Source organism: Miscanthus floridulus, chromosome 8 (genome assembly GCF_019320115.1).
Source record: "Miscanthus floridulus cultivar M001 chromosome 8, ASM1932011v1, whole genome shotgun sequence".
In the NCBI taxonomy this organism is placed as follows: domain Eukaryota; kingdom Viridiplantae; phylum Streptophyta; class Magnoliopsida; order Poales; family Poaceae; genus Miscanthus; species Miscanthus floridulus.
This window is the reverse complement of record NC_089587.1, coordinates 45063257-45197796: the sequence shown is the minus strand read 5'-3', so window position 1 is coordinate 45197796 and position 134540 is coordinate 45063257. Positions and strand designations below refer to the sequence as shown.

General features: G+C 43.6%; 3 protein-coding genes and 1 pseudogene across 6 annotated transcripts; 2 read left to right on the top strand and 2 right to left on the bottom strand.

The window, feature by feature from the left end:
- Window positions 1-29187: 29187 nt before the first annotated feature.
- On the bottom strand, window positions 29188-32230 carry LOC136471841 (G-type lectin S-receptor-like serine/threonine-protein kinase SD2-5; annotated as a pseudogene).
- Window positions 32231-41470: 9240 nt separating this feature from the next.
- LOC136476274 (protein FORGETTER 1-like) lies at window positions 41471-66136 on the top strand. 3 transcript variants are annotated; one of them, XM_066474045.1, is made up of 32 exons: window positions 41471-42167; window positions 44531-44596; window positions 44724-44897; window positions 44990-45120; window positions 45231-45307; window positions 46067-46245; window positions 46411-46488; window positions 46960-47092; window positions 52120-52180; window positions 52399-52480; window positions 52656-52784; window positions 53190-53333; window positions 53450-53552; window positions 54605-54730; window positions 55756-55823; window positions 56245-56417; window positions 56504-56597; window positions 57460-57557; window positions 57629-57764; window positions 57846-57952; window positions 58412-58507; window positions 58605-58692; window positions 58789-58906; window positions 59766-59877; window positions 59961-60084; window positions 60158-60235; window positions 60650-60768; window positions 61924-61977; window positions 63821-63923; window positions 64495-64623; window positions 64824-64935; window positions 65637-66136. In XM_066474045.1, exons 1-32 carry the CDS (start codon window positions 41538-41540, stop codon window positions 65666-65668), a joined length of 3954 nt encoding a protein of 1317 aa, XP_066330142.1. In that variant the 5' UTR covers window positions 41471-41537; the 3' UTR covers window positions 65669-66136. The 3 variants fall into 3 exon arrangements, with proteins under 3 accessions (XP_066330142.1, XP_066330141.1, XP_066330143.1); XM_066474044.1 differs by having other exon boundaries at window positions 55753-55823; window positions 65637-66134; XM_066474046.1 differs by lacking the exon at window positions 46960-47092 and having other exon boundaries at window positions 46411-46465; window positions 55753-55823; window positions 65637-66134.
- A 2406-nt stretch (window positions 66137-68542) lies between these two features.
- LOC136476272 (probable protein phosphatase 2C 44) lies at window positions 68543-78019 on the top strand. Of its 2 annotated transcripts, XM_066474043.1 has the most exons (6): window positions 68543-68831; window positions 76299-76550; window positions 76696-76978; window positions 77066-77220; window positions 77367-77518; window positions 77613-78019. In XM_066474043.1, exons 1-5 carry the CDS (start codon window positions 68697-68699, stop codon window positions 77505-77507), a joined length of 966 nt encoding a protein of 321 aa, XP_066330140.1. In that variant the 5' UTR covers window positions 68543-68696; the 3' UTR covers window positions 77508-77518; window positions 77613-78019. The 2 variants fall into 2 exon arrangements, with proteins under 2 accessions (XP_066330140.1, XP_066330139.1); XM_066474042.1 differs by having other exon boundaries at window positions 68545-68831; window positions 77367-78018.
- An 84-nt stretch (window positions 78020-78103) lies between these two features.
- Window positions 78104-82681, bottom strand: LOC136468977 (uncharacterized). The gene is made up of 4 exons (XM_066467351.1): window positions 82227-82681; window positions 80695-82085; window positions 78648-78906; window positions 78104-78293 (listed from the first exon to the last, which is right to left on the bottom strand). Exons 1-4 carry the CDS (start codon window positions 82679-82681, stop codon window positions 78104-78106), a joined length of 2295 nt encoding a protein of 764 aa, XP_066323448.1.
- Window positions 82682-134540: the final 51859 nt, after the last annotated feature.

The following is a 134540-nucleotide window of genomic DNA, read 5'->3' as shown; positions in this document are numbered from 1 at the left end:
AAGCCCATTATTCATAGTAGCAAAGTTGTAACCTATCTAGTCTAAAACTCAGTCCGCTACTTCTCTTTTACTATGGGCATGTTTGGGTCCCATAGGCTAACATCTGGTAGCTAAAAATTAGCTCTAGATCATCCAAATAAAAGGCTAATGGATGGACTAATTTTTTTGCCAAGCTCTTGGATAGTTGTAATGTAACACCCTCGGTGTTACGCCCTAAACAAATTACTAAATCATGTCATGAGCATTATGTTTATGTGATAATACATGTGATGGAATGTGTGGATAAAATTTTTGGAACCTAAGATGATCAATAAAAATGCTAAATACGAGGCTATTCCATAACCCATGTATATCAAGTAGGGTTTAAAACCAATTTTTATTGAACAAAAATACTATAGAACATATATGTGGCATTTAAATAAAGTTTGGAATATGAACTTTGTAGATGACAATGAAATTCTTGCTGTAGAAAAATAACATCGTTAGCTAACATTTCGATAGCCTAGAAATGGAACTTGGAATCAACATTCAAGACAGCAAGACAATGTCATGTTTGGGAATTTATTTTGTGAAATCGAGTTAAGAAGTGGTGTCGTGTTTTAGCTCGAGTTGGTAGCCTGATAAGCCCTCTTGAGCATGGTGAAGGTGGTTTGATTCCTAGAACAACCGTTTAGTTTTTATAGATGCTTTAAAATTCATGCACGACACGTTCTCGGGATGGTTCGCCGGGTGAGCGCGATCACCATGCCCGGCCGCACGGCGTCACGCGCTGGTCGTGCACACGCTGCAACATATGGCTGCTCTGGCCTGGCTGCCACTGGCCTCTAGCGCGCGGAGCCACTGCTGCTGCTTGCGCAGCCAAGCTGCCGCCGGCCCCACCACGTTTCCGCACTACTGACCCGCCCCGCGCCGCGACGCAGCCGCTGCCGGTGCCGTCGCCTCACCGTCACGTTCACGCTTCTCTCTGCACCTCTGTGCCGCTGCTGGCCCGATTCGAGGCTGCCATTGCCGCACGCACATGGCCGAACTTGCCGTCGCCTTGCCATTTATGGCGCTGCGCCACGTAGGCCATGCCGGTCGTGGACGCGAGCGCTTGTCCATAGCGTTTGCGCGCGTGCCTCCACGATCACACCGACCGCATCCCACCAAGGCGAGCCCGAGCTGAGCCCACCTGTCGCGCCTCGTCTCTCTCTCTCTGCTGCTACCATCGAGCTGCGCCATCAAATTAAGCATCGTGCGATCACCTCCATTCAATTCAGCACATCCACATCTTCATCATCAAGTCCTCTCGCTGTCTGACCCCACCCAGCCTTGAACTGTGCATGGCCAAGCTCCAATTTGGAACTTTCTCTGCTGTCGTGCAGATAAGGCCACGCTCGGCCATGGCCGAGGGCAGCCCTCCATCACTTCACCCCAAGCCAATTCCTATGCACCACTAGATTCGCCTCCATCCCCTCTTCGCCCTGCGCGCCATAACCGAACCTCTACCGCCTCCCCATCATCGCTAACGCGACCGTGCCGCCGCGGTGTGCCACCGCACAGCTCGGTCGCATGTGGCTAGCCCTTCTCCATCATCCTCCGCTCCAACCATCACCTCGGCCAGGTCCACGATAGCCTCCTGATGCTCGCGCGCTAACCAATTAGGTTTGTAGCTACCCTAGCTCGCCAGAACAGTGGCACCCGCACCGCCACTTAGCATAGCCGCTCGGGTCGGAGATGGTGACCGACCCATTAGGAGGGTCGGCGCAGGTCCTAGGTGGCCGACACGGCCACGCTGTGTCACCGTCCGCCACGTCGCCGTGCGCTGAATCACCGAGGTGTGCGCGGGAAAATTCCTAGAAAGCCAGGGGGTTAACTGAGAAGGTTTGAGAAAGGGTGAAATAGCGTTAGGACTTAGTTGTAATTTGGGAGAAATGCGAGGTCTATTTTGTAAAAGCGCCAGCATGCGCAAGATTTCCCCGCCGCCGGCCGTCTCACGTGTGGGCCGCTGCGCGCGCGCTGCATCGCGTGGGCCGCGCGGGAGATTCATTTTTCTTTTTCCTAGGAAATTAGTAATGGTTTTCTAATTTAATTTTTGAGCTAATCTTTGGCAATTAATATAAAATCGTGTAGGTGTCCAAAAATTGTTAAACAAATTTTGTTATGTTTCTAAAATTATGGTCTATCAATTGGTGTATTTAGTTCATACTTATATGTGTTGATACTAGGAGCTATTAAATCATTTGAGAATGCTTAATATTATTATGTTAATCATTGTATGAATTTTTGTGGTAAATTGGTGATAACATTAGTCCTGGAATTTTTATAGTAGTTTCATTGTATTATTATGTGCTCACTGTAATTTTTGTAGCCTTAGAATAAACTAAGCATTAGGGTAGTTAAATGCTCTTTGTTTCAATATACATTAAATCCTTAGTAGAACTAAAGATATACCCTTAAATTGCAAAGCTACGTGTTTGTTAGTTGAATCCAACACTTTGCTTGATGAAGATGATAATTAGCTTAGTATCTTAGTCATTAGAGCTAGCTTAGTAGCTTGGTATGCGTATTCTTATTTTAAGAGTTGTTGCCTAAATGCTAAATGGTTGCATCATTATCGCATGCATGTAGAGAACGAGTTAGTGGAGATAGTGACCACCGACGATCGCGAGTTCGAGGAGATCGTCGAGGAATACGAGGAGGAGGTCCTCGTGAGGGACAAGGTCCCGGAGCCACCACCGACTGACTCGGCTGATACCGCACCTGCCCAAGGCAAGCCCCGGTGTATAACCCTTATTTTTTTATAATCACTATATGTATATACGTGATGTGCATTTATGTTACAGGAATTTTATGGAAACCACATGCATAGATATATTTGTCCTATGAGTCTTACTAGTGCAGGTTCGAGTAGCTGCTATGCTTAGGTTTTCGGTAGCGTGAGTAACCTACCGTTACTCACAATAGGTGATTATTATAATTACTCTCATGATAAAAATGATGAAAGAAAAATGGAGACCGGGCAGGGATATGGTATGGGTATTGGTGAGTGTAACGAGTTATGTTCCGCGACCACGGGGCTTAGCTTGGTTACACTATTTTCCCTATCCATGTCGATTGAGGACCATCCGTTACTGTAGATGGTAGTCAGGTCACAGACTTATTATCCTAAGCACAAATTTGCTTATGGGAGCGGGAAGACTCATTGCGCTCTTGTCATGGGTTCCGGCTCTTTCCGGACCTACTGATTGGAGGTGGAGAAAGGTGGAGGTCTAAACACCATATTGAGACGGGGTCTCAAGTGTGGGGGCTTGGAGTCCAAGTTTGGACGGGGACCTGGATCCCATGACAGGAGTGGAATGGGTTGATCTTGTTTGTGCCTGGGGTACAAACGTGGCGTGTGTTTCAGGGTACTAGCTAGGATATATTGGTTCGTGAATCGCTGTTTCTGTGAAACGGTATGACTTGGCTATGGTCTAGCACCGTAGTAAGAACTAGAATATAAAAAATAGTAAAATGGTTCTGATTGCTCAACCCTTGCTTGAAAGTAGAACAGGTGCTCACCTAGAATGGTTAGCAAATGAAGTAATCATGACTGCTAATTAAACTTGATCTTAAGGATGTACTTCTAGTAATGCTTTTCGTAAACAAAAAGAAAATAGCAAACTCATATTGCCTATCATACCCCTTAGAGTCGAGAAACTATTCTCACTAGTCGGGTAAGTCTTGCGAGTACATTGTGTACGCAGGGTTTATTTTACCTTGTTGTAGGTGCAGCTTGAGGAGTAGCTCTTGTGTGGAGGAATCTTCTGGTGGGCACAGACGGATCCTTGTATCGTTTTCGCTAGATGTTTATTTTTATTCCGATGTTTAATTATCGCACTCTGAACACTGGTATTATAATAAATAATTTCCAAGACTCTATGTTGTATGAAATGGACTAAGTATTGTAAGCTCGTACTTATTATTGGATTTTGAATGTAAAACATGGATTGTTTTGAGTTCTCCTGTGGGGTGTATTCGACGGAACTGTCCGATGTAGCTAACTTTCGGGGTGCTTAGTGTCTAGTGGAAGACGAGCGTCTATGAAAGCGTGTTATTTCGGACGGTTCTACCACATATAAGTTCTAATAGTTTATTGCTAGGGATTTCTTTTGGATAAGGGAACAAAATTCCAGCCTCTACCATTCGGGAATGGTACACAGCTGTATTGCTAGGGATATGTACACCTTTTAGTCTAGGATCGAAACATGCATGGGCGAGAAAATCAAAGAGACTCTCAGTATTCTTCCTAATTGCAAGGGATGGAGACTTTGGTGATAAAGTATCATCCAACATCTTTTTTAATTGGTTATACAAACATAGCCATTTTTGTTCCGGAATTTTCGCTAGTCAGAGATAGAAAACGAGAATAACTTTCTAGAGTGCAAACAAGATATAGAAAAACTGTTGGAGTGTGAAAAAAATATAAAAACGATTTTTATGTAAATGGCTTTTCAAATGATAATTTAGAGAGAGGGCTTTAAAAAGTCTCTTGGAGATGCTCTTAGCCGACCCAAACCAGCAAAAAAACCCTATATATGGTGGATTAGGGAAGGGTTGATGTTGATTGTGAGATTAGTATTTTTTTATCACTTTTCATACGTGGTACTGGAATTTGAGAAGAGCCCTTATTTCAGAGATAAGTATCACAATAGGCAATGTGTGCAATTTGCTCTAATTTCCTAGCAAGCAAGTAATAGAATGATACAAAGATTTAGTCACACAAAAGTTGTAATGTCAGATTGCCCTCTTTATATCATCGGTGATATATAGGTAAGAAAACCTGTTATGAGCACAGTTAAGAGTTCAAATGTTCATTTTGCTTTTAGAAAAAAGAGTTAAAATGATCCAAAACCATTCACACCAACACAATATCCACAAGTATCCATCTACTAAAACCCTAATAAAGATACAATATACTCAGACTCTATCAATTGACTTCTACCTGTTTCATTTTAGACGCAAGATTTCGTTTTTTAAACGTCGGTAAAGGATGTTGCACTTCTGTTTGGAGCTTTGGTGGAAGAGCTCACACATTAATGTATGATTAGTTGGGTGTATCATGCGCAAACAAGCTTGAGGGGTGCAACGATTTTAGTTGTTTGGTTGACGATCTGAGCCTGTCTGGGTAGATGCAACGAGCGTGTCCCGTCTTGGCTTCGTAGAAACATGGATGAACTCCATTTCTTGCGGGCTAGATCCGCGTAGTGTGATACGCCTGAGGACGAAGCCGAAAGGCATCTGAGGGTGGGAGCGGAAAAGCATCTAAGGATGGGTAAGCAGGCAGCTGAATAGTTTCTCACAACAGCCTGGTTAGAATAAAGCACAGACCAAACAACATCGTCCTGCATACATTTAGCCTTGACATCGCCCACTGGTGGCCTGGTTCCCAGAATCCCAGCTACTAGCTAGCCAGGCTAGGCATGCTCCAAAACCTATCACGCCCTTAGGGCTTGTTTGCTTCGTGGAATGAGAAACTTGCCTAGCTTAGGCAGCGATCCCATGCGTCCGATTTTGAACACCAGGATTGAATTGAGCTGCCTGGCGTTTACTCTCCAAACTAGGGATGCAAGCAAACACACCCTTAGTCTGCCTCAACGTGCGAGTTCTGGGCAGGATGTGGAAGCCCTGCGTGATCGGTAGATTTGCATGCCAAAGATGTCGAGTGATGGAGGGAAGATTGATGCAAACATTAAATAGGCCATGATGGTAACGAGATGGACGTAACCATCTGTATATGTACCATTGGATTTTCGACATCTAAAATAAAAAGGAGGGCGTATATATGCTTCATGGCATATTGATCAATTGATCAATTGTGCTGTTGTTATAGCCAACCTAACAACACAAAGGCTTGATTTAAAAAGTTGAAGCATCTGGCTCCATGCTCATCATAACTATCATCCTAAGCCATATATATATATATATATATATATATATATATATATATATATATATATATATATATATATATATATATATATATATGAGTATATTCAGTAGCCAGCTACAAAATAAGTTATTCTGTAGCCACCTCCATTTACGATAATTTTATATACTAATTTACGATAATATCAATACATATTTACGATAGTTGGGTTACTATAACACAGGAGATATTTACCATAACGTTATAGTAAACCACTTAGTAAGGAGTTACTATAATCTCATAAATTAACATAGTAATTATCGTAACTCAAATATATATATATATATATATATATATATATATATATATATAGAGAGAGAGAGAGAGAGAGACAGAGAGAGAGAGCTCCAACCCACAAAAGAAAATCATGAAAAAGAATTACAAAAGAGAAGGTCAACATCATTTCTAAAAAATGTCTCTAAACATATATTGTTCAAATCTTGATAACTCATAACAAACAAGGTCTAAATATATGACTAAAGCAACACAATGACACAAACTAACTTGCTAAGTGTGGAAATCATCACTCGACCCAACCTCGCTACCCCTAGCAAGCCAAAAAAGCTCCTTAGCTAGCCACAACCAGCTATCCAGCTCCCGGTTGGCTGGGAAGTAGCTAGGTTTGGGAACACAGAAGAAAACCATGCAGGAGGAGGAGAAAACCGTACAGGTGGGAGAAACCATGGAAAAACCGCGTGAGGCACAATATGTAGCATGAATGCACGTGCGTATCTGGGAGTTGGAGAGGAGATTTACCAAGTATTTATCTTTAGAGAATTTAGATATACAATTGTTGAGGGATTGTTTTTCCTTCTTTCCATAAAAATAATTAAAGAGTTGTTTTAAAGAGCTCTTAAAGATACTCTTAGACCTTGTTTGGCATGACTTTCACGGCTTTGGTTTCTGCAATGGTTACCATGAGCTAGTAAAGAAAAAGAAAAGATGTGGCCTCACCTGCTCTTAGTTAATGTTAGGGAGGAGTATATGTTAGTGTAGTGTTGTCTGCAAGTGAAGCCAAACTCGTTCAAAACTATATTAAAGAGAGACTTAGGACCTATTTGTTTTACCTTTTTGTTGGCTTCTGCCGGACAATAGTTAAAACAAACAATCCAGCTGTTGAGCTGGATTCTGAAAAGCTGGAAAGGTAGCTTTTGCATGATGAGAAGAGCAATGTGTTAAGAAGCCAAGGGTCTCTTTAGTAGGGCTTTGGCTTCTTTAAAAATGGTGAAGCAAGGACAAGCCACATTTTTCATGGCTTCGGCTTCGCTACTTTTACTCTAGTTTTGACTTCAGAAGTAGTTCTCGTATATACTTGTTTGGTAGACTTCCATAACACAAATCCTACCAAAAAGAACCTAAAAAATTATTATAAGAGCCAATAAAAAAACCAACCGACATAAACTAAAAGCTAGAAAAGCAGCTTTTAAGTAAAAAATCTAAAAGATATAGCCCAAATAAATACTGTAGGTCCTTAATCATATTTCGCTCTCGTATAGTGCACATGCACTACGTCAGAATACCCCATCATTGCCGGTTCAAAATACTCCATCACTGCCGGATTTTGAACCGGCACAATCATACCGGCAGTGATGAGGGTAAGCTATCACTGTCGGTTCCTACAAACCGGCAGTGTTCTTCAACTTCACTGCCGGTTCTTTACACAACCGACAGTGTTTATTTCCACCAACACTGCCGGTTCATAAAACCACCCGGTAGAGCTCAGTTCCAACAACACTGTCGGGTTGTGTTTCAACCGGCAGTGTTGTAATAAGAATCACTGTCGGTTTGTGACAAGAACCGGCAGTGATGGCTAAGCCAACGCTGCCAGTTTGTGGCTCGAGCTGGCAGTGCCATCACTGCCAGTTTTGTTGCTAACCGACAATGATGTTTACGACAACACTATCGGTTTTCTGATAACCGGCAGTGATGTCACATTCGCAATTTATTGTTTTATAATTGATTTTAATTTATATTTTTTTTCGTGGAATCGGGTTTCGCTTTATATACGCTACGTAGACGACAGGTACATCAATATTAAACATTACAAATGTTACGGTTACAATTCAAATGTTCTTATCCACATCTCGATCCCTCAAAACAAAAAAGAAATGTTCTTGGACTTCACACATGCTTCTCGGACTTCTTACAATAATCTGGCGAGCCGCTCTAAGCCATACTGGTCCTTGTACTTCACGGATTGTGCAATGGAAAATACTCTATCTTTTTCCAATACCTCGGCTAAGATGAATTTTGCAAGCTTCGATTGCAGTGCGCTGATCTCCATGTCTAACAGCCTTTCGTGGTTATATTTCTTGCGCTGTCGTTCAAAAAAGCTGATATCCAAAGAGGAACAGTAAATTATTTTGTTGAATTATTAACAGACATAAATGAAATGAGAATTATACATATCAATTTATCGGCTTCTTTCGATTTTCCGTCGATGTAGTGAAGCATTGCCCACATTACATAAAACCCGCATTCATTGTTTCCCGCCGGCTATGATAGGTATTTCCCCTCCATTTCGACAACCTTAAATGGGACCGACTTCCCACCGATATGTCTTATTCGGACATTGAGCAATATTAAAAGGAGAAACATTAGAAAGCGGTATGTGTGATTAGAAAATAATATGTTATTAGGATCGCTTACTAATTCAGCACTGCCACCAGTGCATCCAGATGATGAAATGGTTTTTTCTTCGAGTCCCACACCTCGATCAGATTTTTTACAAGATTAACACAAATGAAAATGAAATGGTTGCTGCAATCACATAATCCTAATTATTGAATAATCTTAATGAAAAAAGAAGAATAAATTAAAAGTCGAGAACACATACTCGCAGTTGTAGGGTAGAAGTATGTGGGTTTTGTTCTTCATCGTGAATTCATCGAAAACAGCAATCAATCTCTGTTTTAGGTCTTCCACGTCACATCCATGGAGGCCTAGACATGTCCTCTCATTGACTCGCAAGGGGTCCAAGAAGCCTATGTAATTCCATTTGCTTTTTAGAATGTAAAATTTTGCTATACACCTACATAAAAATTATGGGAAGTGCTCAAAAGTTAACAATTTGTATCTTGAGAGATAGTAGTTAATTGTAATATCGTACGTGTAGCGTACTTACATAGTCCACAGCGTCAACATTTGAACATTGAGAGAGCGTCTCTGGTATAGCTGGAACAAGCACTCCCACTCGACATCGAACTTGTCTTCTTCAGGATAATGGAAAACATGTGGCGAACGGATAATAACCTCTAAACCAAAGTCGTCTGTCTCTATTGCTTGAGCCAGGTAATATTCATGTAACTAGCGCATATATGTTGTCAGATTTTTATACTCATGATCGGGAACCAAAAGATTACCCCTTTCATACTTTATTGTCGGTGTTGCCGTCCCTTGTACATCATAATAGATGGTCACGGCCTCTTCCATGGTTAATCCTAGGTTGTCTTCAACGTACTTCTGTATGTTCCTTAAATCTATATTGTGTACTTCTTTGTCTTTTGTTGTAGCGTATTTATTCCGTGTTTGCCTTTCGAATTCAAACTTCAACAAAAACAAAGGCAGTGAGGCACAGAGATTGAAGAAACTAACACAATCTTTCTTCGAGATGTGTGCTGTAAATTTTTCTTTCATCAAGGTGGTAACGCTGCCACGGAATGACCTTTTTCTTTTCTGTTGGTCCACTTTGGGAGCATTAGCGACCGAATCCAAGGACCTTTTCTGCGACTACGAGGATGTCCTTGATCTTGTTTTGGGCTGAGGTGGAGGAGGAGGAGGATGACGACGAGAATTCTGTTTTCCCGACGCTGATGAAGATGGAGGAGGAGGAGGAGGAGTCTCTTTTCTCGGGGCTGATGAAGATGGAGTCAGACAAGGAGGAATAGAAGGAGACCTCTGCCTTCTCGAGGGTGATGGCTCTGGATGAGGAGGGGAGTGATCTCTGTTGGGAGATGGTGATTGATCATCGTGGGTGGGCAAAGACTCGCAGTCGTCCTCATCATTAGAGGATAATTGATGGTCAAGCTTAATGAAGCGCTTACGCCAGGCCACTTGAGAGCTCTTATTTTGACCAAGTTTTGTCCGTCTTTCGCTAGGGGTACTCAATGGGTATCTTGTTAAACTTCTTATCAAGTATTCTGTCAATGGTGACACAAGCGTACCCCTGTGGAATTGGGTGGCCATTAATTGTCCCATCTCCCGTAGGCCAGGCCTAGCCAAGTGCCACCTTGTTCCGCTCTACCCCTCAAGCGGCTTCGGTAAGTGTTAGATTCTTGGGGGAACGCTAGTTTCCAAGGAACACCACCGGTTCCTCTAGTGCGACCAGGGTGCTCCTTGGTTCTGAATGCTTGGGTGAGCACGTCTTTCTCCCTATTAGAAGTGCGAGTCCCTTGCCTCACCTCCTCAGTTACCTGGGAGATCCGCTGGATGAGTTCACTCATGGGTTCATTTGTGGAGCCAAAGCTCCTGTCCTTGGCATGCTGTACATTCCTCCCCATATAGTATAATATCGATCTGGGCTCCCAATCGGCTGTCTCAACCTGAACGCCTTCCCCAGCTAGGCGATCCATCTTTTGAAGTTCTGCTTCAAATTCTGGCATCTTTTTAGCGTAGCCACGAGAGCCGAGATGATGAGGATTCATCGCTTTCTGTGAGTTCTCCTTATTCTTCCTGCTCAGTGCTAAGTACTCCTCGGATAACCTGTATTCCTTGAAATCCTGCCAGAAGTCCTTCTGCTTGCTAAACTATCCACCGACGAAATCTAGCTCTTTATTTTGGAGGACAAAATTCTTGTGCAATGTCCTCTTGAAATTCTTGAAGCAAGTCCCCATGATTTATTTTGCTTTTTTCTTGACTAACTCCCTATCATACTCGGTTGGGAAAGTGAAATACTCTAGGATCTTGACGTCCCATATGTAATCCTTCTCACTTTCGGGAACCCTCCACGAGTCATCATCTTTCCTAATCCACTTCCTGTACCTAATTGGGATGAAGTCCCTAACAAGTAACCCGAGGATAGTCTTATATTTGGTCAAAGCTATAGGCGGTGAGAGTGGATCCCCGAATTCATTAAACCCAGTAATATGCCAGTGTGCATTCCTACCAATAGAAATCTTTGACACGCCTCGCTTGGATCTAGCCTTCCTGCTACTCGAACCCTCTGGCTCCTCGGCCGATGGAGGCTCCTGCTAGAGACACCAAGTAAGTGAAAGGTCCTAATGGCTAGAGGGGGGTGAATAGCCTAATAAAAATTTCTACAAAAACACTTAACCAAATGATTAGACAATTATGAGGCGAAGCGAGTGTTGCGCTAGCCTACTCAAAATGCAAGCCACCTACCACAATTCTAGTTTAGATAGTGTCAATTCACACAAGAGCAATGACACTACCCTATGTTAGTGTGCTCTCAAAGGCTAACTAAAGAGCCACACCAACCAAGCATGCAAGCTCTCACAACTAGCTACACTAAAGAGCTTGTCAACTAGTTTGCGGTAAAGTAAAGAGAGTGATCAAGAGGGTTATACCGCCGTGTAGATGAATGAACCAATCAATCACGAAGATGAATAACAATGATGATCAATCACCTCGGAATCAATGATGAACACAATGATTTTTACCGAGGTTCACTTGCTTGCCGGCAAGCTAGTCCTCGTTGTGGCGATTCACTCACTTGGAGGTTCACGCGCTAATTGGCTTCACACGCCAAACCCTCAATAGGGTGCCGCACAACCAATACAAGATGAGGATCACACAAGCCACGAGCAATCCACTAGAGTACCTTTTGGCGCTCCGCCGGGGAAAGGTCAAGAACCCCTCACAATCACCACGATCGGAGCCGGAGACAATCACCACCTCCGCTCGACGATCCTCGCTGCTCCAAGTCGTCTAGGTGGCGGCAACCACCAAGAGTAACAAGCGAAATCCGTAGCGAAACACGATCACTAAGTGCCTCTAGATGCAATCACTCAAGCAATGCACTTGGATCACTCCCAATCTCACTATGATGATGAATCAATGATGTAGATGAGTGGGAGTTCTTTGGCTAGCTCACAAGGTTGCTATGTCAATGAAAATGGCCAAAGATATGAGCCACAGCCGGCCATGGGGCTATAAATAGAGCCCCAATCAAATAGAGTCGTTATACCCCTTCACTGGACAAAACGCGCTCTGACCGGACGCTCCGGTCAAACTGACCGGACGCTGGCCCTCAGCGGCAGGTCGCCCGATGGACGCCACGTGTCATCCCCTTCAAACGCTGTTCGTCAGATTCCAACAGCTACAAAGCTGACCGGACGCTCCGGTCAAAACTGACCGGACGCTGAAGCCCCAGCGTCCGGTCGTTTCCAGTAAGCTCCCCGAGGCATGTTTTTTCGACCGGACGCATCCGGTCCACCTTGACCGGACGCAGCCAGCGTCCGGTGCTCAACCCTAGCCTTCTGTGCCGTCTGATAGCTCGACCGGACGCAGCCTTTCAGCGTCCGGTCGCTGAGTGACCCAGCGTCCGGTTAGTAGACCGACGCCAGCATCATTTCGACCAACTCCATTTCAACTCTAACTTCTTCACCCTTACTCAAATGTGCCAATCACCAAGAATTTTGCATCCGGCGCAATAGAAAATAGACATTTCATTTTCCCGAAAGCGCCGAATCCCGCCGAGCAAGCTCGGCGGGAGGGAGAGAGGGACCCAAACCCATCTCAACCCTGCAAACACCTTGTGCACATGTGTTAGCATATTTTCACAAACATTTTCAAGGGTGTTAGCACTCCACTAGATCCTAAATGCATATGCAATGAGTTAGAGCATCTAGTGGCACTTTGATAACCGCATTCCGATACGAGTTTCACCCCTCTTAATAGTACGGCTATCAAACCTAAATGTGATCACACTCTCTAAGTGTCTTGATCACCAAAACAAAATAGCTCCTATGGTTTATACCTTTGTCTTGAGCTTTTTGTTTTTCTCTTTCTTAAGTTTAAGCCCTTGATCATCGCCATGCCATCACCATTGTCATGCTATGATCTTCATTAGCTTCTTCTACTTGAAGTGTGCTACCTATGTCATGATCACTTGATAAACTAGGTTAGCACTTAGGGTTTCATCAATTCACCAAAACCAAACTAGAGCTTTCAGTAAGTTATGACCCTCTCAATTGATTAGCGTGTGTGGCTACATAGTCACAAGATACCAAAGTTACCTGGCCATCTTGGTTATTTTGACCTAGATTGAGCAGGCCGGACGGGGTCCATGGCTACTCGTTCTCACCGACCTGATTAACACCGTCACCGTTTGTCGGATCATGCAGCTCTCCCATCCCAGCGATATCAGTCGCTTCTTGTTGCCGATCTGTTCTTCGGCGATGGGGTAACAGGCGACGATGAGTCATGGCTGTGACACGATCGTGGTTAGTTTTGGCCACGGACAACTACTAATAGCACATGTTCATATATATATATATATATATATATATATATATATAATATGTTTAATGCAAAGTCTAATAATAAGTCCACATACAACAAAGTCAAATAATAGCATATGTTCACCTAGAACAAATTCATTGTTTGATTGACCACATACAACAAAGTTCATCTACTGTTCTATGAAACTAAGCCAACATCAACTTCCAAATAAGAAAAGCGATGACCATAGTCATAAATAAAAGCATGACATCTTTCCAAGACCAAAGAGCATTTCTCCTAATCTTCACATCTCCGGCGGGTGGCTTCTCTTCGATCTCCAGTGCCAGCGGATGGCCATGGTTTGCATTCATTGGACCATAGTAGGCCGGTTGCCTATGGTTTGCAAGGTAGGCCAGATGACTATAGTAGGCCCTCAAAGCTTCAGCTTCTGTGTTGTATTTTTTGTGCAAATTACTAGGGTAGCAATTGACTTGAGCATAGCAATCTTCCTAGGTTTGATAAATCCTAGACATGTGACCAACATACACTACATACCATGCCATGGTTGTCTATACATTTAAGTAAATTAGGTTGTCAAATAAGATGTATTCTTATAAAATTTAATATATTTACAAATAACACACAACCATTGCATAGATAGGAGTGTTTGGAAAACAGCTATTCACGTGCCTTAGTAATAGTTGTTAGATGCAGGAAAGATATAAAGAATATTTTTTATTCGTTAAAAACCAAATGATGATTTAGAGAGCCAGTTTAAGACTTTTAGATATACTCCTAGAGATGTCTTAGAGTCTTTAGTCTCACTATAAATCCCCCAACCATCGGCACGAGGTTCTTTCACAAGTATCAGTGCAGGTAAGCATCTTTCCAAATTAGTGATACTTTGATTTGAAACTTACATGGTTGGTAGGGGCAAATATGCATCTCATACTATCCCAGGAAAGTGACATGCAAAAACTCATAATAAGATAGGATTGTTGGAAAATATTCCCAGTTTAATGCACAAGGCTACATAACTATGTATTACTTGTAATCTTGCATAAGTTAATAATTATGTATCTTTATGCTGATAGCATGGAGAATTCCATGACAAGTTTGGACATATATTAGTTCTATAGGTCTAAAGTATATATACTCCATCCTCACATCCAAAAACATTGAGCATCAGTGGCACAGTTCCAAAAACATTGAGTATCCACCTAATGGGAGCGTAGTTGCAATTGCAAGCTACGAGGTGAGGTCAGCCATTGGTTTCATATATGTATCCGGCCAAGCTCCAATGATGCACAAGATGGTTTCATAGAGAAAACATAAGTTTGTTTCACAGAGAAAATTCAAGTACTCCAAAAATAAACTACCATTAACGTTCAGAGAGCAATTTCTATCAAGTATTATGAGTCCTTGCTATGTTTATTCTGGTAACCAAAAATAAAATTACGCTTTTGTTCTTATCAGTATACTGATGAATAGAACTGAGCAATGTGCTACTAAGTAACAATGTACTACTTACTAGCAATGCGTCCAGAAACACAAAGAAATAGACAGCACACACTGTGTGGCAACCCTACGTTCTAGCATTCACAGCTGCATGATCAAACTGTATGACAGCACACACTGCATGATCAAACTGATTCAAGTAAGCAGTTGTGGAACATTTCATCAGACACATAGTGGGTAGTGAGCCACACACTCACCGTGGGGGTGGGAAAGCAGCTGTCCGCGCGCTCCTAAAGGCCTTGGTGGTGGGACGGACGGCGCGGTGCTCCGGACAGTGTGGTGCTCCGGCTTGGCATGGACGGCGCAGTGCTTCGGCTTGGGGTGGTGGACGTCGTGGGGTGGTGCTTCGGCATGGGGCGGTGCTCCGGCGTGGGGCGGTGCTCTGGCGTGGGGCGATGGACGGCGTGGTTCGGTGCTCTGGTGTGGGGTGGTGCTCCGGCGGCATGGGGGGAGGGGTTGGCGCGGGGTTGAAATGAATTGGGATAATTTCAACCTGCACCACTTTTATAGCAGTAGCTCATCACTGCCGGTTCTGCTTGTAAACCGACAGTGATGGGGCACATCACTGCCGGGTCACTCCCCAAACTAGCAGTGATGTGCTGTAGCAGTTAAGTGTTAAGTAGGATAAGTTTTTATTTTCTTTCGAACTCCTCCTACTGGCGCAACGGTTAAGACCCCTCAACTTAGCCCCCGAGACCCGTGTTCGCGTCCCGGGCGACCCATTTTTTTTAAATTTTTTATATATCACTGCCGGTTTTCAAAATAAACCGACAGTGATAACTAGTATCACTATCGGTTTATTCTCATCAATGCCGGTTTTTTGAAACCGATAGTGATGTTTATATATATTAAAAATTTTCTTTTATATACTAAATAAATAGAAGCATATGTATTCTTATGTCGAAATGGCTTGAAATTTTTTTGGCAAGCTTATACACCCAAATTAAGACCCTACACATGATCTTAGGTTTTCTGATTAGTTTTTTATTTATTATATTTTTCTGTGTGCTAAATGAGACAAAAGAGGGTGAATTTCATCTTGGACCCAATAGATTTTTTCATCCACCTCCATAAAATTCTTATCCCTAGGGTACATTAGAGCCTGTGTAAAAGTTTGGCACCATTCCAGATCTTTTCGTGGGTAGACTCAGTTCAACCTATAATTAATCGGTGTCGTCGCGCGGAAATTCAATTAAACCTTAGAAAGTAGCAAATCATCTTCAAAAAATCCCAAACTAGGTGTTTCCTTCACACGTGGCACGTGCAAGCCTAAGAAAAAGTTTGAGACCAATACGATACCGGAATGCGTATGAACCACAGAAACCTTCATAACCTATGTGTATAGTCATGGTTCGATGAAAGAGCATATGTACCTCTGTGAAGCATGTATACTCCACCTATGTCGAAATGGTTTGAAATTTTTTTGGCAAGCATGTACATCCAAATTAAGACCCCACACAGGATCTTAGATTTTTCTGATTGGTTTTTTTTCTTTATTATAATTTTCTGTGTGCTGAATGAGACAAAAGAGGGTGAATTTCATCTTCAATGTTGCTCCCTCTTTGTCCATGTCCATGTCCAACCTTTACTTCTTTGTTTTAATCTCTCCCAAAGCTTTCATATCTACAATCTCAATCTTAAAGCTTTCATATCTTTGTACAATCTCTCCCCCTTTGTCATCAATTTCCATAAAAGATGTGCTTCTCATTGATGCAAAGGTATGTATTTGGGGTAGATGGTTGAGGCTTGAATCTTGCATTTTTTATGGACATCACTTGATTGTTGGAATGACACCACTTGAAGATACCACTTTTAACTTGTACCACTTGTATCTTGTGTAGGGCTTCTTGAGATACCACACATAGGATCTTTGATCTTGATATCAATTTGTGTGACACCTCCCCCTATGTGATAGCATGGGTCATCCATTTGATACACTTGAGCTCTTGTGGGTGAGGGATGCATTCTTCATTTGATGATCACTTAAAGTTGAGGATCACTTGTGGAACCATCATCTTGCATGATTGATGCCATGTGTAGATGTGATACCACTTGAAAGGATCTTCTAGTATGGAACCACTTGTTGGATTTATCAATAAAAACTATTTCTTGAACATTTGCTATCTTCATGAGTACCACTTATAGGATATCACTTATGAGTTGATCTAGACATCACTTGTAAATTCTTGATGAAATACTTGAGTCTAGATACCACTTGTAACAAACAAACTAGATATCCATTTGCATTGTTGTCTTGTGCTTGTACTCTTATCACTATCATGAGCTTCTATGGTTGACTTGAACTAAATTGATTTGCTTAAGCTTCCAAGTCCGGTTTGAACCAATGACAAGCCTCTTCACACCTCTTGCAAGGGTTATCTTGTTAATGTTGTACTTGTCACTTGTTAGCAATCCAAATTAAGTCAAGTAATTGGTTTTACTAGCTCATGAGCAAATTCATATACTAACCACTAGATCAATTTATCATTCAAGCAATAGTGGTAGGCTATGAATTTAAACATTTCATTTGTTATGCATGATCCTATGAAGCATGTACTATATGCACTAACCACATATTAGTAAGGGATGAAACAATCATGCACATTACAATGATACCTTTGCTATGTTGGAGTAGAGGATAGTCACATAGATTTCAATTCATTACTTCAATAGCAATGTGAAGTCCAATTATAAGCTTGGTGAAGACCAATAGACACCATTTTGAATTTCACTCTTCACCCATATGAAATGAATACCACTTATGATCAAGTGCACTTTCTTATTGTGGTTGGCTTGCTTCTTATTTTCATCTTTACTTACGTGAGAGCATCAATTTGAGAATACTACTTGAAATATCATGACTAGCTCTCTTTTGGGTGTTGCTTACTTTTCTTGATCAACCCTTTTGATTGATTCAACTAAGCATCTCAAATGTTTCTCGGATCACCACTTCCATGTTAGCCTTCCAAGTGCCACACTTGGTTCACCTACACATAGATGGCAAGCCCCTACACTAGGGAGAAGTGACCTCTCTCCAAGAACCATTCTTGACACTCACTTAAAATAACTTGATTGATTGATCCAAGTGATGGACTTAACTTGATGAGTAACCTTGATTCCTTCTTTAAGTCCTTTTCTTTCTACTTGTTTAAGTCCTTTTCTTTCTACCAAATGATCTCCAATCATCACTTGAACTTAAACTTCATCTTCAACTCGAGTTTGATCTTGATTTTCATCTTGAGTACCAAAAGTGTGCAAAGTACACTCCATAATCAAATAGCCTTGTACTCATATCTTGTCATGCTTTTAGATCATCTCAAAACCAACTTAGGTACCTCAATTACTCTTAAACATGTTTTCAATTTGAGGACCTTTCAATCAAAGTGACTCTAGATCAATCCAACATTTGTCACTTCTCGGGCAGATTTTGTATCCTTCAAAGAAATAAGCATATCTCCCAAAGTACAAATCTAAATACCAGATTTTGATGGAGATGTGATTCACTTAGTTATATAGCAGCTGTAAAAATTTAAGCTTCATTTGACTTCTAGATTGCTACCAGATTTCAATTATTCCACCACTGCTACATGCTGAAAACTGCTGCACTATAGCTGACAAGTTTCACTCCAAAACTGAGGCATCTCTTATCCAATTCTCATTAAATTTCTACAAAATCTCATAACATAAGTCTAGAGCATGTACACCAATTTTTATGTCAATCCAATAAGTTTTGATCACTCAAACATGGCTAAGATCACAGCTAGCTCAGATTTTCAATATAGGACAGATTTCAATCACTTGAGCTATACTTTATCAAGTATGAATCAAACTTGAAACCAACTTATTTGAATACTTTCACAAGACATAAATCCATTCAATCCACTTACTAAATGTCATCTCATGAATTTATCCAACACAAATCAATCCAAACTTGATTACTAAGCAATTATCCATTCAATCAACATATAGCAAGCAACATTGCATATTTATCCAATTCAATCAACTCATATGCACCCAAATGAAATGACCAACAAGAGATATACCTTGGTTAGCTCATGATCATCCAATTAGCAAGTTTCAACTCAAATATTTTTGCAAGCCATCAAATATTCCAATACATCACCCCAACTTGAATATGACACTTGTATGTTGATAGCACTTGGACTTCACTCAATTTTCACTTGGCATTGGGTTTGGATGTGCACTAGGCTTCATATCTTGACTCAACATATGATGATTAATATGAAATCAATTGAATCAAGTCTCCAATACCAATGGTACCTACAATCAATCATCCACTTTTTAATGGTACCTAAACAATTTTGGGTCCTCTCAAGTTAGGAGCAACATACTTAGGCATAGCCTTAGTATGAGTAGCGGAATGTTTTGCAATAGCAACTATAGAGGTACCATTACCATCCTTCCTAAGCATAGAATCATCATCAATTGAAATAATCTTAGAGTGTTACCTAGGGGACATGAATATGCCATGTGTCCTCTTTCCCGGCATGAGTAGCACTTTCTCTTTGCTTGAGCCTTTTCTTCTTTGCTCATGTTGTGCTTCTCATTGCCTTACTTGTCCTTATTTGCTTGAGCCTTTTTCTTAAGCTTGTTTGGACAACCCGATGCTAGATGGCCCAATGTGTCACAACTATAGCATCTCATGTGAGCAATCTTCTCTATTTTCTCTTCTTTGTTCTTACTCATTTGCTTTGCATCTTGATTCATCCTTGGACGCATTGCTCTTTCTCTTGCTTTTCCACCCCTTCTAGTTTTCTTTTTCTTTATCATCAAATCACCACCATTTTTATGGTTTATCTTGATTTGCTCTTGGGGTGTATTCTCTTGCTCAACTTATGGCTTTGGTTGAGGCTCTTCTAGTTGCTTCACCAATTGCTTGGTTGGGCACATTAAGGTAAGATGACCCCAAGTGCGGCACTTAAAGCACTTCACATGCTTGAGCCTCTCTTCTTCTTTTATCTTCTTGAGCTTCTCAATGTTAGGGCAACCATTTGCAAGGTGTCCCGCTTTATGACACTGGTAGCACATGGTATGAGAGAGCTTTCTTTGTTGTAGCTTCTTCATCTTTCTTTCTCTCTTTCTTTTGCCCTTTGTCACCTTCTTCTTAAAGCCAAGGCCACACTTGTCACCATAGTTTCTTTGAGTCTTCAACATGTGCTCAAAGGTGACTTTTGAGTTGTAGCACCTCTCTAACTTGTTGCTCAATTTCTTCACATTACTTTTGAGCTCAATATTCTCCTTCAAAATGTTAGTCTCACAAGACATAGAAGTAGAATAAGCATCTATATGTGAAGAGCATGGCATATCTAATAAATCATCACAAGAGGTGGATATATGCTTCTTGCCTACATCACAAGGGTTAGCAATATTTTGCAATTTATCATTTGATCCATGTGATGAGCTCTCATTATTTTTAAGTTTCTTTGTAAACACTTTAATGAGAGAATCATGTTGTTCTAATAATTCATCATGAGATGTAAGTAGTGTCTCATGATTCAATTTTAGCTCATCATGTGAAGATTTAAAAGCATCAAGTAATTTCTTATGTTCTTAACAAGAGTTCTTTAGAAATTAGTTTTTATTTTCCAATTTCATTGTTTTAGCTTTATCATTTTCTAAAGACATGGTCATGCTAGCATGTCTACTCACAAGCTCATTATATGAATCAACATGATCAACCACATTATCATTTGATACCTTGGTGTCACCTTGTGACATGAAACAATATGGTGATGTAGAAGAGCTTGTAGTAGCATCACAATCATGGCCTGAGTATGAACCATCATCATCAAGATCACCACCAAGTGTGCTTGAGGTAGAATCTTTATGTGCAACACTTGTAGCATCTTCATCAACCTTGTGAAGTGAACTTGTAGTGGATCGATCATCATCATCATCATCATCATCATCACTTGACCATGAGGTGGAGCAATCTTCCACAATCACCAAATTGTTATTATGCTCAACACACTCATGTGCATCCACCTTGTGATCATCCTCCTTCTTGAATTTCTCATCATCACTTGTGGAGGAGTCACCGTAGAAGGCTTGGAGTGCCATCCACATATCATGAGCACTTTCCAAGTCCCACACACGTCTAAAAACATTATCATATAAAGCACACATTAGATAATAAAGAGCACGATAATCAAGTTGTAAGCAATCCTCTTGCGCTTGGATTAGGTTGTCCTTATCCAAAGCATCATGAGAAAAAACAACAACAATGATCCAACATGCCTTGAGACCCAATTCACAGAAATGATCAAGCATATGACATTTCCACCATGCATAGTATGTGCCATCAAAAATATGTGAGTCACAAACAACTTCTAGCCCAAAGTTCGCCATCCTCTCAGGTCGGTAAAGACCACAAATGAGAGACCTCGCTTTGATACCACTTGAAGGGTCGAGATGGCGACTAGAGGGGGAGGTGAATAGTCATTTCTAAAACTTAATCGCGTCGGCTAACCAAAACAAGTGCGGAATTAAAACTATCGGTCTAGCCAAGACTAAACCCCTCTATCTATGTTCTCTAGCACCTTGCAAAGATTCTAATTAAGCAACAAAGGTGCTGGGCTAACTAGAGCTCACCTAACCAATTATAGGAGCAAGATCACACAAACATATGCCACTAGTATTCCAAGCAATGAGGGAGCTCCTACACATACTAGTAAGCAAAAGTACAAATTCAACTAAGCTCACTAGCAATGCTCAATAACAAGGCAACTAATGCCAAATTAGAGAGCGCAAATACTTAGCTACACAAACTAAGCAAAGTGACTAACAAAGTTACACAAACCAAATTAGCCACGCAAGGGAGCTAGTTCTATGCTACACAAGCAAGAAGGTAACTAGTGAGCTACACAAGCTAACTAATTACAAGAGCAACTACACAAGCACAATGTATATAAAAGTAATCACAAGCTTGTGTAAGAAGATTACAAACCAACGGGAAGAACAAGGTTGACACAGTGATTTTCTCCCGAGGTTCACGTAATTGCCAACATGCTACGTCCCCGTTGTGTCGACCGCTCACTTAGTAGTTCAGCGGCTAATTGGCATCACCCGCCAAGCCCACACATTGGGCACCGCAAGAACCTACTCCGAAAGTGAGGGTACCTCAATGACATGCTCAACTAGAGTTGCTCTTCGCGGCTCCCATGGGATGAGCACAATGCCCCTTATAAAGCTCTTCTCCGGAGCACCGCACAAGCTTCTTGTGGGCTTTGACGGAGACCACCACCAAACTATCTAGGAGGTGGCAACCTCCAAGAGTAACAAGCACCACCGGCTTGCAACTCAATCATCAGTGTCACTCGATACAATCTCACAATGCAACGCACTAGAATCACACTCACTCACAATCGATTCGCACTCTTGCAAGCACAAGTGAGTTAGAGGGCATCCAAGCACTCCTACACAAGCCACAGAGGCGTGAGGGTGCTAAGCAACTAGCCCAAGGCCGGCCACACACTCCTTTTATAGCCCCAAGGGCTAAAATAGCCGTTACCCCTTCACTGGACAAAGCGCGTATTGACCGGACGTGCAGGTCATAACGACCGAACGCTGAAACCTAGCGTCCGGTCACTTACAGAGAGGTTCCAGTGACATTTTTCAGCTACCAGACACGTCCGATCATCACTGATCGGACTCTCCCAACGTTCGATCGCTTCTAGACACGTTAAAAACACTGACCGGACGTTGTGACCAGACTCACAGGTGCTGACCGGACGCTGGACCCCAGCGTTCGGTCGTTTTTCACGCCAGCGTCCGGTCACAGACCTTTCAGCGCTAAAACGGCTATAACTCTTAGCTCCGAACTCTGATTTCGATGATCTTAGACATTTTGGAAAGCTTACTCAGAGGGCTACACATCCCACATGCATACTTGATCCAAATCACAATGGATCAAAATAGTATTCCAATCCAAGGACCATCCTATAGTTTAGAGTACACCGAAAAAACCTTTTTCTCTTCTCTAAGTTGATTCACGACAACTCTAACTTCTTCTCCTTTGCAAATGTGCCAACACCACCAAGTGTGCACCACCATGTGTATATGTGTTAGCTTTTCACAAACATTTTCCAAAGGGTTAGCCACTCAACTTCCATGCAACTCGATCCTAGCGATGATGCAAAGTTAGATCACTCGAGTGGCACTAGATGACCGATATGCAAACAAGTTTGCCCCTCTTGATAGTACGGCCATCTATCCTAAACCTGGTCATCAACTTCTCTACACACCTATGATCGGTGAAATGAAATGCCCTAGGTTATACCTTTGCCTTGCGCATTTCATTCCATCTCCTCCAATGTCGATGCAACACATGCACCAACATGATCAACAATGATATGATCCACTTCATAGCATCACGTGATCATATTGGTTCATCGATCTTGACTTCACTTGCTTTTCACCGTTGCCTTCGTCCATCGGTGCCAAGTCTTGCTCAGGCTTCACCGCCACATGGTCCATCGCTCCAAAGCCTTCGACTTGCCCTTCACGCTTACAACCGGTCCATCAAGCCAAGTCTTGTCTTGATCTTCTCCACCTTGATCACATGACTCAATGTCATGTCTCATGTGTAATAAGCTCCTTCATCATCACATGTGTGAGCTTTGCAACATCTCCAAACCATTTTCACCTTCACGGCATATGTTGCTCACACACATGTAGTTATGAACTAATCACCTGTGTATCTCATATAAACACAATTAGTCCACCTAGGATTGTCACTCAATTACCAAAACCACAAAAGGGCCTTTCAAACCGATGATAGCCTAAGATGGTGGAGACTCGATAGTGGAGGTTGTCAAGGTTAGCGGGTACTAGAGATGAGGTTGTGCTGACGACGATGTGGCCAACTATCACCAATGGCGGCGGCAACCAAGACGAGGCTCAAAACAACCCTACATGAAGAAGGGTTCTTTTCTAGCTCAATCAAGGTCGAGAAAAGCGGATCCTATGGAGACTCCTTGATGACTTGGGCAGTGGGTGGGGGCGGCTGCCTAGAACAGCAGCATCGAAATCCAAAGTTGAACACCCCCACAGATACAGTACACTAGCAACACCCAAACTCAATACAACAAATTGTGGCAGCGACGAACAGATTGTGGCCCAAGATGATGGATTCATTGACTGAAGGAGGTGCGAGATGTTGCGAATGTGGCAGTGATCTCTAACCAAACATGAGGCTTGGTTAGCTTGGCGGGTGACCCTATCATAGTGGATGGTAGCGTGGAGCCTGCCCACTGCATGGATGTGATCATCCGGCTAGAGGAGAGGATCGGCGTGGAGGTGATTAGAGTTGACTCGAGGTAGCCCTGGTGTGGTGGATTCTCGTCATTGGCAGCTAGGCATATGGTAGGAGAGTAGTCTTCCAGGGCTTCTTCACGCAACCATGTGTTGAGGCGAATTACGGTCATCACACCGATAAGGAGCTAGATCGCTTGTGTAATGCCCCAGAGTCCAAACGGCTTAGATCCACTTTGCACACTAAGTGAACCACACCTACTACCATCCTACTTACGCTTTCGTCCTCGCTTCTCGTAAAAGAATTAACCCGAGGATGTTGAGAAGGACTCTAGAAGCCTTATATGTTGGTCTATCCCACCTTTAACAACCAAGGTGGGACTAAACTCTCCACAATATCTCATTAACATGCACATAGACCACTATGGGCCAAATTCCAAACTGGGCTAGATGTCACGGCTTGGTATAGGTGGGCTAAAGATTAGCCTAGCTGACTTTAGGTCAGCCGTCGCCTACAGTGTGTTCGCAGATGATCACTTTACCTGGTGCCTCCAGCGATGAGCACAATACGTAAGACACGTTGTCGAAGAAGCCTCGTTGGGAGCGCGATACACAAGACACGCTGACTAGGTCTCTCTTGAAACCCAAAACCACACACGCCTAGGAGGGACCCCATCGAGGCGTGCGGCAGTGAAGGTCTGCCCAAGCCAACTCGACCGCTCTAAAGCTTCATCTTCGTTGATCCACTAACCATGTAGTAGGAACAAAGAATGAGGAAACGGTAGTAGATGAGAAGGAGAGGGTAAAAGGATCGAGTATTAGATGTGTTTTGATGATTGTATAGTTAGATTATCTCAATCGGACAATGATCCTCTAATATATAGAGAGGGGGTGGCCTTATCCCAGTAGAGAACATCTCCCAATGAAATCTACAAGTTTGCAATATGAGCAATGTCCGTAAGCAAAAACATTGCCTAACTATGCAAACATATTATTCTTTCAAAATGAAACCAAATTTGCTTGTGAAAGACATGTATTCTCGTTTAAATCTAATTGTCAATTATCTCAATTCTATAGGTTTGACAAATTTAGAAGATGAGGAAGATCATCTTTGTACTTCCACATGACAAATATGTTTCCATTACCACCATCCTTCACAACATGAAGGATTTGAGCAAGATGACCCCTCCACTTGTCATTGGCAAGCTAGTGGCATTTGACATGTCACGGAAGATGGGGCAAGAAGAAGCCGCTTCATCAAGCAAAAGCATAGCTCTCACATGTGATGAGCACAAGAAGATGAAGGGCAACAAGCAAGCGGAGACAAGCTCAAGCTCCTCAAGTGAATATGAAGATGAGGATGAGGATGATGAACATGAAAGTGATGATCAAGCCTCCACCTCCTCCTTCAACAATGAAGAAGTGATGCAATTGATAGGAGTGAAGAGGATGCTTCACAAGATGAGAGCTAAGGATGTGCTCGTTACAATTGAGGACATCATGTTTACCAACCAAAGAAGAAGGCAAAGAAAGAATGGATGCTTTGGCAGTAAGAAGGGACACTTTGTAGAAGATTGTCCAAACAAACCCACATCCAAGGCCAAGAAGAAGGCATGCAAGGTCAAAGCCCTCACAACAATCAAGACTTAGGAGATTCTTCAAGCAAAGAACAAATGAAGCACAAGAAAGGTGGACGCAAGCACTCATCATCAAGCTCTTCACACATGTGTCTTATGGCATGAGGTAACATTGAAAGCTCAGCTCTGGTGGGAGCGATAGTGATGATGAAAGACCTTCTTATGAAGATCTTGCTAAAACCGTCATGTTTTTCAAAGAAGTTTGCACTAAGAAAAAGAAACAATTAAAAGAATTAAAAGCAAAACTAGCTAGCTCAACATCTAGTTATAAAGAACTACTTACCAAATTTGAAGTCTTTGCAAATTTAAATGTTAAGCTAACTAGCAAGATTGAAAAACTTGAAACTAGTGCAAACACCTCCACTAAGGCATCTAAAATAAATCTCACTTTTTGATATAGTTAAAAAGATGTCTCTACTTCTTGCGATGATTTAATTTAATTGGACTAACCCCCTTGCAACCAAGTTTGTGTTGACAGTATTGTTTTTTTGTGTGACTTTGTTGAGAGTATTTGTCGTGGGGTCAAAACCGTGGCAAGCATATTGTTCGAGTCGGTGTCAGAGTACGGGTCTTTGGTGGCTCGGGTGGACTCAGGAACACAAGAATCACGCAGGGGAGACGCAATGGTTTATCCTAGTTCGGGCCAATTTGGTCCCTACGTCCAGCAGCTGATGGTCCTTATACTCAAGAGCACCCAAAATCGGGGGGTTACAACAGGGTGTAAAGGAAAAAGATTTGGTAGGAGGTTAGCTCAGTGCTAATCCTAAGGTTGCCTCGCCGCCAGTGGAGCCTTCCCTCTCGTCGGAGAGGAGGAAGACGACAGGATGCGGTGGAGGAGAGGCTCTCGGTGCCCCTCTCCGGGTTGCCTCGCTCTCTATGTTGAGCGGAACCGATGGAATGTAGTGTCTGGTGATCGAATAATCAGATCCTCCCCCTTCTAGGTCCGACCTTATCCCTTATATAATGAGATAGGTCAGGTACATGGCGGTTTGGGGGTTTAGTCTATGGTCTACGTGCATCGGAGTCCAAGAGGGTCTTGTAGAGGTGCGTCGTGGACCGTCGTGGTGTCTTGGAGCCGAAGAAGCCTTGGGCGTCGTCTGGGTGCTCTGTTCTGACACTCTACGTGTTAGGCGGTGTCAGCTTGGACCGTCCTCCCCCAGGTGAGACCTTCTGGAGTCTTCTTGGTGGCGGAGGAGGTCGACTCCAGGGGCTGACGCGCAGGCCCAGAAGCCCGTGAGCCCCCGGAGGCCGTGGGAAGCTTTGTCTTCTTGTGTCACGCCCCGGACGTGACCCTGTCGGAGGAACAGTTGGCAGGGTCGCGCCTGGGGAGCGGCGCCGAGGAGCCCCCGGGCATCGGTAGCCCGGGGCCTGTCTTCTTGTGCCCGGGCCTTGGCTGGCGTCGTGGGTCGGGTAGGAGCCAAGGACCGGGCTTGGTCGTGCCGTAGATCGGGAGCCCAAGGCGGAAGCTGCGGTCGAGTCAGGCTCGGTCGGATCTCTTTGCCAGAGGGTACGTGCGAGCGTACCCGATGGGCATAGCCCCTGAGCCCCCAGGCGATCCTGAAGGGGTCGGTCGGGGGGTACCATTGGACCCGAGGCTTAACATACATGTATGTTAGGATCTCGTCAGTATTGTTGTAGATTCATGCACACGAAAAGGTTGCAATGGAGAATGAACAACTAAAGCAAGAAGTGGTTCGCCTCACAAAGGACTTGATGGTTACACTCTTGGTTGCCAGATCCTTCATAGAAAGGCCATACGGGTCAAATTCAAATAACAATTATTATCCTAAATAGTGAATTAGCAAATGAAAAATAGATTTTTAATAACATGAGGGGAAACAAGAATGTGATGCGAGTGAAGGGGGTGCTGAGGTGCAATGAATGATGTAGAGCTAGTGGAGGCGATAGGAACAAAAGGGCTTATACCAACGATGATGTTGGACAGAGTAGATGAAGTGTGGGAGGGGGAGGATGCATTGCGCGCGAGAAGGCAAGAAGCGCGCCAAAAATCCATCCCCTCACCATATATGCACCTCGCACGCTTCATAGGTGCATGTTCAGAGATCTCTTTATCATGTCATGTGCTCGGCTGCAGCTTCTAAATGTATTGCATATCCAGTGAATGTTGTGCCAGTGGGAAGTAGCAAGTGATTTTTTACCACAAGCTTACAACTTTGGATCCGTTAATGACATAAGGAAACTTTTCTTGATTTGGGAGTAGATAGACAGTGAATTTTAGTTCTCCAATATTAAGTGTTTCTTGTAGTAGTTCACATACCTAATCTACTGATGGATGGGATAAGAAGCCATCTGTGCCGCAAAGTCTATACAGTTTGAAATGTTCTGTTTTATATGTTGCATCACTTAAATATTACCTCAACTTCTCTACTACTAGTCATCTGAAACAAGCATCTGCTTGCTTAGCAATCAGTGCTATAGAACCTTCAATTCCTTGCATGGTAGATATCAAACAGAAATGAGCTTGATAATTGTTTAAAGGCTTATTGATTTTTCTTTGTTGCACAAATTCATCAACACTAGCAATGAGTAGCACCTATATCAGATTATCAGGCAGAGCTCTAGCAATTTTGTTGACAATGTCATCAAATATATTTCTCATAGCCTTAGCATTCAACTTGATTTTGTTCTCAGCTTCCAGTTCTGAAACAAGAGTTCACACTTGCAAAGTTTAGAGAATTATCAAGTATCTTCACATCTGAGAAGAATAAATGTATAGCACAGGTAGTATATGTGATCCATGTGATTTAAGTTGTTGGTAAAATAATTTAAATTATTGGTTGTGTATACCACAGGTAGTCTATGTGATCCATGTGATTTCAATTGCTGGTGAAATAATTTAAATTATTGGTTGGTTTGAGAGTTCTGTGGTTTTCTAACTGAATTGTGCTGTTCTTTTCTTGTAGGCTACAATGATTCCATGAGCAATTGAGATGGTTGTCCTAGATATCTAAATCCAGTGCAACGATAGTGCTGCCACTTGAAGTGCATACCATCAGTAATCCTAATCCATGCTTCACAGAGGTGATTGAGAAAAATTCCACTATCCGTGCTCGGCCAACATATAGACAACTCAAGAAGGATCTAGTCGAGCACATATGGTAGCACTATGACCACAATGGAAACTGAACCAAAATGATGTAATTGTATTATATTTTGTTTGAGTTATGGGAAAAAACTATTATATTATATTATATAATATATAAATATATTAATATATCATTTATATTGATGATTCTAAAAAATATTGTACTTATGTTCATCTTATTTATGCTTGATTTGTTTTGTATCAAGAAGCAACACAATGGTATTACATGAATCCATATTTATGCTTGTTCATAGCTATATGCAAGCATTAAACAATTTACAGAGTTAGATAGACAACTCATTATACAAGTTGTTTGTTCTCTATGTATAAAATGGAAAGAACTTTGGGTTGTACATGTCCTAACAAGAACAACCACTTTATCACCTAGGCCCTGATAAATGTGACTCAGAGGGCACATAGGAAGACCTTGATTCGGCTACCCCGATGTTGCTTGATGCAAAATTTGGAACAAAAGTGCAGTGAGGTGTGGCGTCTAAGCTCTTCACACCTTCCAACACCTTGGCGACTGGACATCAAGGGCCTTGCGCTGCTATCAACCTGCAAGCACCACATTGCAAGCTTCATTGTTTGCATGACCTCCTCCATGTGGGGTTTCATATCATTGCTGCTACTGTCCACCAAATCAGACAGCTGACCCGACCTAGCCTTCTCTTGAAGCAGGCTTATCAAGTGGATGCTCCCCTCAGGCTGCGATTCATCCAAATTCTCTCGGCCGCAAATGATTTCGATCATCACAATCCCAAAGCTGTAGATGTCAGCCTTCTCAGTGATTTTTGAGCCCAGCCATTCTGGTGCTAGATAACCACGCGTTCCTCGCATTCGAGTCATCACTTTGCTCTGGTCCCTGTTTATCATCTTCGAAAGTCCGAAATCTGAGAGCTTTGTATTGAATTCATCATCCAGGAGAATGTTTTGTGGCTTGATGTCTAAATGTGCAATCTTTTCCTTGCATTCTTCATGGAGGAAAGCCAACCCCCTAGCAACAGCAATGATGATGTTACGTCTAGTTCTCCAAGAAAGAGTGAAAATTGGGCTTGTGTGAAAAAATCCATTTATCCAGTGAGCCGTTTGACAAGTACCCATAGACAAGGAGTTTATGTGATTTCTCAGCACAAAATCCTACTAACCTAACAAGGTTACGGTGATGCATTCTACCAATCGTCTTGACGTCTGCCAAGAACTCTTCTGTTCCTTGCTCGACACCCTCCAAGCGCTTGACAGCAATGGTTTCCTTGCCTATCCTGCCTTTAAAGACCGACCCAAAACCACCATGTCCCAACTTCATGGAAAACTTGCTGGTAGCTACCTTCAACTCATCGAAGGAGAAACACTTTGGTGTCCCAAGTATGACATCAAAGAGAAGTCCCTCATCTTTCTTGCGCCTTTTCCATATGACAGCACAAACAAGTATTATCATTAGAGAAAAACCTGCGGCTGTGCAGCTGGCAACAATAATCACCATCCTTTTCTCTTGGGGGCTATCTTGTATCTTTACAAATGCTGAAAACTGATTTGATGAATCATCTGCAAACAAAATTAGCATCTGCTCTGATAACAACAGGCAGTGACCAACATCTGTACCCGAATCATTCTGAAAAATCACTACCTGGCAAGAGCAGTTCATTAGACAAGACTGCTTGCAATCATATTCTGAATAGCCTGAAGCGGCCAGTTTTGAAAAGGAACCGTGACTGAAGTAAGAAATGTTGTTCAGTGGTATGAGCTTGTGGTCATGAGCATGTTCGCAGGAGATGCCTGATAAGGGTATGCATCCAGAACCTGGAAGCCGTTCATTTTGGAACCTGAAAGTGCTGAAACTAGGACACGAACATTGCCCACTTTTGCAAACGCCATAATCACCGCAGGCCAGCAGGTAATCACAGAAGGCAACCACTGTGCATAATACATCTAACAACATCCGCGGTGAGTTTTGTTCCTGCATCTCATAAAGCCTCAAGTGCCCGTCAGACTCTAACCTCATGAATTGCAAAGAACTTCCTGACGGTAGTGAGAAGATCTTATCTGGGAACCCAAGGCTGCCATTGGCAAACGCGTAACAAGCTGATGATGTAGTAGGAGTCGATGTTGCCGTTGGCTGGAACAGCTGTGTGTAAGCTGCTGGCTCGAAATAGTGCCGCAGCCCATTCAACTCTGCCGACAGATAGAACCTGGAAGACAACCATTTTGGGTTTGAGAGCTTCGCACTAAGCTTCGTTCCACTGCAAAGTGACTGCCCCATGACCAAAGTATCCGTTGGGTGGTCGAAAGACTGCCAGACTAAGGAACTATTCTGATCAAAAAGCACAAGGTTTCCTGAAAGATCGAGCCTCATGCCTGCAACTGACCTGTTGTTGGTGGCTGTGGACCATATCAATGTGCCACCGTCTTGGAGCAGCAAATCCCCTTCCCCGGTGAAGGTCAAGATGGCGCCCGGGCTTACAGGATTGTCCGGGTTGGCAGACCAGACGATGGGACCTTGAGGCCCCAAGAGCGCTATGATGAGAATGAATGAATGGCTATCCATGGTATAGAAGCCAAAGTAAGTTCCATACGAGAATCCACTATTGTGAAGAACGGGAAGAAAAGTAGTGTCCCCTTGACCTATGGATGTGTTACTACTACTTTCAACTCTTTGCATAGTGGAAATGATCCAAAAATTTGGGTTAAACTTTGGGGGAGGAACTACAGGTACAGATGATGGCTGGGCAATGATGGAGCGGGAAGAACAAAAGCCAAGGAAGAAAAGAAGGGACATGGACTTGTTGAAACATTGCATGGTTATTGTTTTTGTGCTTAAGATAATCATCAATGACCTTTGCATGCAGTCAGCTCCGCTGAACAGATCCTAGATAGCACATCTGATTTATCTGGAGAGAATCACAGCCCACAGAATCCACCTTGCTTGCAAAATCTTCACTGTATACAAAGTTGAACGGCAGAAGAGACGTCACTTAGTAGGAGCAAAAGCATAGGGGATGCAGAGAGAGAGAAAAAAAAAGAGAGAAGCCGTTAAACAGCATAGATAGAAGGATAAAGGATGTACCTTGTCAAAGACTAAACTTTATTTCTCTCCTTTCGGGAGTCCTGAAAGAAAGATTGACATGAGAATAGATGAGAACAATAATACAGTGGTTGTCTGGTACTCTGGTGATATGTGAAACCCCATCTGTCTCTCACGCTTTAAAGAGCATCAAACTCAAGCTAGAAAAATGCAGACATGAGTCTTCTCCACGCGCACGGAAGTCTACATGCAGGACAGGAAAGAAAGGAAAATAAACAGAATAATCCCTTTGATCTACAGTCCAATATGTCGGCTCTTCAGACTTGAACGACGACTCTCCAATCTGTGAGCAGGACTAGTTGTTGCTACAACTGTCCTGTCCTGTACCTTTCTAGCATCAATCAAGGATGAGTGGGTCACTATGCCAACAGATTTGAGTAGTCACAATCAGAATATCGTAACGCAGCCGGAGTCCGTTGTTTGTTGAAGCCAAATGTTGACTGAATGCTTCAAACACCCTGACAGTGACAGTACAGTGACAGTACACTGCTACTTTGCTCTAAAGAAAACTGCATCTTTCTGGTAAGAATTAAGATAGTAGCAGTAGTAGTATGTGGAATAACACTAGAATTGTAGAAGAAGCAGTCGACGCAAGTATATAGTAGTACTCACTTTATCTGGTCTGGTTTTCACCGCTAATTAATGGGATCACCGGATCGGAAGGGTCCCTGATCCCAGTCAGATAGACAGACGATGCGATGCGAGCAGAGGAAGGGGAAAGGGAACGGCGGTCCAGCACTCCAGCTCCAGCGCGCTCCGCCGGCCGTCGAGGTGGTGGACGATTGATTAGGCAAAGGCGGGCCGCGGGCGTCGGCGGCTCGGCGCTACAGAGGTGCCTCCCAACTAAATGCACGATCCTCTCAACGTCATTTTACTCCTTAATCCTTATAATAATCACTACAAAGAACAACCAGCTTTTTTCTATTCTGAATTCGTGACGTCACATTGCGAGTCAAATCGCTAGCAACCAGAACTACAAGCATCGGCAGGAGTAGGGATGCTGCTTGGGCCGGATTGACCCCCTGACACAAAAGCCAAAATCCAATCAATTACTCAAACGTGATGTTATTTTTTTTATCGGGTATAACGTTGACGCAAACAACTCACACACGCTGCGCATCCATACACACACACAAAAAAAAAAAGATTAAGAGGCTCTCTAGCCTTCAGTGCGCGGGAAACGCGCAGTACTACCAAACGCACGACCCTTCTTTTTCTAGAAAAAACCTAGAAAATAGGTGCGACACCAGGTCTAAACTCTGGTGGGTAGCGTCCTACTGGACCACAGGTTCATTCGCCTCAAACGGGATGTTATAACTATACAATATCTGTCAACCCATAAACCAGTCTCCCAAAGCCTTACCTCAGCCCTTCAACCCATTCCAAAGACCCTTCGTCCTAGTGAAAAGAATTTTTGTCACTTGGTCAAGTTCTTTCCACAGGGGCGCCAAAAACGGGTGTGGCCACTGGTCTCAATACTACTCGGAATCCGGACTTCACACACGAATTGCCGTTGTGTACGATAGTCGCAGGGCGCGCACTGGCATGGAGATGAAAACTCTCTTCTTTTTGCCTATGGTCCCCACCTTAAAAACCTAACTGACCTTGTTTTGTGTCAACCGTTTATGCTAAGCTTGGGATGAGCTTTGTTCTAAGTTGGAGAGAACTTGTCATGACCCGACGGACGTCCAAATCCAAATCTTAAAAAAAACTTGGAAGCCCTGATTCCTATCCATCACCTCCCTATCCCTTAAGTGAACCTTGTCAATTGCCCACAATTTCTTCGTATTGCGATGCATGTGTTGATCATGCCTAAGGCATCTCTCCCCTTGCTCTCCTTCTACAATGGTCACGCTCGTCAACCAAGTAGAAATCACCCAACCCTAATCTCAATGGTGAAATTCCCTGAAAACTAGTCAACAAATCTTATGAAAATCTCTGGTAACTCCCAGTCAACTCAAGTCAACTTAATCGATTCGTTCAGATCAAGATTCAAAACATCATCCGGAAGGCACTCTCCAAGCTCAAGTGGTGTTTATCAACCTCTATGATTGATGGTCACTTCCCAATCTGAATTCTTCGTCTTAACCAAGAAATTCAGGCTCTTGATGTTCTCTGGGACCACTTTGAAACGCCCTCGAACTGTTCTCAAATTCCTGTCATACTCTAATTGACCAGTCAAGATAGCAGAGTTAGCAAGATTCTACCAGACCATCCATCAAAACACTAAATCAGCCAGAATGCAGACCGATGAGTTGTCCATACCTCCCTCTCCTTGGCCCTACATGTCAGCTCCAAATAGACATCTCTAAGACACCAGAACCAACCCCTCACACCCTCCCACTCTCCCACTCTCATCTCTCCCTCTCACTCTCTCTAGAAGGAAGAAACAAAGAACAAGAAAGAGAAAAGCATGTTGCCAACACATTAGCGTCCACTGGGATCTTGCTGCGAGTTTATTCCAAATGATAGTTAAGCCAAGCAACATTTCTCGAGTCCCTTCTTTATGGAATTCTTCATCGTTGATGCCCGAAAAATTCTTTTCACTTCGATGAGGAAGCTAGGCTTCAGGCTTATATATTTAGCGACTAAAAAAACAGTTTTCCTCTCCATGATAAGCCTCTTTGCTTAAGCTCCTGCTCTTTCTCTTGCTTGGTTGTTGTGCAGTTTTTTTTCTCTCCTCCCTCTTCCGTTCGTTGTACAGTTGCTTGTTTAGTGGTTTTTTCTTAATAAAATAGTATATTAGGGGCTTCTCTTGTTGTATTTATGGTTAAAAAATCCTTCTAAATTATAAGATCTTCTTTGGTTGAGTCGTGGCTTTTGCAAAAGTTGTTGTGAACTGTGGTTTTTGTAAAAGTTGTTGTGAAAAAGTTGAAAGTCTGTTTGGTGGATAGGCCGTGGCTTTTGAAAACATTCGGAATTCTAAAAAATGATTATTTTTTTAAAAAAATAAATTTTCTAAGTTCACTAATTCATTACAGGTATGAGATATGTATTTTGGTATTTCTATTGTATTTCTTGTTTTATTTTTCTACAGGAAAACGGCCAAAGAACATCATGCGTTCTCCAAGGAACAGAGCAAGCCAGCAAGGCATGACGGCCGTACTGGGGGCGGCGGCCGCGATGCTTCTGCGAGTCTCGCCGACCGCGAGCCACGAGGAGCAGGACGCCGGGCAGCTGGACTGGGGGCGGCCGGCCCGGGGACAGGCAGGTTGCGGCCAGCCGAGCCGGACTGGGGACAACCGGCCTGGGGGCTTCGCGTTGCGGCCAGCATGGGAGCACTCGTCGAGGCCGTAGGCGAGGACGACGAGGGGGGGCCGGTGTCGCGGCCCTCACGGACGCGGAAGAAGTCGGGTGGACGGTGAATAGAAAGACAACGAACCGTTATTTTCTCTTCCTAACGAGTGGCAGTGGTTAATTTTTTCAAAGTTCTTCACCTCAAAAGCCCCTGAAAACAGGGGAGAGATGTTTTTAGATCTATACTACAATAAAAACTGCTTTTAAGCAAAAGCACATCTGGCTTTCAGATCCTTTGGTTGAACTTTTAGCTTTTGGAGGAAAAAAAATGGCCAAAAGCCCAACCAAACAGGTCTAAGTCGTTCTAGTTTTTCTAGGAGATATACATCATGTTTAGATACATAGCTTTTCTATAGAAAGACTTATAATTTAGAATAAAGAGAGTATACATTTAAACTCATTTATCAGTGATTTAGCTACTACCATGCAAATTCCTGAAAATGTCACAAATAACGTCGTCTTGCATATATAGCAAATGTACCTAATAAAATTGCATTAATGAATCCTACATCCTCAAAATCCTTTTTGCCTAGAATAGAATCTGCACAACACCCTGGCGGCAGGCACAAAAATTTGGTAGTTCACTAGTGATTAGCGAAGCTACACATAAAATATCAGAAATAAGATCATCAACAAGAATGCTTATAAGGTTTCTGGTACTTGGAATGCTCATTAGCAGATAATTGATGGGGCAAGAGCTTTCTGTGACGTCTCCGTGCTATAGAACAACCTCTTTATCGGTGTTAAACTGGTATTGGTATCATGTTTGACGATCGTGGATTATTACTGCTGACTGGTTTGGTGTGAGAGAAAAATACTGTTCTGACTTATAATCCACGATCGTTTACGACCAAGCGAATAGACTGTTTACTCTCACCTCACCTATGCATAACCTATCTAGTGCATTTTTTTAGGTTGCAATAATCCCATGAAACATGGATCCATCGAACGCAGAAGCATATGCAATATTGGGGCGTCCCTAATAGCTAGTTATTTGGCCAGCTATTCTAACATAGACAAGAAAAAAATAGGAGAGAGTAGTCACTAGCGACGAGCAAATAGCTGATCTATTTCACGTAGTCCAAGAATCTGAGAGAGAACATGTGGATCCAATCATACATAGAAAAATAAGGGGTCTGCTCGCTTGAACTTATCAGCCGGCTTATCAGCTAGAATCTACAGTATTTTTCTCTCACAACAAAATAGCTTCAGCCGGCTTTAATACCAGCCGAACAGGCTCAAGAATATATAAAATAGTCTTTTCTTTTGTCTCTCACCTCCACTAAAACTAGCTACGTAGCTAGCACCGTTACGGACTCCCTCACTGGGAGCTAGGTCAGCTATCGTGCTACAGTGCTAGACTTACAAATGATAAACTTCCTCACTAACAATGAGGTGGTAGCTACAACAGCTCGACAAAGGTCTCTGTGCCATAACCCAAGACATTGGTCCTTGCGACTAGCCCTCGCTGAATTTGCAGAAATAACTTAAGAGATGCAACACTTGGTCGTTAAGATCAAGATCAAGAGAGACCATCGCTGATAGCCTCGCTAAGCATGCTATACAAGCAACCATTCTAATATCTTAGCATTTATTACTCTTGCCAGACACTAGGGCATTCTCCTCAATGTAAAAACTTAAAAAATATACGGGAATATTTTGCCCCGAAATGAATATCCGTTACTTGAAAAGAAAAAAAAGGAAAGAAACGACAGAAACCCTCACTCCTCCCTAATGAAAAGCATGCCAGAACTCCTATCAAAAAAGAAATGGTTAATTGGATCTACAATTCTCGCGATTTTGAGAAATACCATTACTATTAGTTTTATTGTAAACGTGCCATTATAATTTCACTGGAGTCTGAAAAATATCATTATGTACACTTACCGTGACCTGTGGGCCATATGCAGGTGTATACAACTAGTACTTACATTCGTATGGACCCTTTTGCCCCCAACTTCTCCATACATGTGCCCGTTTGACTGGATCGAGTCAATCCATCCATTCCCCACCGCCTCCTCTCTCTCTCTCTCGAACCCTAGCTCGTCGGTCGCGGAGGCGACTACGACCGGTAGCGGCGGTGAATACTGCCCACGATGGCAGCGACCGCGACTACCGCTGGCGCCGGTGTCGACCGCGACTACTGTTGCTCCTTCCCCGCCCTATCTGCTGAGCGGAGATGGCATCCACAGCTGCCAGTTCAAGTGCTAGCCAGGTTGGTGGTCTTCCACAGATCGATGGCCCCAAATGCAAGATCTAGGTCATTAGGCGTAAGAGCAAGGCTGGCAATATGTATTACACTTGCCCCAACAATTTTCCGGTAATTTGTCTAGCTTTTCCTTTGATGTCGGGTTCCATGTTCGTCTAGCTGCAAATAGTGTTAAGTGGGTTGGGGCATTGATTGTCAATTGCAGAACGATGAAACTTGTGGGAACTACTAGTTTGAGGATCAATACCTGGCCTATCTGCGCGCCAATCATCCAGACAAGCTCACGGATGTGGAAGTGGAAGATGTATAGGGCCCTTTTGTTGCTCCTGCGGTTCAAGGCATAGAACAGAAGAGTGACGAAAAGACTGGGATGATGGACTTGAAGATTCAGATCAGTGACTCGAAGGTTGACATTTTACAATTGAAGCAGGAGATGAAAGAATTGAAGAATGGAGGATTCAACAAGGCTTTTAGCTTAGGCAATGCATTAGTTGTTGTGGTGATGCTAAATTTGTTTGTAAGCCTCTTAGTTGCTGTAGTTTGAAAATAAAGTAGTATGCACCTTGGTTCTAGTAGTTTGGATTTCAGTGATCTTAGCTGGTAGGTTGTCAAGTGCTACTACTAATTTATGTTTATTTTCTGTCTGTGCAATTGTGTATCTGTGATCAAGGAATGCATATTTCTGTAGGTTTTGTGAATATATGAATTTGTGATGAATCTGTCAATGTCTACAGCATAGCTTCTTTTTCTTATAACTGTGATCAATCTGTGAATTTGTGATGAATAAATAGATGTTTCTGTTCGGAGCAGCAACTGTCCATGCACGCCATGAATAAATGAGGCTATGATTTACATGCTTATATCACACAAGGTAGTTCAGATTCATTATAAAACATCCTATCATAACTAGAACACACAAATAGATTTAGATCCTAGCATTCATCAAGTTTAGGCCATTACTAAACAGAAATAGGGGGTGGCCATAATAAACATTCAGTGCTGACCATAACAGACATCGAGTTCAGGTCCTAGCATACATCAAGTTCAGGCCATACCATACATCAAGTTCAAGGCCTACAATACATAACGTTCAGGCCACAAAAGAAACTAATTTCATACTTGTGATCACAACATATCACATGGTGTTTAAGAAGTCCTTCAGGCTTCTCACAACACTAGCTGCTGGAGCAGCAACTTTCTTTTTGCTGCTTCTTTTTCTTAGGTGTCTTCTTCTTTTTGGGTGCACCCTTCTTCTTAGGTGTTGTCTTCTTCATTTGTGAAGGTCCAGCACTGTTGTCATCTTCCAGCTGTATAACTGAATAAGTTACAAACAGTAAGAAAAGGACCACACCAACCTGTATTGTTTTCTTATAAAAAATCCTAGATGCATGAATTCTCCATGGACACCCTTCGGCAACACAATGTGCAATGAATCTTGTCTTGTCAGTTTGCAACTTAACTAACTCGAAACCTTTTTGACAGTGTAATGTCTAATAGCTTTCCTGAATGTTACTATGTTAGGAAACAATTTCCCCTTGACAATCTTTGGATTTTCAGGATCGTGGAGGACAGTTATTTTCTGAAGATCTGCATCATCAATTTCTACCTCAAGAGGAGCACCTCCATCAGCAACAACAGGATCAGCATTATCAACAGATGCTTGGGCACTATCAGTGTTGGCTGGGTGTACATGTGGTACTAAAATGTAGATGTGCTCATCATCAACCTCAACATACTGCTCTTCATTGTCAAAGATGTTTGGCTCCCTATCAGGCTCTATATTCGACTCATCAGCAGTACAAGGATTGGCATCAGTAGAAGCTTGGGCATTTAGAATGGTAGTAGAAGAAGTATTTGCATTTGGACTAGCAATAGTTAAAGCATTTGCATTTGGAATGGCAGCAGTTAAAGCATTTGCATTTGGAATGGCAGCAGTAGAAGCATTTGCATTTGGAATGGCAACAGTAGAAGCATTTGCATCAGGATTGAAATCAGTAGGATTGACTGCTCCATCATCAAGTGGAATAACACATAAAGGCTCTAACAACTCATACTCAAGTGCATCAGAAATAACATTATCAAAGACTTCTACCAACACACGACAACACATTTCAGACTTATACATATCAAACAAATCTATCATATGAATCTCACTGTCTAATCTGACATCTTCTTGCACATTTTTGTCAAAGAACCACAAAGATGCAGACTGGTTAGAGGCTCATTTAACTTCATTCCGCAAGCTTTCCCTCAACAAGTCTAAAGAAAACGACCCTATTTCGACATCCCACTTAATCACAGAACCTTTGGTGTAAACTTTCCTACCCAACGCATCTGTTGTATTGAAACCTTCAACTTTAATCTCTAGCGAGAAGAGGTCAGTCCTAGCAGGAAGTAAGTAGATCAAGTCAACGAGTCCTACAACAAATTGCAGTAACAACTATCCTATCCGTCGATGGAAAGTCATGTCAGATCGAAATGGTTTCAGATGCGTATCTTGGTATGTTGTCATCCATTGCCGCAGCACAGTTACCATGCGCCTTGTCCTCCATGGAGGACACGACCGCTATAGTACTCAAGCTTGCACCATGATCTTCAATCGACTAGCATCGATAGTAGTCGTCGCCGTCGCCGGTCGTAATCGCTGCCGCTGCCCACGAGCTAGGGTTCAAGTGAGAGAGAGGAGGTGGTGGGGAATGGATGGATTGACTCGATCCAGTCAAACGGGCGCATGTATGGAGAAACTGAGGCAAAAGGGTCCATACGAATGTACGTACTAGCTGTATACACATGCTTGTGGGCCACAGGTTGCGGTAAGTGTACATAATGGCATTTTTTAGACTCCAGTGGAATTGTAATGATATGCTTACAATAAGACTAATGCCTCGTTTGGATGTCTGCATTGAGACCATGGTATTGGAATTGAAAATGACAGACCCTAATTTCACTTGTTTGGATGGTCATGGTATTGGAGTCTGGAAACTAGGCTCGATTCCGCGAGATATTCCCTTCACCTAGCGTGACCCCGAAGCAATACCGAGCCGAGACCCTCCGTATTGGAGGGAATCACACCCCCTTCGCTTGTCGTCTCCAGACTCTAAACTTCACTCCGCTCGTCGTCTTGAGCTCCGATGTCGACCCCTCCGTCCCCTCGCAGCCAGCCCCTCTGTCCCCTCGTCGGAGCTCCTCCACCCCCGTGCGCGCCCCGATGAAGAGCGGTGAAGGCAGAGATGGGGAAGATGAGCCGTGGCTGCTCGAGCCCGACGCGAGATGAGGATAGGCGGGGTGGGGCAGGCGCCATCGCAGCGGCCAGAGGCGGTCGCCCGGGTGGCTCCTGTGTTCCCTGGGCGGGTGAGTGCGTGCCTGCAGGGGCGGATCTAGTGGGGAGCTCGACCGCCGATGTAGGTGGAGTGAAAGGGCAGGGCAGATTGGGGCTCGTCGCGAGATTGGGGAAGCGCTGCCTGGCCGGGCCGGGGTCAAGCTCCTCAATGGCCGAGCTGGGGTCGAGCTCAAGCTCCCCAATGGCCGGGCCGGGGTCGACCTCTTCCATGGCCGTGCCGGGGTCGAGCTCCTCCATGGCCGAGTCGGGGTCAAGCTTGAGCTCCCCCATGGCCAGGGCCAGGTCCACCTCCGCCTCCGCCTCCGCCTCCGCCTCTGTTCTCGAGGCCGAGGCCACCTCCGCCCGTGTGCCTAGCTCGTCGTGCGAGCGGTGCCACGGTGGGGATTGGCCGATCGGGGAAGAAGACAGGGAATTCCTCGATTATATACATGCAAACAGGAATTGGCATATGATGCGTCGCTCGATTCCAGATAGAAAATTCATCTACATCCAAATAGTAGATTTGGTATTTAGTTCATTTCCAAGTCTCATTTAGTATCAGTACAGTGTCTTCAGTATCTACGTCCAAACATATCCTAATAGTAATGGTATTTGTGAGGATCGGCACCGATCCAATTAACGCCAAAAAGAAAAGCATGACAGAACCCCGGTAAAAAAACCAAACCCACAAGTCCTTTTCCCCCAGTCCGCCCAGCGGTCCTACGGCCGAAACCCTCTATCCGCGATGGCCGGCCGCGGCGCCTCCCCCGCCGCGTCGGCCCCCGTCCAGGTGCGCTGCGCCGGCTGCCGCGGCGTGCTCGCCGTGGCTCCCGGCATGACCGAGTTCATCTGCCCCAAGTGCCGCATGGCGCAGCGCCTCCCGCCGGAGCTCATGCCGCCGTCCCCGCCCAAGGCCTCCCCGTCTCCGCCGCCCTCAGGCCCAACTCCGCCTCCACCACCTCCACCTTCGCTGCCTCCGCCGCCTCCGCCGCCGCCTCAGACTCAGCCAATGCCGCACCCTCTGGCCCGCCGCTCTGCTCCCCGGGCGCAGGGCGTGGACCCCACCAAGATCCAGCTCCCCTGCGCGCGCTGCAAGGCCGTCCTCAACGTGCCTCACGGTCTCGAGCGCTTCCGCTGCCCGCAGTGCGGCGTCGACCTCGCTGTCGACTTGTCCAAGCTCTGCCATTTCCTTGCCTCTGCGGGCCCAGGCTTCGTCCCGCCTCCACTCCCGCCGCCACCGCCCCCTCCACCGCCAGTGCCAGTGCCAATGCCAATGCCTCACCTGCCCTTCCTGCCGATGATGCCACGCCTTCCAGTTCCAGTGCCCATGCTGCCCATGTTCCCTCCTGCTGAGCTACCTGAGGAGATCAATGAGGTATGGCTCTGCCGGTTCATCAGTATTCAGTAATTCCTGTGTTGTGAGTTAGGCTACCGTGTTACTCCTCACTGGTGTGGCAATGACTGACATGAATTAAGGCCAAATGTCAAAATTTTGGTGTCAGTTGATTTGATCATGGGTAAAAAAAAAGCTTCTTTTTTAACTGAGCAATGGCATATGAGAATTCGTCACATGCATGCCTGGATGCCATTATTCTGGTTATCTGGTAACATATGGACCTCAAATCACCAAAATCCTTGCAAGCCCAATAGATAGTATGCCAGGGGGGAACACACCTTCAGCACTTGTGAGCATTTCAGTTCATCAGAAGCTGAACTCACATGCAAGAAGGCATGTATTCCTTTTGCTTTTCCAATTGTCTGCGGATGCAACAATTAGCTAAGCTAACCTTTTATTTGGTTCGTCATACTTCCATGGTGTTGGATGGTTCCCTTTGTGACCCTGACTTCTCTGTAAGATAAGAACTGAACTTTTTGTTTGCACAAGAAAGCAGAGCACTGTCTATATTCAGTTCTAAAATGTTGCTGTGTAATTTCTCAAAGTATCATGTGGAATCCATCCACTAACTTCCTTTAGTCTTCATAGGGATAACATGCGCAAATTAATAGGTTTAAGTCTTAATAATTTTTATTTAGCTTATTTGGTGGAATAACCTAGCCTCAGTGCTAATCAGACATCAGACAAGTGAAAAATACTTCCACGTATTGGCAAATTATTTGAAGTCTTTTTGTCTGTCTGAAGTCATCTGGAACCCTGACTAGCAGTTTGATTGGCTGTAGTTGCCATGTGTACAGCACATACAGTTTGGCGTAGTATAGTTAACTTATGCATGTGCTAAACACTAATTTCACTTCGCATTTTCTTACCGATCTACAAGAATAAAGGGGATATTCAAAGTTGTACTAATTACCGGAGAATTAAGTTGATGAGCCATACTATGAAGCTATGGGAGAGAGTTATCGAGCATCGCTTGAGAGCAATAACGCGGGTCTCTATGAACTAATTTGGTTTCATGCCCGGAAGGTCAACCATGGAAGCCATTTTCTTAATAAGACAAGTTATGGAGCGGTATAGAGAGAAGAAGAAGGACCTACACATGTTTTTTATTGACTTGGAGAAGGCTTATGATAAAATACCAAGGAATGTTATGTGGTGGGCTTTGGACAAACATAAAGTACCAACGAAGTACGTCGGGCTCATTAAGGACATGTACAACAATGTTGTGACTAGTGTTCGAACAAGTGATGGAGACATGGATGACTTTCCGATTAGGATAGGACTACATCAAGGTTCAGCTTTGAGCCCTTATCTGTTTGCCTTAGTGATGGATGAGGTCACAAGGGACATACAAGGGGACATCCCTTGGTGTATGCTTTTCGTGGATGATGTAGTGCTACTTGATGAAAGTCGGACAGGAGTGAATCAGGAGTTATGGCGGGAGACTTTGGAGTCCAAAGGTTTTAGACTCAGTAGAACTAAAACTGAGTATATGAGATGTGACTTCGGCATTACTACTTGGGAGGAGGAAGATATTAGTTTGGAAGGTCAAGTAGTGCCTAGGAAGGATACCTTTCGATATTTAGGATCAATGCTACAGAGAGACTGGGATATTGATGAAGATGTTAGCCATAGAATCAAAGCAGGGTGGATGAAGTGGCGCTAAGTCCTATGTGACAAAAGGGTACCACAGAAGCTAAAATGCAAGCTTTATAGGACGACAATTAGACCTGCTATGTTGTATGGTGCAGAATGTTGGCCTACGAAAAGACGGCATGTTCAACAGATAAGTGTCGCGGAAATGCGTATGTTGCGTTGGATTTGCGGTCATACAAGAAGGGATCGAGATCGGAACGATGATATACGTTATAGATTAGGGGTAGCACCAATTGAAGAAAAGCTTGTCCAACACCGGTTGAGATGGTTTGGACATGTCCAATGGAGACCTCCAGAGGCACCGGTGCGTAGTGGAATCCTAAGCCAGGATAGTAACGTGAAGAGAGGCAGAGGAAGACCGAAGTTGACTTGGGTAGAGGCAATAAAAAGAGACTTGAAAGGATGGAATATACCTAAAGACTTAGCCTTAGATAGGAGTGCTTGGAAAACAGCTATTCACGTGCCTGAACCTTGATTGCTTCTGCTGGGTTTCAACTCTAGCCTACCCCAACTTGTTTGGGACTTAAAAGGCTTTGTTGTTGTTGTGGTTGTTGAACGGTGCATGTAAACACTGGACAGTCAACAGTCCCTAGCATTTTATCAATCGCCATTGTCATTTACAATCTCATGCATCAATGGCTTCTTGATATGCTACTAGATTTGTAACTATAATCGGTTTTAAGCAGGTTGCAGTTGATGTTGAGCGTGATGAAGATGAAAGTAGCACTTTTGGAGAAACTTTCATTGATTATGTAAGGGTTTATGTTTCATTTATTTTCATGAAAAAAGAGAGAGCAGCTTTGTGCTTCCTAGGTCCCTTCCTGTTTTCACTTCTATTGTTGCTTTTGAGAAATTTACATATTCCTATTCTATTTCCAGAGACCTCCCAAGCTATCTCTTGGTCTTCCTCATCCTGACCCTGTAGTAGAAACATCCTCCTTGTCAGCAGTGCAACCTCCTGAACCTACTTACAAGTTGACTATCATGAAAGAATTGGATGAAACCAATGCATTATCTTCCTTACAGATTGAAACAATATTGTATGCTTGTCAGGTCAGTTACATCTTCATTGTTGGACATCTCCTTTTTCATGAAGTTTTGTATGTACAATGCATCTCATCTAAGTCTACATCCTTGTATGGCAGAGGCATCTTCATCATCTTCCAACTGGAGCTAGAGCAGGTTTCTTCATTGGAGATGGAGCTGGTGTTGGTAAAGGACGTACCATTGCTGGATTGATCTGGGAAAATTGGCAGCAGGGAAGGCATAAAGCTTTGTAAGAACTTCTGCAAGAAAATAAATTCTGTAACTACCTATCCATTTTTTTGTCTGTACTTGCATTATTTATTGCCTATTTGCATTTTTAATGAGTGATAAATTATTCAGGTGGATATCAATTGGTTCAGACCTGAAATATGATGCTCGCAGAGATCTGGATGATGTTGGTGCAAAATGTGTGGAAGGTGCGAATCTGCAAATGCACTGTCTTTTTTGAGTCATGAGCAAAATGAAATTGCAATTCATTCTAATTGAGGCCATCTCATGCAAAGAACTGGAATTGAGAGACATGATGCACATTGTCATTGTTGAAAACTTGTATGAAAGCATATAGGCTGACATGTAATGTTACTTGTATGAAACATTATGGGAGTGCATATAAGAGAGAAGTATTATAAATCAAAGATAAATAGCAATGACACTCAACAGTATGGAAGCATTGTTATTTTCCATTTTTTCAGATGTCTTTATGTCAGTCTTGATGAGAAACAAGATTAACCATAATCGTTAAATATTTCATCTGATCTGAAATATAAGACGATTTGGACCAATATGGTCTTCAATATGACACTTTGACTGGCAATATCTATAAAGTCATATTATCATAAATGAAAAGAGTTATATATTATGAAAGTGTTTTCATAACGAATCTAGCAATACTAATCTTATGTTGCCAATGTGCATAAAATTTGGATATTCATAGTCCAAGGTAAAAAGGAAAGATTACTTATATTTCCTATCGGAGGACCAAACCAATGGACTTATATTTCCTAATGGAGGAAGAGCTTAATATAATTCATTGATGAAATGGCCTGTCTGGTAGTTTTAATAATTGAGATGAAATGTAGAACTCAAATTTTAACCTCTATCTGGCAAATACATCAGTTTTCCATTTCATGTCTGTTGGTGATATTTATGACTGACACCATATACTTTTTCTGCAGTGCACGCTTTAAATAAGCTTCCATATTCTAAGCTAGACTCTAAAACCATTGGGATCACAGATGGAGTTGTTTTTGTAACTTATAGCAGCTTGATAGCATCCTCTGAGAACCGTTCCCGTTTGCAGCAGTTGGTACAGTGGTGTGGATCTGAGTTTGATGGTCTTCTGGTGTTCGATGAGGTAAATAAGACTCAGGCTTGAATTGCGAGTCACCTACAAAAGGAATGAGATCTAATTGAATGAATTTGCAAGGCATCTCGCCATCTCCTAGAAAACATCCATTTACTTATGCAAACATGATGATTGATGGCATTAAATAATGTGCTGAAATGATCTCTCTTGCAGTGTCACAAGGCCAAAAATCTGATTCCTGAGGCAGGGAGCCAGCCCACACGCACTGGTAAAGCTGTTCTTGAGATTCAGGTGCATGTAGATTCATACTTGGTGATGTTTCCTTGTTCTGTTCTTGTTATCAACATAGAACATGTTCTGCTGCTATGGTGTTACGTGTCCAATTTCTTGAATGCGAGCTGTGTGGCTTTTAAAAGCAGACTTTTGTATATAAATTACTGTCTGCTAAAATAGATGTTTAAAACCATATAGCCAAATTGTCCTGCCATTGGAGCATAAACCTTTTAAAAATTCGTACAAGGGAGGTTATTTGGATGAAGGAACTTTTACCACCATAGCTTACTATGGTAGTTGTTGTGAATTTTGTAATTTCATTAAACAATATTGATGGTCATGTCATTATACCCCTTTCTTTGGAACAAAGATCCTTTACTTTCTAGGGGTGGTCGTATTAATTCTCAGTTTGGCTGATTTATTTTTTTTGTAACAACAATTTACTTTTCCGATGAGGTGTTGATACACTAATGGTACAAAACATTACAGGATATGTTACCTCAAGCACGTGTTGTTTATTGTTCAGCGACTGGTGCATCTGAGCCTCGAAATTTAGGTTATATGGTTCGGCTTGGTCTATGGGGAGATAGAACATCGTTTGAGAATTTCTACCAATTTCTAGGTTAATGTTAATTCCTCCTTTTTTTTTTTCTTTGTGCATATATTTTTCCTTTGGCCTTGTCTGAATTCACATACAAATGATTGATCCATTCATCCCAACAGCAATTACAATACTTGTTCCCATCTCTCAGTGGTGAGGCTTCTACCATAATTACAGCGCTAAGTATATCTAAGGCTGTAGTAGTAGTTTACTTGTAGTTGTCCATACTCCATATGAAAGCAAGATTTGCAGTTCTTGTACATTTTGTTGTGCAATAGAAGGTTTGGAAGTAATCAGATAGAGAATCTAGTATTATCACTTATCAGATGTCTTTGGTGTTAATTAGCATTTAAAGATGGATTCTTCCCAAAGTTGTCACACCCAATTTTAAGGATAAAATTGAATGCATAAAACCCATGTGTGCCCAGGGATCAGTCACACACATAAGTCAACAAATTACAAAGGTATCATCACGGTGTATCTTACATAACGATTAAAACCATCACATAGTCTTACACAACACAGCGGAAAATAAAAGAAAGTAGCTCTCTCGTGGTAGCTCCAACACAGGGACGGTCAACTGGTTGACCACAAGCCTAAAATGCCTCTGGAAACTCCTCATACTCATTGACATCTCTTACCCATCCGGGATTTTTTATCCAAATATTGAAAGTAAACAAGCGTAAGTACTTCCCGTACTTAGCAAGATAACATGGGGTTATGAAAGCTCAAAAAGGATGACTCTGGTTTACTGCAGTTAGCACTTTTAGTAAGTCACGATTTTATCATAAACTATTATCAAGTTAAGCTTAAGCCCCAATTAAACCCACATGATCAGATATCAGAATCAGTTGTATCATATTATCCTCATAGAACATCATAAATGAACAGCAATAAATAACCAGTTATTCTATGAGTTTTTCGGGCCGCTCGTGACCGTGAGCACGGCTGTTATAATAGTTTGTAACCCTCTGCAGAGGTTGTGCACATTCACCGTGAGTCGTGATTCCCATATGCCCGGGTTAATTACTCCCATATTGGCCAAGGTGAGCGGGCGGGGTACACTATGAAGCCATTTCATAGGTTTTTCTAACGAGTTAGGGGCGCTAGGTTTCCTCGACAGGCAGATGTAGGAACCTCCCTTTCCTATGACACAAATCCTTCGCGGCTATACACATAAGAATAGGGGCAGTCCTATACCCAACGTGGCAAGCTCCTTTTGCGCCATAAAGGTAACCTCTAACAAGCTAGAAAGGTCCTATTACTGAGCTAAAGTCAGAGCCATGTGACCATCACGGTTGCACTCTCAGTCCCAGTTTTTGTCGACAGATAAGTCCTTATGGAGGGCTGAGAGCATCATGATCAAAAGTCATTTGCTCCTTCGCCCTATAATTCAGTTGTTTAAAAGCAACTTTTACCTTTTCTTTCCATAGAATTATTGTTCAATATGTAGATCATGTACAGTTATGTTGAGCGCTAGCAAACTACCCATATGCATATAACCCATAGGAGACAAGGAAACAAGATAATTAATCACTAGGATGTCCTTACGGGTATCAAAATTAGACACATGCAAATGAGTAATTAATAAATGGTGAATAGGACATCAAGGTAGATCCCATGCTATACTTGCCTTGGTTAACAAACTCCTGCTGGTCCTGCTGGTCTCCGAAGAACTCTTGGTCTCCAACGTTCTCCTCGCCGTCTGAACTCGACCACCAAAGCAACATACAAGCATTCCAAAGGCATTCATGCAAAGCAAACAATCCTATAGTTAGAACAGTACACCAGCAGTATAGAAAACAAGATAAAATGTTTATGAAAAGAATCTATATCTCGCTACGATCACGTCAACTCGAAGTTCACGAAAAACGGAGCTAAAACACGAAAGTTATGAATTAAACGGGGTTTCCTATAGCAATTTATTTAATTAAACCTAACCATAAAATTTAAAAGTTGCAAACATGGTTAACAGTGGTACTAACACGTAGATTATGCAATTACGAAACTAACGCAATTTGAACGGGTCGATTCGGAGCTAAAACGACGATTTTATAAGCAAAACAATGCAGTGGCATTTCTATAAATAGAATGAACTATTTCTGAATTTAAATAAAATCAATTTCGGAATAATTAAAATGGTCGAGGATTGCGGGTTCTATTTGGCAAAACTTGGGGGTCTCTTTAGCAAAATGACCCGCGAAGGGGTATCGGCCATCGGTGGCCGTTGATCAAGCATTGGATGGCTCAGATTAGAGCTGGGGGAGAGAGAGGAGGCCGGCGGTCGGGAACAGTGCTCCCGCGGCGGGGCACCATGGCCGGCGACGAGGAACTCGCCGGCGCATTCGGCTCAAGGGCTACGGGCCACGGTTCGACGAACCGAGGGCACCGAGGAAGAGAGGGGATGCAGGCGAACTCGCCTAGGCTGAGAAAACAACCGGAGGTCACGGCCGAGGCGGCGGTCGCCATGGCCGGCGGCGCGGAGGTTCACGGCGCACGCGGCTAGGGCCCTAGAGGCCATGACTTGCGAAAGTAAAAGCACGGGGAGAAGGAGGAGAAGACAACGGAGCTCACCGCGGTTGAAAACGAGGTCGAAGACGGCTTGGGGACGGCGGACCGCGCGGCGGTTCTCCGAGCTTCGGCGGATCGCGGCTGCAGCGGTGGTTGCGGCTTCCGTGCTCGGCGAGTGCGAAAATGGAGCAGGGGAGGCAGCAGGGGAGCGGCGTCGGGGTCTGGGCTCCCATTTAAAGAGGCCGGGTGCCGGGGGAGGCGCTCCCACGACGCGAGACGTGGGCGCGGAGCCGCGGAGTGGCGGTTGTGGCTTGACCGGCGCGGGGCACGCGGGAGGTGGGGGACGGCGCGGACGCGCGGGCCCAGGCCGTCAGCGGCAGAGGGAAGCCCAGGAAGGAAACAGAAGGAGGGGGAGAAGGGGAAAGGGGTGAGCGGGCTGGCGGGGAGAGTTGGGCCGGCGGGCCAGATTGAGGAAGGGAGGGGAGAGAAATGAATTTCCTTTTTCTTTCTTTTTCCAAATCAAATTTCCAAATTCATTTCCAATTGATTTTTGATGCCTTTTGTCGGGTACCATAAGAAGGGGTCCCCCTAAGCAAAAACCGAAAAAATCGCTTAGACCCTGTCAAAATCAAAGCCAAGAGACAACTATTGGCTAACTCCCGGCTTCGTCCGAGGCTACCGATTCTCCGCCTCGCTCGAGGCCTCGCACGAAAGGCCTCGGACAGGCTACCGATTCTCCGCCTCGCTCGAGGCCTCGCACGAAAGGCCTCGGACGGCCTACCGATTCTCCGCCTCGCTCGAGGCCTCGCACGAAAGGCCTCGGACGGCCTACCGATTCTTCGCGTCGCTCGAGGCCTCGCACGAAAGGCCTCGGACAAGGAACCGATTCTCCGTCTCGCTCGAGGCCCCGCGCGTAAAGCCTCGGACGAGGTGTCGATTCTCCGCCTCGCTCGAGGCCGGCTCGGCAACAACCCCGTCGCCTCCGCCTCGACCGATCTCCCTGACAGAATGTCACGTCTAATTAATGCGACCAACCACTCCCGCGACATCAGCCGAACGACGGCTCGACACAGCAGAGCGGCCGACGAGACGGGAAGTCGCATCAACATCATGCCGTCCGGGACAGGACAGGGCAGGGGTTACCGGCCGCTGTGCTCGGTACTGTGCCCACGACCGACGCCCGGACTGCACTGTGCTACCTAACCCCTGCTCCAGGAACAACGCGGCGTGGGGAGTCAAGTCCGGGCCACTATAGCCTCGGAATCAGTGTACAGAACCAACTGCTCCCTCCAAGCCTCGGCAATCCACTTCATGGTCTCGGCAGCCTCGGGATTCGCGCCCGCCGAGCCCCCCACGATGGCTCGGCCTCGGCACCAACTGAGTCTCGGCTCGTTACACGGTCAACACACAGCGACCGGCACGTCGCCCGCCATGCCCTACGTCAAGCTATCACTGGAGCTCCCACGTCGCACAGGATCAGGTGTGACCGGCGCGTCGCCCCAGTGCATCAAGGACAAGGACCGCTCCGTCGACCATGCCGCCACAGTGACAAGCTACAGGGCTCGGAAATGCCACCTCCGCTCACAGGACGCCGCGTAGTGAACGCATGTATCACCCCTGTCCCCCCTTCAACTATAAAAGGGAGGGACCGTGGCCGTTTCTAAGGGGGAGCTGAGGAGATAGACGAACACGAACATAGAGAGACGGGCAGGCAAACACGGACAGACTCACTCACTCGCGCAAGCGACACTCTGTAACACACACGCTTCCTCGTTGTCTGAGATCAACATCTCAAGCAATTTACACCGCTCCACGCAGAGACTTGGGAATAGCTCCCTCTCTCGCCCTGCTTGTAACCCCCTACTACAAGCACTTCGGTGCAAGGAATACAAGATCGATCTCTCGGACTGGACGTAGGGCACCTCTTGCCTGAACCAGTATAAACCTTGTATCTCTTTGCATCACCATCCGGGATTAGGGGCACGCAGTACATTTTCACTAGTTGGTTGAGGGCCCGCCGGTCCAAAACACCGACACCTTTTAAGTTTAAATCAAAACCACTCAACATATTAAATAAAATGCTGCAGCATGAGTGCATCAACATATATCTATCCCTATGATCGATTTTAATTTCACAAAAATTATTATTTTCCTATGTTTTAATGCACACATAATTGCATAAATAATTCAAATTTACTATTTTAAAAGATTGCAAATTTTAGGGTGTTACAAAAGTAAATGGAAATGAACTGGCGCTTTATCTGCACTTTTCTTTACTTGAATGAAAGGACAGCGTCATCTACTTTTACTGTTCATTAGATTGTTCCACAAAAGCTTATAGATTACCACGTATTAGTGTAAGGCAAATATCCCTTTGTCTTAGCAATGATGGACCTCTCAGTTTTAGGCACATATGTTCACAATAGTTAGCATTGTATCCTGTACTACTATGCTCCATTATATTTTATCAGAAATTTAACCTGTGATTTCAAAGAAATAATAGTGATGTGCTCATGCTTGGTGGGATAAATTTTCAGGTGCTCTTGAGAAAGGAGGTGTGGGTGCTCTTGAACTTGTTGCTATGGACATGAAAGCCAGGTTAGTGTTTGTGGAACTGCTGAATTACCAAGTTCTGCCCAATATGTGCACAACTGCACACCAATTGATATAGACAGCACATATGCTTTGATGACATATATCTAATGTTCCGTATATACTGCATACATAGGCCACAGAGTTATCCTGTTGCTAAATTCCAAATTCAGTGCTTTTGTGCATCAATGTTCATTAATACTGCTTTTGTAAATCTTTCCCAGGGGAATGTATGTTTGCCGTACTCTAAGTTATAAGGGTGCTAACTTTGATGTTCTGGAATCACTTCTGGAGGAAAGAATGATGGTAAATTGATATACTGCCTTTTTCTTTTATTTTGGTGATAAGATCGTCTCTCTTTGAAACATTTTGTTAGAATATTTTTGTTAGTATGATTGCTCATCGATGTAAAGTAGTATTCTTTTAAATTTAACTTTGTCTAGTACTTTTCTTAACCTGTAGTTCCAATCTCATGTTGCAGAATATGTATAGAAAGGCAGCTGCACTTTGGGTTGAACTGCGTGTTGAACTCCTATCAGCCATTGAATATTATGCAGAAGATAAAGTCAATTCAGCTCAAATATGGCGGCTATACTGGGCCAGTCATCAGGTCGTTCCTTTTCATTTTATGCAACTGAAAACATACTTTCTCCAAAAGTGTTTTTTCCCTCAAACATGTATGAGAACTGTGAGTATTGCATTATGAAGAGGAAATAGTTTGTTACATGGAATAACACGTGTTTGGTAGTTACATTCTCGTACATTTACAAATTGAATAACAACCCGAAAGGCATATAACTCTATGATGTTCTCAACTCAGATATGGGATCAGAGAGAATTCTGATGCATTATTCTTAATATATAATGATAAACAGCTCTCCTGCACGTTCAAGAAAAAGAATTCTGATGCATTGGCTGTGAAGTCTGGCAGATCATGTGCTTCATATACTCTTAACTCTACCATATGTTGTTAACAATTTAATAACAGTACATTATGTTTATTCTTTTTTCGCAGCGTTTCTTTAGGCATATGTGTATGTCTGCAAAGGTACCTGCTGTTGTGAGATTGGCAAAAGAAGCCTTAGCAGAAGAAAAATGTGTGGTGATTGGTCTCCAGAGCACTGGAGAAGCTCGAACAGAGGAAGCTGTTGCTAAATATGTGCGCTTGTCATCTAAGACTACTAATTATTTTCTTCCCATCTTGTGTATTTCTATGGCTAGGCAGGTGAACTGATGTTACAAAATGTTGTTTCTTAATTCAAATGTATGTTGCAGGGCATTGAAATGGATGATTTCGTTTCTGGTCCTAGAGAGCTTCTTCTTAAGCTGGTAGAAGATAATTATCCTTTGCCTCCAAAGCCTGATTGTTTTGAACAAGGTTTGCATTGGCATAAACTTTATAGATGTAGTCATGTAACATGACACTGATGCTCCAGCTTAAGTCTCTGTAGTTTTTTTTTCTCGAACAATGTGGGAGAGCTGCTTGTCATTTCATTAAGAAGAGAATAAAAACAAAGGAGGAGAGGCAGAGCCTGCTCCCCCAAGTAGCCAATCATAGGACTCTTAGCGCCACACACTATGAAAAACAGATGACCACTGGCCAAAAAAAAAAACGCTTAAGAAGCTGCAGAGCCTTAGCTCCAGCCCAACACCACAACAAACACTCTTCAGAAACTTAAATCTGTAGTTTTGTGATAAGTTTGCCAAAGTATCTGTAGTTTTCCAAAATTTACTCTCCCTTTTTTATTTCTTCCAAAATAAGCTAAATTTATACAAAAAAAATTGATTGATGTTGTTATTAGTAAATTACTTAATTGTTTTCTGGGTGTTTACATGTTGGTTCTGTGCTCAAACCATGGTGGGTTTCGTGTTTGTTAGTTTGTACACAAATAATACACTAGATAAATGACTAATGAACTTTGGCATTTGGTTGCTGCACAAGAGGCTGGCTGTTTTTTATCTAGTAATTGCCATGCCATCTTCTGTTGTGCTGATATAAGATCACACACCTTACCTCTACATCACAATTAACTGTTGCAGCACATCATATTTATCATCTCTTAGTCCAGTACATATGTACAATAAGTCAATAACCCCACCAATTGTTACATTATGCTTTGTAATCTACTACTTTCCCACCATTGGATCAGTACTACAGGGTTCTCTACATTGGTTTGATAGCTCTCCCCCACTATCACAGACATTCTTTTTGGGGGGAAAAAATCAGGACTTGTAGTTTCTAATCTAAACTTCAATGTCTCAGATGTTGTCAACTGCTGTAACTTTCACAAAAAAATCCTGTTTGAAAATTTAACCATCTGTATTGCAGAAAATGAGTTTTGGCACTCCGTTGACCTTGATTTAGAAGAGAATATTTGTAGTCTATGCAGTCCTGCTTGCTTACTTCTTTATTTACCTATGCTGTTGCAGGTGAAGAAAAAGTCCAGAAGTTTGAGCACAAGCGGCATGGATCTGATATGTCCTTGAAAGGGCGAGTTAGTAAACCTGGAAAAAAGGAAGATGTGAGAGAAGATCGAGGTGATGAGTACCCTGGACGTAAGTTTTCTGACAAAGTTGTTGATAGTGATTGCTAAATATGGTACTGCAATGGCAAAAGTATTTGTATTTTTTATATAGTTACCACTTGGAAGCATCTTTGTAGGAGAGCAAAGTATTTGTGAAGCTGATAAATATTCCTTTCTCCTCCTAGATTCCATAGAGTAGCACTGTAGCACAACCACAAACCTGCCATTAATGGGTGTTCTTAATCACTTCAATTTTTTCATACTATGGTGTAAATTACATAGGATGGGATACATTGTTCATTTACCGAGGTAGCTTTATTCTCTCATCTCAAGGAGTGGTCATTGGCAAATTCTCTTCCCTCTCCTGATAATCATATTATTTGTTGCATTGGGATGTGCCTGTTGTTAAGAAATTAAAATTAAAACCAATGGAACCTGGTTTGCTCATTACATATAATTGCATCTATTTACGTAGTCTGGACATGCATTATTACTTAAACATTTACTCCGTTTATTTTTACAGGAATAGAATGTATTAGGATTTGAAAAGGTCAAATTCATAAATGTTGACTAATAGCTAGTCAGATTATGTGTACGCTTAGTGAATGAAAGTTATATCAATAGATTCAGTTCAGAAATCTTTTAAGACGACATTGATTTGTAGCAATTGCTGATATATTGTAAGAGAAATCGATGGTCAAATTACATAATTTAAAGTCTTGTCAAAATCCTTAGACACATTATAAAAGGAAAAAAAATAGAATGAGTACATAATTGCGATGAAATGTCATGTAAATAGCAAAGCATCCAAATATTTTCACAGGCCTCTGTACTTCTGTAGTGTGAAAGTAATATCTTCTGATAATACTGGGCACAGGCCTCTGTCCTTCTGTAGTGTGAAAGTAATATCTTCTGATAATACTGTGCTGTTGGAAAGTTGAAACAGTTGATTGCTATTGTTGCATGGACAGCTTGAATAATAGTTATGATCTCTTTCCTAATATTTTCTTCATTTCTTGATGTACTTATTTATCTATTCTATAAATGTCGCAGCAGAGTCAGATCATGAATCAACAGAATCTGATGAGGACTTCTATATGTGTCAGATTTGCAACACTGAGGAGGTGACCTTTTATGTTTCAATAAGCACTGCAAATTTTAGCCTACTTGTGATGTACTTGGTCCCAACACTTTTACCTACCATGGTGATCTTTTTATTATCACACCAGAATATAAAAACTGTTTTTGTGAAAAAAATTATCCCTGCACATGTCAATATAAGTTTACTGGCAATCTCCAAATCTTACTGAACTTTTAAATGTTAGCCAGACGCCAATTGTTCAAATTAGCGCTACCGGGAAACTGTTCAATATAGCCCAGAAATTTATTAAATACAACCACTAACTGCTTCAGGTCCAGTTGCACTGTACAAAAAGGCAGCATTGCTTTGTAATAGCACACAACACTGAGCTCTTGGAATTTGATGACTACATCTGCTTGTTGTTGTTTAGTTTGTCTAACCCTTTAATTTGCATGTCATTTCAGGAGAAAAGCTTGTTGCTTTATTGCTCTATTTGTGCTTCACGGGTTCACCCTGGTTGCCTCACTCCACCTTGGACTGAAATTGTGACTGATGATTGGACATGTTATGGTTGCAAGGAGAAAGTAGAAAGCTACTTAAAAGAAAGAGATGCTTACTTGACTGAACTCTCAAAGAGGTGTCTGTTATGTGAATCAATAAGCATTCACTAATTTGACATGCTCATATGGCCCATTTCATAAACTTGTTGAAAATTGTTGTCAGGTATGATGCTGCATTGGACAGAAAGTCAAAGATTCTTGACATAATCCGCTCCTTGGATTTACCTAGTAATCCTTTAGATGATATCATCGATCAGGTAATCAAACTTTCAAGTCGAAAATGTTGAACTACCCTCATGAATTTTGCATTGAATGTTGACCAACAGTTGGTATTCATAACCTCACACTAGAGGGTGATGTGAACCCAAATCTCTGAAGACATGGAAAAATAGAATGGGCTATTAATCACAGAACTCTTATGTAGATTAGACTTACGTAGATTAGACTTTAGCTGAACATATGAGTAAATATTTTAGGTATTTTGGAGGGATCAGTGACTTCTGAAGTGTGACCTAAGATATCCAAATTCGATCCAGCTAGTCCTATTTGTGAACTGGAAATATAGAACGAGCTATTAATAGCAGGACTGCATATGTAGCTTAATGGAATATAACTAAACCTTCATGTGCGCAGGAATTACACCACTCTAACGGCCTCTAGCTACTGTTTAGCACTGTTTGGCTATGTTTAGTAATGGAATTAAATTGAATTCTTCAATACGTAATGAAGAGGCCAACAGCGCATGCATGTGGCCTCTCGTGCATTAAAAAATGATCACGCCGGTGCGCTTGTGCATTAAAAAATGATCACGCCGGTGCGCTTGCCTCGATCTCTCCGTCGCCCCCTTGGTCCGTGGACCCGTTCCCATGTCACCCTTGTATGGGTAAATGTTAAATAATTTAGGTGCTTAGGAAGGCGCCAATGGCTTTTAATGTATGAATAAGGCATCCAGGGTCGATACTGTCCTATTTTTTTAACATCATTAGTCCATATGCTTTGAATCAGCAGAGTGAAATGTTTGTCTAAAAAATTTAGTTGATTATTTGGTCATCAACAATACCTCCAGACATTTCTTTTGTTTTTGTATTTTTTATAAGGTTTTGTTTTTGTATTTTGTAGCTTGGTGGTCCTGACAATGTTGCAGAAATAACTGGACGACGTGGTATGCTAATAAGAGCATCAGATGGAAAAGGTGTTATTTACCAGGCGCGGAACACGTGAGTGAGCTTTCATGTAATGTTATCTTCTTTGATTCAGTAATTCTAATCCAAATATATGCCCTTTCTAGGAAAGAAGTTGCATTGGACATGATCAATATGCATGAAAAGCAGCAGTTCATGGATGGAGAAAAGAATGTTGCCATAATATCAGAAGCAGGATCAGCTGGTGTTTCTCTACATGCTGATCGAAGGGCAAAAAATCAGGTCTGTTTTCCTCCTCATCCATACAGTTCAAGATGGTTGTCTGTAGGAATGTGCCTTATCCTGCTAAACTGCACATGCCAGAGGAGAAGAGTGCACATAACACTAGAGCTTCCTTGGAGTGCAGACCGTGCAATTCAGCAGTTTGGGAGAACTCATCGTTCTAATCAAACTTCTGCACCTGAATATAGGTATTATATGAACACAATTTTTTCAATTTGCTCATGTATACTGTTTGTTATTTTACTTTTATATATGTGAGTGCGTGAGTTTGTAGTAGTGTGTAGGTTCTTGTATGGATTATTTTACCCTTTTTCCTTCTTAATATAAAGATACGCAGCTATCCTTCATATTTGATAAAAAAAATGCAGTTTTTGTTTGTTCATGGAAGTATTCTGATTCTCATGTAGCACAAGAACACTTATATTAGCTTATGCTCAGTGATAGAAGGGAAATTGCTAGATGTGTATATATCTAAGGGTCTAATTGTAATTGTACTGAGCTCCTTGTGACTATATATATGAAAGTCACCCCTCCCTAATGGAGTGAGGTGTTCTCCCTATTCCTTTCTACAGAAATGACCCTCTTTTAAGTTACCTATATCTGAAATTATGAATCATAAATTTATAATTCTTGAAACACCAATCCAGGCTTCTTTTCACAAACCTCGGTGGTGAAAAGCGATTTGCTTCAATCGTGGCAAAGAGACTGGAGTCTCTTGGAGCTTTAACGCAAGGAGATCGAAGGTTCTTTCTCATGCTTACTGATATCAGTAAGCTCTGTTCTGTGATAAGTATAACCTTGAACGTCTTTAGTTTACATTGTGTGATCCAACTTTTGTAGAGCTGGACCATCACTTAGCGCCTTTAACTATGACAGTAATTATGGAAAGAAAGCCCTGACAATGATGTACAGAGGAATAATGGAACAGGTTAGTAGTTAATATTTGTTTTTCACTTTGGAAGGAAGGCAGGGTCATTTCAAAATATATGCATTGTTCTAAAGCATTTTATTTCAAGGTTACCAGGATGCCTTTCCTGTTGTGCCTTTTGGATGCTCTGAGAATCAAGCTACTCTTGAAGAGTTCATCACTAAAGCAAAAGCTGCTTTAGTGTCAGTTGGAATTATTAGGGATCCTATAATGTGTAAGTTTGTTTCACAAACTTATTTGTATTGTCTCAGAATTAGAAATATGAACTTTAGAAAGTTCTGTTTTGATTGTTTTGCTTCAAAAGGTCGTGTTTTACCATTCACAAGGTTAAAACTAGTGACACATTTTATCATTCTTGTAAGTGCCACTTTTGAACCTAATAATGTGTTTCAGTTATTGCATTCTTCTGTTTGTAGTAAAGCCTGTTCTTATCTTAGACAAACAAAAACATCACATGGGTACACTTCTCAAAGCTATATATGCTGCTTAGCCACAAACTTCATGTTTTCGGCCAATTTATCATATAAACTTCACCTCTGAGTTCATAATCATGGGTGCACAAACTTCATGTTTTCGCCAATGTCTCATTTCTAATTTGTTTGAAGTAGTAGTTTGGCTGTAGTCTGAGTTCATAATCATGTGTGCACCCGTTGATTTTTTTCGCTGCTTAAGTGGAGTTTTTATATATTAAAGCCTCTGACCAAGTTTATAAAAGAACACATCAACATCGTAGGGGTTTGGGGGTTTTCTCAACCTGCGTGATAAGGTCTTCTTCTTAGTGCAATGCCCGGGGGCTGTCTTAACATCTAGAACATGAAATTAGTTTTTATTAATTTCTCCATGAAATATGTATTGGTTGAGCATTTATTTAAACTTGTAAATGTTAATATATTTTTGTCAAAACTTGGTCAAAGTTAGAGAAGTTTGACTTAGGACATAAGTGAAAATGAACTATAATTTGGAATGGAGGGAGTACCATGCAGTGCATGATACAAATGTTCTGCTATTTCTGCATCAAATCTATACTATTTAGTTTCAAAATTGGAGCTTGTGATTGGCAACTGTCGTTGCAGGCAATGGAAAAAATGGTGGAAAGCTTACTGGTAGGATTCTTGATTCTGATATGCATGATGTTGCCCGTTTCCTTAATCGTATTCTGGGATTGTTTCCAGACATCCAGAATAGGCAAGTTTTTTCTGAACACAAATTTCTTTCATTACATTTGTACCTGGTCAGGCGATAGCTCACGGACATACTTAATATGACAGATTATTTGATCTTTTCACAAGCATACTTGATATAGTGATTCAGAATGCACGAATTGAAGGGCAACTTGATTCTGGCATTGTTGATATCAAAGCTAAAAGTGTTGAAATGAAAGACTCACCAAAGGTAGTGTTTCTTTCAGACAAAAGTTTGCTGTAGTAGCTCTACTTGTAGCTATAACTGAATTTTGTTTGTGCAGACTGTTCATGTTGATACTGTGTCTGGTGCTAGTACAGTATTATATACTTTTACAGTTGACCGTGGAGTTTCTTGGGAAGTAAGTTTCATATTGAAGCCATTATCTGTTTTTCTTAAGAACTTGTGGGACATGAAATGTATCTATACTAGGAGCATACCCCGCGCGTTGCTGCAGGAATTGCGAATAAATTTTAGTGGATAGTATTGTATGCTGACATGGACAAATAAATGATGTTAGTGGGTGATGTGGATAGCTTGCATGAATAGATAGGTGACAATTGCATGTGCTAGTGGGCTGCTGATGTGGATGGCTTGCATGTTGAGATAGGATTGTAGTGGGTTTTAGGATTATAAGATATATAGATATAGATATAGATATGTATTTCAGTTTGGTTCCGCATTACTTTTTTTTGAAACATAGTTCTGCATTACTTTAAGACTGCACCTCTTGACAAGCGCATTGTTTTCTATGTTTTCAATCGCAAATGTTCAGTTAGCAAATGCAATACTTGAAGAAAGGCTGAAAGATAAAGCAAATTCTTCTAGTGATGGATTCTATGAGTCCAGAAAAGAATGGATGGGGAGAAGACACTTTCTGCTAGCTTTTGAAGGGTAAGATGTGATTGATGAGCATGCTTTATTTATATTTTTGTTATTTTCTATAAGATGTCTCAGGATTGTAAATTTCTTTCTTAGAACATGGGTAAGAAATAACCTTCAGTGGTGGAGCCTCAAAGAGGCAAAACTGGGTGTTGCCCCCCCCCCCCCCCCCCTGCCTTTGACAACTTACGAATCCCTGAAGACACTAGTAGTGCAAGAAGGGAAGACAAGGACTGTGATTTGTAGGGAAAGAAGAAAAGACAGGCCATATGAAGTGGTGCTGGTGCAGCAGTCATAGCCACATGCAGTACTCCAGCTATGACTGAGCTCAGGGAAGGAGAAAAAAAGTAGGCGATGGAGAGACGTGCATGTCTGCCGCTGTCAACTGCCATAGTTACAGTAGCACCTTTTAAAATTAGCCCCTCCTTAATTCGGATTCACCCTCACCCTTCGCCACTGATAAACTTCCATAACTAATAGAAGATGGTGCAATTATTGTGGCTTCTGATGACAAATGAAACATTTCAGCAAGAGATCCCTACTGTGATGGGAATCCTTGGCACATTTGATATATTTTTCTATACTATTGGATAGTTTAGCGCATTGTCAACTTGTAGTTTTTCATGAATTCTACAATGAATTCAAAGAATTTTAAATATATAAGAAAAAGATCCCTATTACTGTCATGAAAGATGGAATATGTCTTAACGATGTTTGGAGTCAGATACATGGATATTGAAGTATTTGTTGTAATAAAAGATGCTCTGCCCAAAGGGTCTCTAGTCCAACTGGTTAGAGCGTCCCGACGGCACTCCTCAGGTCCTGGGTTCGACTCCCCGTGGGAGCGAATTTCAGGCTGGGGTTAACAAAATCCCCTCATCTGTCCTACGCCAAAGCACAGGTCTAAGGACCGGCCCGTTCTCACAAGGCGACGGTGCCGCTGTGTAAGGGTGGGGCCTGCGTGAGAAGGTCTTCTTCTTAATGCAATGCCTGGGGTTGGTCATACCCTCGTAGGTCCAATTTTTAATAAAAGATGCTCTGGTATGCGTCTATCATGACTAAAGAGTTTGTTTGGCTGCCAAAAAATATGATGCCACATTGTAATTGCAATTATGCTTTTCTCGACCTGAATCCTTATTGCATTTATTCTCGCTTTTGCTGTACCAGTTCAGCTGAAGGATTGTACAGAGTAATTCGTCCGGCTGTCGGGGAGGCTTCAAGGTACTTACTTCATCATTTTCCTAATAATTTTATTTTGTATTACTGCTTTCAGAACACTTCAAATCTTGGCAGAGTTGATTTCTTCTACTCCCTCCGTTCCAAAATAAGTGATGTTTTAGGTTTGTCCTAAGTCAAACCATTTTAAGTTTGACCAAATTTATAGGAAAGAGCATCAATATTTACGATACCGAATATGTACAACAACAACAACAAAGCCTTTAAGTCCCAAACAAGTTGGGGTAGGCTAGAGTTGAAACCCAGTAGAAGCAATCAAGGTTCAGGCACGTGAATAGCTGTTTTCTTTCGGGTTTCATCTCCATTAGAATGGCTAGATTTAACGTTGGCTTGCCACGCCTATGACAACCCTCCTCCTTTACCAGGGCTTGGGACCTGCTATGTTGAGACAACATAGGCGGAGTTATGATACCGAATATGTAGAATATGAAAATATATTTCATGAAAAATCTAATAGTACTTATTTGATAGGAAAAAGTCTACTTAACCCCCCACCTATCATACTTGGTCTACTTCACCCCCAACTATGAAACCGTCTGTTTTACCCCTTGAACTATCTAAACCCGTCTGTTTTACCCCCTGGGCGGTTTTTCAGCGACGGTTTTGCTACAGTAACAGCTGGTTTGCTACAGTGACGGTGGGTTTACTACAGCCCCCGTGGTTTTGAATTTTCTTTTTTTTTTATTTATTTTCGGTGAATTTTTGAAAAATCATAGTAAATCATAGAAAAATTATAAAATGAAAAATCTAATTTTATTGGACTCCACATGAGTAGATCTACATAGTGAATATATAATACGGTATACTTTAGTACAAAATTTTTACTGTAGCCTTAGATTAATTGGAAAATCTAATTTTGTCTGTAATTAATTGGAATAATTCATAGCTGCAGCTTCTATGGTCCAATTGTGGTGAAATTTTGTATGGTACGCTAATTATTGTATGCTTGAACTATAGTAAAAATTTCGTACTCATTGGACTATATATAACTTAGTTATAGATAAATTCTAATTAATTACAAACAAAATTGGATTTTCCAATTAATCTAAAGCTACAAAAAAAATTTGTACTAAAGCATACCGTATTATATATTCACTGTGTAGATCTACTCATGTGGAGTCCAATAAAATTAGATTTTTCATTTTATGATTTCTCTATGATTTACTATGATTTTTCAAAAATTCATCGAAAATAAATAAAAAAAGGAAATTCAAAACCATGGGCACTGCAGCAAACCGCCGTTACTGTAGCAAGACCGCCGCTGAAAAACCGCCCAGGGGGTAAAACAGATGGTTTTAGATAATTCAGGGGGTAAAACAGACGGTTTCATAGTTGAGGGGGTGAAGTAGACCAAGTATGATAGGTGGGGGGGTTAAGTAGACTTTTTCCTTATTTGATATCATAAACATTAGTATTTTTGTGTATAAATTTGGTCAAACTTGAAATAGTTTGACTTAGGACAAACCTAAAACATCACTTATTTTGGGACTGAGTGGAGTATTCATCTTGAGTACTCCAACCGTACATAAATAAATGTATGACAGTTTGGACGTCGTCGGTCTTCAGTGTGCAACTTTGACCATAATTTTTTGTATAAACGTGAGAATAAAAACATATAAACTACTATATTATGAAAATATTTTTCATTCTTTTACCCTTATAATCAACCTAAATTCTAAATTGGTCAAAGTTAGTAGTTTGACTGCATGCATTCTGGGGTATGTCACAAATGGAGGCAGTAAAGCATAGCTGTTACTCGTGGGCTCTTATATCATGGTGCTTAGTTTACGTTTTCATACTTAACATGTTGTCCCTGTCTTGTTTTAAGGGAAATGCCTTTGGTTGAGCTTAAAAGCAAGTACAGGAAGGTCTCATCTGTTGACAAAATTAGTAAAGGCTGGCAAGAAGAGTATGACTCTTCATCCAAACAGGTAATGGTCTAGTTAGAGAACTTCATCCAACCTTCACTGTGATGTTTGTCAAACTACCTGTAAACTTATGTGAAGCTGGGTTACTTATTTTTTAAGCTTACAGTGATCTGTTATTGCTAATGAGCGTACAAATTAGAAAAGAAATACAAGTAGGTTTTTACCATTAGCACAAAGGGATGATACAATAATGCTGGGACATAATAAGTCTTTGACTTTAGTTGCTTTTAGCTGTTTCTTTTTTACAAAGTTGCTTTTAGTTGTTGTTTTGTCTCTACCCCAACTTGCTTGGGACAAAAAGTCATTGTTCCAGTTCAATGTTGTTTACTATCAACCATCTAAAGGAGACCATCCCAAAGGGTTCTATTATTTTAGCTCTTATTTTGATTCAACAAGTTACAGTTCGAGCATCTGAAAACTAGTGTATAGTTCCAGGATTAATCCTCACTTTTTATGCTGCTTTTACCTGAACCTAACTGCTCGTATTTTAGGAAGACATGATTGGCTATATCGTCTGCACTTTAACCAACTTGGGTTAGTTTCATCCGTTAATCTGGTGTCTTTTGACTTACAGTGTATGCACGGGCCAAAATGCAAACTTGGAAGCAATTGCACGGTAGGCAGAAGGTTGCAGGAGATTAATGTATTGGGTGGTCTAATACTTCCTGTATGGGGTGCAGTAGCAAAGGCACTAGCTAAGCAGGTTTGTTTGTTTTATACAAAAACAATGTTTTCTCTTACTTGAAGCACCTGCCGCAATTATCAGTTCATTACATGAAGTGTTTATATTAGATAGCATGGTAAAATTTAATGATAGAATGGGTTTGTACATGTACTAGAGCCGTGGAGGGTATTTAATCTATGCTTCTCTAATTGGCAGTTTTTTTTGCTTACATAAATTAGGTGCGACTGATTCACAAGAGAATACGTGTTGGCCGCTTGGAGACAACAACTGACAACAAGCGGTTCGTTGGACTTATTATTCCAAATTCTGCAGTGGAGTCGGTACTTGAAGGTCAGTTGTAGTGTTACACTTTCCAAGAAGAATTCCCATCTGTTAGTACTTTTAATGATCTGTAGTCCAAGAAACTGGTGTTGATTTTGCATGAGCCTGTTCGCTTGGTCGTAAACGATCGTAATCCAGCCAGAACAGTATTTTTCTCTCACACCAAACCAGCCAGCAGTAATAATCCACGATCATATACGATCGTATCAGCACCAGCCGAACAATCGATGCTACTAGCTGTTGCTCCCTCCAGTCATAAATTAGTGTCATTGGATGAAAAACAGAGTGAATAACCAGTTCTCTTTAGTCTTAAGCCTCCGCGTCTGGGCGGGCGACCTAACCCTAGCTCCACCACCCCTCTCATCCCTCCACTCCACCTCATCACCACCTCATTCGCTGGATCGAATGGAGCACGGCACGTAAGGCCCGAGTGGATGTTGCCTGCGCTGGTGACATTAGTGGTCTAACACTGCACCAGGCGTCTGCATGTGTGAAAACTCATAACTATTTTTTTTTCATTTTCTTAAGTTATGATTAAATCCAGGTTATAATGAGCTTCCTTTTTGGGGTGAGTTCTAGTTTCACATGTTTACAATTTTATATAACATAATACCCTTTTCCTTTTTGACTTGTTTGCAGAATTTTATATGACCCCCTGCTCATGTTGCTTACCATGTGTTGTTGCACACATTTTTGTTGGACCGTGGCAGGTTTGCAATGGGTTCAAGATATTGACGATTGATTTGGCAAGATGCTACTCCTCTGGCACTCCTTGCGTTGCTGTGGACCAAATCTGTAACGACGAGGCAACTTGGGAATCTAGTGTGATTGTACGCAGTCAGCAGTGATCAGGAACAGTAATACGACAGCGGCTGGCCATCTTTTGGTGTTATTATATATATAAATGTAGTTATATAAGTTTATTATTAGATCTGGGTCCAGTTGTAAGTTAACCTGTTGTTGGGGGCCTATGGCCCATTTGTCAGCTAAATCGGAGGGCTACATGCCTATATATGATGCACGCTGTACTGCAGTGTGGTGGACTGGTGGTGGTTGTGGCTCTTGTAGCTACCCATGTTTGACATTCTGAGCAACAGAAGTTGGAGGCAGACTGCTGCGCAGATACTTGATTCAAGCCTTAGTTCCAGGTTTAAAGTTTTGGGAGTCACATTGGGTGTCTATATGTCGCATGGGGTGATCGGATACTAATAAGGAAACAAATTACATAATCCGTTAGAAAACCGTGAGATGAATTTATTAAGCCTAATTAATTCGTCATTAGCATGTGTTACCGTAACACTTTATTGTTAAATTATGGACTAATTAGGTTTAAAAGATTGGTATCGTAAAATTGTTAGTAATATGTGTAATTAGTTATTTTTTAATCTATATTTAATACGTCATGTATCTAAATATTTGATGAGATATGATGTAAACTTTTGAGGAGGAACTGAACAGGCCTCTCAAAGGAGAGTGCGCGACCTAGCAGACCATGGGCACAGTCTAACGCACTTGCAGACACTTTTTTTTTATAGTAGTGTGCCGTGTCTTCTCGAGCAATCTAGCTGCCACGACGGTGACTGCAGGCGGCGCCTGCGCTGAACTCCTAAACCTTGGACCGTGGTCGTTTCGTCGCCTGGTGCTGCAAGCCTGCAACGAACGCATCAGAGATATACCGCTCCTTTCGTCTCAAATTATAAGTCTTGGTTTATTTATTTTATTATATATCTAGATATATTTATAATAAAATTGATATAAAAAAAATCAAAGCGACTTATAATTTAGAACGGAGGGAGTAATTGGTACTTATGTATGAAATAAATATAGGTGGAACTTGGTGTATGAAAATTTTGACCACGCTATAAGTTTACCACCTCAACTTCTAACATCTACAAATCTACATCTATATATACCTAATAATAATCTACTCCTGATATTTTGTTAAAGTCAAAAGTGGATTCTATCAATCTTTCCTTTTCACTTCTCATAATGCTCTCGCACCTCTCTCTATGTAGTTCGTGACCTAGCCTCACAACCGGTACTCGGAAATTGTAACAGCCTGTGTCCAGCCGTGGTATGGAGTTTGATTATAACAAGTGGATTCTTCCTATCTTTCTTTTTTTTTCACTCCTTAGAGTGCCTTGCACCTCTCTGTCTAGTCCGTTCGCGACGTGGACTCACGAAGTCACGACCTATACTTATATGAATTAGAAAAATGTGCATCTACCCCTCAAAAAAAGAAAAGAAAAATGTGCATCTAACGATGGTATGGAGTCTGATTCTATGATGCAGTGAACAAATGACGTGTTCATTGAATAAATCTTTGAGCCCCAAATTGTCTAGGTGATTGCCCAATATAATCTGTACGTCCCAGTACAACACACAGACATGTTTGTTATCATTGATAATATTAAAAGCAAGTGTTATTCTTTCGTATATCCTCCCTTCCATGGTTCCATCTAATAACATGTGGGCCTGAAGCATTCTTAGGGACCGTTTGATAGGGCTCCAGATTCTCACAAAAAACGTTTTGGATTCAGATTCTTTACAGAAATGTTTCTGGTGATGGATCGAAATCGCTTTATGAAATCGTTTGGCTGGCAATCTGGATTCCGATTAAAAAATCGTTTAAATAAAAATATGTTCAAAAAATTCTAAACTTTTTTGTGGATGGAGAACAACTTAAAATAAAAACCATGTAAGTTGTTGCACTAAAAAAGAATTATCTGAAAAAAATGAACCAAAAAAAGTAAGATGCAATGAGATGAGAATCTGTGCAATACTAGCCTTCAGCCGTTTCGCATGTGTACATAGAAATGGTGAAACATTTCGGTTTCAAATCACTTGCTGAAAAAGACCGTTTGGAAGTGACTCTGGTGATTCTCATCAGAAACTGAAACATTTCTCCCATCCAAACAAAGCCTTAGTTGACCGGGACTCGTTAACACCGTTGGATTTTATGATAATCTAATAATTAGATTATTTTAAAAAGCCCGAAACAGATATGCAAGACTTTTTCTTTCGTTTGCGTCCCTTCCATCCAATGATATGTGGGGCCGCTCAATATTCTGCCAATAATGTTGATTTTCTGATTGTCTACTGGTCCTCTATCATCAATTAGGGATGCAAGGTTGATTACCTGTGAACATGTAAATAGACTAAATTTTTGCGGGCTACCCGCAAACCCGCAAAAGTTTAGACTATTTGCAGGCTTATGGACAACCCACCTTGCATTCCTATCGACAATCCTAAGACTTCTTCAGTTACGGGGATATTTTCTTTCTCCATTGCACGTACATATATATCTGGTAGTGTATAATAATAAATAGAAATATGCTTTGTGCCTTTCTGTTGGCTGTAGGGGTCAAAACACATGACTCATAAAAGATGATCGGTCCTGTTCTGCAGCACTATTTCAGCCGTACTTTTCAGCGAATGAATTGTGTTTTTCTCTCACAACAAATCAGCATAAACATCAGTATAAATCAAATTTCAGTGAAACCAACGGCAGGTCGACAAAATTAATTGTTTTGTTGTTGCTCGCGCCGGCCACCAAGCGTGCCCATCCCGTTTACCACCAGGACCTCTGAATGAAGGAGAAAAAAAGAAAGAAATGGGGAAATGAAATTCACGGGAACAAGAGCAAGGCAACCGAGCACGGACGCGTAAAGCCAACAGTGGGGGGACCGGGCGAGCACGAGGAAACCGAGGCGACTGACCCAACCCGTGCTTGCGGCGGCGCTGCGCCTGCGCTGGTGCCAGCCACGGCCATGATCGGCGGCGGGCGGGCGGCGGACAGCCAGCCGGCGTCCTGCTCGTCCTCGTCCTCGCCGTCAGGCCCCTCGACCAGGCCCCCCCGCGTTCACCGCAGCAAGAGGCGGCCCGACATCCTCAACATGCTCATGGTAACTAACGCAAGCTTTTCCTCTGTTATTCCTTTTGCGTCCCCGGCGCCGGCGCCGGCGAGCCCGGTTTGGCTGGCTGGCTGCTCCAGCCCTTGTCGGGGCGTGGACCTTTGACGGACGGGCCTGCTGTTACTGTGCGTCCTGATTGCTAATTTAGGAAAGTAGCTTTTTTGAAAACAATTTTGGATGGTACTGCTAGCTTTCAAAATCGTGGTGGGGTAAATTATCAGCGGGCTCCCAGAGAACGGGGCGTCCAGGAAACGATTTAGTTTGGATTTGATTGCTCCACAGGCGTTGGACGGGAATCAATAGTAGCCTGGTGTCTGGCGATCGATAGTTGATACACGATGCCAGTGGAAGAGGAAGAGGGTTAGATAGTTGATACAGCAAGTGGGGTTTTTGCCCAGGTGTTCAAGTAGCCAGGTAGTACTTAGCATGTCCAGGACTTCCTGCATCTGATGCAGTACTAGCAGTGAACGCTAAGCAGCTGCACGCAGGCCGTCGCACCCCAATAGGAGAGCTTGGTTCAGAAAGCATTTCGTGTGGATTATTCAGTCCCAGGAGTGCTAAATTTTTGTATTTTTTATTGGTTCCAATTCTATACTTTCTGCTACCCAGCAGCGGTTCTGAAGTTGAAACTTGGAATATAACCCTTTCGGTGCTATGCATAGATAGCACCTCACTGAGTATCATATTGGTAAGGGCCTTTGTAGATTTCATTTATTTATGATAGGACGATTGGATTATGATTGATGCCACGAAATGTTAGTTAGGGTTATGATGAATGGCTAAGTATGTAGAGATTAGGGCATCTATGTAGTGATGATCTCCTTGTCAAGTGTTGCCAGTTGTCTACATATGGAACTAGGGTAATGTCCACATGGCCATCTGGATTTATCCATTTCTCCACTGTCCTTTTTCTTCAGTGTATTGATTATTGAATGAAACTTGTACTCCAGTTGTGTGCTTTCTTTTGGGCGTATCCCTTTGGTCATATCATGAACCTTTAATAAGGTGGACTGCACTAAAAGTTCTTACTATTCTGAAACTTGCAGCTCCCATTTTCCATTTTGCCCAACTATTACCAGACCTACCTTGGTTGATATCTTCGATGATTTGCCTTTCCTGCCTCCTCCATCTAGCTCCTTCTCCAAAACTAGTGATGCAGCAAGCTAAGATGATCTTATTACTTTATTAGTGGCTGAACCACTGCTGGGAGGTCAGAGTAGGGGTACTGGTTGGATAGGACTGGTAGGTGGAGGTTTGCCGCTGGTAGATGGTGATGAGGATATAATGATGAAGATTGTAATTTTGCAGCATGAGAGAAGTGAAGACTTGTATTGGGTGGTGGACTGGTCGGGCTATAATGGTGAAAACAGCAATTTTTCACTTTACAGTGAGGATGGTAGAGTAGTGACAGAGGGAGCCTATGGCGGTGATAGGTGGTACGTAGTGGCTACTGGCTAGCTAGAGGTGTTGGAACCAAAGCACAGGTTTGGGGCTGAATTTCTGATTTCATTAGCCTTGCCACAAAACATGGCAGGATAGGGATACATATAGGGTACCATGCTTGCAACTTAAGAAAGCTACAGCATATTCCAACTACTAAAGTAGATGCTAAAGTAGGATAAGATAGATGATAAGGGTGCTGACACAGGCACCAACTACTCTAGGTAAGCATCCTAAGTAGATAAGCACAAGACTTATAGCTGTCATTCTCCCCCTAAGTCTTGTGAGGCGCCTTCTAGGGAATTTGAACCATCCCAATCCTGGCGCGAAGCTCCTGGAAGTTGACCCGCCCAAGGGACTTGGTGAGAAGGTCGGCGAGCTGATCCTGGGTGTTGATGTAGCCTGCCTTGATGCTCCCCTCATCCAAGCAGCTCCTAATGAAGTGGTACTTGATTCGGATATGCTTGCTGCGCTCATGGAAGACGGGGTTCTTCGCCAAGGCCAAGGCGGACTTGCTGTCCACCCTGAGCTCCACTGCTTCTGCGTCTCTGCCCAAGAGATCGCCCAGCAGCCGAGCCAACCAGAGAGCTTGAGTCGAAGAGGTTGTGGCAGCGATGTACTCCACCTCGCAACTGGACAGAGCCACCACTTGTTGCTTGACCGACTGCCAGCTGATCAGACACTTGCTGAGGAAGAATAGCGTCCCACTGGTGCTGTTGCTCGTGTCGATGTCGCCGGCGAGGTCGCTGTCGCTGTACCCGATGAAGTGCTCTGCACTCCTCGGGTAGTGCAAGCCGTAGTCGGAGGTGCCCGCGACGTAGCGGAGGATCCTCTTGACGGCCTGCTCGTGCTCCGTTGTCGGTCGCTGCATGAACCGACTGACGTAGCCAACGGCGAATGCTAGGTTCGGCCACGTGTGGATGAGGTAGCGAAGGCTGCCCACAATGCGTCGGTACCGCGTGGCGTTGACTTCCTTTGTCGTGTTGTCGCGGTTCAGCTTCAGCCTCTCCTCCATGGGGGTGTGGGCTGGGTTGTAGCCAGTGAGCCCGCCCAACTCGACGATGCGCTTGGCGTAGGCGGACTGACGAAGGGAGATGCCAGAGCTGTCCTGGTGGACCTCGATCCCTAGGTAGAAGGAGAGAAGGCCCAAGTCGCTCATCTGGAAGGTGGCCTTCATCTCTTCTTTGAACGCCTCCACCTCGGCCTCCTTGGTGCCGGTGATCACCAAGTTGTCGACATAGACGCCTACCAACAGGGCATTGCCTCCTTTGCCCCGCTGGTAGATTGCAGCCTCGTGAGGACTTTGCTGGAACCCAATTTGCTTGAGGGTGGAGTCCATCTTGGCATTCCAAGCTCGGGGTGCCCGCCGCAAGCCGTACAGGGCCTTGCGCAGGCGAAGAACCTTGTTCTCCTTGCTGGGGATGACGAATCCCGGCGGCTGGTGGACGTAGACCTCTTCCTTCATGTCACCGTTGAGGAAGGCGGACTTGACGTCCATGTGGTGCACACGCCAACCATCCTGGGCCACCAGCACGAGGAGACGAACAGACTCCATCCGCGCGACGGGCGCGAAGGTGTCGTCGAAGTCGACTCCCTCTTGCTGGACGAACCCGCGCGCCACCAGACGCGCCTTGTGCTTGATCACCGCCCCGGCCTCATCCTTCTTGAGCTTGTAGACCCATTTAAGGGTGATGGCGCGGTGGCCGGCAGGAAGATCCGCCAGCTCCCACGTCCGATTCCGCTCGACCACGTCGATCTCCTGTTGCATCGCAGCGTGCCATGCCGCATCTCCCTCCGCCTCAGCGAAGGAGTGAGGCTCGCTGTCCTCGTGCGCCAAGTGCAGCTCCGCCTCGAAGTCGTGCATCGCTAGTCCAGGGACGGGTTGACACCGAAGATGTTGTCCAAGGTGCGGTAGCGCAGAGGCTCGTCGTCGTGGTAGGCATCGACGCGGTCCACGTCGTTGGACAGTGGAGTGGTGAACTCCACCGTGCGCTGCCCGTCACGGACCGAACCTGCTGGTGCCGATCTCGGAGATGTGGGCGCCAGTGCGGGAGAGTGAGGAGCCGGTGTAGGAGAGTGGGGCACCGCCGGTGTAGGAGAGCGAGGTGTAGCCGGTGGTGGACTCGCTGGTGGTGTAGGCGGTGGACTCGTTGGAGCTGATGGCGAGCCGGGTGCCGAGGTGGACGAGCTCGGTGAAGATGAGCTGCTAGCTCCCCCGGCGCCCTCGAAGTGGACGTAGTCGACGACGAAGTCGGGGTCGAAGTCGAGCCGTCGTCCACCGCCTTGTCCCAAGCCCAGCCTCGCCCTTCGTCGAACACGACGTCCCGGGAGATGCGGACGCGCTGTGTCGCAGGGTTGAGGATGCGGTAGGCCTTAACGCCCTCCGTGTAGCCGATGAAGACTCCCGGCGTGCTCCGGTCGTCGAGCTTGCCGACGTGGTTGAGCTCCTTGGCGAAGGCGAGACAACTGAAGACGCGGAGGTGGCTCACCACCGGCTTGCGCCCGTGCTAGGCCTCGTACGACGTCTTGCCGTCAAGGGCCTTGGTGGGCGAGCGGTTGAGGAGATGGACGACAGTCATCACCGCCTCCCCCCAGTAGATTGTCAGCATCCCTCTCTGCTTGAGGAGGGCGCAGGCGGTGGCCACCATCGTCTGGTTGCGGCGCTCAACGATGCCGTTCTGCTGCGCGGTGTACGGCGCGGAGAAGTGGCGCTAGATCCCCTCGTCGACGCAGTACGCCGCGAACTCAGTCGCCGTGAACTCGCGCCGTTGTCGGTGCGTAGCACCCGAAGCTTGCAGTTTGATGGTGCTTGGTGGCGTCCGCAGCCGCCGCCTTGGTGTTGAGGAGGACCGCCCACATGTAGCGGGACACGTCGTTGACGAGGAGCAGGAAGAAGCGCTAGCCTCTGGGTGTGGCCGGTGTCACAGGGCCGCAGAGGTCGCCGTGCACGAGCTCCAGCTTCTCCTTGGCGTGGAAGCTCGCCTGGCGGGGGAAGGGGAGCCGCCGCTGCTTGGTGGGGACGTAGGTGTCGCAAAACTGCTACACTTGCTCGACTCGCGGCATACCCTGCACCATCTCCTTGTTGTCGAGTTGCTTCAGGGCCTCGAAGTTGAGGTGCCCAAAGCGCTTATGCCACCGCCAGGCGTCGTCGTCGCGGCGGGCTGCAAGACACACGGGTTGCGCCACCTGTACGTGAAGAACGTAGAGGCGGTTGGTGCCTCTGTTCACCTTGGCGAGAAGGCGATGATGGCGATCCCAGATGCACTGGACCCCGTGCTCAATCTCCACGCGCGAGCCGTTCTCATCCAGCTGCCCCAAGCTGAAGATGGAGTTCCTCAGCGCGGGGATGTAGTAGATGGCGGTGAGTAGCCGGTGCTCGCCGGTCTTGGCGGTGAAGACGACGGAGCCGACGCCCTTGATCTCCACGGCGGAGGTGTCCCCGAACTTACGGAGCCTCGAACACTGGAGTCGAGCTCGGAGAAGAACTCTCGCCGCCCGGTCATGTGGTGAGTGGCGTCGGTGTCAAGGTACCACCCATCGATCTTGTCGCCGCCAGACCCGTTGCCGAGGAAGACGTGGGCCCGCGGCTCGTCGATGTGGAGAAGCGCGGCGGCGGCCGGCGCTGGAGAGGAGTGTGGCTTGATGCCCCCGTGTACGAAGAACAGAGCCGGCTCGTCACCCTCTTGCGCTTGCACGACGTGTGCCTGACCGCCGCGCTTCGCCTGTCGACAGTCCTTGGCCCAATGGCCGGTCCTCCCGCAGTTCTTGCAGGTGTCGTCGCGGGTAGCCTTGCGCTTGCCGTTGGTGCCGCCAGGAGTGCCACCGCGCGCCTTGTCCCGCTTGCGCGGTCGACGCTTGCGGCTGCTCGACGAACCTGAAGCCGAAGAACCCGAGGCCTCCCCCTTCTTCCGCTCCTGCTGGCGGGCGAGCCACTACTCATCGGTGAAGAGAAGCTTGCCACCGATGGTGACCGGCTCTGAGGGAGGCAGCCGCTCGCGGTTGTCGACGGCCTTGAGGCGACCCGTCACCTCCTCGATCGATAGCTCGGAGAAGTCCAGCAGCATCTCGATCGCGATGGCGACTTGTGAGTAGTTCTTGGGGACTACGCGGAGGAACATCTCGACAGCGCTCTCCTCGTCGATGTCGTTGTCGCCGTACCGCGCCAACTGCTACATCAGAGTGTTGAGGCGGAGAGCGAAGTCGTCGACGTCCTCACTCGGCTTGAAGGCTAGGTTCTCCCACTCCTGACGCAGCTTCTGAAGCGTGGACCTGCGGGCGCGGTCGCTGCCGATGCGTGCCGCGGCGATGGTGTCCCAGGCGTCCTTGGCGGCCCGCTTGTTCGCGAGGGAGTGCATCTCCGTCGGAACAGCAGCAAGAAGCGCCTCCAGTGCCCGTCGATCCTCGTCGAAGCCGGCGTCGCCGTACCGTACCGCGTCCCACATGCGCCGCACCTGCATCTTCACCTTCATCACCATGGACCACTCGGTGCAGTTGGTCTTGGTGAGCATGGGCCATCCGCCGCCGGCGTGCTTGACGATGGTCTGTACGACGGGAGGGGAGCCGGGCCGACCACAGCGACCTCGACGCCGGTCCGGGGAAGGGGAGGCGCGCTGCCTGTGAGGGCTCCGCGCGCTAGCGTCCCGTCCGCCCTGCTCGTCGTCATCCAGGTTGCGGCTGCGTGCGTCGAGGCCGTGTCCGCCGAGGTTCCGCTCGAAGTCGCGCAAGCCCCGCTCGTGCACCGCGCGCTCCCCGGCCAGTGCACGGTCGACTCACGGATCCCGCCAGTGGTCGCGCTCGGCGTCGCGTCCGTGTCCGCCCAGGTCCCACGCGCGTCCGTGTCCGTCGAAATCGTCCGCGTCCGCATTGCGTGCCCGGTGGTCCCGTATCCGCTCCGCGTCGTGTCCCGCGTCCGCACCGCGCAGCTGCTCCCCGCCGAGGCCGCCTGCCGCTCCCGCGCGCAGGGCAGCGGCCTCCGCTGCCGCCGCTTGAGCCGCAGCAGCCACGACCGCGGCGTCCTCGGCGGCCCGTGCTGCTGCCAGCTACTGCGCCCGAGCAGCCGCGGCCACCCGCTCCTCCGCATCCCGCTCCCGCTGTTCCGCCGCGTCCAGCGTGGCCGCAGCAGTCGGGGACAACCTGCTCCGCCCGCTCGAAGTGGTGGAGCCATGGGAAGAGTGGGAAGAAGAACGATTGGACCGGTTGGACATGGCTGCGAATTGAGGATTGGTAAAGGGGAAAACCCCAGGTAAAGCTAGGCTCTAGATACCATTTGTTGGAACCAAAGCACAGGTTTGGGGCTGAATTTCTGATTTCATTAGCCTTGCCACAAACCATGGCAGGTTGGGGATACATATAGGGTACCTTGCTTGCAACTTAAGAAAGCTACAGCATATTCCAACTACTAAAGTAGATGCTAAAGTAGGATAAGATAGATGATAAGGGTGCTGACACAGGCACCAACTACTCTAGGTAAGCATCCTAAGTAGATAAGCACAAGACTTATAGCTGTCAAGAGGAACGATAGCAAAGAGGTGAGGCGACTTTGGGCTCTGAACTGCCGACTAAGTGGAGTTTAGGGATAATTCTTTGCACGCCTTCACTAAACATGCAATGCTACTTATAATGAGCCAGACTCCCAATAAATTGTGCTAACAAACTGGAAACAGAAAAATAATCCTCCAACTGAATAGCAAACAAACCAAATGACTAACAAACTGAGGAAGGAACGGCCTGGTTCTGGCCACGCCTTGTGTTTGTGCTCTTGCTTCTTCTTCCCCCCAAAAAAGCGTTCACAACATAGGTGGCACAACCATTAGCATTTCAAATACGAATTAGAATAGTCAGTTTCATCAAGTTTTTTTGACATTGTAAACTTCATTGTATAATAACCTTTGATAATTTTGATTGAATATCCTTTTCTTTTGTTCTGTCAATGCTTTAACAAGTGCTAGTGCTTTTAAGTTTTAACTATATCTATTGTTGTAACTATTTTTTTCTTCCATTTCTATATGTACTGTAAAGAGTGCAGCATGTCTCAGTTCATCATCTTCTGATACTGGAAAAGGACAAAGCAAGTTGTCAAGCAACAAAGTAACACACGGATTTCACTTAGTGGAAGGAAGATCTGGCCATGATATGGAAGACTACCATGTAGCAGAGTATAGATATGAAAATGATCACGAACTTGGTCTTTTTGCCATTTATGATGGACATTTGGGAGATAGCGTGGCCAGTTATTTGAAAGCTAATCTTTTTGACAACATACTGAAAGAGGTAAGCTTTACATTTGTTCTATACTTTCTGTGTAAAACATGAGATGTACTCCATCTACAAATGAAGCTTCATTTTAGTGGAATCTCAATTTATGTTATTTCCTCTACAAAGATGCTCATCCCGTTCCCTTTTATGGTGTTTGCAGCCTCTATTTTGGTCAGACCCTCAAGAAGCAATTAAAAATGCATACAGCTCTACAAACAAATATATTCTGGAAAATACTAAGCAACTTGGACCAGGGGGTTCAACAGCAGTCACTGCTATTGTAGTTGATGGTACAGATATGTGGATTGCAAATATAGGTGATTCAAGAGCTGTTGTGTGTGAAAGAGGTACTGCCAGTCAGCTTACTGTTGATCACGAACCCCATACCACTAATGAACGGAAGAGGATCGAAAAACAAGGTGGTTTTGTCTCTACATTCCCCGGTAAGCATCTAGTTGCCTAACTCTCACGTCATTGTTCTATCCAATCACCATGTAAATCGTCTCAATACATTTTCTAGTTGCTGATAGGTGATGTTCCTCGTGTAAATGGCCAACTTGCGGTTGCAAGAGCATTTGGCGATCAGAGCCTCAAGGCTCACTTGAGCTCAGAACCTGATGTTAAGCATATAAAGATAAACTCAAGCATAGAATTTGTCATACTTGCCAGTGACGGGTTATGGAAGGTATGCATTTTCCTTGCGTATTTCACTTAACGTTGTCACCTTCCCTATATAGTTCAAGATTTCAATATCCAATCAGAATCATTTTCTCCTAATTATTTCTTTTCTCCTTGTTTATATTCACTCTCCTTGCTGTGTTCTCGGTGAAGGTAGTGAAAAACCAAGAAGCTGTTGATCTGGTGAAGTCAACCAAGGACCCGCAAACAGCAGCGAAGCGGTTGACATCTGAGGCTCTAGGGAGGATGAGCAAGGACGATATCTCATGCATCGTCATCCGTTTTCGATGCTGACTGACTCTTGTGTATTCCAGCTCATCCATTGGACCTTTCGCCTTAAGCTGCCTCTGCATCAGCAGTATTGTTTTTTTCTCCATACCTGATCTGTGTACATTGCAGTTGGTAGCGTCTGGATGTGTTACAGCCCAGGATCAGATTGGTGATTGGACTGGACAGGTTCTTGACCAAAGAAAACAAGAATGCTGGGTGTTCATTTTTTTTTCTGTGCATATATACAAGTTAGAAGCAAATATTTACCGTCGGACCGGAGACAAGAAAAATAATATACCGCCTAAAGATGCAAAGATGGTACAGATTATGTAAGCTTATAGACATGTAGTAGCTGGATTATGGCTTTTAGTGACTCGCGTGTGTGTGTGGTGTGGTGAGAATTCTTGTGTGCTTATGTGCATTTAAGATACCGTTCCGTTGCCATTCACGTACGGAACCAGCGATATGCTTTGAACGGGATCAACATCAAATAACATTTTCCTCTCCTTTATTAAATGGAGAGACTAGCGCCCGGACGCTCGCGTCTTCTGCCCATTCGTTTTCAATAATGATACCCTTAAGGCTTTTATGGATGTAGCTTCGTGCTCCACGTCTACGGCCTACCCACCTTGGATGTAGTTTTGTGCTCCGCTTCGCCTTGTGATCCATGACTGTTGCCCGCCCATGCTTATAGCTTCGTGCTCCATGCCTGTTGCCACATTCATAGATACAGCTTTGTGCTTTGTGCTTTGTGCCTGCTGCTGCGCCCGCTTCGCTTCCCGCGCGCACATTTGCAACATAAAGCATTTGCTGCAACATACATCCGAAACAGATGAAACATTTGCAACACATGTGTATGGGCACTTCAACATATGCAACATCCAGATAAAATACTTGCAACATATGTTTAAAGCAGCTGAAACATTTGAAACATACACTTGCAACATACGTGTATAGCTAGTCCAACATATGCAACATCTAGATAAAATATTTGCAACATACGTTTGGAACACCTGAAATATTTCAAACATACACTTGCAACATACGTGTATAGTCATTGCAACATATGCAACACCGGATCTACTTTTGCAACATCAAAATAAAACATATGCAACATACATCTGAAACGCATAAAACATACGGTTGCAACATGTGCTCATCTACTTGCTGCCTACTAATGGACGCTCGTTGACGCGGAGCTTGATGTCGGCATGGAGTTCGATGCCAACGGCGGGGAGGGCGAACCTCGGCTGTGCGTAGCGCGAGTCCAGGCGGGAGGGGCGCGAGGTGCGGCGGAGCACAGCGCGAGACGCGAGGCGTAAGCGGCGCACGGCGCGAGGCACAAGGCACAAGGCGCGGGCGGGGCACGCGAGGCATGAGGCGCAGGGCGCGCGAGGCGTGGGGGTAGGCGGGTCAGTCCCATCTGGTCAGACGGACACTCGGTAGAGAGCATTTCCGTTTATTAAAAGAACTTTATCAGAAATAGCATTCTCCCCTCGCGTATCCAGGTGGCAACAGAAAGCTGGATAGCAGGATTGAAGGTTTCCTTTTAGGTCAAAGTTGGATGGTTTTATAGCATGCAGCCACCGTCATCGGCGTCCCATGTGCCTTGAAGCTTGCTCTCTAAATTTAGGGAGTCCTTCTAAAACTTGTTATCTAAATTATCATTTAGAGTCATTTGCATAAAACTCTCTCACAACTTTTTTATATTTTGTGCGCACTTTAGATAGTCATTCTCACTTTCTATCTTAATCATTTATTTATTTATTTTTAATCTCTAACAGCTTTTTTATATCATGTGTGCACTCTAGGGAGTCAATCTCGCTTTCTTTTTTCGAGAACACGAAATAAAGAATGGTTGTATTTAGATATAACCAATTAAAGAAATTGTTCGAGGACATTTTTATCCCTAGGCCCGTTCGACTTGCTGAAACTTGGCTAAAAAATATTGTTCTGGCTAAAATATTGTGAGAGAAAAACACTATTCCGTCTATAAAAAAAAGCCGAACAAGCCGGATTTAAGGTAAGCTGAACGGAGCCTAGGATGCCTCTTGAGTTGCTCTAAATACATCTATTGTTGACTTATTGTTGTTAAGGGTACCAGCTCTGTTCGAGCAATGGAAATTTATATTTCCCCTCAAAAAAAAAAAGATGCTTTAAAAATTGGTAGAATGAAGCCTATACCGCATCTGTACGTGGCGGGGGTATTCTGTTTGGCCAGAGCGTTCGGGTTTACCAGTGGATGCACAGGAGCAAATGAGAGTGGACAAATGGGACACTTGGTACTTGCGCATGGCTGAAATCGCAGGGATCCCGATGGACCAATGATTTCGTTCCCTCCATTTCTTCTTTAGCCAAGCCAGGATTTGGCTGTTTTAGATATTGACAAAATCTATAAAACATGAGTTAGTGTACTATTGCTAACTGTACTTATAATTAGAAAATAGTATTATACATTTATTTTAATTGAAAATCATTTCTCGAGGTGTCGAGTAATTCATATTTCTCTATGCTATACTTCCTCCAAAATACTTGATGTTCTGTGATTCAAAAATGTCCCCAAAAAATTGATGTTCTGGTTTTGGGTATTGGACATGTACTATCTCTGCATGCCGCCATGCAACACACTTTGATTAGAAAACTTAACCGTGACAACCCTCCTTTTAAGAAAATCTAGAAATCCTAGAACATCAAGTTTTTTAGACCGAGGGTGTACTATTCATGACAAGTGACATGGATCAGTGGGCATATTAGAACTTCGTATGAGCCAAAGGTGGAGCACAATCTCCTGAGGCAACGTGCGGGGTGGCTCGTTCAGGGTTTGCCTTGGCCTCAACGCTGGTGGTGGCCACCACTCCCGTCCAGGGCCGTCCCACAAATTTTATGGACCCTTGGGCCAGTAAGACACTAAGGGCCCGACAATGTAATATTTAAATAGGACGATTAAAGTATATAATTTGTAGCATATATTTAATTCTTTTTGAAAAGATAGCAGTACATCAAAAAAGATAAAAAAACGGCAAAATAACTATGATGGTTACCTCAAATAAAACTATGGTGCTTCAGTGCTTTTTAAAAAAGCGTCTTCGGACATTTCTTGATGCAAAATATTCAAGAACACTTTCAAGATCAATTGTATCTAAAATATCTTTCTCAATGCTACACATAGCCAAGCCATTTAATCTTTCTTGTAGCATAGTTGACCTCAAACAATTTTTCAGTAGCTTCAATTTGGAGAAGCTTCTTTCAGCTGATGCTACTGTCACTGGAATAGTTAACAGAATCCGATATGCAATAGAGGCATTTGGATAGCAATCTGCAACTTTAACAAAGTGAAGAATCTCAGATGCTGACATCAACTGATCTGGCAAAGTTACTTGCAACACTTTCAACTCAGAGAACAAATCATCTAACTCAACATCAGACTTGTTGTCATGAGAAAAAGTATTGACAAAAGTTGTGCAACAGTCTCGTAGATCACTATGATCTAAGGACTTTAGATTTTCCGAATTGAATAGGAAACCAAATATTTTCTCAAATTCCTTTAGCTGATCAAACCGACTAGTCAATGAAACAATTGCATAATCAACAATAACTAGGAAGTAGTCATCATTGAAGTCATCTATAGCTGACCGTTGTAATTCTTCAGTTTCATCATCTTGTTCATCAAATTGCTTCTTCCTTTTACCTTTACGTTTTGTAGGAAATGTTGGCTCCACATCCAAACTAGATGCAATGGATTTTGCAGTCTCAATACTTGCACTTAAGCCTGTGTCTCTATACTTCTTAAAATATGATATGACCCCTTCTATCTGTTTCAAAGTACTATCTAAGCACACAATTGGAGACTGCAACTTTTTGCTCACTATGTTGATAACAGATAAAATATCTTCCCAAATAACCATACCAACTAAAAATTCAAAATTCTCAATAGTGGTTACCAATGATCCAGCTTCACTCACCGATTTTGGGTCCTCGATACAAGTTCTTTCCACCTCCTTCAGAGCTGATCTTATTTGAGAAGCTTGATACCTGATAGGTTGCACACTTTTTATTCGACTCTCCCAACGAGTATCAGACAAGGGTTTAACAGTGAACCTCTCAATATGATCGGTCAAAATTTTCCACTTTTTAGTAGATCGTGCAAACAATGCATATATCCGTTGTATGACACCAAAAAAAGTAATAGCTTTTCTACAGGATTTTGCCATATCACAAAGAACAAGGTTCAGACTATGACATGCACATGGCATATACAATGCTCTTGGATTAATTTCAAGCACACGTGTCTGCACACCTTGATGTTTTCCCTTCATATTGGAACCATTATCATACCCTTGACCTCTCACATCATCAATGTTCAAATCAAGAGACTGCAATGCATCCAACAATACATTAAAAAGCCCCAATCCTGATGTGTCATCAACCTTTAAGAACTCTAGAAAAAATTCCTCTACTCTTGGAATGGCACTTGACATATTAACACACCGCACAATTAGTGTCATTTGTTCTTCATGACTCACATCTGGGGTACAATCCAAGATAACAGAGAAGTACTTGGCATCTTTTATGATCTTTAAGATATGTTTTTTCACAGCATCAGCAAGCATAGCAATTAACTCATTCTGTATCCTAGGGCCAAGATAATGATGATAGATTTCATTATTTTGAATGCGCCTAATATGTTCTTGCATGACAGGATCAAATTCAGCAATCATTTCCACTGTGGCCAGAAAATTACCATTATTTGATTGATAAAGTTTTGCATTTGTTCCTCGGAAGGCAAGATTTTGTTTAGCAAGAAACTTCACAGCAGAAACTATTCTTACCAAAACTTGTCTCCAACGCTCCTTCTCTTTTGCAATTTCCAGCTGCATTTCATCCTCAATTGTTTTATTTTTGCTCAATCTAATCCGAAGATCATTCCATGTATTCATGTTTGTCAGATGCTCCACACTGTTCTCATGTTGTTTTAGTTTCTCACTCAAATGCTTCCAATCCCTCACTCCATCATTTGCTAACAAAGAATTGTTCTGATTTGATTTGAATAGCTTGCAACAAAAACAAAAGACCTTGTCCACATGTTTACAGTAAACCAGCCACTTCCTGTCAACAACCTCTCCATTAGTTAACTTTCTGGAGTAGTAAGCATATGAAAAACGCCTATTACTGGGATCACTAGGAAATTGTAAATCCATCTCTCTCACAGGCCCTTTCTCAATTAAGATATCTCTTTTGATATTGTTAAGATTTAGGATCAAAGATAGTCAACATTGATTGTTCATCAATATATAAATTTTCTGTATCATCCGAAGGCTGCAAATTTTCACCTGATCCCAAAATGTCCTCATTAGCATCAGCTTGCGCATCTAAATTTTCCTCCCCTGCAGCACCTTCATTAGCATCAGCTTGCACATCTAAATTTTCCTCCCCTGTACCACCTTCATTGGCATCAGCTTGTGCATCTAAAATCTGCTCGTCTGTACCACCATCATTGCCATCAGCTTGTGCGATTATTGGTTGATCATGTTCTTGCCCCTGATCTTGACTGACTTCGGCATTTCTTGATGTTGGAAAAAACCTATGCAACGCACCCTTTTGCGATTCTCTGGATTGAAGTTCTTGTTTTCTTTCTTTCCTTTTTTGAGCACCGGACTTATGTTTCTTTGGCAACATCTAACAACAACAACAACAACAACAACAACAAAGCCTTTAAGTCCCAAACAAGTTGGGGTAGGCTAGAGTTGAAACCCAACAGAAACAATCAAGGTTCAGGCACGTGAATAGCTGTCTTCCAAGCACTCCTATCTAAGGCTAAGTCTTTAGGTATATTCCATCCTTTTAAGTCTCCTTTTATTGCCTCTACCCAAGTCAACTTCGGTCTTCCTCTGCCTCTCTTCACGTTACTATCCTGACTTAGGATTCCACTACGCACCGGTGCATCTGGAGGTCTCCGTTGCACATGTCCAAACCATTTCAACCGGTGTTGGACAAGCTTTTCTTCAATTGGCGCTACCCCTAATCTCTCACGTATATCATCGTTCCGAACTCGATCCCTTCTTGTATGACCGCAAATCCAACGCAACATACACATTTCCGCGACACTTAGCTGTTGAATATGTCATCTTTTCGTAGGCCAACATTCTGCACCATACAACATAGCAGGTCTAATCGCCGTCCTATAAAACTTGCCTTTTAGCTTCTGTGGTACCCTTTTGTCACATAGGACACCAGACGCTTGCCGCCACTTCATCCACCCTGCTTTGATTCTATGGCTAACATCTTCATCAATATCCCCGTCCCTCTATAGCATTGATCCTAAATATCGAAAAGTATCCTTCATAGGCACTACTTGACCTTCCAAACTAACATCTTCCTCCTCCCGAGTAGTAGTACCGAAGTCACATCTCATATACTCAGTTTTAGTTCTACTAAGTCTAAAACCTTTGGACTCCAAAGTCTCCCGCCATAACTCCAGTTTCTAATTCACTCCTGTCCGGCTTTCATCAACTAGCACTACATCGTCCGCGAAAAGCATACACCAAGGGATGTCCCCTTGTATGTCCCTTGTGACCTCATCCATCACTAAAGCAAACAAATAAGGGCTCAAAGCTAACCCTTGATGTAGTCCTATCCTAATCGGGAAGTCATCCGTGTCTCCATCACTTGTTCGAACTCTAGTCATCTAACATGATAAAAAATATTGAATTACAAATCAAATCCCTGAAGCCTAGCCCTATCCCCATAAGAAGGTATTGATTTGTACACTAAAGTACTACTGAACTGTAATCAAATTGATTTGTTTATTTAAGAGGCCTGATACCTTTGCCGACTTGCCGTTGCCGTGAAGATGGTCGCCGCACCGCAGGCCACGCCGAAGGGACGTCCGAGACTCCGAGCTCGTCGCGGCGCTCGCTGAGGGACGCCTCGGCGCTTCGACGGCGTGGGGTTGGAAGTGTTCGAGCCAGACGTGCCCCAGGCGTTGATGGGCTGATGGAGCTCGTCATCCTGGCAGTCTGGCACGTATTACTCAGGCCCTGGTATTACGTATATACTTATACAGGAACATGGGCCTGACGTCCTCGGGCTTGTAGCACATTAGCACGCGAACTCGATGAGGTACACCGGACGGGGCCGCTTGAAGTAGTAGACAATGAGCACCAGCAACGCATCAACGCCTGGGGCACGTCTGGAGCCAAGCAGTCATGGGCCCCCAGCCTCATGGGCCCATGGGCATCGCACAGGTAGCCCCCCCCATAGGACAGGCCTGCTCCCGTCCCCCTTTCCCACACCTCCCTCTCTTAGTATGCAGCCTCTCTGCTCGAGGTGTGAAGTAGAAGCAAGCAGCTGGTGCTGATACGATCGTATACGATCGTGGATTATTACTGTTGACTGGTTTGGTGTGAGAGAAAAATACTGTTCTGACTAAAAATTTACGATCATTTACGACCAAACGAACAGGCTGAAGGTTGGGTGCGTTGACTTGAGGTGATGTGAGGACAGGAGTTGAGGTGACGTGAGGACCCTCAGGTGGATTCAGGGTTTGGAGATGATGATTCAGTCGATGGTTCATCATTATTTACTATTTATTGCAACCCACAACCTAAATAATAGGATGGTCGGATCCTTAGATATAGGCCACTTAGGGCGTGTTTGCGCACCTGGACCAGCATGGCCTAGCCAGCCCAAACGGACCAGGCGTGGGCAGGCCTGCCCCAACTGCTGCAACGCAGCTTGTTTGCGCACCTTACCGATTCAGCCCGGCCCAGGCGAGCTGGTGTTTGTGACCCAATACTCAGCTGGGCTCAAACGCCAACCGCCACCAACTGCCGAGCACAAATTGTGTTTGCCAGCTGATGTGCTCGGCCTGGCCCAAAGAGAAGGAAGAACAACATGATCAATAGAGAAGCAAACACTTTGAATGAAAATGTACAAAAGACATAGGCCTCAGACTAATTCCATTTAATCAACACATACATTGCCGGCTACATTGCATAATCAAAGAAGCAAATTAAGAACAGTAGCAGAATTAAGTAGTTTGGCAAGCCAAGAAGGGCAACAAGTTAACAGAAAAGAGAGTACATGAATCAAAGTGACATGTAGCCAGCTAATGCAGTCATCCTATTGTGTCATCATCGGCCTAATTAAAACAACAGTTGTGGCACATGAACAGCTTGAGTGACAGACCAACTACAACCATAAACAAGATCAAGATGACAACATTTTTGCAACAGCCTTGCAGCCCAGGTGAATGAGGATAGATTTCAGAACCTTGAGCTGTCACCAGTTCATGGGATGCTGATGCATCCCCATGAGGGGCATCAATTGATAACAGCAAGGGTTCTTGAGGTACCCTTGCATTAAAATCTCTAAGAGCATCATCATAGTTGTTGTACTTCTGATAGATAGCCCCTTCTTCCCTAAGCACTTGCTTAGCACACTCATACCATGTAAAATAAATCACAGGTTTCTTCCCTTCAAAGACCACATAGCAAGGAGGCATTCTCTGAAACCAACCAAATGTAGAACATGTAAGTGGTCTGAATGACATGCCTCAGTCGACCATTTAGTTTGAATGATGGTGAACATCATCGGCTACTTGATAAAAAAAATTAGCCTCAGCTTAGTAGTTTGGTGGTTTTTTTCCTTGTTTAGTCATTGGTGGCTACCAAGAATTGTAAGAACCAAATAAAGAGGCAAATAAACAACAGTTGCACTCACTGCCATACAGACCTTTTGATCAGTTGCACTCACTGCCATCAGCCATCACAAGAGGATGTTGTTGCTATGGAGTACAACTGAGCATAAGTGTAGAATGGAAGGATAGGCAAATAAAGAACAAAGCACAACAACAAAACCATCAAAACAAGAATAAGGTAGCCACCTCATGTTTGTTTTATGCATCATAGGCCTTTAAATCACACAGTTACCACCAGGGCAAAAACAACACAAATAGGCAACTAGTTATCAAATAAAAAGTAGCCAACAGAGGCTACAAATAAGTTTCTTACAATACCAAGTTCAGCCCAACAGCCAAGGGCTCAAATGCACCTAGCAGCAGCACTAGCACCAGCTACAACAGGGGTAGAACCACCATTGATGAGCTGCTCCATCACTGAAGTACCAGCAACAAACCCACCCTCAAATGCACCTGAATCCATCCTAGGACTGGCATGTAATGAAATCAACAACAGAATTAGTCAAGAACAGACTGACAATAATATTAACAGTTGTATGAATAAATAATAGACTGACAGATCATGAAGAACAGAATGATTCAAGAACAGACTGACAGTAAGATTAACAACGACAGAATGAATGAAGCATAAAATTGGTCTCAGCTTTGTCCACCAAATTATTACATCCCCATGACACACACATGAGTTCCATAGCAGGGTACATAAGCTAAATTTAAGAACATATTACATCAAATAGTATTTGTTCGCCTCCCTTCCCACATAGCATTGCAAATGGCATCCCTTATTTCAGCCATGTCAACAGAGTCTTGGTCTAGATGGGCTAGGGGCAGGTTGGTTGGATCAGCAGAAGTAGTGAAACCTTCCTCATCAGGCACTACTTCATCAATGCCAAAACCTAGGATCCAGTTATGCAAAATGACACAAGCAACTACAAGCTTCACTTGTGTCCTATACTTATGGAAGGGTTTGTTGTCCAAGATCATAAACCTGCCCTTCAGTGCACCTATAGCCCTCTCCACAGTCACTCTAAGTGATGAGTGCCTAAGGTTGTAGAGCTCCCTTGCATTGGTGGGCCTGTTCCTTGGGCCATACTCAAACAAATGGTACCTAACCCCCCTGTAGGGAGGTAGGAAACCATTTTTGCATGCATACCCGACATCTACCAAGAATATTTTACCTACACAAGACATCTACTGTGAGAGTGTGTGTTAATAGGCCATGGAATATGTAATTATTGTTGGTGTGCAATTACCTTCTGGCAAACTCAAGCCATCTTCCCTGGCTACAGCATCTGCCAAAACAGTTGCATCATGGGCAGAGCCCTCCCAGCCAGCCAGGACATAAGTGAATTTCATATCACAATTCATAGCTACCATCACATTTTGGGTGGGATCCTTTTTCCTACCCCTAAAAGCTTGTTGCATGCGCCTAGGAACCCTTGCTAGGAAATGAGTGCCATCTATAAAGCCAATGACATCCTAAAAAGCATGGGTCAGTCATTGCAACAGGTCTAATGTAACTAATGAACCCAGGGTATACAATTACCTTAAAATATGGATTCTATGTATGGCTTTCAAGAATCTTTGGGTGAGTGGTAGTGCTAGCTGGCTTTATCATTTCATTCCTATGCTCACCCACAGCATACAACACCTGATGGAAGTGCTTGTGGACAGTTTGGATGGACCTCCTAAAGGACTGGTGGACAACCCTAAATCTTTGGTTATGCCCTACAACATGTAAAAACATGGCAACCTGCTCTTCTACTGACACCCCCTCCCTATCAGTGATAAGACTCCTCTCTCTAAAAGTTCTCACTAACTTAAAAAAAGCAGCTCTCTTCATCCTAATCATAGAAATACACTCTGAATCAGTGGAATTGTATATCATTCTCAGTGTTCTCTGGCTGTGCTGTTCATTTTCATCCCTAATCAGGGCCAGTGCTATAGGATCAAGCAGTGGGGTTTCAGGTTCAGGAGTTTTCCTTTTCAGCCTAGTGGATACAAAGGAAACCATAACAACAGTCAAGGCAGTTGCCTTCCTACACAGCATGTCATGGCTCAAAGACAGATCCATCTACAAGCATATAAAAATATAACATGATTTCAGCTTAATGTACCCTGCTAGGCATCAACATGAATGTGAAATGAATGCATATGAACAAAAGCACGGCTGCATCTTGTATGTGATGCCTCCCAGTGCTAAATTTGGACAACATCATCGACCAATGATGGAACAAAAAACTCAGAGCAATAGTAATCAGAAACAGATCAACATCCCTAACAGATCAAGAACAACAAGGTACAAGTAACACTAACAACTGCATCAAACAGTTATGAACAACAAGGTACAATACTAATCTGAAACAGATCAACAACCCTAACAGATCACGATCCCAACAGATCAAGAACAGCAAGGTACAAGTAACCCTAATAGGAGCATGAAGCAGTTATAACAAGTATGAAACCCTAACAGATCATGAACAACAACGAACAAGAAACCCTAAGAACTTCAAGAAGCACCACAAAAAAGAAGATTGGGGGTCGATTTCACCTTGGCTCGGGGTCCAAACAACGAAGAGGAGGCAGATCTGGAAGTAGAGGATGCAGATCAGGAAGAAGACGAAGCAGATGCGGACGGAGAAGAAGAGGAACACCGCCGCCATGGAGTCCCAGCAGCAGCCGGAGCAGGGATGCGGCGAAAACCTCGGCGCCGGTGACCGAACCAACAACCAGCCGGAGGTCGCCACCGCCGCCACGCACCACCACACCGCTGGTCTCTCACGAGGGAGGTGGAAGAGCAAGCACCGAGTGAAAGAAGGAGAGAGTGGAGAGTGGGAACCCATATATAAAGGCCGGCAAAATCGCCGCCATTTCGCTTCGCGCGCGGCGGCCAGAGCGGGAGTGGAGAGCGGGGACGCGCGCGAAGAAGTTTCCCCTTCCCGCCAGAGCCCGCGCGAGCCACCCCGCCGTCGCCCAAAATCGCCTGCGTGCGCCGCCATGAGCTCGGCTCCAAAGAAACGAGGGTTTTGGTCGTTTCCAGAGAGCCAGGCAGAGAGGTCGTTTTTGGCTCTGGGAAGCCAGGCTCGCTTGCGGGCCACGACCACAAACATGGCAAGTTGCAGCCCACGGGCGCAGCCGGGCCTCCGGGCCAGGGTCACAAACGCGCCCTTAAAGTTCTAGGTACGGGACTGACCATGGCCTGCATGCTTCTGGTCGCATGCAAAATAATGGACTTGCAGGAGTGTTGGAAATGTTCCAAGGTTACGAAGTGCTCAAAGATGCCTATGGATGTGAACATCGCTAAGCTTTGCTGCTACAGTTCGTTGGACGTTGTTTTCCTTGCTATTGGATTTATCTCCATGGATCTGATCTCGTAGTTTGTAGTATGCCATTATTCAATTGTACTTGAACTTATGTAATAAAGGCCCCGTTCGCTTATCTTATAATCCGTCTTTTTCAGCTTGTTTTTTCAGCCGGAACAATGCTTTTCTCTCGCAACAAATCAGCCGAAACACGAACGGGGCTAAAATGATTTGTAACACTACGTATGGATATGAAGTAGGTTGAAAATGAGAATGCGCTTGATAGATTTCATTCTTGGTACAAATGTACATATGTTAGAATTTCTATTTAGGAAATCATGGTCCGTTTCAGGAGTGTCCACTTGGGCAAAGCTCATATTGAATGGATGAGATGGGCGCCTCTAGTCCACTCCATAAGACGAACCAGGAAAGCAAGTTCTGCAGACAACCTAGAGAAAAGAAGAGGGACAAACTAGTGGATTATGAGTGATAGGTTTTGCTCCGGTGTATTCCTCGTGACCACCGGAGCAAAACTCATTTAAATAAGATCTTTCGTATGATTTTTTCTTTATGGTATATTCCTCGTGATGAATCTTGATTTGTGGTAGCCATGTATGTATCCTTCCAGCCTGATCCTATATTTGCACTAGTAGAGTGCATGAAGTGCATCTCTGAGGATTACCAGGCTAATCAGCTTAAGCTAGGTTAGTCGAGAGGACGACACTCAATTTATGTTGTGCATACAGTTTGTTGCATCGGAGTTTGGACAGAAGGTGGCCTGCCATTGTTGTCCTGCAACGAATGGACCGATGACGAGGCATTAGAAGCTTGATTGGACGTCATTTTCATCCCAGGATAGATGGATTGGATTCTAATGCGGCGGCTATGAGTAGAATGGGTAGATAATTGAGCACTTGATGGCATGACCAGCTATCTGACCGGACATCTCGTCTCGTCTCCTCTCTCTCTCTCGCTCTCTCTCTCTCTCTCTCTCTCACTATATGGTACCTGGGTACCAAATAACTATTCAGTACCCACCACCCAGCTGCACCTAGTCCGCTCTGACTCCCAGGCCCGACCCAGTTTTTTCCTGGCCGAGGCCTGGCCCAGTTTTTTTTTCCTCACCGAGGCCCGAGCACCATCACATCTTGTCAGCTCCGTACCACCCACGATGCCACGATCTTTTCGGTTCCTCAGACTCGTCCGCTGGCCTGCTCCGTACCACCCGCCGCCGGCGCCGCTCGTCAACCCTCCCCCGCCGACAACGCCCCTAGGCCTCAACCCAGCCCATACCAGCGCCGCTCCTCAACCGATCCCTGCCGGCGCTGCCCTACTTCGCACCCTCCAAGGCACGCGATTCTCTCCCTCCCAGGCGACAGTGGTGGTGCGTGTGGCTCTTCCTCCAAGCCGGCGGTGCGTGTGGCTCTTCCTCCAAGCCGGCGGTGCGCGCGCGGCCCTCTATCTATGGGCGGTGGCGCGCGGGCCTCGCCCCCTCCCTGCAGCGGTGCGTGGGCCCCGCCGCCCTTCCGACGCCGTTACCCACCTTGCCGCACCTCGATCCAGGAGGCAGGATGCCAAGTTAGCTGAGAAGCAACGCAATCCGGCTGTGGGACAGCAGCATGTTCATCAGGTATCCGAATCGAGGTATGGTACGAGTCCTGCTCCTCCCTATCCTCTGCGAAACCCACGAGGTCCACCGTAATTTCAGGTCCGGATTTCCATATATAAAACTCTGAAGTCTCTGGCTCACAACATTAACCGTTTGCTTCCGAAGTAGCACTTGTTGAACTTAGGCCCGTCTTGTCCGCCTTGATACACAGATCTTGCACTGTGGTTTACAGATAGTTGTACAATTTATTTTTTGCATTGTCTGACCCACTTTCCCCTTTCTAGGTTTCGACGGAGCAACCAGCGACCTCGTGGATCCACAACTACGGCCGGAGCAGGTGCCGTCTCGTGTCATACGAGCAACCTAGCAACCAGGTGCCCTGCAACCATGCTGTCAACAACTGTCCTAGGGCGTTCCGGGTGCTATGGAGGGCAGAGTCGCTTGCGGAGGCGGGGAGCTCGGATTGGGAATGCAGGCTGCTGTCCGCGGGAGATCGGGTGCACAATCTAGAAAGATCCAAATTGGCCCCTTTATTGCACAGTCAGGACTTGCATTTGTATATATTCCGGTTCTAAGCGTAGTGATTATTTTGTAACTATTCCCGTATAGAACTAGATGGATTATTATGCAGTAGTTTAATAAATTAATAGGCTGTGTATGTGCAGATGGTCTTAACTATTAATCGAGGAGGCGGAGAGAAGTATCAATGCCTCCACCATCCGTGGAACACGCTTGTTATTTTCAGTCTTTGATACATGCACCTTCTTTCTTGTAGGCAGTATATTCATTTCTTCTCAAGTTTGAAAATTGTTAATTGGATCATAGTTAATCAGCTCAAGATAGTGTGTGGGAATATTCCATCAGGCAAAGGAGCATGGTTGGTTAGTTTTTGGAAGAGATTTATGACAGTTTGATTTGTAGGTAGTTGGGGAGGATTCTTCTTGCAGGTACAAGCCAGATGTAATTAAAGGGATATGGACTCAGTAAGGCCAGAAGTGATGGATTATTATTCTGGTAACTACTGTATTTTTTATATGTAGCATTCCTGGTTGAAAATGACTTGCTAATGCTTGGTAGTTGAACCATATAGTTGTCCTGCATTTAACAACCGTCAATGGCACTTTCGATTGCACATGTATAAAGGATCAACGTTTTGCCATCTGCGTCCATGTGAATATGTTTGAAGTTCTCCTTTGCCTGGCAATAACGAATTGGATATCAAACCTTGATCTTTGCTCCCTCTGATTCCAACTGCGAGTTGTAGGATCTCTGTTGGTCAAATATTCTATTTAATTAATCATCAATATGCCAACGACTGGGTGGATTGAGGACATAGAATTATTACTTCTGCATTATTCATTGAAAAACACATTTACATTGAGGGAGGGTTGTGTGGCCGGCTGGTCACAGGATGTAGGCTAGAGTACTGCTCTTTGAGGCTGTGAGTTCAATTCCTGTAGGTAGCAACATTTAAGCCTTCTTGAAAGGGCGGGACTCTCTCTCCAGACCCATTTTTTAAAAAAAATAGTTACATTACAACATATTTATTTTTATTTGAGGTTACATATTCTTAGAAATCAAAAGTCTAAATGTCACATTTTAGACTGTGGTGTTGATGCAGGTGTCAGCAGATGAAAGAGCGGACTCGCGAGGTGGATGGCGGAAAGGAGATGTGAGCCGGTGACTGCTATCATGGTTACCTCGTGCAGCAGCTCTGTGGCCTATGCAAGGTGAGGTCGCCCCACATTATGGTCTGCCTTTTCTATTTCCTTTTGAGCCGATGAGTTCACACATGTTGGGTCAATCAAATTGGGCATATCCATCGCTCCTTCTCATTTGGTGATACTGGTTGTCTGTTCTTGATTATTATTGCCTTTCTTCTCTGGTTTCATTAGTCATTACAACCATATATATTTTGTACAATGATATTTAGCTGATATACATAATTATTTTAAACCTAAAATTAAATTCAGAAGTCATTAGGAGCTTTTTTTGTGTAGCCAAGATGTTCTCGAGCAGAGGCTCCTCTGCTTCCTGTGAGTGGCGGCTCCTTCCCTTTTCCTCCAGCAATGGCTGCTGTTGCTCCCCTTATCTAGAGAAGCAACATCGGATTCTCCCAAACACCTTACAGCGGCTACCGCTCCCCATCTTCCCAAGAGTTGGCAGTGGCCACACAACCGTTGGATGGCACTGTCAATCCAAATCTTGTCTGCAACAGCTTTTCCTCCACAATGTGCCGGATTTCTTCATATTAACTTCACAAATGATCTTTGTCGAGTCAGGTAGCATGCTACCCTCCTTTTATTCGACTCTCCTGTTATGTTTGTTGATCACCAACATTGGTGGTGACTGTTTGTGGTCATCGATTGTTTGGTGATGCTGATGCATGCTCCATGTTTGTGTGAATGTTACTATATTGAGTTCTCTCACATGGTTAGTCCAAGAGTGAGTTTTTTTATATTGGCAGATTGCTTCTAATATTAAATTGACAGTTTAGAAAACAAAATGCACAAGTTGTCATTAATCCATTTAGATAGTAATTAGGATTTGTCCAAATGATAGCATATCCACTTTCAGTATGTGATTTCATCTTATATAGTCATCTCTTAGTTGCGTATCTCTCCCATTATTCTCAATTTTCATTTGACAGGCCATGTCCTAAAATTGTGGATAGATACATTTGTAATAATGCAGCACAATTATCTCCGTTCTGATAGTTTGTGAGGCTGCAATGTTGCGCCACTGGAGTTTTGGCTTGTAAGCTGGCATCCCCCCCCCCCCCCAACACAAGGTTTAAGCTCACATTTGCTTTCAATATAAGCACAACATCTCCAAAACATGAAATAGTTCCTGATTCGATCTTTAATTCAATTTTGTTATTTAAAATCAGTGTAGTCTGTTTCATATTAGTCTCATGTCCTGACCTCGAGAAATGGCAACTGTGAGCATGCGATTGCTATATTCATGTATGCAAAACCTTCTCCATGCTCCTCTCAAGCTCATGTAGTTTTACTCAGGGGAACTTTTTTTTCTTTTCTTAGCTATCCATTTAAGTTGACAGTTTTAAGAATGTTAGTCCTGATTCAGTTCAGATCTCACTAGATAGGAACAGAAGTTGATATTGTATTTTTGTAACTCCTTGTCATTTTTCTTAGATTATATTATATACCATATTGCTTTGATGCTTCTATTTGTGAGTACAGGTTTTAACCAAATTTGCTGTCAGCTAGCTTTTTTTTCCCAATGGCTTGTTTGATCATGCAATCCACAGCTGATAATACAATGCATATATCATGCCCTGCATCTGGTGCAAAATAGTTATATGCCTCAATTCCAATCCAGCTTCCTTCATACTGGGCATCATTAATCTGGAGTGTTTGCACAGTTATTTTTAAAAATCATAAAGCCATTATTTGTGATAAGGAAACTATATTATAGATGTGGTATTTGAGAAAGATAAGCTTTGTAGCTCTTGTCAAGCCGAAAAACAAGTTGAAAACACCCATCCTAAGAAGGGCATGATGAGTACTAGCAAGGCATTTGAGTTGTTGCACATGGATTTGTTTGGGCCAACACAATACACTAGCATTGGTGGAATCAAATATGGCTTTGTGATAGTGGATGACTACACTGGATACACATGGGTATTCTTTCTAGTGGACAAGAGTAATGTGTTTGCAACTTTTAAATCATTTATCAAGGGCATTCACAATGAGTTTGAAACAACCATCAAGAGAGTTAGAAGTGACAATGTTAGTGAGTTCAAGAACACTAGAATTAATAAATTATGTGATGATTTTGGAATTAGACATCAATTCTCGGCCAAGTACACTCCACAATCAAATGGTCTTGTTGAGAGGAAGAATAAAACACTTATTGATATGGCAAGTTCTATGCTTAGTGAGTATAATGTGAGTCAATCTTTTTGGGCTGAAGCAGTCAACGCGGCTTGCTAATGTAGCAACCGCCTGTATTGTCACCCATTGAAAGAGAAGACACTTTATGAGCTCTTGAATGGTAGAAAGCCCAACATTGCATATTTTTGAGTGTTTGGTTGCAAATGCTACATATTGAAGAAAGGCACTAGATTGAGCAAGCTTGACAAGAAGTGTGATGAAGGATTCTTGCTTGGATACTCAACCACTAGCAAAGCATATAGAGTTTAGAATTCGGCAAGTGGTACTCTTGAGGAGGTTCATGATGTTGGATTTGATGAAACCAAGGGTCCCCAAGATGAGAATGAGAATCTTGATGATGTTAGAGGCATTCAACTTTCAAATACCATGAAGAATATGGATGTTGGTGATCTAAGGCCTAGACAAGTGATAGATGAAGAACATGATCAAGTGTAAGTGCTCTCTAACTCAAATGTGCAAGATGATACAAATTAGGCAAGTATAAGTGGCTAGTACATCATCTCAACCGAATGATCAAGCAAGTGCAAGCAATGTTCCAATCCTCTAACCAACCAACATAGCAAAAGATCATCCATTGAACACTATAATTGGAGATATTTCTAGAGGTGTACAAAAAAGATCAAGATTGGCTTTATTTTATGAGCATTTCTCATTTGTATCATCCATTGAACCGAAGAAGATAGAAGAAGCATTGAAGGATGTTGTTTGGGTCAATACTATGCGTGAAGAGTTGAACAATTTCAATAGAAATCAAGTACGGAAGTTAGTTGAGAGACCAAAGGGACACAATGTGATTGGAACCAAATGGGTCTATAGAAACAAGCAAGATCAAGATGGGATAGTAGTAAGGAACAAAGCAAGATTGGTAGCATAAGGTTACACTCAAGTAGAGGGTCTTGACTTTGGAGAAACATATGCCCTAGTTGCTAGATTGGAAGTAATTAGAATCTTGCTAGCCTATGCTTGCGACCATAACATCAAGCTCTATCAAATGGATATCAAGAGTGCATTTCTAAATGGCTACATCAATGAAGAAGTATATGTTGAGCAACCTTCAGGTTTTGAAGATGACAAGAAGCCCAACCATGTGTACAAATTGAAGAATGCATTGTATGGATTGAAACAAGCACCTAAAGCATAGTATGAGAGGTTGAGGGACTTCCTACTCTCAAAAGGGTTTATGATAGGCAAGATTGACACCATACTTTTCACCAAGAAGATTGAAAAGGACTTGTTTGTGTTGCAAAACTATGTTGATGACATTATCTTTGGATCAACCAATCAAGACTTTTGTGAAGACTTTGGAAAGATGATGGCTAATGAGTTTGAGATGTCCATGATTGGAGAGTTGAGTTACTTCCTTGGTCTTCAAATCAAGCAATTAAAGAATGGTACATTTGTGAGTCAAGGCAAGTACATCAAAGACATGCTTAAGAAGTTTGGCATGAATGAAGCAAAAGCCATTAGTACACCAATGGGAACAAATGGCAATTTGGATAGTGATGCAAGTGGCAACATGGTGGATCCAAAGTTGTATCGGTCTATGATTGGAAGCCTACTCTATGTGACCGTATCAAGGTCGGATGTCATGTTTAGTGTGTGCATGTGTGCAATATTTCAAGCCTCACCAAGAGAAAGTCATTTGAAGGCAACAAAGAGAATATTGAGGTACTTGAAGCATACACAAAATATTGGTTTGTGGTATCCCAAAGGAGCAAAGTTTGAGCTAGTTGGTTACTTCGACTCGGATTATGCGGGATGCAAGGTTGAAAGGAAGAGCACCTCGAGCACTTGTCAATTCTTTTGTAGTTATTAAAGAAGCAAAATAGTGTTGCATTATCAACCGCCAAAGCCGAATACATATTCGCATGTAGTTGTTGTGCACAAATTCTTTGGATGGAGGCCACCTTGAATGACTTTAGAATCAAGTTCAAGAAAGTGCCATTGCTATGTGACAATGAGAGTGCAATCAAGTTAACCAATAATCCGGTTCAACATGAAAGAACAAAGCACATTGATGTCCGCCACCATTTCATAAGAGACCATCAACAAAAAAAAGAGACATTTCAATTGAGAGTATAGGCATCGAAGATCAACTTGATGATATATTCACCAAGCCATTGTATGAAAAAATGTTTTTCAAGCTAAGAAATGAGTTGAACATATTAGATTTCTCAAATATGTGTTGATGCACCCCCCACTTATATGACATACCTCTCCTTCGAGGAACCAAGGTAAAAGTTGATTGGCTTGGCATACATTCTTTGCTAAGGACATATTTAGTGCATCTAGTCATTCCTCATGTCTTATAGCCTCATTCATGAAAATCAAATGAATTTGATGCATGTATGGTACCACTATTGCTTCTATGCTTGACTTGATCTAGTGGTAGCATATGACATGTTTGTGGACTTGTGAACCTAGTGTTTGATCTAAAAAATGATCTATAAATATTTAACTCAACATGGTACAAGAGAACCCTTTTTTAAAGGTGTGAAGAAGCTTGTCCTTGGATCAAACTGAGTTAAATATCTTTGGCAAGTGTTCTAGATTGGACCAAATTTGGGAAAATGATCCTCACCCCATTGATTGACATTGATAATCTTAACCTATCTAAAATTGAACATTTGTGGTCATTGATAACAAAGGAGGAGAAGTAATGCACAAAGATATGAGAAAGTAAGGGGATCGACTAAAATTTTGAGCACACAAGTACAGGGAGCAAGCACATAAACTTGATTGATGCATTTGAATGTACATTTTATATGTTTGCTTGCATGGAACAAGTTTTAAATTAAAAATTCCATGCTTGTGTGGTGTATGCTAGTTGTAGATTTGGTGATGAAATGAAAAACTAGCATGTATAGGTTGAGTAACTAGACTTGTGTTTATATTATGAAAACTAGACCCTTGCTTCTAATGTTGATCTCACGGGGTATTCTAGTTTTTTTGTGAATGTCTAGTTACTAATGGTGCTAAGGATGATATATTGGTGCACTCCAATTGGTATCATGTTTCAAAGCTCCATCTCTTATACCTTAGCATCATTTGATAGACATTACTCTCCCACAACTCAAATCTATGCATATGTACAAGCTTCAATCCAAACTCTTAGCACATATGTAGGGGAGCTAATGCTACCATTTGGGGTTTATGAAACTTATCCATATCCTTTTACACATGGTAAATATGCTTGGGCAAGCAACATGGATTCAAATGAATTTCAATTCATATCTTTGTGAAAGGGTTGTCATTAATTACCAAAAAGGTGAAGATTGAAAGCTCTAGTTTGGTTTTGGTGAATTGATGAAACCCTATGTGCTAACCTAGTTTATCAAAGTGATTATGAGATAGGTGGCACATTCTAAGTGGTGAAGCAAATGAAGATCATGATGTGATCATGGTGTGGACATGATGATCAAGTGCTTGGACTTAGAAAAGAAGAAAGAGAAAAACAAAAGGCTCAAGGCAAAGGTGATTCTTGATACGAGCTTTTTGGTTTAGTGATCGAGACACTTAGCGAGTGTGATCATATTTAGGATCGATAGCCGTACTATTAAGAGGGGTGAAACTCATATCGAAATGTGGTTGTCAAAGTGCCACTAGATGCTCTAACTCATTGCATATGCATTTAGAATCTAGTGGAGTGCTAACACCCTTGAAAATGTTTGTGAAAATATGCTAACACACATACACAAGGTGATACACTTAGTGGTTGGCACATTTGAGCAAGAGTGGAGAAGTTGGTGAAGTGGAGGAGTTGATTTTCACTGAAAATCAGTGACCGGACGTAGGCGCTAAGTGACTAGACTTGGAGTCCTCAGTGTCCGATCATTTATAAAATGAGGTGGCGCTCTCGGTCTCTGTCTACCATGTGACCAGACGTGGGATCATATTGTGACCTAACGCATGGAGCGCGCATCCAGTCACTTTGACTGGCGCGTCCGGTCACCCTAAAACTAGTGAAGTGAGGAGCCCAATGGCTCTATTCGTGGGGGCTCTCAATTTAAGCCCCATGGCCGGCTCAAGCTCACTCTCTTGGCCATTTGCATTGATATAGCAACCTTGTGAGCTTAGCCAAAGCCCTCCCACTCATCTCCATCATTGATTCATTATCTTTGTGAGATTGGGAGAGAATCCAAGTGCATTGCTTGAGTGATTGCATCTAGAGACACTTGGTGTTTGTGTTACGCTATGGGATTCACTTGTTACTCTTGGTGGTTGCTGCCACTTAGATGGCTTGGTGCAGCGAGGATCATTGAGCGGAGGAAGGTGCTTGTCTCCGGCTCTGATCATGGTGATTGTGAGGGATTCTTGACATTTCCCCGATAGAGAGCCAAAAGGTACTCTAGTGGATTGCTCGTGGCTTGTGTTATCCTTATCTTGTGTTGGTTGTGCGGCACCCGGTTGTGGGTTTGGCGTATGGCGCCAATTAGCACGTGAACCTCCAAGTGAGTGTATCACCACAATGAGGACTAGCTTATCGGCAAGCAAGTGAACCTCGGTAAAAAATTATTGTGTCATTATTTGATTCCGAGGTGATTGGTCTTCATTGGCATTCACTCTTTGTGATTGATTGGCTCTATTGGTGATTGGCTCATTCCTCTACATGGTAGTATAACACTCCATCCTTCCCATGTATTGCATTTCTTAGTGTAGCTTGGCCCTTTAGTGTAACTAGTTTTGAGGGCAAGCAAGAGTCGATCTAGTTTGGTTAGTGAGGCTCTTTAGTTAGTCTTTGAGAGCTCACTAGCTTAGAGTAGTGACTTAGTCTTGTATGCTTAAAGACAATAGCAACTAGAATTGTGGTAGGTGGCTTGCTTTTTTAGTAGGCTAGTGCAACACTCGCTTCACCGTTTAATTGTCTAACACCTTTACTAAGTGTTGTTGTAGAAAATTTTAATTGACTATTCACCCCCTCTAGCCATTAGAACCTTTCAAGTGGTATCGGAGCTGTGGTCACCTTGATTTGAAGCCTTTTCCCTATGTGCTGTTATGAAAGATGCTCTATTCCTACAGGCCATTAAAAAGTTCAAACAGGCCCTGGTGCAATGACGCTAAACACTTTTGTCCAACATGCTATTCTATCTCCATTCTATTAGGTTTTGACCGTTTGGTAGCTCTTACATGTGGGACCGGGCAGGAAAAATGTCCATGTTGCCCTTTTAGTCACGTGCATATGTGGAGGCTGTGTTGACCGATATTGACCAGCATCTCCCTCAGTCTCTCACTCTCTATTCTCGCTTGACTCCTCTCTCTCATTCCCTAACCCTAGCGGCAGCAGATCCGGTGGCGGAGGCTATAGCGATGGCTGGGAGAGAAGATGATGAATCCCCTATGCTTGTGGCGGCACATGGGGTAGTGGAGCATGGATTTGACCATGGATCTAGAGGATAGGCGTCGCATGGTGGGGAAGAAAGGCGTGGGCGAGCGACCGGATTGGCTTCCGGACGGGTGAGTTCACTGCTTCCCCTTGGTTTTGTGGTCTTAGGTCACCTTGACTATCTCAATTTGGCTATTTTTTATTGATGTATTGCTATTTAGTGCCCTGCGCTTGTGCCCCATGTTTGTAGTGTTGATTGCATGCTCCTTGTTCATCTGTAGGATGGACGTAGAAAGTAGCTTCAACTTAGAAATCCAGATTGTTGCTCCCAATTCTCGTGCGTGGTGGTTTTCATTGAACAAAGTGGTGGATGCTGACCGCACTAACTTCACAGACCTAGTTGTTAAAGTTGTCGACAAATATCCTCATGACTATGGTGACATAGTGAGATTGTTTTATTTCTACAAGGATAGTAAAGTGAACATCCAAGTCTGCACTAACCAAGATTTGGTTGAAATGTTTGCAAAACATAAGGCTTCCAAATGCTGCTTGTTGACTGTTGCATATCATAGCCCAAGTAGTGAGCTGAAAGCTCTAGTTTGGTTTTGGTGAATTGATGAAACCCTAAGTGCTAACCTAGTTTATCAAAGTAATCATGAGATAGGTAGCACACTTCAAGTGGAGAAGCAAATAAAGATCATAACATGACAATGGTGATGGCATGGCAATGATCAAGGGCTTAAACTTGAAAAGAAGAAAGAGAAAAACAAAAAGCTCAAGGCAAAGGTATAATTTGTAGGAGCTATTTTGTTTTGGTTGTCAAGACACTTAAAGAGTGTGATCACATTTAGGTTTGATAGCCGTACTATTAAGAGGGGTGAAACTCGTATCGGAATGCGGTTATCAAAGTGCCACTAGATGCTCTAACTCATTGCATATGCATTTAGGATCTAGTGGAGTGCTAACACCCTTGAAAATGTTTGTGAAAATATGCTAACACATGGGCACAAGGTGATACACTTGGTGGTTAGCACACTTGAGCAAGGGTGAAGAGAACAGAGGAGATGCCGGCGTCAGTCAAGTGACCGGACGCTGGATCCAAAAGCACCGGACGCTGACTGCCTGCGTCCGGTCACACTGACTGGCAGTATAGTGGCTAGGGTTTACCATCGGACGCTGGGCTGTGTCCGGTCAAGGTGGACCGGACGTGTTCGATTGAGGAAAACCGGTTTTTGACCCTTACTGTACTCGACCGGACGCTGAGGCTCCAACGTCCGGTCAGTTTTGCCAGAGCGTCCGGTCAGCTTCATAGCCGTTGAAATCTAACGAACAGCGTTTGAAGCTGGTGACACATGGCGTCCATCAATGGACCGGACGCTGAGGCCAGGGTCTAGTCAGTTGGACCAGTGCGTCCGGTCAGAGCGCAGTGTGCCCAGTGAAGGGGTACAACGGCTCTATTTCATGGGGGCTTCTATTTAAGCCCCATGGCCGGCTATGGCTCACATCTTTGGCCATTTTTCATTGACATAGCAACCTTGTGAGCCTAGCCAAAGTCCTCCCACTCATCTCCATCATTGATTCATCATCATAGTGAGATTGGGAGTGAATCCAAGTGCATTGCTTGAGTGATTGCATCTAGAGGCACTTGGTGTTCGTGTTTTCGCTGCGGGTTTCGCTTGTTACTCTTGATGGTTGCCGCCACCTAGACGGCTTGGAGCAGCGAGGATCATAGAGCGGAGGTGGTGATTGTCTCCGGCTCCGATCATGGTGATTGTGAGGGGTTCTTGACCTTTCCTCGGCAGAGCGCCAAAAGGTACTCTAGTGGATTGCTCGTGGCTTGTGTGATCCTCATCTTGTGTTGGTTGTGCGGCACCCTATTGAGGGTTTGGCGTGTGAAGCCAATTAGCGCATGAACCTCCAAGTGAGTGAATCGCCACAACGAGGAGTAGCTTGCCGGCAAGCAAGTGAACCTCAGTAAAAATCATTGTGTTTATCCTTTGATTCCGAGGTGATTGGTCTTCATTGTTATTCATCTTTGTGATTGATTGGTTCACTCCTCTACATGGCGGTATAACTTTCTTGATCACTCTCTTTACATTATCGCAAACTAGTTGACAAGCTCTTTAGTGTAACTAGTTGTGAGAGCTTGCTTGCTTGGTTGGTGTGGCTCTTTAGTTAGCCTTTGAGAGTACATTAACATAGGGTAGTGTCATAGTTATTGTGTGAATAGACACTATCTAAACTAGAATTGTGGTAGGTGGTTTGCATTTTGAGTAGGCTAGCGCAACACTTGCTTCGCCTCATAATTGTCTAACCATTTTGTTAAGTGTTGTTGTAGAAATTTTATTAGGCTATTCACCCCCCCTCTAGCCATTAGGACCTTTCAAGTGGTATCGGAGCCGAGGTCACCGTTATTTGAGGCTTAACAACCTTCGGTGTTAAAATGGCTCAAATCAACAACACCAAGAAGCCACCCCAATTTGATGGCATAAATTATCCTTATTGGAAGTCAAAGATGACAACACACATCAAGTCAATCAATAGAAAGGTGTGGAAGGTGGTAGAAACCAAAATTGAGATTGGTGATCCAGAGAATCCCACCGCCACCGAAGAAGTGCTTCTCTAAAACAATGACATTGCTCTAAGTGCCATTCATGATGCATTTGATGAAAGAACATTTGAGCAAATCAAGAATATTGAGATGGCACATGAAGCTTGGAAGAAGTTGGAAGAATCATTTGAGGGCACTCAAGCCGTAAAGGGTGCAAAGGCATATATCCTCAAAGAAAAGTTTGCAAGCTTCAAGATGAAGGAGGATGAAAGTGTGCCGGAGATGTTTCATAGGCTTCAAGTGCTTATCAATGATCTCAAAGCACTTGGAGAAGAAGTGAAGGATAAGGACTTCTCCCATAAGTTCTTGAGATGCTTACCCTCAAGATTTGGTACATTGGTCACTATTCTAGTGAGGAGTGGTTTGGACACCATGACACCAAACCAAGTGTTGGGAGATATAATGACCGATGATACCTATAGAGATGATGATGAGAAGGAAGAAAAGAAGGAGAAGAAAGATGAGAAGAAGGATGACAAAAAGAAGAGCGTGGCATTCAAAGCCACATCATCCAAGGGCAAAGCAAAGCAAGAAACATCAAGTGAAGAAGATGAATCATGGGATGATGATGATGATGAGAAGATGGCTCTATTTGTCAAGAGATTTGGCAAGTTCATGGTGAAGAAGGGCTACCGTGCTAGAAGAAAGAAGTCTTCATCCAAGAACAAAGAAGAGTCAAGAAGGTGCTTCAAGTGTGGAAGCAAAGATTATCTTGTTGCTCAATGTCCATACAATAGTGACAATGATGATGACAACAAGAAGAACAAGAAGAAGGACAAGAAGGAAAAGAAAGAGAAGAAGGACAAGATGGCCTTCAAGAAGAAGAAGGGTGGTTCATATGTAGTCACTTGGGATAGTGATGACTCCTCAAGTGATGATGATAGTGATGATCACAAGACCACCAAGAAGAAGGTTCTTACAAGTATTGCCATCAATGAGAAGCCTTCTCTCTTCGAATCTTCATCATGCTTCATGGCTAAGGCCATTAAGGTACAATCTTGTGATGATGAAAGTGATGAAGAACATGTTGATGATAATGAACATGAAAATGAAAATGATAGTGATAGTGATGATGATGAACCTACTAAAGATGAATTAATTGACATGCTAGAAGATGCTAGAGAACACTTTGATATCAAGAGAAGGGAATGCAAAAGCTTGCGTAAGGAACTAAAAGCCCTTAAGCAAGCCTTTGATGAGCTCAATGCATCTCATGAGAGGCTAGAGGAAGCCAATGAGAAGCTTAGCAAAGCTCACAAAAAGCTTGAAAAGGCTCATTCCTCTTTGCTTGATGAGCAAAATAAAAATAAGCATGTTGAAACTTGCAATGTAGGTTTAACTTGTGATATAATTGATACATCACTATCTATGCCTATCATTGTTGCTCCTACTAACTCTTCTTATAGCACTTCCACTTCTACCTCATCTAGTAGTGATGGTCTCACTTGTGACACCTCACTAGTGGTTGAGAATGAGAATCTCAAGAAGGAGGTCACTAAGCTCACTCACACCTTAGCTCAGGCTTATGGTGGTGAGGACCGCTTGCTTATGTGCTTGGATAGCCAAAGAGCTTCTCTCTACAAAGAGGGATTGGGCTATACCCCCAAGAAAGGCAAGGCGGCCTTTGCTCCTCACAAGACTAGTTTTGTGGAGAATAATGGTCGGTTTTACACTAGTTGCAAGCAAGTTGGTCACAAAGAGCAAGAATGCAAAAACAAGAGTAAAAATGCTAATGTATCCTTCATTAAGCTTGATTCATGCTACATGCTTACTAAGGGTACAAATGGTGTAAAGGCTAAGTTCATTGGCAAACCATGGATGGGCTCAAAGAAGAAAGCCATTTGGGTGCCAAAGAGCTTGGTTACTAACCTTCAAGGACTCAAGCAAGTTTGGGTATCTAAAAAGAATTGATCTTCTTTTGTAGGTCAATTACAAAGCTGGAGGAAGACATTGGGTTCTTGATAGTGGGTGCACTCAACACATGACCAAAGATGCAAGAATGTTCAACTCAATCAACACAAATGGCAATGATGGTTATGATAGTATCACATTTGGTGACAATGGTAAAGGCAAGGTCAAAGGGCTTGGTAAGATTGCAATATCCAATGACTTGAGCATATCCAATGTGTTGCTAGTAGAGAGCTTGAACTTCAATTTGCTATCCGTGGCTCAATTGTGTGATCTTAGATTCAAATGCATATTTGGAGTAGATGATGTAGAAATCATAAGTGTAGATGGCTCTAATTTGATCTTCAAAGGCTTTAGATATGAGAATCTATACTTGGTTGATTTCAATGCTAGTGAAGTTAGATTGTCCACATGCTTGTTCACTAAGTCTAGCATGGGTTGGTTATGGCATAGAAGGCTTGGTCATGTTGGAATGAAACAATTGAATAGATTGATTAAGCATGACTTAGTTAAAGGCTTAAAAGATGTTGTGTTTGAAAAGGATAAGCTTTGTAGCTCTTGTCAAGCTGGCAAACAAGTTGGAAACACCCATCCTAAGAAAAGCATGATGAGCACTAGTAAAGCATTTGAGTTATTACACATGGATTTGTTTGGGCCAACACAATACACTAGTATCGGTGGAAATAAATATGGATTTGTGATAGTGGATGACTACACTAGATACACATGGGTATTCTTTCTAGTGGACAAAAGTGATGTATTTACAACATTCAAATCATTTGTCAAGGACATTCACAATGAGTTTGAAACAACCATCAAGAGAGTTAGAAGTGACAATGGTAGTGAGTTCAAGAATACTAGAATTGATGAGTTATGTGATGAATTTGGAATTAGGCATCAATTCTTAGCCAAGTACACACCCCAATCAAATGGCCTTGTTGATAGGAAAAATAGAACACTTATTGATATGGCAAGGTCTATGCTTAGTGAGTACAATGTGAGTCAATCTTTTTGGGCCGAAGCTATCAACACGGCTTGCTATTGTAGCAACCGCCTCTATTGTCACCGATTGAAAGAGAAGACACCTTGTGAGCTCTTGAATGGTAGAAAGCCCAACATTGCATATTTTTGAGTCTTTGGTTGCAAATGTTATATCTTGAAGAAAGGCACAAGATTGGGCAAGTTTGACAAGAAATGTGATGAAGGATTCCTACTTGGCTATTCCACCACAAGCAAAGCCTATACAGTTTGGAATTTAGATAGTGGTACTCTTGAGGAAGTTCATGATATTAAATTTGATGAAACCAAGGGTTCACAAGAAGAGAATAAGAACTTGGAAGATGTTAGAGGCATTCAACTTTCAAATGCCATGAAGAACATGGATATTGGTGAATTGAGGCCTAGACAAGTGAATGATGATGAAGATGATCAAGTGCAAGTGCTCTCTAACTCAAATGTGCAAGATGATACAAATCAAGCAAGTGCAAGTGACTCTCATGACATTGATCAAGATCAAGTGGCTAGTACATCATCTCAACCCAATGATCTAGCAAGTGCAAGCAATCAAGTTCCATTGCTCCAACCAACCAATATTGCAAGAGATCATCCTTTGGACACTATAATTGGAGATATTTCAAGAGGTGTGCAAATAAGATCAAGATTGGCATCGTTTTGTGAACACTTCTCATTTGTGTCATCCATTGAACCAAAGAAAATAGATGAAGCTTTGAAGGATGTTGATTGGGTGAATGCTATGCATGAAAAATTGAACAACTTCACAAGAAATCAAGTATGGGAGTTGGTAGAAAGACCAAAGGGACACAATGTGATTGGAACCAAATGGGTCTTTAGAAACAAGCAAGATCAAGATGGGATAGTAGTAAGGAACAAAGCAAGATTGGTAGCACAAGGCTATACTCAAGTAGAAGGTCTTGACTTTGGAGAAACATATGCCCCGGTTGCTAGATTAGAAGCAATAAGAATCTTGCTAGCCTATGCTTGTGCTCACAACATCAAGCTCTATCAAATGGATGTCAAAAGTGCATTTCTCAATGGCTACATCAATGAAGTATATGTTGAGCAACCTCCCGGTTTTAAAGATGATAAGAAGCCCAACCATGTATACAAGTTGAAGAAAGCTTTGTATGGTTTGAAGCAAGCACCTAGAGCATGGTATGAGAGATTGAGGGATTTCCTCCTCTCTAAAGGGTTCACAATGGGCAAGGTTGACACCACTCTTTTCATCAAGAAGATTGGAAAAGACTTATTTGTGTTGCAAATCTATGTTGATGATATCATATTTGGATCAACCAATCAAGAATTTTGTGATGAGTTTGGAAAGATGATGGCTAATGAGTTTGAGATGTCCATGATTGGAGAATTGAGTTACTTCCGTGGTCTTCAAATCAAGCAATTGAAGAATGGTACTTTTGTGAGTCAAGGCAAGTACATCAAGGACATGATCAAGAAATTTGGCATGATTGATAGCAAAGTCATTAGCACACCAATGGGAACCAATGGCAACTTGGATAGTGATGCAAGTGGAAATATGGTGGATCAAAAGTTGTATCGGTCTATGATTGGAAGCCTACTCTATGTGACCGCATCAAGGCCGGATGTCATATTTAGTGTATGCATGTGTGCAAGATTTCAAGCCTCACCTAGAGAAAGTCATTTGAAGGCTACAAAGAGGATATTGAGGTACTTAAAGCATACACCAAATGTTGGTTTGTGGTATCCCAAAGGAGCAAAGTTTGAGCTAGTTGGTTACTCCGACTCAGATTATGCGGGATGCAAGGTTGAAAGGAAGAGCACATCGGGCACATGTCAATTGTTGGGAAGATCACTTGTTTTATGGTCATCAAAGAAGCAAAATAGTGTTGCATTATCAACCGCCGAAGCCGAATACATATCCACCGGTAGTTGTTGTGCACAAATACTTTGGATGAAGGCCACTTTGAGTGACTTTGGGATCAAGTTCAAGAAAGTGCCTTTGCTATGTGACAATGAGAGTGCAATCAAGCTAACCAATAATCCGGTTCAACATGCAAGAACAAAGCACATTGATGTCCGCCACCATTTCATAAGAGATCACCAACAAAAAGGGGACATTTGCATTGAGAGTGTAGGCACCGAAGGTCAACTTGCCGACATATTCACCAAGCCATTGGATGAGAAAAGGTTTTGCAAGCTAAGAAATGAGTTGAACATATTGGATTTCTCAAATATGTGTTGATGCACCCCCACTCATATGACATGCCTCTCCTTCGAGCAATCCAAGGTAAAAGTTGAGTGGCATGACACACATCCTTGCTAAGGACATGTTTAGTGCATCTAGTCATATTTTCAATCTAATTAGGACCTTTCAAATGGTTCTATTTTATTAAGCTCATTCATGAAAATCAAATGAATTTGATGTTTATATGGTATCACTATTGCTTCTATGCTTGATTTGATCTAGTGATAGCATATGACATGTTTATAGGCTTGTAAACCTAGTGTTTAAATCTAGAAAATGAGCTCTAAGTGTTTAACTCAACATGGTACAAGATAACCCTTATTTGGAGGTGTGAAGAAGCTTGTCCTTGGATCAAACCGAGTTAAATATCTTTGGCATATATTCTAGTTTGAACCAAATTTGGGAAAATGATCCTCACTCCATTGATTGACATTGATAATCTCAGCCCTACAAGTATACTTTAGAACCTTTATGGTCATTGATGACAAAGGGGGAGAGAAACAAAGATACTAGGGGAAGAGAAACAAAGACACTAGTACATGGGGAGAAAAACGAAGATATTAGTGTACTAAGATAGTAAAAAGACAACAAGGGGGAACTTGACATGGGGGGAGAGATATGACAAAGGAAAGGGATCAATTAAATTTTTGAGCACACCAGTAAGGGGAGCAAGCTCATGAACTTGTATGGTGCATTTGAATGTGCATTTCATATGTTTGCTTGCATGGCACAAGTATTAAATTTACACATCCATGCTTATGTGATGAATGTTAGTTGTAAGATTGAATGATGAAATGACATCACTAGATAACTTTCATTTCCAAGTAAGCTTTTACAAGTGGTTTCTTTCCAAAGTATGTTTCCAAGTGATATTGAGTTAACCATGGTGCTAAGGATGGTATATTGGTGCACTCCGATTGGTATCACGCTTCAAAGGTTCATCTCTTATACCTTAGCATCATTTGGTAGACATTGACTCCTATATTTCCTATCTAAGCATATGTGCAAGCTAATCCAAACTCTTAGCACATATGAAGGGGGAGCAATTGCTACCATTTGGGGTTCATGAAACTTGTCCATATCCTTTTACAATTGGTAAATATGCTTAGGCAAGCAACATGGATTCAATTGAATTTTAATTCATATCTTTGTATAAGGGTTGTCATCAATTACTAAAAAGGAGGAGATTGAAAGCTCTAGTTTGGTTTTGGTGAATTGATGAAACCCTAAGTGCTAACCTAGTTTATCAAAGTGATCATGAGATAGGTAGCACACTTCAAGTGGAGAAGCAAATAAAGATCATAACATGACAATGGTGATGGCATGGCGATGATCAAGGTCTTAAACTTGAAAAGAAGAAAGAGAAAAATAAAAAGCTCAAGGCAAAGGTATAATTTGTAGGAGCTATTTTGTTTTGGTGATCAAGACACTTAAAGAGTGTGATCACATTTAGGTTTGATAGCCGTACTATTAAGAGGGGTGAAACTCGTATCGGAATGCGGTTATCAAAGTGTCACTAGATGCTCTAACTCATTGCATATGCATTTAGGATCTAGTGGAGTGCTAGCACCCTTGAAAATGTTTGTGAAAATATGCTAACACATGTGCACAAGGTGATACACTTGGTGGTTAGCACACTTGAGCAAGGGTGAAGAGAATAGAGGAGATGCCAGCGTCGGTCAAGTGACCGAACGCTGGATCCAAAAGCACCGGACGCTGACTGCCTGTGTCCGGTCACGCTGACTGGCGGTACAGTGGCTAGGGTTTACCACTGGATGCTAGGCTATGTCTGGTCAAGGTGGACCGGACGCGTCCAGTCGAGAAAAACCGGTTTTTGACCCTTACTATACTCGACCGGACGCTGAGGCTCCAGCGTCCGGTCAGTTTTGCCAGAGCGTCCGGTCAGCTTTATAGCTGTTGAAATCTGACGAACAGCGTTTGAAGCTAGTGACACGTGGTGTCCATCAGTGGACCGGACGCTGAGGCCAAGGTCCGGTCAGTTGGACCAGTGCGTCCGGTCAGAGCACAGTGTGCCCAGTGAAGGGGTACAATGGCTCTATTTCGTGGGGGCTTCTATTTAAGCCCCATGGCCGGCTATGGCTCACATCTTTGGCCATTTTTCATTGACATAGCAACCTTGTGAGCCTAGCTAAAGTCCTCACACTCATCTCCATCATTGATTCATCATCATAGTGAGATTGGGAGTGAATCCAAGTGCATTACTTGAGTGATTGCATCTAGAGGCACTTGGTGTTCATGTTTTCGCTGCGGGTTTCGCTTGTTACTCTTGGTGGTTGCCGCCACCTAGACGGCTTGGAGCAGTGAGGATCGTAGAGTGAAAGTGGTGATTGTCTTCGGCTCCGACCGTGGTGATTGTGAGGGGTTCTTGACCTTTCCCCGGCGGAGTGCCAAAAGGTACTCTAGTGGATTGCTCGTGGCTTGTGTGATCCTCATCTTGTGTTGGTTGTGCGGCACCCTATTGAGGGTTTGGCGTGTGAAGCCAATTAGCACGTGAACCTCCAAGTGAGTGAATCGCCACAACGAGGAGTAGCTTGCTGGCAAGCAAGTGAACCTCGGTAAAAATCATTGTGTTCATCCTTTAATTCTGAGGTGATTGGTCTTCATTGTTATTCATCCTTGTGATTGATTGGTTCACTCCTCTACATGGCGGTATAACTTTCTTGATCATTCTCTTTACATTATCGCAAACTAGTTGACAAGCTCTTTAGTGTAACTAGTTATGAGAGCTTGCTTGCTTGGTTGGTGTGGCTCTTTAGTTAGCCTTTGAGAGCACACTAACATAGGGTAGTGTCATAGCTATTGTGTGAATAGACACTATCTAAACTAGAATTGTGGTAGGTGGTTTGCATTTTGAGTAGGCTAGTGCAACACTTGCTTTGCCTCATAATTGTCTAACCATTTTGTTAAGTGTTGTTGTAGAAATTTTATTAGGCTATTCACCCCCCCCTCTAGCCATTAGGACCTTTCATGAGCCCCCTGTGATTCCTGATTGGGATTTTGGTAGCACTGTGAACTCTGTTGAACCCCCATTCACCCCTTCAATTGCTTGTCCAAGCTTAGCAGAACCAAGCCATGCCACACACACTCAATCTGCTGAACCTAAATACCTAGCTAACCCAAACCCAATAAATGAGCATGTGGGTGTTGATGAGGAAGGGTTGTATATTGACCTTGGTCCCCAACATCTCCCACCTCCTCCCAATCTTCAGAGCCAAGGTGGGAGTAAAGAAAGGGATGATGAGAGTTCTGGTGCTGATGAATCCTCTGAGATAGTCTCTAATGATGAAGTAGAAAACATAGATGATATGGTTAAAGATAGGGAGCCTAAACATATGTCTGATGTTGATTATGACAAGAAGGACCCTCATATGTCAATAGGCATAGTGTATTCAGACATGGATGCTTTTAAGATTGCTTTTGCTACTCATGCTATTAAACATGAGTTCAACTATGACATTGAGAAGAGTGATACAGGGAGGTATAGGGTGAATTGCTAACAGCAGAGTGAGGGTTGTAGGTGGAGACTTCATGCCTCAACTCTTAGGGATGGACACACTATTAAGGTAATGTGTTAGTACATTGGTTTCATTGACTGCTCCCTATTTTTCTTGCATTGTGTGGCTTATAATAAGTGCATTACTTGATAGTTTTGCAGGTGAAAAGGAACCCCTACCCTCATGAGTGTCAGAGCACTTGGAGGCAAGGAATCTGTGTAGGGGTAACACAATTCTAGATGTGCAGTCAGGTGATTGATTGGCTGAAAGAAGATGGAACTCTGGGTGCAACAAAACTGCAAAGGAGGTTGAAGGATGCACACAAAATTGTGGTGCCCTACAAGAGAGTGTACAAAGGTAAAAATCTTGACATGGATAAGATTTATGGACCTTGGGACAAAAGTTTTGATAACCTGTATAGGCTTAAGGCCTAGTTAGAAGAATCAAGTCCTGGATCATTTCTTATCATTGATAATCACACCATCAACAATAAGATCAGGTTCAATAGGCTATTCTTTGCACTGAAACCATGTGTTAATGGATTTCTTAGAGGCTGTAGACCATATCTTGTAGTAGATAGCGCATTTTTAACTAGAAGGTTTAGGGAGCAGTTGTGCATTGCTTGTGCAGTAGATGGGCACAACTAGATGTATCCAGTAGCTGTTGGTGTAATTGACTCAAAAACCAATGAGAATTGGGTGTGGTTCATGCAAAGGTTGAATGAAGCAATAGGCACCCTAGAGGGCCTAACATTCTACACTGATTGTGGCCAGGCAGTCATGAATGGGGTTAGTGAAGTTTTTCCAAATGCTTAACATAGAGAGTGTATGTATCACTTAGTACATAATTTTAAGAAGAGGTACAGTGGGAAGGTATTTGATGATCACTTGTGGGCTTCTTCATATTCATGGAGCGCATATATGTTTGAGAAGCACTATCAAGCAATGGTTGTAGCCAAACCAGAGGCAATGAAGTATCTACAAGAAACTCATAAGAAACTTTGGACTAGGAGCCAGTATAGGATATTGTCAAAGGTTGATTATGTAACTAATAATTTGGCTGAGTCATTCAATAATTGGATCAAGGCTGAGAAGGGAAAGCACCTGGATGACTTGCTGGACACTATAAGACAGAAGATTTTGATCAAATGGAACCATAGGAAGATGGTAGCCAAGAAGTTGGAAGGAAAGATTCTGCCTCATATCCTACAGAAGCTAAGGGAAGACAGTTACAACCTAGACATTAAAGTGATCATAGCCTCCCTTGATGGTGTGGCAGAACTATGTGCTAAGGGAGTGAAAGGTCCTAATGGCTAGAGGGGGGTGAATAGCCTATTAAAAATTTCTACAACAACACTTAACAAACTGGTTAGACAATTATGAGGCAAAGCAAGTGTTGCGCTAGCCTACTAAAAATACAAGCCACCTACCACAATTCTAGTTTCTATCCACACAATGGCTATGTTACTACACTAAGTTAGTGTGCTCTCAAAGACTAACTAAAGAGCCATACTAACCAAACTAACAAGCTCTCACAACTAGCTACACTAAAGAGCTTGATGACTAGTTTGCGATAATGTAAAGAGAGAGAGCAAGATAGTTATACCGCCATGTTGAGGAATGAACTAATCAATCACAAGGATGAATACCAATGAAGACCAATCACCTTGGAATCAAATGATGACACAATGATTTTTTACCGAGGTTCACTTGCTTGCCGGCAAGCTAGTCCTCATTGTGGCAATTCACTCACTTGGAGGTTCACGCGCTAATTGGCATCACACGCTAAACCTTCAATAGGGTACCGCACAACCAACACAAGATGAGGATCACACAAGCCATGAGCAATTCACTAGAGTACCTTTTGGCACTCTGCCGGGAAAAGGTCAAGAACCCTCACAATCACCACGATCGGAGCCGGAGACAATCACCAACCTCCGCTCGACGATCCTCGCTGCTCCAAGCCATCTAGGTGGCGGCAACCACCAAGAGTAACAAGTGAATCCTACAGCGAAACACAAACACCAAGTGCCTCTAGATGCAAACACTCAAGCAATGCACTTGGATTCTCTCCCAATCTCACAAAGATGTTGAATCAATGATGGAGATGAGTGGGAGGGCTTTGGCTAAGCTCACAAGGTTGCTATGTCAATGCAAATGGCCAAGAGAGTGAGCTAGAGCTAGCCATGAGGCTTAAATAGAAGCCCCCATGAAATAGAGCCATTGTACCCCTTCACTGGGCACTACTTAGGGTGACCGGATGCTCTAGTTAGATTGACCGGACGCACCCTGCCAGTGTCCGGTCAATGAATGGCTGTCACATCATCCCTCTCTTCAAATATTGAGCGCCCGATCCCAATGGTCAAGTGATGATCAGACACATCATAGTGCCACGACCGGACGCAGGACCCTAGCATTCGGTCACTTCCAGTAAGGTTCCACCTGTGACCGAATGTGTTAGTTTGATCATGACCGGATGAAGGACCCCAGCATCCGGTCATTTCTAGTAAGCCTCTACTCATGACCGGACGCGTACCGGACTCGCCCAGCGTCCGATCACACATCGTCTCCACTATGTGCTGCCATGTTAGTGGGACCGGATGCACCCCGCCAGCATCCGGTCACAAAGTGACCCAGCATCTAGTCGAAGACCGACGCCAGCATCTTTACAACTTCCATTGACCGGATGCTCGGGTCCAGTTGAGACCAGCATTCGGTGCACTCTGTGAAACCCTGTCTTTTCTGTATAGGACGTCGGTGGCACCGTTGGACTATCCGCACACTATGGGCGAACACCCCGCCGATGAAGTTTCTTACCCTTGCTCAAATGTGCCAACCACCAAGTGTATCACCTTGTGCACACGTGTGTTAGCATTTTTTCACAAATGTTTTCAAGGGTGTTAGCACTCCACTAGATCCTAAATGCATATGCAATGAGTTAGAGCATCTAGTGTCACTTTGATAACCGCATTTCGATACGAGTTTCATCCCTCTTAATAGTACGACTATCGAACCTAAATGTGATCACACTCACTAAGTGTCTTGATCACCAAAACAAAATGGCTCCTACCACTTACACCTTTGTCTTGAGCCTTTTGTTTCTCTCTTTCTTCTTCTCAAGTCCAAGCACTTGATCATCACCATCATCATATCATGATCTTCATTTGCTTCACCACTTGGAATGTGCTACCTATCTCATGATCACTTGATAAACTAGGTTAGCACTTAGGGTTTCATCAATTCACAAAAACCAAACTAGAGCTTTTAGGGAGGTAGTGGCTTTAGGTTTGTGGTCAGCCTACCTGACAGAACCTGTTCCTGTAGGGTTTGGCAGGGGTTAGGAATCCCATGCAAACATGCAATACCCTACATTACTTCAATTCCTGGTGAAAAACTAGAAGACCATGTGGATGATTACTTCTCTATCAACAAATTCAGAGCTGCATATAAGGGTTCCATCCCTTGTATTCCTAACAAAGCATGTGGCTCAAAGCTACTCATGGCTTCTTCATACACCCTCCCTATCTTAGGTCCACATGAGGTAGAAGGAAGAATAGGATGAAATCATCTCTTGAGGGAGGCAGCAGCAAGGAGAGGGCAAAGAAACATGAGTGCCCCATCTGCCATGAGTTAGGGCATCACTGGTACACTTGTAAGAATGAGAATCCAGAAGATATAGCTGCAATGGAGGCTAAAAGGTAAACTATGTAACTAGATTAGTTAACTTTGTTGAAACATGTACAACTTCATTAACTTAGTTAACTAATGTAACTTGTCCTATGTAGGGGTCTACCAAAGAAAAGGCTAAAAAAGCAGCAAGCTATAACATAGAGACTAGCATTGTGGTTGCTACTCCATTCCAGATGGTATTCCCACACAATGAGACAGTGGTCAAAGCTATACACAAGAAAAAGAAGAGGAAATCTTCTTTTTCTTCTTCTGGTGCCAAGAAGAGCAAGGGGGCAGCTACCACTACTACTTCAAGCTCTTGTCCAAATAGTGTGTCTAATAGGTATGTTTACTAGCTCTTCAATTGATCACAACACTTCTATTATGATAGCTAATGCTAATGCATAGTCTACCTTCTTTGCCACAAGGTCTAGAACTGGTTCCAATGACCTAGTTCCAATCCAAACTATGCATCTGGCCCCTTTCCATGGAGACTCCATTACAATAGAGACAGAGCCACTGGAGACTGTGCTGCCCCAGGCTTCACCAAGGAGGAAGATAGGGATCAAGAAGAAGCTTACACCAAAGAAGCTCCAAGTTGCAGTAGCCAGCCCAGCCAGCCCTGCTTCAAGTACTAGAAGCAAGAAGAAGCTCTAGCTATAGTGAAAGGTGCCAGCTCAATGTCCTTTTAGTGATGTGATTCTAGAAAAACACCTGCTATGTGATGGCATGACTGTTCTTTTGCTCTGTGATGAATGTTCTTTTGCTCTGTGATGGCATGACAGTACTTAGCTGTAGATGAAAACCAGTAACTTAGCTATTATGTGATGAATGTTGGTGCCATGAAACCTTTGTGATGAAAAACAGTAAGGTAACTGTTGTTATGTGATGAACACCAGTTATGTGATGAATGTTGGTTTACTGTTGCAGTACTCTAATTGTTGTTATATTGTTGTCATATGTTGTTGCATTCTGGACAAATGAACAATATCATTCATCATTCAATATTTATTCATTCATTCATCCATCCATCTATACATCCATTCATCCATGACTACTCACACACACATGGGCACCTACTTCTTCAAAATAGCATACAAAGCAAGAAATATGCAAACATAGACCATCTTTTCAATCCACCTAAGCTGTTGTAGAACCCCATTGTCAATCCTATTCTCCACTTGTGCATTGCCTACAACTCCAATAGCCTGGGAACCTTCCTAGATGATGGCTAGAGGAGCTGTAGTAGGGAAACAACCAGGTTGTGCCACTACCTGTAGTGGAGCAGGGGCTGCAGGTGTCTGCACTTTAGTGTCCTCCATTTCATCCTCCAACTGATAATACTGACAGCCTCCAATCTAAAACCCAAAGCATCAACACATTGTCACCAAACAACATAAAAGAAATAGGTGAAGGAAAAAATGAGCAGAGAAGGAAACACAAACTGCAAAATAGGGGCACTTGTGAAAGGCACGGTTGTTGTTCTTCTTGGTCATCGAGATGAACCGATTGGCAAGCACATGACAGTTGGGGCAAAGCACCTGCTTTACACTACCACCATAGCTGCTAGAAGCTTGAGACATGGCTGTGGCAGGAGAGAGGTGAAGGAGATAGAGCTCAAGTAGGATGAGTGGCAATAGATAGGGCTGAGGACCAATATATAGGAGAAGCCTAGGCACTCAGTTGGCGCCAACAACCCTGCCTTTGGCGCCAACACCATAGCCTTTGGTGCCAAAATGCTCGGCCTAGGGCTGGCCTAGGAATGCCATAGAAGCAAAGCAACTAGTTCATAGAGCCTCTCAAGCCTAAGGTCGTCTAAGTAATTTGGCTACGCCGTTACCCACCGTTAGGAGCAAAACTGGACAAAAGAGTTTAGCGTTATGGCACTAGGATCCGTTTGAACTTTTTAGTGGCCTATAGGAATGGAGCATCTTTCATAATAGCACACAGGGAAAAGGCTCATTTCTATTGAGAATACACCCTAGTGAGCCAAACCATTTCTCTCTCACTCATCTTGCTTGATTGATTCATCATTGCCAAAGGGCCTCTAGTCCAACTGGTTAGAGCATCCCGATGGCACTCCTCAGGTCCTAGGTTCGACACCTCGTGGGAGCGAATTTTAGGTTGGGGTTAAAAAAATCCCCTCGTCTATCCCACGCCAAAGCACAGGTCTAAGGACTAGCCCAATCTCACAGGGCGACAGTGCCATTGTGTAAGGGTGGGGTAGGGGTTCAGGGGTTTTCTAGGCCTGCGTGAGAAGGTCTTCTTCTTAATGCAATGCCTAGGGGTGGTCATACCCTCGCAGGTCCAATTTTTTTATTATTCATCATTTGGTGAGATTGGAGAGCATCCAAGTGCATTGCTTTGAGTGATTGCATCTAGAGGCACTTGGTGATTGTGTTTTGCTGTGGGATTTGCTTGTTACTCTTGGTGGTTGCCGCCACCTAGACGGCTTGGTGCAGCGAGGATCGTTGAGCAGAGGAAGGTGCTTGTCTCTGGCTCCGATCATGGTGATTGTGAGGGATTCTTAAGCCTTCACCATGGGAGATCATGAAAGGCATCTTTAGTGGATAGCTCGTGGTTTGTGGATCCTCATCTTGTGTTAGTTATGCCACACCCAATTGTGGGTTAGGCGTGTGATGCCTATTAGCGCGTGAACCTCCAAGTGAGTGAGTCGCCACAACAGGGACTAGCTTGCCGGGAAGCAAGTGAACCTCGGTGAAAAATCATTGTATCATCCTATTTTTGAGGATTTCATTGGTATTCATTGTGATTGATTGATTGTCACTTGTCACGGCGGTATAACCCTCACTATCTCTCTTGTATTTATATTCTAGTGTAGCTAAGCTCTTTAGTGTAACTAGTTTTGAGAGCTAGCTTGTGTCTTGTTAGTTTGGTTAGTGATGCACTTTAGTTAGTCTTTGAGAGCTCACTAACTTAGAGAGTAGTGACTTAGCCTTTGTGTGACCTAGAGATCATAGCAACTAGAATTGTGGTTAGGAGGCTTGTATTTTTAGTAGGCTAGCGCAACACTCGCTTCACCACTTATTTCTCTAACCACTTGGCTTAAGTGTTATTGTACAAATTTTTAATAGGCTATTCACCCCCTCTAGCCATTAGCACTGTGGCAGAACCACCCGAAATAGCGTACTTACGAAGGCGCTCATCTTCCATCAGACACTAAGCACCCCGAAAGTAACTACAGCGAGCGGTGTCCGTCGGGCACACCCTAAGGGAGAACCCAAAAGATCCACATTTTTCTCAAGGATCCAATAATGAAAACGAGTTACAACACAAGTCTATCTCATACATTAGAGTTTCTTGAAAAGTACATTATTACAATACCAAATACAGAGTGCGAAATAATAAACAGCGGAATATTAAAAGATAACATCTAGCGATAAGATAATGAGGATTCCGTCTGAGCCCACCAGATGGATCCTCCACACAAGGAACTCTTCAAGCGTCACTTGCAACAGGGGTAAATAAACCCTGAGTACACAATGTACTCGCAAGACTTATCCGATAGTGGGAATACTTTCCCGACTCCAAGGAATATGCTAGGCTTTATGGTTTGCTGGTTCTCTTTTAGCAAAAAACAATACTAATAGTGAGTCCTTATTGATACATTATTATCATCAGCCGTATTAAGTTTTCATCTAGTCAATCTATATAAGCATGTTCTACTTTCAAGCAAGAGTTGAGCAATCAGTTCCATTTCTTCTCCTTTCAACTTTCAGTTCTTACTACGGTGCTAAACCGTAGACAAGCCGTACCGGATAACCTGGTGATTCGCGAATCAATGTGCCCAGCTGGGTGCCCCGAAGACACATGCCCCGCTTGTACCCCAAGCACAAGCAGGACTAACCCACCACTCTCCTATCCCGGGTGTCCAGGTCCCCGTCCAAACTTGGACTCCAAGCCCCCACATCCTGAGTCCCGGACTCAGTGCGGTGCAAGGACCTCCACCACCTCCTCTTCCCATCAGTCGGTCCGGAAAGAGCCGGATCCACGACAAGAGAGCAGCAAGCCTTCCCTGCGCCCATACCCAAGTATGTGCTCAGGACAATAATCTGTGACTTGCCTAGAGTCATATGCAACGACCGGTCCTTAATCGACACAGACAGGGAAAAAGTGTAACCGGGCTATGCCCTGTTGGCCGCAGGACACAACCCCTCACACCCACCAGTACCAAATCCACATCCCTGTCCGGTCACCATTTTCCTTTCCATTATTTCATCATGATATCACAGTTTAAACACCTATTTGCGAGTAACGACAGGTTACTCACGCTACCGATATCCTGAGCATAGCAGCTACTCGACCTATACTAGTAGGACTCATGGTGGATGTATTTATGCATGTAGCTTCCATAAAATGCCTGTAACGTAAATGCATATCATATAAATATATTCAGATCATTTAAAAATAGGGGTTATGCACTGGGGCTTGCCTTCGGCAGGCGCGGTGTCAGCAAAGTCAGTGACGTGCGGCTCCGGAACGTCCTCCTGCACGAGGATCTCCTCGTACTCTTCGACGACTTCATCGTACTCCTGCTCGCCGAAGGTCACGATCTCCAGTGGCTCGTCCTCTATATGCATGCAGTGATGATGATGCAATAATTAATATATAGGCAACCGCAACTCTTAAAATAAGAATACATCTACCAAGCTACTAAGCTAACTCTAATGACTAATACGCAAAGTTACCTATTATTTCCACTAAACAAGTATGAAACATTTCATGTATTATCTTAGCAACTAAAGGCATCCTTATTGTTAATATCAATTTACTATATATATAATAAAACAAGGTGCACTAGCTACCATGCATCATAAAAATTTATTCTCTAAATAACCATAACGAGCATTTCAAATAATAAAGTAATCCTAAAGGTATCACTGAACTATACGAACTAATTACACTAACAGATAGATCATGAATTTAGGAATCTAACAAAATTTATTTCACAATCAATAAATAAATTCAAATGAGCTCTAGAGATGAAGAAAATGATATTATTGGAGGAGGCTAACCACGCAATTGAACTTGTTGACTTGCACATGACTGTGGGTCTAGAATTACTAGATGAGACCGCGAGTCAAGAAAATAATAAAGAAGAAGAATGAAGGAATTCTTGCAGGCTAGCTACCTCGAAATTGAATGAAGTGCCGCCTACGGTGATCGATGTGCGGAGGCAAATGCAAGATGAGAGACACCAGGGAGCTTAGCAATTGCTTGCCCTGCGTGGAGCGGAGCAGAACCATATATAGCACTGGTTGTGGGTGGTCATGACAAGCTAAGTAGTCTGGAAGCACGAAACGAGTTGGCAGGGTTGTCCTCTGGCTCCGTGCCGTGTGCGGTGGTGTGGTCTTTGGTCATGAGAGAATTAATTCAAGGATTGAACTTTGAGTGGTCTTGGACTTACGAGCACGTCAGGACTGGAGTGGGCTTTGGGGCTGAACGTGCTTGGCGGTGGGGTGCTGGTTCATTTATGCAGGTCAAGGAATTAATGGGGAAGGAGAGCACAGGTCAAGGAAACATTAGAGAATGAAAAGATCAATTATAGACTAGCTACCTCAGCTGATTATTGCAGCTCAGGAGAAATCGATAGACGCAGCTTTCACGGGTAAGAACAGAGAAACTTGATTCGAGAGAAGCAAGTGAGCAGCGGAGCGAAATAGCTCGGCGTAACCTTTTAAAGACAGGAGACGCAGGAATGGAGAAGCAAAGACGCGACAGCGACGCGTCATAAGGTTAGTGGCTAAACTAGCTTGCTTAAAGATAATAAAGCGCCGCGGGAACGACGTGCTGCATGGATAAACAGCATTTTCCACAGGCTACGGTGATTTTCCATGGGTAAACAGTAACTTCTGCGCGTGAACATTGATTTCCACGCATGAACAGTGTTTTCTGCGGAGCTACAGTGCTGCGGTTGGAAAATCTGCGCTGCTTTCAGTCTGCCATGAGGAAAAATCTGCACTGGTACCGTTCTGACATGTTGGGTGCGTGCACCGTGTTTGCAAAGCAGTGAGCGAGCGGCATGCTCACCGGTCAAACTTGTGAGTGAGATTAATGCGTAGCGTGTGCGACACACTATGGCAATGGTAGCGCGTCGTGCACTGATGATTTTTCAAGGTGATTAGCAAGCGAAGTAAAGGCGGGATAATTAGAACAACGAGAGATGACAGTGGCGCGTCGCGAGATTCATGGAGATAAAAATCTTGCCAAGTGGTATGCTAATAATTAGTGAATGACAATAATTTATCATTTGACTTTGTGGCTAAGGAGCTCTCACATGGAGAGAGATGACATGCTGGAAGGACAACTTGGACAAGGAATAAATTAGAGCTCAATTTGAGAATTAGTGCAATAAAATTTAATTTCTCATTTACCACATGCAATAATACATAAACATGATGCTCATGACATGGTTTCATATTTTGATTACGGCGTAACACCGAGGGTGTTACAAATCTACCCCCCTAAAACAAAATCTCGACCCGAGATTTCATGTGCCTAGTGTGAGAACAAGGTAGGAAATACATTTCGACGTAGCAACTAACTATCAGAACCATTGAGGAGATGGGGGTAATGCTTCAATAGGTAACTCTCTTGTTCCCACGTGGCTTCAGCCTTAGAATGATTTTGCCATTGTACCTTGTAAAGCTTTATCACCCTGTTCCTGGTCACTCTCTCCTTCTCATCTAAACTTTTTATAGGATGCTCCACATAAGACAGATCAGGTTGGAGCGGAAGTCCTTCTATTTCTATAGATTCTTCAGGAACTCATAGGCATTTCTTCAGTTGCGAGACGTGAAATACATTGTGAACTGCCGAGAGAATTTCAGGGAGTTGGAGACGATAAGCAACGGGACCACACTGCTGCAACACCTTGTATGGACCCACATACCGAGGGGCTAACTTGCCATGGACACCAAACCGATGTACCCCTCTCAAAGGAGATACCTTGAGATACACATAATCTCTCGCTGCAAATTCCAAAGGTCTTCTTCGTTTGTCTGCGTAAGCCTTCTGTCGACTCTGAGCTGACTTCAAGTGTTCACGAATTATATTTACTTTCTCTCGAGCCTCCTTTATGAAATCCAGCCTGAAGTACCCATGGTCTCCTACCTCAACCCAGTTTAGTGACGTCCTACACTTCTGTCCATATAAAGCTTCAAATGGTGCCATACGGATACTCTCATGATAGCTGTTATTATAAGAAAATTCGGCTAGCTTCAAACACTAATCCCACTTCTCAGGAAAAGAGATGGTACAAGCCCGCAGCATATCCTCGAGCACCTGGTTCACCCTTTTAGTTTGACCATCAGTCTGGGGATGGTATGCCGAGCTTCTGAGAAGACGAGTACCCAAACACTCCTGGAGTTTCTCCCAGAAACGAGAGACAAAAACTAACCCTCTATCAGAGATGATGGTGCGAGGAACTCCATGTAGGGTCACAATCCGATCAAAATATAACTCCGCATACTTCTTGGCATTATATCTAGTGTCCACCGGAAGGAAGTGGGCAGACTTGGTGAGACGGTCCACAATGACCCAAATAGAATCAAAGCCCGAGGAGGTGCGGGGTAAACCCACAATGAAATCCAGGGAAATATCCTCTCATTTCCAAACAGGAATGGGCAAGGGCTGCAAATATCCAGGAGTACGCATATGATCTGCCTTGACTCTACCACAAGTGTCACACTCCGCAACGAACTAGGTGATATCTTGCTTCATGTAAGACCACCAGTACAGTTGGCGTAGATCATGGTACATCTTGTTGCTACCAGGGTGGATAGACAGCTTGGAATGATGGGCTTCTTTTAAAATCTTTCTTTTCAGCTCTTCATTGGATGGAACCACCAGCCTATCCTTGTATCTCACGACTCCCAGCTCATCAATGCTAAAATGAGGTCCACGTCCTTCAGCTAGCAACTTCTTGATGTGAGGAATCTCTTCGAGGTCTTCCTTTTGTTCCCGAATAATTTGCTCCAGCAGCTCTGAGGTCAAAGCAATCTGAGCTAGCACCTCTGTGTGGTGAAGTGACAAGGGTATATCCTCAACCTGATGTGACTTACAACTTAAGGCATCAGCTACCACATTGGCTTTTCCTGGATGATAGTGGACTTCCAAATTATAATCCTTGATCAACTCTAACCATCTCCTTTGTCTCATGTTTAACTCAGACTGAGTAAAAATATACTTAAGGCTCTTGTGGTCAGTGAAGATATGCACTTTGTTGCCCAACAAATAATGCCTCCAAATCTTCAGAGAGTGAACTACAGCAGCTAGCTCTAAATCATGGGTAGGGTAGTTCACCTCGTGCTTCTTCAGTTGGCGTGAAGCATAAGCTATCACACGCCCCTCTTGCATAAGCACACACCCTAACCCCATCTTCGAGGCATCACAGTAAACATCAAAGGGCCTCTCAATATCAGGTTGAGCCAATACAGGAGCAGTGGTCAGAAAAGTCTTCAGGGACTGAAAAGCTTCTTCACAAGCTGGACCCTAAACAAACTTAGCTTCTTTCTGGAGCAGCTTAGTCATGGGCTGGGCTATCTTGGAGAAATCGGGGATGAAACATCGATAGTATCTAGCTAGCCCAAGGAACTGATGGATCTGGTGCACAGACCTAGGAGACTTCCAATCTAACACATCTTGCACCTTGTTGGAATCTATAGAAACGCCCTCAGGTGTCAACACATGTCCCAAAAACTGCACTCGATCTAACCAAAACTCGCACTTGCTGAATTTAGCATATAGCTGGTGCTCTCTGAGTCGAGTTAGGACTATCCGGAGGTGATAGGTATGCTCTTCATCATTCTTGGAGTAGATCAAAATGTCATCAATGAACACTACCACAAACTTATCCAACTCCGGCATGAAGACTGAGTTCATCAGGTACATGAAGAAAGTCAGGGCATTGGTGAGACCGAAAGACATCACTAGGTACTCATACAACCCATACCTAGTAGAGAAAGCTGTCCTTGGTATATCCTGTGGCCTGATCTTGATCTGATGGTAGCCCGATCGGAGATCTATCTTCGAGAACACCTTGGCACCAGCTAACTGATCAAACAAAGTATCTATGTGGGGCAAAGGATACTTGTTCTTAACTGTTACCGCATTGAGGGGGCGGTAATCCACACACATCCGCAGAGTACCATCCTTCTTCTTCACAAAAATCACTAGACAACCCCATGGTGAAGAACTTGGGCAGATGAAACCCTTGTCCATCAACTCCTCTAGTTGCTTCTTCATTTCTACCAGTTCTCTCGGAGCCATGCGGTATGGATGCCTAGAGATAGGAGCAGTACCAGGCTCAAGCTCAATGGAGAATTCTACCTCATGGTCCGGTGGCAATCCAGGAAGGTCTTTAGGGAAAACATCTGGAAACTCACATACTACTGGAATGGAGGTAAGATCAGGAACGGCTTCACCATGGGTAGCAACAAGTAAGACCGGTTCTGAGGGTATGATGAGAGACATCCTATCCTCAGAAAATGGAAGCCGTAACTCTACACTTCTTCTCTTCATATCCAATACTACCCCATACAACCGCAACCAGTTCATTCCAAGAATAGCATCAATGCCTTGCCCAGGCATTATCATGAACTGTAAACGGTAAGTGTGGGTGGCTAATACCAAACTTACTGTATCCGTGCGGGTATTGATGAACATCTAAGAACCCGCAGTACGGATCTTATAGGCATACGGTATAGCCAATAGTGATAAGTTGTGCCGCTCTACAAACCCTATGCTCATAAAGGAATGCGATGCACCAGAATCAAACAACACCAAAGCTGGATGGGATTCGATGGTAAACATACCAGCCATAACTGTCTCCTGCTGCACAGCTTACTGAGCATCCGTGAAGTGCACCTGACCAGATCTGCTGGGCACCTTCCTCTTGATGAAAGTCCTCTTAATCAGCCTAGAATTTGCAGACGGCTGAGACGGCTGAGCTGTCTGCTGTTGAGGACACTCCCTGGCATAGTGGCCATCCTTGCCACACTTGAAACAAGCACCAGGCTTGTTCTCGAATCCCTGACGAGGTGGGACCTACTGTCCCTGAGTCTGCTAGGGCTGCACCTGCTGCTGAGGTGCCTTGTACTGAGTAGCAGAAGTCTGTGATGTCTGCTGGGGTGACCGGTACGGAGGCCCGCCGGATGGTTGATAGGGCCCCCGCCTAATAATCTGCACCTTCTGAGTATGGGGATGGTTGGAGGATCCAGCTGCCACCCGCTTCTGCTTCCAATCCGCCTGAGATGCTCGCTGGAAACCCTCAAGAGCAATGGCGGCGTTCATTAGAGCCCCAAAGGTCTGATAGTTCCCCAGGTACAGTTTCTCCTGAAGAGCAGGAGTGAGACCGCGAAAGAAGCGATCCCTCTTCTTGTCATCTGTGTCCACCTGACTACCAGCATACTGAGCCAAGTGGTTAAACTGGGTCACATACTCCATTACTGTCCTGCTCCCCTGACGTAGCTCCATGAACTCAGTCACCTTCTGGTGGATGACACCAGCAGGTATGAAGAACTCACGGAAGGTGGTGGAGAACTCCTGCCACGTCGCCGGGTGATCCGGCAGCTCCACGGCCTGGAAAGTCTCCCACTAGGCACCTGCGGACCCCAAAAGTAGCTAGGACGCAAAGTGCATCTTCTGCTCGTTGGCCACTCCGAGTAGCCGAAACTTCTGCTCCAGCGTGCGAAGCCAGTGCTCCGCCTCCAACGGATCGTCCGATGGTGTGAACGTGGGCGGGTGGGTTTTGAGGAAGTCCTAGTAAGAGGACTGTCCCTCAGGACGACGAGCACCACCCCCATTCCCACCGTTGCCTCTGGGGCCTCCACGGGCGAGACCCACGAGGGCCTGTGCCATAATCTCCATGGCACGAGCTGTCTCCTAACGAGCAGCGGCTGACTCCTGGCGAGCAGCCAACAACTCCACCATGACCTCCGCGGCGGACAGCGGCAGAGGCGGTGGCGGAAAAGGCTGAGGAACCAAGGGTGGAACCTCCCGAGCTCCCTCGTTGCCACGCTCAAAGGCCTGAGCACTGTCACCATGGCCCTCGTTGGCCGCTCCCGAACTGGTGCTCCCACGTCCGGACCTTAGATTCATCTATAAGAGAGACGAACCATCCATTAGAACACCTTCCCGATCAGGATCCAGGGATTAAAGAAATGACAGCACATTTTTTTAAGGCATTCATTAAGTTAGTCCTACCAATTTACTACTTTCATTATACGTGAAGGGGGATTCCTAGTTCAAGTAAGATGCTATTATATGATGCATGCTTCGACCTATACGTTCACTCAAGCCAGAATATAGCGGCGTTCGTAAAATTTTCGACACATTGCACACTCACTTTCCGTATACTAAGCGATTTCTTACGTCATGTAAGTCAGTGTACCTGCAGAAACTGATTAGATAAAACCAGTGCCGCTATCCTAGATATACCATATAGCTAGGGCTTATACTTAACTTAATCGCATCCTACTTTTCGCAAAACTTTTGTTGGTCCACTTTTAGTTTTGTAAAAGAGTGAGGAACTCATGACCATTATTGGCTCTGGTACCAACTATGGCAGAACCACCCGAAATAGCGTACTTACGAAGGCGCTCGTCTTCCATCAGACACTAAGCACCCCGAAAGTAACTACAGCGAGCGGTGTCCGTCGGGCACACCCTAAGGGAGAACCCGAAAGATCCACATTTTTCTCAAGGATCCAATAATGAAAACGAGTTACAACACAAGTCTATCTCATACATTAGAGTTTCTTGAAAAGTACATTATTACAATACCAAATACAGAGTGCGAAATAATAAACAACGGAATATTAAAAGATAACATCTAGCGATAAGATAACGAGGATTCCGTCTGAGCCCACCAGATGGATCCTCCACACAAGGAACTCTTCAAGCGTCACTTGCAACAGGGGTAAATAAACCCTGAGTACACAATGTACTCGCAAGACTTATCCGATAGTGGGAATACTTTCCCGACTCCAAGGAATATGCTAGGCTTTATGGTTTGCTGGTTCTCTTTTAGCAAAAAGCAATACTAATAGTGAGTCCTTCTTGATACATTATTATCATCAGCCGTATTAAATTTTCATCTAGTCAATCTATATAAGCCTGTTCTACTTTCAAGCAAGAGTTGAGCAATCAGTTCCATTTCTTCTCCTTTCAACTTTCAGTTCTTACTATGGTGCTAAACCGCAGACAAGCCGTACCGGATAACCCGGCGATTCGCGAATCAATGTGCCCAGCTGGGTGCCCCGAAGACACATGCCCCGCTTGTACCCCAGGCACAAGCAGGACTAACCCACCACTCTCCTATCCCGGGTGTCCAGGTCCCCGTCCAAACTTGGACTCCAAGCCCCCACATCCTGAGTCCCGGACTCAGTGCGGTGCAAGGACCTCCACCACCTCCTCTTCCCATCAGTCGGTCCGGAAAGAGCTGGATCCACGACAAGAGAGCAGCAAGCCTTCCCTGCGCCCATACCCAAGTATGTGCTCAGGACAATAATCTGTGACTTGCCTAGAGTCATATGCAACGACCGGTCCTTAATCGACACAGACAGGGAAAAAGTGTAACCGGGCTATGCCCTGTTGGCCGCAGGACACAACCCCTCACACCCACCAGTACCAAATCCACATCCCTGTCCGGTCACCATTTTCCTTTCCATTATTTCATCATGATATCACAGTTTAAACACCTATTTGCGAGTAACGACAGGTTACTCACGCTACCGATATCCTGAGCATAGCAGCTACTCGACCTATACTAGTAGGACTCATGGTGGATGTATTTATGCATGTAGCTTCCATAAAATGCCTGTAATGTAAATGCATATCATATAAATATATTCAGATCATTTAAAAATAGGGGTTATGCACTGGGGCTTGCCTTGGGCAGGCGCGGTGTCAGCAAAGTCAGTGACGTGCGGCTCCGGAACGTCCTCCTGCACGAGGATCTCCTCGTACTCTTCGACGACTTCATCGTACTCCTGCTCGCCGAAGGTCACGATCTCCAGTGGCTCGTCCTCTATATGCATGCAGTGATGACGATGCAATAATTAATATATAGGCAACCGCAACTCTTAAAATAAGAATACATCTACCAAGCTTCTAAGCTAACTCTAATGACTAATACGCAAAGTTACCTATTATTTCCACTAAACAAGTATGAAACATTTCATGTATTATCTTAGCAACTAAAGGCATCCTTATTGTTAATATCAATTTACTATATATATAATAAAACAAGGTGCACTAGCTACCATGCATCATAAAAATTTATTCTCTAAATAACCATAACGAGCATTTCAAATAATAAAGTAATCCTAAAGGTATCACTGAACTATACGAACTAATTACACTAACAGATAGATCATGAATTTAGGAATCTAACAAAATTTATTTCACAATCAATAAATAAATTCAAATGAGCTCTAGAGATGAAGAAAATGATATTATTGGAGGAGGCTAATCACGCAATTGAACTTGTTGACTTGCACATGACTGTGGGTCTAGAATTACTAGATGAGACCGCGAGTCAAGAAAATAATAAAGAAGAAGAATGAAGGAATTCTTGCAGGCTAGCTACCTCGAAATTGAATGAAGTGCCGCCTACGGTGATCGATGTGCGGAGACAAATGCAAGATGAGAGACACCAGGGAGCTTAGCAATTGCTTGCCCTGCGTGGAGCGGAGCAGAACCATATATAGCACTGGTTGTGGGTGGTCATGACAAGCTAAGTAGTCTGGAAGCACGAAACGTGTTGGCAGGGTTGTCCTCTGGCTCCGTGCCGTGTGCGGTGGTGTGGTCTTTGGTCATGAGAGAATTAATTCAAGGATTGAACTTTGAGTGGTCTTGGACTTACAAGCACGTCAGGACTGGAGTGGGCTTTGGGGCTGAACGTGCTTGGCGGTGGGGTGCTGGTTCATTTATGCAGGTCAAGGAATTAATGGGGAAGGAGACCACAGGTCAAGGAAACATTAGAGAATGAAAAGATCAATTATAGACTAGCTACCTCAGTTGATTATTGCAGCTCAGGAGAAATCGATAGACGCAGCTTTCACGGGTAAGAACAGAGAAACTTGATTCGAGAGAAGCAAGTGAGCAGCGGAGCGAAATAGCTCGGCGTATCCTTTTAAAGACAGGAGACGCAGGAATGGAGAAGCAAAGACGCGACAGCGACGCATCATAAGGTTAGTGGCTAAACTAGCTTGCTTAAAGATAATAAAGCGCCGCGGAACGACGCGCTGCATGGATAAACAGCATTTTCCACAGGCTAAGGTGATTTTCCACGGGTGAACAGTAACTTCTGCGCGTGAACATGGATTTCCACGCATGAACAGTGTTTTCTGCGGAGCTACAGTGCTGCGGTTGGAAAATATGCGCTGCTTTCAGTCTGCCATGAGGAAAAATCTGCACTGGTACCGTTTTGACATGTTGGATGCGTGCACCGTGTTTGCAAAGCAGTGAGCGAGCGGCATGCTCACCGGTCGAACTTGTGAGTGAGATTAATGCGTAGCGTGTGCGACACACTATGGCAGTGGTAGCGCGTCGTGCACTGATGATTTTTCAAGGTGATTAGCAAGCGAAGTAAAGGTCGGATAATTAGAACAACGAGAGATGACAGTGGCGCGTCGCAAGATTGATGGAGATAAAAATCTTGCCAAGTGGTATGCTAATAATTAGTGAATGACAATAATTTATCATTTGACTTTGTGGCTAAGGAGCTCTCACGTGGAGAGAGATGACGTGCTGGAAGGACAACTTGGACAAAGAATAAATTAGAGCTCAATTTGAGAATTAGTGCAATAAAATTTAATTTCTCATTTACCACATGCAATAATACATAAACATGATGCTCATGACATGGTTTAATATTTTGATTACGGCGTAACACCGAGGGTGTTACAAGCACCTTTCACCATCGCCGTCGACTGTCGCAGTGGTCCTCGTCACCACCACCGGCGATGGCCAGGCTCCGAAGCAGCCACCGCCGGCCGCCGCCGTCGACCCCCGGCAAACGGAATCGACCAACACAGCCTTCCCCTCCCTTATGTTTCCCAACCCCCAGTGGCTCCTTCCCCCACCCCGGCATCCTCCTCCCCCACCCCGACGGTGCCCCACCCCCCACACCGGCGTCCTCCCCTACCAAGAGCCCCTAATGCCTGCAGATCCAGTGGCCATGGCACTCCCCACACCAGGCTCTCTCTCCCCCCTATGTTATAATTGTATGTTTCAATTATTTCATATGGATGTTGCAAAAGTAGACCAGGGGATGTTACACATGTTGCATATGTTGCAACAGTATGTTTCAAGTGTTTCAGATGTTTCCAGAGGTATGTTTCATCTGTGTTTTCCGAAAGCATGTTGCAATTGTGTTTATCTGGATGTCGCATATGTTTCACACATATGTTGCATGTTTTTATTCGGATGTTGTGTATGGTTGCGATGGTTTTCAAGTGTGTTTCAAGTGTGTTTTTCAAGTGTTTCAGAAGCATGTTTCAAGTGTTTCAATTGCCTTTAGCCGTATGTTGCAACCGTTGTATTTGGATGTTTCAAAAGTAGATCGGGTGTTGCATCTCTCCTCCTCCCACCTTCTGCTGCATCGTCTCTCTCGGAGCCGGCAGGGCATCCATACGAACGAGGGATGGGCGATGGGCGCAATGGGCGTGGGATGAGGGAGCTGCATGCGTCGGGCGCAAGCGAGGGAGCTCCATACGGATGGACGATGCCTCCGAAGAGGGATGGGCGCTGGGCGGAGGGGGCTGCGTATGTCGCGGTTGGGAGCAAGGGTGTGGTGACGTGGGCGCGGCGAGCACGCTCTCCTATTGCGTGGCGCAGCGGACGCAATTATGTTTTGATTTACGTGAGGAGAGCGTGGCGGGTGCGTCGAACGGGAGCCACATCTGAACGTAGGCCTAGGGCCGGATGTGTTAGAATAATAGGCAATTTCCATATCATTTTAATTCCATAAATTAACAGCATGATGAAGACATATAAAGAAATATTAATCATTGACATCATGATATCGATTATTTCATCGGTGAAAATATAGGCTAGATCATATATCATGTGAAACATATGAAGATCAAAAACATGTGAACATGATTCATCAACCATAACAGAGAAAAACTAGCATGATATACATCTCATATTTGCAACAAGCATAAGGCTACATATGAAGCCACATGACTGTAAAAATAAAACACATACGCAGAGCATATATTTGGCAGAAACAGACATAGGATATCTTATAAATCGACAAGAAACAAACTGATGGCAACATATGGAACAACATAGAAGAACTGCTAAAACATGTAGAAAGTAAAACAGAGAGAAGATGAAATGATCATACCCTCCCGCCCGCAATTCAGAAGTTCCAGCACTCGACATGTCGTAGGAGAAGAAAATGTTTCCTCGAGGAAGGCGACGCCGACGATCGGGAAGAAGACGACGTACGGAGACAGAGACTCTCGGGCAGTCGCGTAGATGCTCCCCAAAAACCTAATTGCCGATCCCCCGAGCAAGGTCCCAAACGACAAGGGCTTCGGAGGCACCTGCCCTCTCGCTTCTCCGTGCGCGCAGAGTTATAGGATGAGGAAAGCCATCGAGCAACTAAACTTCTTTCCGGAATACGTATGTTCTCTATTTTAACTGGAGTTGGAAGACTCACCAGGAAGACGAAGAGGCTACAGAAGCATGCGCCGGGAAGACCGAGAGACTCAGGGAGATCAAGCGTCAGGTCGAGTTAGTGGGTGCTAAAAATTAACACACCACACCACACCACGCCCGCCCGCCCACCCGCCTCGCCTCGCCACGCCACGCCATGCCATGCCCTGCCCCGAGCCCAAGCCCGAGCCCGGCCCGGCCGGTGGCGGCGGCGGCGCGCGCGCGTGTGTGTGGCACGCCTTTGTCCGTTTCTCAACCTCTCAAATTAAATGGATTAATTCCAATCATTTAAGTTGAGTCAACGTCCTTTTAACTTCCAATCCGGTACAAATAATAATACCCATAATTACAAGCCATAGAGTTATTGATTTATTGAATATATAAATGGGCCTAGCCCATAATAAATCCAACAATCCCCACCAAACTCTAGGGTTTGTAACTGTATAGTTCCAGAATCACAATTCTTTGATATACCAGTGTTTTGATGGAGACTGTTAAGTTGAACATCCACCTAGAACAAGAGTTTCACTCAGTCACAACTGAACAATGGACTATGCCTTGAATTGACAGTTTTGTGTGAGGTGAGATTCACTCAAGTCCTTTGCTGGTACTAGGTTGTAACAAGCATCCCCCGCTGTTTGAAGCATATAAGTCACACTTCTATGCCTTTCATGAGTGTTTAGGGATAACCCAGTCCCATAGACTGTGACCAGCAGTCTGACTCATATAGGTGTACTTCTCAAAAGATGTTCTGTAGGACAACATCTCATCTTTATAAGACTCTCAAAATACATTAAGGTAAACACCATCCTGCCTTACAGAAAGAAAGATATGCATCAGAGATAGGTTCATAGGGAACTTTCATCTCAATCTACTTATAGCTTGTTTCACCACTCTACTTCACGGGATCTCCGATCACATAGAGCAGGTTACCACTACAGTAGACATTCATGTGGGTCTCATACCCATCTCTCTCGATGCACTTTCTATCACATTTCATGATAGTCCCTTAGTGAATTGATCTGCCAGATTATTCGACGTGTGAACATAGTCCAACGTTATAACTCCGGAGGTTTTCAACTTTCTGACAGTCTTTAATCTTCTTTTAACATGCCTTGTGGACTTCATGTTATTCCTGGAACTGTTGACCTTTGTAATCACAGTCTGGTTGTCACAGTTCATTGAGATAGCCGGTGTTGGTTTTTCAACTACCGATAAATCCAACAGGAAATCACGAAGCCACTCAGCCTCAGCTCCAGCAGTGTCCAATGCAGTGAGTTCTGCTTCCATTGTAGACTTTGTTAAGATAGTCTGCTTACAAGACTTCTAGGAAACAGCGCCACCTGCAAGCAGAAACACATATCCGCTCGTGGCATACAGCTCATTAGCATCAGAAATCCAGTTGGCATCACAATAGCCTTCCAGCACTTTTGGATGTCCAGTATAATGAATACCATAAGTCATAGTACCTTTCAGATAACGCAATACTCTCTCAAGAGCATGCCAGTGATCATCTCCCGGGTTTGACACAAACCGGCTCAGCTTGCTCACAGCATATGAGATGTTAGGCCTTGTCGCACTCGCAAGGTACATGAGTGAGCCAATGATCTGGGAGTATGCCAGTTGATCCCTTGCTATTCTTCGATTTTTCCCCAATAGCACGCTAGGATCATAAGGCATGGGAGCAGGATCACAGTCACTAAAACCAAAGTGACTTAATACCTTTTCCACATAGTGAGACTGTAACAGAGTTACCCCACCAACACCTTCTCTAATAAGCTTGATGTTTAAAATAACATTAGCTTCTCCCAAATCTTTCATTTCAAAATTGCTCGACAGAAGTTTCTTTACTTCCTTAATCACATTGAGATTTGATCCAAAGATCAGGATGTCATCAACATATAGGCACAGCATAACAGCTTCACCCCCACCATATCGATAATACACACACGTGTCAGCTTCATTCACAGAGAAACCGTTAGATGTTAAAGTATTATCAAACCTTTCATGCCATTGCTTAGGTGCTTGTTTTAGGCCATATAATGATTTTAACAACCTACACACCTTGTTCTCTTGACCATCCACAATGAACCCTTCTAGCTGATCCATATAGATCTCCTCTTCTAACTCTCCATTCAGGAAAGTTGTCTTAACATCCATCTGATGAATGATAAGACCATAAGAGGCGGCCACGACAATTAAGGTGCGAATTATAGTCAATCGAGTAACCGGTGAATAGGTGTCAAAGAAATCTTCACCCTCTTTTTGAGTATATCCTTTGGCCACAAGCCTTGCCTTGTACCTCTCAATTGTACCATCAGGCCTAAGCTTTTTCTTGAAAATCCATTTGCAACCTATAGGTTGACACCCATAAGGATGGTCAACGACCTCCCAAGTTCCATTAGACATAATAGAATCCATCTCACTCCTTACTGCTTCCTTCCACAAGTCAGCATCAGGAGAAGAATATGCATCTCTAATGGTGGTTGGTATGTCTTCCACAAGGTACACTAAATAGTCATCACCAAAGGATTTTGCAACCCTCTGTCTCTTGCTCTTTTGAGTGACTACAGTGTC

Bases quoted from the DNA above. Each gene is read 5' to 3' on its own strand.
- LOC136476274 (XM_066474044.1), top strand. From the start codon at position 41,538: ATGGCCGGCCGCGGCGCCTCCCCCGCCGCGTCGGCCCCCGTCCAGGTG. The intron at 44,597-44,723 runs GTAAGGGTTTAT...TTCTATTTCCAG, and splicing joins GAGAAACTTTCATTGATTAT to AGACCTCCCAAGCTATCTCT. The intron at 46,489-46,959 runs GTGCATGTAGAT...AAAACATTACAG, and splicing joins AAGCTGTTCTTGAGATTCAG to GATATGTTACCTCAAGCACG.
- LOC136476272 (XM_066474043.1), top strand. From the start codon at position 68,697: ATGATCGGCGGCGGGCGGGCGGCGGACAGCCAGCCGGCGTCCTGCTCG. The intron at 76,551-76,695 runs GTAAGCTTTACA...TGGTGTTTGCAG, and splicing joins TTGACAACATACTGAAAGAG to CCTCTATTTTGGTCAGACCC. The intron at 76,979-77,065 runs GTAAGCATCTAG...AGTTGCTGATAG, and splicing joins TTTTGTCTCTACATTCCCCG to GTGATGTTCCTCGTGTAAAT.
- LOC136468977 (XM_066467351.1), bottom strand. From the start codon at position 82,681: ATGGATTTACAATTTCCTAGTGATCCCAGTAATAGGCGTTTTTCATAT. The intron at 82,086-82,226 runs TGGTAATTTTCT...TGCTATGCTTGC, and splicing joins AAACTTTATCAATCAAATAA to TGATGCTGTGAAAAAACATA. The intron at 78,294-78,647 runs GTAGATGAGCAC...TGTATGTTGCAG, and splicing joins CGTCCATTAGTAGGCAGCAA to CAAATGCTTTATGTTGCAAA.